Source organism: Lutjanus erythropterus, chromosome 12 (genome assembly GCF_056507025.1).
Source record: "Lutjanus erythropterus isolate fLutEry1 chromosome 12, fLutEry1.hap2, whole genome shotgun sequence".
NCBI lineage: Eukaryota > Metazoa > Chordata > Actinopteri > Lutjaniformes > Lutjanidae > Lutjanus > Lutjanus erythropterus.
This window is the reverse complement of record NC_139328.1, coordinates 34,579,034-34,723,212: the sequence shown is the minus strand read 5'-3', so window position 1 is coordinate 34,723,212 and position 144,179 is coordinate 34,579,034. Positions and strand designations below refer to the sequence as shown.

Below are 144,179 nucleotides of genomic sequence, written 5' to 3'. Positions count from 1 at the left end.
TGTGCGTGCATGTGTAATAACCATGCTTAGTGAACAGATGGAGCTTAGAGTACCAGACATACAGTCATCATGACTGACTGACCAGCTTGGTGTGTGTGTGTGTGTGCGCGTCTCTTTCTAACAAGTGCATCATGAGGCACAGGGAGAACTCCCTTCCTGTGCCGCAGACACACACACCACCACTCTGAGTAGTCCTCTAGCTAGGCTATCCTATTTCCCCGGGCACATTTGCCATCCCATTCCAGACCACACTATCCCAAGCCACACTGTCGGCACTGTGTGTGTGTGTGTAATGACGGGGGCTGCAGGGCCTGCAGCTAGAGTCAGGACGGAGCGTGCAAGTCACCCAGGCGAGGAGCAGGGCTCACCAGTCAACCTGGCATCTAGGTCAGGAGTGCTGGATAAATTAAGTGTGACGGCTGAAATGTCAACCACAAAATGCAGCAACGCAGGCTGCGAGGTGGGATGGGGGGTGGGGGGGAGTAGTAACAGGGAGAGGGGAGTAGTGTGAACGAGAAGGGAAGGGAAAAAGGGGACTAGATCTGTGTGTGTGGCCACAGGGCTGCTATTGTGTGTGAATGGGTCAGTGGAGAAAGGGGGCTTTGAGCAACAAAACAAGCTAATGGAAGCTGGGGGCACGTGACGCAGGCAGAGGCAAACGGTGCACGCTCACACACACAAACATGGAGGTTTCCATTGAGAAGTGCTAACCTCCTTCCACCAGCCCTCCCCCTCCTCCTCGTCTGCTTTGCTAGATATCCTGGACTCCCTCTCTTGAGATCTTTGCTTGTTTTCCCACTTCTTTCCTCTTATTGCCCCCCCCCCCGTCTCTTAATCACCCCCCTGATTTTTTTCTTCCTCCTCACTGTCTCCCTCTTTTCCAAACTGTCTCTCTCTCTGCACATCCGGCAACACAACATTAACTTAGAGATGACACCCCTGAAATAGAGAAGACAAACCGTGAGACGGACAGACGGACAGACAGACAGGCAGAGAGAGAGCGGAAAGAGAGGAGACGGGGAGGAGGGAGACAGGAAGGGAGGTTTCCTCTACAGAGGAGGGGGAGATGTGGGAGCAAGAGGGAGGAGAGATTATGCTGGTGGCGCCTCTGTGAGTGTGCGTGTGTGTTACACACATGTCTCAGGATATGCAGCAGGAAACAAACAGCTGCAAAAATCCCCCCCCCCAACACACACGCGGAAACACAACCACACACACACACACACACACAAGGCTGACAGCACAAGACACAAAAAAGCAAAACACACATTGATATGAACACACACACACACACACAAACAAAACCCCAGTGAACCAGTGCCCAATGCACCGCTGTGTTCTCAAATGTCATGTACACACACATTTCTGCACACACACCGCACACTTCCCTTACACTCCAAAGCAGACATTCCCCCACCCACATGAAAAATAAACATTCACATGAAATACTCCCACACATGAAAACAAATGCACAGAGTCTTGATCTCTCACACACAGCGCTGCCTGCCACATCAAAGTGTGCGTTTGACGGAGACTCACCTGTACGTGAGGCACTTTCTGTGGGGTGAGAGGGGGTGAGGAGAGCGGGTGGGAGGCAGGAGGCGGAGGTGCCCATGGGTGGGAAGCCTGGTTGGGGGGAGGGGGCGTGCTCTGCAGGTGTTGGGGGTGCGAGGGCAGGTGTGCGTGCTGCGTCTGAGCATTCGGAGCGGGCGGCGCTAAGCCCTGGTTTGGGGCCGGAACTCCGTGTTGACTGACAGGCGGACCCTGAAAGCCCATGGGGGCCGGCTGCAGGGACTGCCCGCTCCGAGAGGCCTGCTGCTGGGCCTGGAGTAGACGCTGGTCTCCCCCCTGGCTGACTGGAGCTTCATGAGGCCCTGAGTGGACAGACAGGGAGAGGAAGACTGCATCATCACTGACTGTAAAGATGAATGATGCCAATAAATGAACATTTGAGGTTGAGCTGCAACGATTAGTTTTGATTATCATTTTCCTAGCAAAAATGTCAACCATTTTCTGGCCCCAGGATCTTAAGTATAATGATTTCCTTCTTTTCTTTGTCATTTATGACAGTAAATAAAGAGTCTTCTGTTTTTGGACTGTTGGTTGGACAGAAGAAACAATCTGAATAAGTTGCTTTGGGCTCTGGGAAATTGTGAAGAACATTTTTCACACTTTTTTTGACATCTTAGGGACTAGTCAATCATGAAAATAATTGTTTATTGCAGTTACACATTCACTCATCATAAATTGAAAGTAGATGTTCCTGACTTCCTTGAAAAAATTCACTTAGGTACAAGTACCTTCAGAGTTGATACATAGGTGAATCTTTTCCTAGTTGTGAGCCAACGACTTGGATTGCTGGTACGATGGCTACAGTGTGGATCATCTCTGCCCCTGAGGAAGATTCCCTATAAACAGTCCTAGAGATGTTGCACTGTCTATGATCTGACCACTCTGAGAACATGAATACTATCAAGGGACTGTGTGTAATTCATGAGGAAGAGAGATAAAATACAACTAGAGATGGGTATAATTAGGATTTGCTAGATACTGATAGTGCTTATTGACACTGATATTCTTATACTACTCGCCATAATCTGATGCAAAAGATAAAGATGCAAAAAGATTATTAAAGGTGTTAATTTTATTACTACTTTTTGCAGAACTAACAAGATAAATCATTTGACCTACAGCTTGAATCTAGCTACATTTCATTTGGCCTACAATTAACAATTATTTTCATCATCATCAAGGCTGTCAATAATTTTGATTAATCGAGTAGTTAGTTGGACTATAAAAAGTCAGAAAGTTTTGTCCACAACCCAAAGATTCAGTTTACTGTCAAAGACTACAACATTTAAGCTGAAATCAAACAATTTGGACATTTTTTCTTAAAAATGACTAAAAAATGATTAATCAATTAGTAGGTGACAAGTAATCAATTAGTCACTGCGGTTCTCATTTTCAAATTTAGTACAGTGAGCCCACACATTTGAACATTTTACAACTTCAGCTTTTTATGCAATGTTACATAACTATTGTGTATCCAGGAGCTTGCTGATATTTTGGCACCGACCAGGCAGGAGCCTGTACCAGTTTAGTACCAATATCTCGAGACCCATCCCTCAAGACAACTAAAATTTTTTCTTCTTTAAATAAATATTGGTAATGTTACCAACAAATGTGTAATGTTCCCAAACATACTCTGACTCTGTCCTTATTTCCATTGCTATGAAAATACAGCGGAAACAGTGTAAAGACAAAGTCACACCGGAAGCGACATGTTGGTGTTAGTTCACAACCATCTGTCTAATCCATAGTAACTCTAACGGCTCTGGTGTGTATTTACAACCTAGATGCAGGGTATGAGAGCAGCAAATGTCAAGAAAACTAGCTTTGGATAAGATTCTCAATATTTCTGTTAGCAAAACTTTTAATTTCTCTGTTATTTTCAAGTATTAATGGTGGAAGTTACCAAAATGCCAATAAACCCACCAAAAGTGAGGCCAGTGAAAAAGCATCAAGGGACAGCATCATCTGCTGTGTTCCTACCTTGCTGTTGCTGGAGTTGCGGCCTGTTTGGACCCAGTTGTGGACCACGCTGCGGCCCCATGCCAGGATACATCTGGCCTGTGTTGGGGGGCATGTTGTGGGGCTGCTGGTGTTGGGGGTGTGGGGCCGACAGTGGGGTTTGGGGAGTTCTCTGTGGATGGGTCATAGCATTGGGTGGAGACTGCAGGGTGGTGTACCCTGCAACCTCTGGGGGTCCGGCTAGTCCTGCGCTAGGGGGTCTGCCCTGTTGGGGAGGAGGCGTTGGGGTTCCCAAAACCCGCATGGGGGACATGGATGAGGGGGAGGGGTAAGATCCCTGAGCTGGGGGGGCGAGGTGGGACTGGGGCTGGTTTTGAGGCTGGGGAAGATTCTGGGGGTGGTTAAGGGGGTGCATAGGCTGGCCCTGTTGCCCTGCCTGCTGCTGCATGGGGGCAGTGTGGGGCTGATGGGGCTGTGGTTGGTGTGGTGGTCCCGGGGGGTATCGCTGCCCCTGCTGGCCAGTTGCTGGGCCTGCTCCCTGGTTAAACCTCTGACCGAGCTGCCCTGGTCCCATGGCCTGGCTGGTGTTAGCACTGACGTTAGCATTAGCACCCTGGCCCATCCCGGGTCCCATGGCGCCGTACTGGGCCTGATAGCCAGGATACTGGCTGCCACCAAACCCTCCCATGCCCTGTTGGTGCTGGTGGGGGTGTGGAGGCTGTCGGGAGGGGGAGTGTGGGTATCTGGGGGTGTGGCCCATGTTGGGGTAGCCCTGGGGTTGTGGCTGGGTCTGAGGCTGGGGGTGTCTCATCTGGGCGCCCCCAATTCCAACATGTCCCAGGTAGTGAGATGGGTCCTGAGCAGGTGGGGGGGCCATGCTCTGTGGAGGGTAGTGTTGGTTCATGCGAGCTGCATTTGGTGTGGGGGGGCCTTGCATCCCACCATAGTTGCCTTGAGACATCTGGTAGGCTCCCATCTGGTTGGGGCCACCCCCTGGTTGTGTCGGAGGCTGCTGATAAGCTGATCGGCTCTGCTGTTGCTGCTGCTGCTGCTGCTGCTGCTGCTGCTGCTGCTGCTGGCCCCAAACTCCACCCCCACCTCCTCCTCCCCCAGCATCACCCGGGTACCCATGGTGGGGGTTGCTAGAGTTAGCTGGGTTGTTATGGTAGTGGGAAGCCATGCCGTTCATGGCTGGGTTTACGTTGGGTGGCCCCTGGCTGGGGCCGTTCTGGGCCATCATCCGTCCTCCAGCGGCACCAGGTTGATCGTAGCCTGTGTAAGGGCCGTGGTCGTACATCTGCCCCAATTTAGGCTGCCCTGGGCCTGGTCCAGCGCTGTGGATCATCCCCTGGTGGTAACCCCGGTTCCCCTGGTGCTCATGGTTCAGAGAGGGATTAGTCTGCTGGGCTAGGGGGTTGGACTGGGCAGGGGTTGGCTGCTGAGGAAAGCAGTCTCCTAAACCATCTAATCCATCTGAGAACAGCCCTGCATCGTCCCCGAATAAACTCAACATCCCTGGGTCCGCCATGGCTGGGTGGGGGGCCCACAGATGGAGGGGACTGGATGGAGGGAGGTGTGTTGTGCAGTGAGGAGCTAATCAGCTAGCTGCTAATTTGAAGCTTGCTACTTCATGGTCCTCATTAAGGTTCCTGGAGAGACAGACAGAGGGAGGGAGGGGAGGATAAAGAAATGAACAGAGGAGAAGGAGGGGGTGAAAAAAACATTGCAATTAGTGCAGGTACACACAAGGCTGCTATACAAGTCTGCTTATCCATTACAAAACGTCTGTACAAATGTGTTAAAAAATGTAGCCTTGACAACATTTTCTCTTCAAGCATTTGTGTGTAATAAGGGGTTGATAACTTAATTGTGACAAATCTGTCCCAGCAATTTTACTGCTAAAAGTATAGCAACACGCCAATTTTACACATTGCCATAGTGTTTGGGCAAAAACTTTGCTTTACCAATACTGACATGCACAGCACACTATACTATTTTGTTGATGTAAACAATCATACATCATATCAACATAACAATATCATTGTCATTATACTGGAATTTCTAAATTTGATGCAGTAATTCAAAAAATGTTGATATTCAATACTATTTAATACCACAGGGAAATATTTGATGCAACACTGAGGGCAGAAAATGGTATATTTTTATTAAAAACTAAATAAAATTACTATGAGAAACATAACCCTTTAAGAAACATTTGCTTTGTGAAAAAGCACAGCACATTTTTAATACTATCTGTATCAATAAACAGATATTTTTGACAACAATAGTTAATAGTAAGCTGAAGTCAAAGTTAGCAGTAAAAAGTCTTTACTTCATGTTACCTAATTAACCAGAGCTGTAGCTACTGTAGAGTAGAGTTGAGCTTTCTCCAGCTAGTTGGGTAAAACCCCCTTGCAGAATCTTAGCAACCACCACAACAAGCAACTGCATCATTTTATCTCATTGTTTGAACATACATTCATGTAGATTAAGAAACCATTAGCTCATGGTTAGACCTGGATATAATTTAAAAAGTTATGACACCAGCATCACTACTCTTAAACGGATAGGTACCAATAAAGTTACTTAATTTTTCCCCACTTCAGGAATGCCTCCATCCATATGATGGGTATAAAATGAACTAGTAATTCTGCATTTTATGCATTCATTTGCTAGAGGTGTGCCATACTTTCACAAGTTTTGGTGGTATCTCAGCATGCTGAACTTCCAATTCTGTCAAATACACTGTGCACGACTTCACAACACCTTAGACTGTTTGGTTTGTAGCTGCTGTGGTAGTGGGCCACTCATATACTGCATTAAATAATGATATCAACAGGATCAAATTCAGATATCATTTAACTGGAAAAGTTTCAGCACTACTTGTACTGGGTTACTTTGGTAGACACCTTAAAGGTATTGTGCACAAATACTTAGCCATGGTTGTGGTTATGCATAGTAATAAACACAGTAAGTATCAACAACATAGACCCCAAATACAGGCCCTAATCGTAAGTTTAAATTGCAATATTTGCAAGGAGAGCATTGAGCCATCTGAAGTTTGTATGATGCACAATCTAACTCATTTGAACATTTATAAGCAGCCTTATAACCTGCGAAGCAGAGGTGCAAGGGATTAACTTGGGTGTTTAGCAAGTTAATCAGTTGTAACCACCCCAGAAAAAAAACAGCCACTCATTGAAAAAAAACCTTTCACATTCACATACCCCGAAACACACACACTTCACATTAGCAAAGCCCCCAAAACCCTCCCCCACCTCCATTTTACAACCAAACAAAAGAACTTCTTTCTTTTCCAACACACACTCAGAGTCATTGAGAGAGTGTGTGTGTATGAGTGTGTATTAGAACAAAAGGGCCCAGCAGATGCAACTCTGTTTGAACAGCAACAGCTGCCATCCAGCCAACAGGACAGAGAGATTTTCTGTACACCAGTCAGTCAGTAGTTAGCTACTCGCTCAGCAAGCCATTCAGCTGGCTAACTAACCAGTCAGTCAGTCCAAGCAGATGTGTGAAGGCAGGGGAGTTAGCCAACTGTTACATTTTTAGCCTCTGGTCTCCCTGGGTATAATAGGGAAATAAACCTGCATAAAACAAGCTTACTTTAACCATATTTGTATCTAAAAATCTGAGGACTTTAGAGGCATGTCAACATAATTAACATCTGAGGGACTGGGTGGCCGACGCAACACCCCAGTCTGCCTAAGTGAGACTGTGCAGGTAGGTGGATCTAAGCATGCATGAGCGAGTGTGTGTAGGCTGTATCGGCTCCCGGGACAGGGAGGAGGTGGGGGAGGTTTGATTGTTGCTTCTCTGCATTTCAAAAAACACCGAAGCAAACTTCTTACGCTACACAGTTCCCCCTCCCCGCCTTCACCTTAATTCTTTCCTCCTCCACACTCCACTCATTCCTCCCACTAATTTTCCTCATCCACTTATTGGTTCATCACAGAGCCTCCACATAAAATGTCTTTTCATCACTCAAAACCAGTCATTTTACTTTACAAATAAGTATTTTGTACATTTAAAATTTTACCCTCAAAACACAATACAATCCGATACGTTTACCATTTGATTCAGTTCAGGGATCTGCGATCAATATCAGATGATACGTCATTCCATTCAGTTAAATATATCATTCAGTTACATTTATGCAAACACAAAAAGCAACTAAATAATGATTCAACAACTTTCAACTCTGACTAAACTCTTGTAGACATTTATGACAGACATGCCACTGGAATTTCAAAATAAAGGTGCATTTTATAGAGGTGTGTATTAGCAAGAATCTGGTGGTACAATACATATCATGATCCAGGGGTTACAATTAAATATATTGTGATAAATTGCAATGCTGTAAACAAGGTCATAGTTAAACTACTGCTAAAGTGCCAATCTTGACAGTACTCAAGTGTATTACTATTTTCTTACACTCCTAGTATCTTAAAGATGACAATATTTATCAATATTTTTTCGCTTTGCAACATGTAACACTGAATTGATATATCAATCCAGACTGATGTATCATTACACACTTACAAATTACTACTTAAAAAAGGTTAACAAGTCATTGTAGAACCACGAAGAGTTAGAACTTGTTGTGGCTAGGCTGCTCAGATTTAAAGGAGCGTCTTAAGTGTTATTGGCAGATTAACAGCTGCTTTTGAGTGCCCAGCCTGCTGGAGCCTATCCCAACATGCACCAGGCAAGAGCTGGGGTACATCCTGGACAGCTCACTAGTCTATCACATAGTTAGTCATATGAACGGTTTTGTGACTACAACAACAATTGTTAGAGTGTGTACGGCAGCATTGTTGCTGCGAGTGTTTCTCAAAATTATGACCATATTTCATATAAACCCTTCTGCTTTCTGTCACAAGGCAGATGTTTTCTCTTCAGCTTTACTCAACAGGATAAAAATGTTGGAACTGATTTGTCCACCAGCTTTTCATTCCTTCCACCATCTGCTTTTGTCAGACACTCTGAAAGCAGCATCTTTGAAATCTACCTTGCTCCCTGAAGTAATCCAGAAAATACAAACTTTCAGAGTACACAATTAAGTTCACAATTTGTCTTACTTGAAAATAAATATTACAGAAAATAAAGTTAAATTGATATTCTTCAATCTATGAAGCACTGAGCAGGATATTATTTCTGAATGGACCAAGTAATCCAAACTAGAGCAGTTGATTAATTATTGATTAATTATTAAACTATTAAATTATTTGCCAACTATTTTGGTTATCGATCAATCAGTTTGAGTGATTTTATAAATAGAAAGCAAAATAATCTGATACCAGCCTCTTAAATATTTTCTGGTTTATTTAGTCCTCTGACATGAAAGTAAATATCTTTGGGTTGTGGAATTTGAGCTGTGGGAAATGATCATTTCCAAACAACTAACCGATTAATTGAGAAAATAATCAACTGATTAATCGATAATGAAAATAATTATTGGCAGTAGCAGTGTTTCTTCTAGGATTTTTTTCAGCAGCGGGGGCAGGCGTTCCGTTTCTCTTCTTAGAGAAATATTTCAATAAACTCATCTGAAAAATGCAGTCAGTTGTTACATAATGGTGTGTAGATATTAATGTTAGCCTAATACTATAAATTAGTTTACTCACGTTAGCGACACTGAGTTGGCACCAGGCCAAATTAACTTAAACTACCGATAAGTTACGTAACGTTAGCTGGTCATCAACATACTGTGAACGTCTGTTTAACTTGTAAAATCTACGTCGAGTTATCTCAAGCTAATAACTTACGTCTACCTCTTCTCCGGCCGGTAATTCGCTGCTTTATTGTTCATTTGAAATTCGGGAATTCGCGCCTCTGACTCTGCCCTGTCACCTAGGTGCTTGACGTGCTTGACGACCGCGCCCCCCAAACAACGCTAGCATCATGCAAATGAGCACGCGCAAGTATATTTCCATACTGAGCAAGATAGTTATCTGCAGTTTGTGGCCCGCCACTTCTAAATGAATGTAGAGGAAACACTGCAGTAGCCCTAATCTGAACTTCTGGTAAGAAACAATAACTGAGACCAAACCATTTCACTGCCAGTGGTAGCCATCATAAGTCAAAATCTTTCTGTAATGAGATTTATAAAAGTCACTTAAAGGGATGGTTCACACCAAAGTCAAAAATCCAAAATTCTCCATTTACCTGTAGTGTTATTTAGATTGTTAGATAGTTGGGCAGAAAGAACATGTGAACTAACCAAGTCATGATTTCTGGAAAGACACACTGCCTTGAGCACAACAAGGTGAAGACCTTCTAGTTCCATTACATTGGAGAGAGGGCAGATATCTCAGAAACTCAGCAATTCACACCAAAACTATCTAGATAAATAAATAGTACTACAGGCAAGAGGAAATTTTTTGTATATTTTGTTTTGGAGTGACCTGTCCCTTGAACTATATCACCATCACACTACCATTCAATGAATAGTTTCTGGGTGACAATAAAGAATACCCTTCAGTCAGTAGGAGGCCAACAGTCACTATTAGCATGACACAGGACTACAGTAAAAGAGCCTTCCTTCAGGCCCTGGGGCCTTCTGTCGGGAGGCTCAACAATGCCTGATGGGAGCATCCACTCTTATTGTGTAAATAGCAGTTAACAAGCTCTTTCCTCCATGAATCTGTGAACCATAAACAAGCTGCCAACACAAAGACAGGAAGACAGGTGCTGCTCAACTCTTTGCTATATTATGGTCAGCAACAGGAGAGGAATGCACAGATACACTCATCTACACACTTCTTTGTTATTCTTTGAGCCTTAACAGTGGCACTCAGGCACAGCTGTATGTTTAAGCAGTGATTCTATGCAATGTGCTATAACCTCTGTGTGCTAATGGCTCAGTTACTGACATAGTAGGGAAGTCGAGCCCACCAGCAACAGTAGCCGGTTGACTTAAGAGCCACAGCCACACTCATATGAAACAATATTTAATCAAATCATGAAGCGGTTAACCGCTACTTAAATCACTAATTGGGTCTGTAAATCTCGCGCATGAATGCACAGACCAGACAAACATTTATACTCCTCTGAAATCTCAAGATAATTTAATTTATAAGGGTGACAGCTGAATTAGTAGTTGCACTATTCTATTACTACTTTAACTAGTACTGACACATCTGGATTAGCAGACATCTGCTGCAAATCAAGCGCTCCCAATTTTCTGCAAGTTGTAGTGCAAATGATAACGCTGTTATACCACATGACTAATTCTGCAGAGTCAGAGTGGACAGTGACAGAAACAAATTAATCTGTGTATAAAATATATAGAGATAACCCAAAAGTGTGAGAGAAAGTAGTGCCAGCAGTAGAACAATTCTGAGTGAAACTTTCAAGTACAAACAAAACAAACTAACACACAAATCATTCTGATCTCTACATCTATCCACCCATTTTCCAATCCATCTGAATCTTATGCCTCCGAGCTTCTGAATTCCTTTCATCAATGCCGACATGTTTTTCTGACAGTTACCCGTTGCAAAACAATGACGTCAAACTGGAAACGTGTAACAAAAGAGGGGTCATGGCAGAGAGGAAGACGTGATCTGAAGTGTGGCTTCATTCATTAAAAAAGATGCCAAAAGTTCTGGCTGTAATGTCTGTAAAATGATCATTTCAGGTAAGGGTGGTAAAACCAGCAATACGCTGAAACACTGTGCTATACAACATGGGATTTAATTCCAGGAATTCCATGTATTTGACCCTCTAGAAACAAGTGACACTGCTTCCCAAGTACAGCTGCTTAATCGCTTAATCCATTATGAATAAATTATGAAATTAATTGCCAACTATTCTGATAATCAATTAAGTGGTTTGGGTGATTTTTGAAGACAAAAAAAATAAAAAAATAAAAATTCTCAAATTTCAGCTTCTTAAATGTGCATATTTTCTGGCTTCTTCTATGGCAGGAAATTGAATTTATTTGTATTATGAGCAAACCAAGACATTCTGAAGACATCATCTTGCTTGATCGACATTTTCGATTATTTTATGACATTTTAGACACCAAACAACTAATCAATTAATCAAGAATATAATCAACAGATAAAACAATGAAAAAAACTTTTAGTAGCAGTCCTATTCCCAGCCAAGTAGCACGTCCAGTAAATAATGTTATATTGACATTAGCAGGCAGGCTGAGCAGATTTTTTCCTTGACTAAAAACCTAAATAAAAATAAATGCTGTACAAATATTGTCTCATTTCATCTGTTTTAAATGATTACAGACTGTCTCTACAAGCAGCTCAGGCTAGAGCCAGCTAAGAAATCAATAGGGGAAATGAAAAGAATGGGACCGATAAGGAGAACTGATAATAGCATTGGTATCAGTAAAATGTAATCAATTCCCATCCTTAAATATAAGACGCAAACAGACCTATAGAGGCTCTTCTTTTGGTCACTTGATCACTGATGCATTATGTGAAACGTAGGTACACTTTCTAGTGCTAGTTTAAATCCTCCATATAGTATATACACTATAAATGTGCAACTGTAAATGGAAGCCAGGGCTTAACAATCAGGCTTGCCCGCTTGCCCAGTGCAAGTAAAATGCCATGTCGGGCAAGTAAATCTAGCAACTCACTTGCCTGACTGAGCAGGTGGTAAAAAGGAATTAAACTATTTGGATTCTCAATTAATTAAGTAATTTTTCAATCAGAAATGCTGTATTTTGCCTCTAAAATATAGAGATTTCCAATTTGTCTTTGTTTATTATCATATTGAACTGAATAGTTTCGACTCTGGACTGAGCAAACAAGATATTTAAAGACATCAAACTTTGAGAAACACTATTTGACACTGCAGCCCTAGACTAATATGACAATTGACTTTGTTATTTGAACTGCTAATAAATAAGCCAGCTGTACAAGGGCAAGTAAAAATTGACTTGAGGCAAGTAGATTTCTGGCCCACTTGCCTGACCAGGTTTTGCTCAACCAAAAGAAAAAAAAAGTCACACAAATCAAATTAACAATGACATAAAAACAGAAAACAGCACATCATCAAATCTCTTTAGTAGCACTAAGCTGATTTATAAATGTTCTCTACAGAAGTCAAACATGATCTTACAGTACGACAGCCCAGCACAAACTAACAGCCTCTGCAGTTAAAGTAGTGCTTCAGCTGTTGCCATTAGAGAACTTGTGTTCCGCTACTGGATCACAGCAGTGTAAGCACCAGCGCTGTTGCGTTACATCACTTCCTGTGCATTTCAATCACTACAGGGAGAAAAAAAGTTTCCGCATGTGAGCACGCGTGTGTGTGTGGCAGGTGAGAGTAATTGAGCATAATTTCACATCCTTTGCAGTGAGCTACTACGAAGGCAACTGATTTCCTGTCAGCTCAGTCAGATGCACACAACATTAGAGCGCAAGTTCCACTACACTATATAGAGTAATTGTAGCTGTATAAGCACTTGCTGCTGGCTACTGTGTGTAAGAGTGTGTGTGTGCGGCAGCCTCTGGGCTTTCATCAGATCACAGCTCTAGTGCAAGTATGAGAGCAACAGATTCTTTCCTCCACTCGTCCTCCTTGTATTTTGTCTGGCCTTTAGAAGTGAGCCTCCCACCAGATAACACTCTTCTGTACCCTGGACAGAGCTGGACACATTCCCTCTGCACTTCACCTCTCGCCTCTCCTTTATTTCATCCTCCCTCCCTCTCACTGGTGCTGTTCATCCCTCTTCTCCTGAGTAAAACCTCCTTCAGTCTTAACAGCCAGGGAAGAGACGAGCCTTCTGCTCTCCTCGGCTTTGTTTTCTTGAACTTTCTGTACCACTTCCTCTGCCGCTTGAGCCAGGCTTGAGCTCTCGCCTCTTTCTCACAGCAAGCATGCACACAAACACATGCACGGTTTGGTATTGAGGCCCAGCTGTCACTGTAGAAGGAATTAGGTGAACGGTCAGTGTGCCGCTTTAGACGCCAAATCTCATCAAAGGATGAGGCACTGAACCCCCCACACCCCTCTCCCCTCCTACTGCCGTAACACACACGTGGTGAGGAGTCAGGAGGAGGTAAGACCATACACACAATTACAAACATTAGTAACTAATCTGCCATCACCTGGAAACAGAGCGCTGGCCAATCAAATAGATTCCAGTACACATAACCAGGTGTGGCTCACCTCACAAGTATCAAGATGAAGGGGCAAACCATTTCTACCTTGATAATTTTCCAAATCAAAAAAAAAAACCTGGCTAAAAGCAAATTAAGTATTTAACATCTGATTAGACTTCTTATCTTATCTACTACAACACACTCACACCAACACAGCCCCATCAGTGTGAACATCTAAACATCATATCCATTTCATATCTACTCAAACACAATTCAAATGAATAAGAGGTGTTTAAAAGCCAAATTTATGTCACCTCCATCTGTCGCTGTAATCACTCATTCTGAATGGAAATATCGTCAGTCACAATGCACATGTTAGCAATGATCTCCATGTTGTTGGACGACATCACAACCAATAAAGAGTGTTTAGATTGACAGTTTCAGTGCAGCAGCACAGAAAGTGCTGCTGGCATTTATGAGCAGCAGCTCGGGATGGGGTATAAAGAACTGGTGCTTGTTCCTGACCAGTCAATCCCAAAGTATAGATAAGCTCCTGGACTAACAATACAGCTATCAGTATTTATGTAATATTACATAAAAAGCTGACAGGGCAAAACATTCAAAAGCGTGTGCTCACTTCACTAAATTTAATAAAAATGCAGATAAATACAATAACTCGAGAAACAATTTAACTTTCAAAAAGTGATAAAATAACTGTTGAATCTTTTAAAATCTTTATGTCATGTCTATTTTTTGCATGAAATTATGTCTAGTAGTATTAATAATCCTAACAATAACCATCCCTACTCAAATAATCAAGTGAATCAGAAGTGTGGAAAAGTCAAATTTATGTCACCTCATTTTATCACTGTAATCACTCCTTTTGTATGGAAATAGTCCATCACAATGCACATGTTGTCATTGCTCTGCATTTTGTCAGACAACTTCACAACCACTAAGTAGTGTTTTGATTAACAGTTTCAGTGCTGCAGAACTGAAAAATACTGCTTATTTTAGCTAGCAATTATAGGCAGCAACTGGATCACAATTTCATAATTGTGTAGTCGTCTGACAAACACAAAGTCTTAACACCACACTAGGGCTGAAGCAATTAATTAGTTGAGTAAAATTAAATCTATTTGGATAACTGGTTACATGTTAAATGTTTAAAAAATGACAGAAATTCATGAGTCCCAGTTTCTCCAATGTGAATATTTTCTGGTTTTCTGGGTCTTCTATGATATTACAGCATATCTCTATATCCTGGCTTTGGACTCCTGGTTGCAAAAAAGCTCCAAGCAATTGTGATTGATGTTTTTTACTTTTTCCACAATAGCAGGTGGTTAACATACAGTAAGTATGTGGTATAAGTGGCACTGCAGGCCCTTAAGGTCCCATCATGCAGTCCTTCACGAATTAAGTCAGCTACCCAGTGACAGATATCTGGTAACACAACTGAGAAGTTGTGTTCACAAATGTGGTTTCACAAGACCGCACTGATGTTTATCAGTGTTTTCAGAGATGACAGCCTGTACATGCTCAAGCATTAAACAACAGACAGGTCAGTTTGAAGGGAGATGAGTATTTAACAAAAAAGAAAAAGAGTTCCTCCTCTCTATTATTATTAATGGTGCACCAACCCCACTTTTTCATAAGTGATTCCAAGTATGTCATTAAGTGGATCACCTGATGCTGAGTAATGATCTAAGTATATATTAGTAATTCATGTTGTTGTCAAAAACTTACTCTCCACATCTGTTACAGTACAGACTGTATATTCCTACAAAAGATAAGACATATAAAATAGCTTATTTTATAGAAAGGTACCAAAGAGTCTTTGTTAACAAGTACTTGTGTGTGACAAGGGGGAGGAAGTACCAACTTTGGGACTGTTTATCTGAGACAGATTACTTTGCAGATTGGCGTTTCAAGATGTACCACAATATCAGTGTTGGGGGAACTTGTACATGTTTAGATAAATGTCAAAAGTAAGCCTGAATGAAATGTCGTATAACACTGAATGACAGAGGAATACTATGAGATATTGCTTAACAAAGGGAGACTACTAAAAACTATGACCAAATTAGGGAAAAAACAGGAAAATTTTGCATTTAAATTTGAAATAGCAAGATTAAAGTCTTTAAACTTTAAGTACTAATGCTAGTGATAGAAAAAATAATCAGGAGGAGGAAGATTTTTAAGTTTGCATTATGAGAATTAAGTCAAAATGTAAAGAAATAAATGTAAAGAAATACCATGCGGAAAATAGAGTCTGCATTTTGACTTTTCAAGATGCAAAGATAAATCTTCCTCCCCTCATTCCCCCCCCCCTTATGCCTGGCCCTAATAGTCTTCTGTAAAATGATAGATGGGTTGCAACTAACAATCATTTTCATGATTGATTAATCGCCTGATTATTTTCTCGATTAACAGTTTGTTATATAAAACAACAAATGTGAAAAATACTGATCCCTGTAAATTAAAACACAAGAGATTAGCAAGTCATTTTGCTGTCTTAAAGTGTTATTTTTTCTGACCCAAAAATAATCCACTTACTACATCCTAAGACCAAAAAAGCAATGAATTCTCACATTTGAGAACCTGCAACCATCAAATGTTCAGCTCAAAAAAACAATAAATCCATTTTCAAAATGGTTATCAATGAAACAAAAGCACTGTGTAGCAGACAGCTGACATAGTTTCCTGATGAGAGGGACAAGGCCTTTCTTTTGCTTTTCTTGTGTGTAATAATGCCAAGCAAACTATGTCCCAAAATAAAATCTGAGATACAGTATCAGGACTTTGACCTTGAAGCAGCTGACAGTTTTATTATCCAGTTTAAACAAAGTGAGAAGAAATATGGAAAGGGCTTGGTTGTGTCACTGCTGGAGGCAGGCAGGCACATAAGCCTGTGAGTCCAACAACATAATTAACAGCTCGGCAAGTTCCACCTCACCTGCTGAAACCATAAGTAATCACTGAGTGGCTCCAACACGTATAGTTTTAGCCGACTTGATAAATGAACTGGCGATCACCAGCTAGGGCTCAGGAATTCACACTGACTGTGCAGCTCTGTCAAACCACAATTATCGAGGCCATGCGTTCAGCCAAGCCGAAACCACAGAATATCACTGCCAAGTTAGTGCAACTGAATGGCCTCTCTGGCAGCCGGCAATATTACAGTCATTCACTGTAGTGCAGCAGAGATGGGCCTTCATTTTACAGAAACCCAAACAGGAACTCTAATAAAAACACTGTCATCAACCTCCAATCCCAGCAAAATGGTATTATACACATACACTGAAATGCATGTTTAAAGTACAGGAAACCTGATCACAGTTTTGTGCAGTTTCAATGGATACTTGTACATTTGTTGGCTATTTAAGACAATGCCTATAAACTAGAGCTGCAATAATTCTTCTTAAATTTAAGAATTTGTTGCTTCTCTTTGTCATTTCTGATAGGGATGCGCAACATGGATTTTTTTTAGCTCATAATCAATAATTACCTGCTTCTCGTGGCCGGTACCCACAGGCTAACCAATTTCTGTATTTTAAAAAGTTCATATAACCTGTAGTTCATGCACATGTGAGGCCAAGATGTGAGTGAGCAAAGATGGATGTTTTAATAATACACAGGGTCTGACCTGACTAGGTCTGCAACTAACAATTTTTTAATCATCGATTAATATGTTGATTATTTTCTCGATTAAATGATTATTAATCGATTAGTGGTTGGATCATAAAAAGACAATAAACTGTGAAAAATGCTGATCACCGTTTTCCAAAGCTCAAGTTGATGTCCTCAAATGTCTTATGTCCAAAACACACATAAATTTTACTCTCATTAGAGGATCAGAAAATATTCACATTTGAGAAGCTGAAATCAGAGAATTTGGATTTAATTAGTAAATGTCAAGCAAGTAATCGATTAGCAAAATAGTTAGCAATTAATAGATTAATAACCAATTAACTGTTGTAGCTCTAGACCAAACCAAATCTGACATTACTATTAAAACAAACAAATAGTTCTGATTCTTCAAATGTTCATTTAAAGTACATAAAAAAAACTTCAAATACACTTCAGCTTCCAGAGAGCATTTTGCCTAAAAATTCAAACTTCATGCTTTGACATCTGTCAAATCAGATATTATGGCTGATATTTATCAGCTAATATACAGATACTGACACAGACCAATATAGCTGTGATAGGCTAATTACTGGTTGATAATTTATCAGCCCCAATATTTATCATGCATCCCTACTTTATGGTAGTAAGTGAAAAATTTTGGACTCCTGGACAAAAAAAAGCAATTTAAAGTATCAGGGAAGTATAGTCCAATTTGATCCATTAGTCAAAATTTTCTTGCCAATGCTTAACTTAACACTGAGCGACATGCCGTAAAGAAAGAATCATCACGGGTAACACAGAAGACCAGGATGTGTCACAGGAACAGGAGGCAGAACATGAGTGAGACCTGTCAGCAGTGCTGACATGTCAGCTGTGACGAGTTATTTTAAAATCAAGAAAGAAAATGTCAAAGTTGCTATTTATGCATTTAAATTTCATTTTGAGTGTTTTAATTGTTAAACAAAGTGCATCCTTACAAACATATTAAGAGCTTAGTTGTTTCAGAAAAGGAAAAAGACAGTATCAGATTGGTAGAAGCAGATACTCAAGGTTGTGTTATCAAGGCATCCCTAATTTGAAGACGTCACTTTGGGCGCTGGGAAATTGTGATGAGTATTTTTTCCAATTAATCAAGAAAATGAGCATCAGATTGTTAATGAAAACAATCATTGGTTGCAGCCCTCACGTAAACAGGTGAGCATGCACCACAGTGTCCGTGTTTTCACTCCAACCAATCCCTACATCAGCTGATGTAACTGATAAGTTCCTCCAGTCTCAGTCAAGGTGTGTTGGTCGGTGACGTCACCTGGTGTAAACTTTGGTTGGTATGAAAACCTGTAGGCGCTCAGCCCTCTGTGCACACTTCTCCTTTTTCCTGCTCTTAACATTTCTGAAAGTCTGATATTGACTAATTCTTTTAGAAATCTGGAGTAAAATCTGCATGTGGTGACCCCCACCTTGATACAAAAAGTCAGATCTGAGAGCTGAGAAAGACCCCTCCCTTATTAAATTTCTTTTAGACAAAACCTTATTTGTCCTAACTTATTTGTCACATCATACTTGACCAAATGGCTCCAAATCACTGTGTGTATGCAGTGTTGGTGTGGGGTGAAGGGAGGAAGAAGGAAGAGCGATTAGCCAACAAGCAGCTCAATGCGGTCCTGTCTGTGCTGTTGAAAGTTTGGCAGCTAAACTGTCTGTAGCCTCCAGGCTTTACTACAGGAAATCTCTGCCATGTCAACAACACCATTTTTCCACTGAGACACAGACAAACAGACAGACAGACAGGCAGGCAGGCACCGGCAAACAAAACACAGCCAAAGAAACAAACTACACCAAAAGCTTAGCAGACACAACCCAACTAGACACCTGAAGAAGTGAGTGATCTCCTTCTTCCTCTGGAGAACACGCGTGCGCCCACCCACCTCCCATTACCACAAGGATCTAAGCCGCTATAATTTATACCTTTGTTCCCAAATGGAGGACAGCACGCAGGAGCTGGCTAGCTGTGTGTGTAATTACGCTCAAGTGAGGGGATGCAGGGCCGTGTGTTTGGGGCTGGGATTTGAGGCCCGGAAGGAAGGAAGAGAGAAGAGGAGGAGGGGGAGGAGGGGGTGGATCAAGAAAGCGAGAGAAGAAAGAGAGAAGCAGTGAAGCTAGAGAAAATCTGGTTATTTTACGCACGGCTGCTTCGTTAATGGACAGTGTGTGTGTGCGCAGCGTGCGTGTAAGGGTGTGTGTGTTTCGGGGAGGGGTGGGTCAGCAGGAAAGGGCTGTGTTTATCCAATCTGTTCCCTGCCTTTACCATGTGGTAGGAAAAACCACTGGCCGGCTCCCAGTCTGATCCCAGAGGACACGGGGGCCGGCCGAGAGACAGGCACAGGAGAGGAGGAGAGAGAGAGAGAGAGAGAGAGAGAGAGAGAGAGAAGTAGGCCACAGGGGGTGGCCAAGGAACCTGCTCAAGGAGAGTATATGAGTGTGTGTGTGTATGTGTGTGTGTGTGTGTGTGTGTGTGTGTGTGTGTGTGTGTGTGTGTGTGTGTGTGTGTGTGTGTGCATGTGCTCACTGAGCTAAAGAACCTGTTCTAGGGTCTGTGAAACTGACTGTCTGGTCTTTGAAAATTACTTGCATCTGTGACTGTGTTAAAAGGTGAGCAATGCAGGTGCATGTATGATGACACTGAGAATAGGACAGAAGACAGACAACACACAGAGGTATAACAAGGAAAAGAGGCTTAATGTATTTTACACAAGTGGTTATTGTTATTTCTATGTTTAACAGTTAAATTTCTTCCTTACTGATGGGGATTCTGTTAAAATTGTGCCCTTTGAGTTTTGAAACCTATTATATGGTTAAGTTAAGTTACGCCCTGAACCTTTCAGATTCAAGTTGATATTTTGGCACACCCGCATGAAAAATCTATTTATACTGTCCCATGCTCAATGGCAAAAAGTACTGAAGTTGCAATGTCATCAATATAATAGTAAGCTGCAATAAATATTAATAAATATTAATAAATATTATTATAAGGACTACCAAGACAACACGGCTCAACAATAAAGACTGATTGGGACAAGCGAAATGGCACGTCGGGCTAGTAAATCTGTACCACTTTTCTAAACACGTGCTGGTCTTAGCTCAAGTCAAGCAGCTGTAAAATGGTGAACAAACAATCTCCTATAACTTCTTCTCAATCAAAGTCTGTTATTTTGTCATTCAAAAGCTTAGAAAATGTTGCATTTTCATCAGCAGTAAATTACACGGTTCTTATACAGCTGAAAGCGAGCATTAAACAGTAAAATAAAGCAGATACCTGAAAGTAGAGATGGCAACACAGGAGAAAAATTAAACTTCAAACCACAGAGAGTCGGTTAGACGTCCGAGCACTGAGAGCTGAACACACCGACACTTTAAAAGTCTCTTTCTGCTCTTGCATAACATGAGTTCAGCCTCACAACCTGGACAATGGAAAAGCCATACTAGAAACTCACTTGCTCAATTTTCCAGTGGTAAGAAAACTGAACACTTTTTTCCCCCAAAAGCTGATGATGGAAGTAACAAAAAAGAAGACCATCTCATTTAATTCTCAACTCTGTTGAGAGTTGCACATACATGTTACCAATTTGGGCACTTGTGAGAAAACTGCAGCGAGTAAAGACAACATTTACAAGCTAAAGCGCAAATGAGCATTTAAATGATCCTGGTAACAAAAGTTAAGTTGGGTGGCATTAAAGAATGCTGGTGAAACTTGTTTCCTGTAGGTTTGCAGGCAAGGTGGAGAAAACTAGGTCTTTTTTTTTTCTTTTTTTTTTAAAAAGGCACATTAAAATTTTGCTGGAGGGCCATAACAAACGCACAGCTTAACAATAAATCAGAATTTTATCAAAATTGCTATGAAGTCTACTGCAATCCTCAAACCACTAAAAACACAATATTTGTTATGGGTGAACTGTTCGAAAAATACAATTTTAAATGCATCATCATGCTGCAGAGATGTCCTAGCTTACACAGCACATTCTACTGACTCAAGAAAACATTGTTTGGTACAGATCACTTAAAAAAAAAAAAAAACTGCCACAGACTGCCGACAATCTTTTCTGTGGAACCTTGCCAGTGCTTGTATGAAACATCAATGCTATGGCAAGTCAAGTAATCGCAAAACTGATAATTCACAGTGTATCATATTTTGAAAAACACACAGCCGTTCAATCCACACTCTAGTGTGACTGCTATTCAAAGGAGGAAGGAGACTGACCTGGTATGCAGTACCGCACCAAAATGGCTTGAAGACATTTGACAACTGCTAATAAATAAAACAATTCGCTCAGGAGCAAGCAGGAATTAACTTTGGGCTAGTAGATTTCTGGTTCACTTGCCTGACCTGGCAAGCGAAATCAAGGAAGATTAACACTGAACCCTGGACAATGTGGTGTGGAGGTGATCAGGTGAAATTATATAATAAATATTGCAAATCTCATTTATCTCAAACAGTAACAACACTGCTGTGGATCTTAAAATTCTTACACATACATAACAGACTCAACCCTGAATTTGTTTACAGTAGTATTTGATGGCATACAGCCATTCAAATAGTTTTAAAATGCTTTATAGAAATACACTATTCCCTTGTGATAAGATGGCTGGTCTGCTGCACTCATCTACTGAATCAGTCACTGATAGTTACAGTCAAAAACATATTTACAATGGCTTGGAAAGGGCTGATGCAAATCATTAAAGATACACATCATTTTAAGCCTATAAAATTGAGGTCTTAAATTTATAGCTTGAGCCAGAGTGAAGCCTCTCACTGATCTATATGCTGCTCAAAGTCCAGAGCAAAAGTGTCTGTAAAACTCTTTAAAACTCAACCTAATTAACTCAGTTATGAGACTGATACAGTGTCCAAGTCAGGTCAGGAGGAAGGTCACATGTCAGGTCAGACAACGCACACCGAACCCTTCAGGATGACCACCAATGAAGGTTTAACATTCACCGTTGTGTCTGGCTGAAATATTTTGACAGGACTATAGCTTCTACTTGCCCCACCACACTGAATCATGATGACCTCTCCCCTCAGACGGTGAGGCTTCCTGTAGCAACTCGCAACATCAGAGTTGTTCATTCAAAAGATCACATCCCTCTGGATTACTTTGTTGCTCTTTTCATGTGCACAGTTCAATACTGGGTTATAATTTTGTTCAGAAATTCAACGCGAAGGGTGGGACCTTAAATGAAAATCAGAATCAAACTGTGGTGGGTGAGGGGGGGAAATTGCTGCTCGGTGATGCAAATGAGTTATCACAGTGGCACACTACTACTACTGTTACTGGCTTGGGGAAACCCCTGTCAAACTTTCAAAGGGGTAGACTTTTCAAAAACTACAGGATTCGTTACAAGCTGGGAATCCAAAACCACTCTTGGTTTGGGGCTGTTAAGAGATTTGTCAACCCTGTGCAGAGAAATCAAGATGAAGCTTTGGAAACATTTGTGAGCAACACAAACATCACGGGAAGTACTCTTCTGATTCACAGTCTAGATCAAACATGAATGAAATGTGAGCTTCCAAAGAAGTGTTTCATGATCAATTTCCCCACAATACTGGAAACACCGAACTACCCCTTTATGAGAAACAGAACAGGAAGGTGCAGGCACACACACAGACAGACAGTACAGACCAAGCTGCTCCCACATCTTCCTAATCAATCACTACTATTGACATGCCCTTTTAGACCAATGGGACAGGCAGGTCTGGAGCGTGTCCCTAGAGATTGGCTGGTTCCCCTCCCTGCCCCGCCTGCCTGCCTCCTAACAACCAATTAACTTCCAGAGTCCTTCCTATAAAGCTGTGGGGTAACTTCTCCCCTGGGACACATGTGCTCACACACCCCTTTTTCCAGAGCCAATGCGCTCTCCAGGATCAAAAGTGCTTCCATCGTGGCTCTGAATCCAGCTCAGTATCTCCTAAGCACTTTTTTTTAACAACTATAGCAGAGGAACATCTTTAAGCAGAATAAAAATCCAGCTGCTGGTGTTCTGGGTCATCTGAGTGCTATAAATAATGACCAACATTAGCTACCAACAACATACACAACAAGTATGATTTAAGAGGTCGTGTGATGAGGACACGCTTACTGGACATTTCTAGAGAGATGCATATTCTTTCATGTGGTCTGAGGGATTGTTCTGGTTTTTTGATGAGGGGTTGTATGAGGCACTTGTCGATAATGTATCAACTGCAGAAGATGCCAGCTGGTGTGGCGCAGGTTAGAAGTAGCGAGGGGCACTAGCACTGATGCTAAGAAATGTACTGCTGTGGATGGGGTCAGCAGATTAAACATACTTAGGCCATTTAAAAAAACAAAAAAACAATTGATAAATTCTGAGTGTACACTATATGCAGAGAATATTTTCACTGCTTTATTTTACTTGTGTCTCTTGGTTAGTCAAGATGATCCACAAACCTTGTTGTGAGCAGTTTCATGTAGGAACTACTTTCCTTCTACCAAATTCTACTGCAGAAAGAAAGCAGCTCCTACATGAAGCTGCTTGCAACAAGATCTGTGGATTATCTTGAGGAGCCTGGTCGTGATTTTTGGAGAGACACTGGTTCTGAATTTTTTGAATGAATTTTTTGGTGCTTTGAGCATCACAAGCCTAGTGCCATTTTTCCCCCATTATATTGGACACAGGCGATACCTCCAAAACTCTGCAACTAGACTGAACTGTCCCTTTACCTTTCCTTATTCAAAAAATGGCTCCGCCACTCAAAACAATGTCAAATGATGTGCAAATACTGCCATTCCTAGACTATAAATACATTTTTTGATTAATGAGTAGCAGTACATTGCTTTGCATCTGTGCTGCTACTGTAGGTAATACACTGACTACATATAAGTAATTCATACAAGCCTGCATTAAATAAACCCAAACTATCCTTTTAACATCATTCCTTATTCCTACATATCTCCCCTCTCTGACCTTGCATCCATCTCCATCTTCCTAACTGGATGTTGATTCCACAAGCAAGCAGCACTTAACCTTTCATCAGCAATGTGAATCACTCGAGGAGAGGAATGGTGGGAGAAAATGAGGAGAGGTGGAAGGATGCACGCATGCCACAACAGTGCCATTAAACCACAGCGTGCTCCGAGAAACTGATGAGATTTTCGTGGTGCCACTTTTCAGCGATGGGATTCATCAGCAGCTGATGACACAAAACTCCCACATATTTCCAGTGGAGTGTCCTGGGTTTTAGCTTTGCTTATTTGTTTCCCAGCAGCAACGGCGAAGTCTGATGGTGTGTGAGAGCTGGAGGATGAAAAGGAAAAACAGGATACGCTACACAACACCGGGAGGAGGTCAAGGATAGATTAAAAGGCATGAACACATATGGGTCAGAGATGTACTTGACAGGCCGTCTCCACTATCACACGCACAGAAAACACATACAGCCCACACACAAACACTTGAGAGCTGTATCAACGCCAGCCTCTCTTCTAGGCACAGCACTTGGTCCAGAAGGCCCTCGCTGCAGGAGGAGGATGGGGGGATGGGGGAGGCGAGTGCGGAGGAGGAGGAGGGGGCAGAGGGAGAGACAGGTGAGAGGGAGGGATGAGAGAGAGCGAGAGAGACAGTGATGACACTCAGTTTTGAATGTCACCACGGTGCTAAAGACCCCCGCTAACCTTTTGGCTGGAAATGAGAAGACTGGAGGGAGGAGAGGGGAGGGGTGGGGAGGGGGAGGAAACAGACAGGCAGGCAAAGATGGAGAGAAAGAGAGAGAAAGAAAGATGGAAAGGGTGAGAATGAAGAGTAGAAAGAAGAGGAGGGAGCTCATGCATGGGCAGAGAGGGAGTAGTGAGTGGGTGGGTGGGTGAGGGGTGGAGGTGGAGCGATAGATGGCAAGATGAAAGAGATGGAGACAAACAACAGCACCACTTCTCATCTCTGCTAACAGGGCTGCCATCCACGACACATGATGACAGGAGACAAAATGGCCACCCTAACAAACACCAGTAATACTGGCTCAGATACCCAACACCAGGCTTTCAACAATTAACTGTCCAACAGAAGCACTGCAGCATCAGGTGCTGTCCTACACAGAACAATAAGTCAGTTCAATACCGGCCTTTGAGCCTGGTAGTCAGTGTCATCCACTTCTGAAATACAAGTTCCTCCCTGGTGACGTTAGCCATATTTCCACCTAAATGCATCACAAATTTTACACAAATTTGGAGAAAATCGGCAAAAGAAAGCCTGAATGAATGCTCGCTTCCATCCGCTAGAGATAGACGATTCTTTGGTATTGGTTCATCAAGATATGCATTAGGTAGCACCAGTGGGCAAGCTGGAAAACCATTACATCATTGAAGAAGAAGAAGAAGAACACACAAAATGATCATGTAGTTAAGAGTGTCACTCAAACCAGGGTTCGACATTGTTTTTTTCCCCACTTGCCTGCCCAGGCAACTCTACTACCCCAAAGTCAATTTTTACTTGCCCCTGTGCAAACCTGCTTAATTATTAGGGGTTATCAAATAAGAACAAAGTATAATAAAGTTAATAGTCATGTTTTATCTAGGACTGCAATGTCTAAAATGTGACAAATGTGTATCCCAGTTTTTCCAAAATCTAAGGAAATATCATTAATTTTATCAGTTCAAAAACCAAAGATATTCAGTTTAATATGATAAACATAGAAAAATGGGGATGGAAACAGCAATTTCTGCCCTTTTGCATGTAAAGTTACTCTAACAATAAATCAATAATCAAAACAGTTTAATAGTGTAATTCTTTTTTACTATTTGCCCTGTCAGGCAAGTCAGTGGCTAGATTTACTAGCCTGGCATTGCATTTGTTGAGTCCTGCAAGCCCCAAACTGTGACAAACAATGTAGAAAACAGGGTGAAAATGTGACATTTCTATTAGTTTCATATATTAATGTGAAAAAGGTTCAATCAGATCTGTGCAGAGCGATTGGGGCTGTATTATAAGCGTCATGCGAAGGACGAGGACACTGCCGGCATAGAAACAGCTGAGTTAAATTTGTGCTGCCGAAGTTTTTCCATCTCCCTTTAAACGCTAAAAAAGGCAAAAACAACCTCAAGTGAGCGAAAACAAATTGCAAAATTGAGAAGGTTTCTGAATTTTTGAAACTTTTCAAAAATGTACAATACTTAGAACTGGAAATGATGGAAACGCGGCTGAGGGAATGTATGTGATTATGTTTGAAGTCTGCATCCGACTAGAAAAATAACTGCAATGTAGAAAGACTTCAGGAAAGTCCAGCTGGTAAAATCTGAAGTGACCTCACTAGTGTTATACATTTCCTTCAAAGTATGCAAATTATAGAGTTATATTCTAGGTGATTTTCCATTGGCCATGTTTTAGGTTTTCACAAGAACTCACAGCCATTTCTTCTTAATTGAATAAATTCATGGCATATGCTGCCAAACAAAAACCTGGTCCTTGTGCTTTTCTAACATCCTATCTTTAACCTTTAATTTTAAGAAAAAGGTAATGTTTCTGCTACTTCAATCATAGAAAGAGTGATACAGATTTATCAGCCTGCAGCTTTCAAGTTTTTGTATCAGAAGCACTCTAAAGTTGGCTTTAATTCATGTTTACCTGCAGTTTTTTTGGAAAGTCACCTGTAACTCAAAAAATACAGTAAATACTAAAAAGTACATTACATGGTTAGGTTTCTTTATGTTAAAAAAAACTTCCCCCTTTAGCAGTGTTTGCAGGCTTGCCGCGAGGCTGCGTACAGCCTCTGAAGAGCTCTACAGATCAGCTGGTGAGGGCAGCATGGCCAGAGAGAAAGCACTGCCTGTACCTAAGAAGAGGTATTCGCAAAAAAAAAAGTCCCCATAGGACTAGCTGCTGCTCAGCTTTCACTTTGAGCGCAGTTTACATCTAAACTGGAGGACGATGTAAAGAAATTTTAATAATTGACTCAAAACTTTGAATATAAGTGAGGCAGAGGAAAAAACTGACATTTTGAAAAGTTTCAGGACATTTTCTCACATTCACGGCGGAAATTCCATCTTTGGTACTGGGATTTAACCACTTAACTACCCAAAGTTGAAGAATTTTCTATCTGTTGGCCTGTTATTCTAATTATTAAGCAGCAGTACTCATGTAAACATAGCCAATTTGCAAGTGACAAGGGGGTCTCAGCTTCACACTGGTACAAAGACCATGTTTAATACATCTACTCCGGTTAACTTACTTCATACTATGTGGGTGAAAAAACAGTACAATATTGACAACACACTTTCTTTCGGCCAAACGCTGAGAATCAATTTGAATTTGTAAGTCAACTTCATCACCTAAATGGATCAAGCATGTGAGTGGGTGCTAATGCTTCAAGTTCGACAGGAAAATCACTTTAAAGCAGCGCAAAAAGCTACACGAAAAGTGAAAATGTGCTTTTGATATAAACTTCTAACCAGCCTCCAGGAGGGAAAAAAAATCTCTCAGCCCTCATCACAGGCCCACAGAGAAATCCATGTTAACATAGAAACACTCAGCTGTTCTTAATGTGATGGATTTGGCAAAAATGGGAACTGATAAGTTAACAAAGTGAAAGGGCAATTTCATTCAGATTTGGAAGAAATGAGGGAGACAAGGCAAACAGAAAGCTCTCTGATGAGTTACACTGACTTGACCTGCCACAAAACTAGTGAGCAGGCTGCACTGATAGGGATTTTGTCAATGAAAACTGCACAACTCACCAATGAACTGGGGGAAAACTAGTTTCTAAAGTCATATGAGCAAAGTCAGAACATACAGTGTGCTTGAATACGCACAAAAGATAAAAGCAAGGGACACTGATGGGTAATACTTGGCAAAGAGTAAAATCAGATAGGATGGACAAAGACGTTGACAAAGGCCATCTTCACTAAACAGAATACAACAACATCAGTGTTTTCAGTACAAGTTATAGTGCTGTCTGCATGCCATCAGGGGCACTAGTGACCTCTCCTCCTCCCCATCACACAAACACTTATTTTGCTCTTTGCATCTCCTCATCTATTCGTTTTACCGACATTTTTAAAGCTTATCTCCCTGGCTCTGAGCTATCCTGACACTGTATGAAAACAGTGAGTGTTGGTGAAAAGGTCAATAGAAAGTGCCACATTACAAGTGAAATGTTCAAATAACTAAAGCAGATCACACTAATGATTCATAGGTCAAAATAACAGGGAACAGCTTGTTCAAAAACATGACACATTGACGGACACCTGTTCCAAACGAAATGTATGTCTCGTTCTTCCAGAAGAAAAAGTGACTGAATGAACAAGGCCACTGCGAACAGTGCACGCTTAAATCTTTATGGTCATAAATGTTAGTTTGATGGGGGTGTGCATGTGGTGAACGAGCATCAGTGAATGGATATTACACTGGAAATTTAATTACGTCATTCTGTGAAATCTCAATTAACTGGCAAATCTTAATGTTGTGTTTCATAGTGTATGAGTCACATTTCTGCAAGTGGTGTGTCCCCCTATTTTAACCCCAGTGTAAAGTGGCAGGGATTTCCCTGACAGTGTGTGGAGCCATGTCAGGGACACTGTAGACTAAAAATGGGAAATAAGAAACTTCTCAGTATGACAAAAATGAACAAATTTTAGACTTTGTGGTATGGGGAACACTGACAAAAAACAATTTAGAAGGCCTAATATTTTCAAAAGAGGAACAAGGGATCTGTTTTTATGATTTCATCTGATTTTATTTAAGGTTAAGTAATTGTTCCTTCTCCCGTATTATGTAAAATTTAGATTTGGGGACACTTTGTGTCCTAAAGTTTCAGATATTAATGTCTATATAATTTGCAATAGTTTCCTCCATGCCCCATGCCATATTTTTTATCCTCGTGGCCTGAAGTTTGTGAAGCAATCACAAGGTCACAAACAACATCAAGAAAAACCTACTTGAGTCTGAACAAAAATAAAACTACCACTGATCTGCCAAATGAAGCCATGTAAAAATATATGAATTTAAAGTGTATGAAATTCAAAAGTTTGGTCACAGTTTTTAATCACACGCAATTCAAATGTGGGTAAATTTAACTTTGTGTCCAAGGCAGCCTTGTGGCTGAAGGGGAGGAGGGGTGCCTTAACTTAAACCACAAGAAAAGACGAGAGGGAGACAAACGGGAGAGAGACCAAATAGTGCTGAACATCTGTTGTGTGCTGTGTGTGTATGTGTGTGTGGTCGGGGCCTCTTATCTCTCCCTCTGTGGCCCGCTAAACATGACTAGCTGCCATCTTGGCTCACAAACACAAGGTGGTGGTGGTGGGGGTAGCAGCAGCTCCTGGCTCCATGGCAGACAGGAGGAGAAAAATAACGAACCAGCACATGTACACGGAATGTGTCAGACTGTGAATAAAAACCACCATGTGAGAATGAATAGCAACGCGAGTGTGTGTGGTTGGGGGATACGAGCTTAGTTTTTTTTTCCAGATATAGCGCAGCCAAAGTTGCGTGAGAGCGGCAGGGTGACCATTATGCAAGTTGACCGATTACAGAACACATAATGGGGAAAGAGGGCAAGTAACACACGCATCAAAGTCAGACGATAAAGAATCAAAACAACACCATTTGTGTATCCCGTAAAGATGTGTTGCTACAACTAGAGAGAAGTACAGTTACAAGGACACCGGCAGGTGTTTTGAGCTGCCTTTTCTACCGTCCACGTCGAGTAACAAGTGTAGCCGGAGTGCTTACCAAACTTCGGTCGCCGGATACATGTAACACAATAACAAGCTCTCATAACAGGAAAACGTAAAGCGTTACTTTGTTTTTTAACTCGACAAAAAGTGAAGCGAAAGATGTGTAAAGTTAATTTCCTTGCCCAGGAGCGACATGCACCGACTGATAACCGCCCCGAGCAGGTTACTAGCTAGCTCGGGGAGGGGGTGGGGGGCAATAAGTGGTCTTCGCCCGCACACAATGGGGATGAGAGCTGGCTAGCAGGCTAGCTGAACTTCTGTGTCCTCGCGCTGGGCTAACCTCCAGCGGCTAGCACGGCTAATTAGCCTATCAGCGGTATTTCGCACGTCGTTCCGGACCAGGGAACGACTCGCTCATCTCGGTTTTTGTTCATGTAAAACACTTTTCTCTCTACTCCAAAGCTCTTGACAGGGAGGAGAGTCTCTTTCCTTCATTTTAAAGGGGTTTTAGCAGTGTAAAATGTTGTAGAAACAACGTGAAAAACACGGTTGTATGGAATGACCGCCTGGCCTCACAGCTCCCCCCCCCCTCTCCTCCGCTGCTCTGTCCCTTCCGTCCAATAAAACTAGCGACTACTACGGATACTTCACACTATCCTCTTCCAGTAAAAACACAAGTATTCAGTGGAAATATAACTATAATTTGTAGTTTTGTGTAGAAACATTTTAATTCAACCCGAGCGAAGGATTTTTTTGCGATATATGCCAAGTATTCTCCGCTGGGAATCTCCCTGAGAGCTCCGCTCATTCAGTCGGCCAGTGACTCACCTCTACGCTCGAGCCACCTCGTGTCTCCTACAAGCTTCAACACAATTAGCTAACTGGGCTAACAGTCACACTTTAAAACTGAATTAAGTCAATATTTCATATTAGAAAATTCAACAAGTTGTCAGGGGAACGGACTGAGAAACGGAGAGGTTCCCCGTGTGGTGCTGGAGCTTTTTCTTTCCACTTTTCAACTAACTAATGGGACTGTTGTGCGTGTGTGTGTGAGCGATGCAGCGGGTGGCAAAGCTAAACTTGCTATTGTTAGCATGTCGGCATGGCAGCTACATGGACCTTCAATGACTTTCTGCTGAAATGAGAAAATAAAACAGAAGCGAAATAAAGCAGCAGTCCAGAACAGAAGCTTTCCACTGAGTTAGGTCTGAATGAATCGGGCTGAAAACCAAACTCGCACGCCGGATTAAAGAGTCCGATTAGGCTGGGAAAAGTATGGAAAAACTTACTATTAAGAAAGAATTTAAGTTAAACGGTTTTTATTCCTAATTGCATTACCATGAAACCACCCCACTGATGCTGAAATCTGATCGACAAAATTTAAAATGCATTCACTCAAAAGAGGCATTTGTTAGCTTACCCAACAAGCTCGGTCACTTCGGGCTTTTTATCAAATCAACTCCTCGTTAGTAGGGTTAGTATCTCCGCTTGCTTGAAAAAAAATCCACCGTGGTCCTTTTTCGTTTGAAATATAAATAAAGAGAGGAAAAAAAGTTCAAGTTTGTTTTTCATGAAATATTTCTCCGGCGTGTCTCGCATCCGCGACCTCGCCGGCTAGTGTGCGTTGCTCTTCTCTCCTTTGTGTTAATTTCACTCAAATCGAGTTTAATCCGATCGATCCCTCGGCTGGTCGCGCTCCCGAGTCCTCCCCTCCAGACACTCGCTCACCTTCCTCGGCCAGGGGGGGCGCGCTCCCGAGGACCTCTCATACAGATAAACAGGCGGCGTGCGCGGTCACTGACCCCGCCGTGCCCGTGTGACGCTCTCTGTGAGCTCTGTCATGTAGGGATGGTAAAAATAAAATGTATATGTGTATACGTCAGTTAGTCTGTGTTAAAAAACTGAATCTAAATGAGTCGTTTCTGTTTATTTTTGTTTGTTTTAATGGAACAATATGAGAGCTATGGAAGCCCATTTCCTCCAGTGAAAGAAAAATATTCCCATGGTAAATCATAATTAAGATTAAAAACTCGAAATGATATCATAAAAGGCGAAACTATATGTGATTAAAAAAAAGTCCTAATTAAGAGATTTTAAAAAATCCTAGTTATGAGACTAAAAGGTCGAAATACTGAGATAAAAAAGGTAATGATTGTGAGATTAAATATCGAAATTATAGCATAAAAATCGAAAAAAGTCACAACTGTGATATAAATATCAAAATTTTAAAATAAAAAGTCGGAATTGTAAGATAAAAAGTCACAATATTGAAATAAATAAGTCAGAATTATGAAACAAAACATGATTATGTGATTAATAAGTCCAAATTCTGATATAAGGAGTCATAATGAGATTATTAATCGAAATTCTGATTAAAAAGTCGAAATTATAAGATAAAGTCATAAATACAAGGTAAAATTTATGAAATAAAATAAATTCTGAGATAAAGTCGAAATTATTAAATAAAGAATAATGTAAATAATATATAATATATATAGAAATCAGAATATAGGAATAAGAATAAATAAATAAATGTTTGTTGGGGTTTGGATCTAATTTTTATATTCTGAGAAATAGAAACTAAAAGCATTTAAGTTTCTATTTCTCATGTTGAGGAAGATGGGCATTTTAATACTTATGATCAGTGTTGAGGAAAATACTTTAAAGTAGTTGATTACCAAACCACTCGCGACTTCAGAATGAAAAGTAGGGGAGACCGGGGTCAATTCTAATTGGGGCAATTGTAACATACTCGACTCCCCGGATTAGGAACAAGTCAGAGTGATGACATTTATTCTGCACGTGCTCAGTAGGTTTGAAAGGAGCAGGTGATACTGGTTAAAAATGAACATGAAATACTAAACTAATATAACTTGTTAATTTAATTCAAATAATTAGACACTGGCTGCCACAAGAATAGTTTCCAAGTCTTCTGCAAAAACAGAAACAAACTTTTGCATTTGCAGAGGATGCCTGACATTGAAAAGAATTTCAATCATATACAAAACATATCAACATCTTAAGTAGCATTAAATATCACAGCAGTAATGTGATTACTTTGAATTAACCCACTGTATTCCAACAAAAGGGAATACAGTGGGTTAAATTTGACTACAACAACACTCTGTCTTGCATTAAATGTAATATTATAGTTTTATCCTTTTCATTAAAATATATCAATTGTATTATTAATTAGTTCACATACATGTGTTTTTATATCAAAAGATCACTTTTGTATTACAAATAGTCTGAATTATGAATGAAAATGTAGAAAAATGTTGCAATTGTCCCCAGTCTCCCCCAGTTAAACTACATCTTAACTACTACAAAGAAAAAATACTTTGTTAAATTAAAACTGCTTTCAAAAAGTAGTTCAAGTACATCCTAACCACATCATGGGACATTTTTATTGCCTGAGCCTGGAATCTTGTGTTGTTACACAGAGGTACAGCTGAATAAAATATAGGTGTGTTTGATTTAGGGACTAGGACAGGCCAGTTCTCAGTTAGGCAGCCCAAGTATGTGTTTTTACAGAGAATAGGCAGCAATTGTTGAGATGGAATCAAGAAAATGCTACATTTGCAGTGAAGTTCATAGTATTCGACAGCACAGCTTGGTCACAAACAACAGGTGATTGTCAGTAAATGACACCCGTGGCCAATGAACTGTGGTATTCTACAGAGCTTTTTCACAGCAGCCATTTTGACATGAAATTGCAGGGTAAACACAGATGTTGCCAATGATACTAATTAAGGCTCTGTTCCATTCAGGTCAAACACAGTCAGGCTGCTGCTGTTATGCATGTTGGCTCAGTGGAAAGGCTCTACACTAAATGGAACTGAACCTTTTATACGCCAGGCGCCACAAACTAATGTAGAAGTGTATGTGTTTGAGATATGGTCATTCGTTGTTAAAGAGTTTGTTAAAAGTGTATGTTGTCAGTGGAATCACCACAGTAAGACCACAACAGACCTTTTTTTCAGAGCCATGACGACATGACACAGTAAGGTAAATAAAGGTGTTCCCAATTATACAAATTAAAGGAACATTTCACCCCAAAATCAAACATACATATTTTCCCCCTGGCTTGTAGTGCTGTTTATCCATCTAAATTTTCTTTGGCATGAGTTGCAGATTTTTGGAGATATCAGCCTTAGAGATGCCTTCTCTCCAAAATAATGCAACTAAATGGTACTCAGCTTGTGGTGCTCAAAGCACCAAAAAAAAAAAAAAAAAAAGAAAAATCAGAAACAGTGTTTCTTTACAAAAATTATGACCTAGTTTCTCAAGATAATCCACACATTTTGTTGTGAGCAGTTTCATGTAGAACTATTTTCTTTCTGCAGTAGAATCTACTGGAACTACTTTCTTGTCTAGATAGAAAGTAGTTCCTGCATGAAACTGCTCACAACAAGGTCTGTGAATTATCTTGAATAACTGGGTCATGTGAGCAGTTTCATGTAGGAACTACTTTTTGTCTGTAGTAGAATCTACCAGAACTATTTTAGAATCAACCGGAGCTACTTTCTTTTCTACTAGAAAGAAAGAGGTTACTACATGAAACTGCTCATAACAAGGTCTGTTAATTATCTAGAGTAACTGGGTCATGATTTTTGGAAAGAGATGCTGGTTTTGAATTTTTCAAACATATTATTTTGGTGCTTTGCGCACCACAAGCCGACAGTCATTTAGTTCCTTTATATTGGAGAGAAGACAGACATCTCTACAGCTGATGTCTCCAAAACTCCGCAACAGACACACAAAAAAATCTAGATGGTTAAACAGCACTACAGGCCAGGGGAAAAATATGTACTTTTGATTTTTGCATGAATTCTCCCTTTAAGGTCCTGTTCCATTTAGTGTAGCAGAGCCTTTCCAGCGAGCCAACATGCACAATAGCAGCCCCCTGACTGTTTAAGCTGAATGGAACAGGACCTTAATTAGTATCACGCTAAAACACCTGTGTTAACTACTATTTCATGTCACAATGGCTGCTATGAAATAGAGGTTTTAGACTTTTACTACTCTGCAGACCCAGTGACCTTTCATGTCAATTATTGTATAAACAGGAAACATGTAAAGCCAACAGGAAATGTAAACGTCATTTGAATGTTTGTGTGCTTATTATGAAAGACAAGAGCACAACACATAAGCTGGGATAGGCCTCATTTTTCTTTTATCTGAACATTATGAATTCATGGTACAGAAGATCTATATATATCTCTATAGTTGTACTGTATATAGAGTACATCTTGTATTGAAACTGAACCTGATGTATGCTCAACTGGATGGATTACTTCAAAATATATGCCAACAAAACAGTCTGCTGCAATTGAACTTTTTATTTTTGCTTTAATTAAAGGACAGGCTGACATTTTGTGTCTGAAAGCGATAGTTCAGATTGTTGGTTGTCAGAGTGTGGTGTTTAGTCAGTGTATTACCAGTTTGGAGAAGCAGCAGGAGTACCAGTGCAGGAAGCTACGCAATGTACTGCTGTGGACAGGGTCAGAGAAAAACAGATTTTAGACACCCAAAATAATCAATATCGGTTCAAGTGTACACTATAGTCAGAAAAATTTCACCACTTTATAGTCAGAAAGCCTTAGATAAATTATAAGCTAAATATTGCTCTCACCAAAGCAACCAAACTCCTTTAACAAAAACAGTAATTTTACCTCACAGGACACAGGAGTTGCTGGTCTACCGCTGCCTTGATCAATTGTTTTTTTCTGTTATCGTGTGAAATCTGCGTTTTAAATTGTTCGCTCAGATTCACACAAGTCACACAATAACACAAACAAACTAACTGATCAAGGCAGCGATAACCAAGCAACTCCTGTGTTAAATTATTGTTTTTGACAAAGGAGTCTGGTTTCTTTGAAGAGAACAATATTTAATCCAATTGTAGTGTACACTTAAACTGATATTAGTTTTTTAGGTGTCTAAAATAGGTTCTGCTGCTGACCCTGTCCAAGGTAATACACTGACTATGGATAAGTACTTCATGTAACCACACTTCAACCTCACATATCAAAGTCTTTTTTACGATATATATTTAAGATTAACTTCCTAATATGATTATATATGTACTGTATGTTAAATGTATTAGAATATGCAACAGAATTAAAACATACTTGCATGCTCAGTAGAAAATACCTTTTCTACATGGAAGTCATCCACAGTATATTAAAGGGACAGTTCACCTCAAAATAAAAAATGCATATCTTTCCTCTACTGGTACTGCTGTTTATCCATCTAGATTCTTTTGGTTTTAGATTTATTAATTTATTTAAATTTTAGAGTTTTAGACATGTCTGCCTTCTCTCCAGTATAATGGAACTAATCGCACTCAAAGCAGCTCAAAGCATCAAAATAATCACGACCTGGTTACTCAGTATAATCCAGAGACCTTGTGAGCAGTTTCATGTAAGAAATACTTTCTTTCTGCAGTAGGATCTACCGGACCTACTTTATTTTCTACTAGAAAGAAAGTACTTGAAACTGCTCTCTGCAAGGTCTGTGGATTATCTTGAGTAACTGTGAAGTGGCACTGTTTTTTAATTTTTCAAATGTATTTTTGGTGCTTTGAGCACCACAAGCTGAGCGCCATTTAGTTGCATGATATTGGAGAGAAAGCAGCTGGTATCTCCAAACGTCTGCAACTCACTCAAAAATTATCCAGCTGTATAAGTGGCTTAACAGGTCGGGGAAAAATATGTATTTTGATGATTATTGATTATGATTTTTGTGTGAACGGGCCCTTTACATGTATTTTGTCTTTTTATCCTGCATTTTGTCGCCTATCTACCACAAACGATCTGTATTTTGCGTTTGTGCGGACGGATCTGCAGAGAGATTTGTGGACATACTTCTCTCCTCTCAGACAGCTCCTGCTTTCAGCTAATTTCTCCATGTTTTGAAAATCAACATGCAGAGACTTGAAGCCTGCTTCAGTCAGGTAATCCATCACTGTGAACACTGTGTCTGCTTTTATCATAGTCACAGTTATGTTATCACAGCGTCATGATGAAGCTGAAAGTGCAGATGTGAAAAGTCTACACTGCATTACCAAAAGATTTATCTGCCTATAAAGCTACTTACAGATGTATTATTCTCCTTCCCCTTTAGTATTAACGTAGTGGAAGGTTTTCAAGGCAGAATATATTTTACTTTACATATGTTGAATGTACAGTAGACACTGGAGGTTTTGCAGAATTTTGTTGTTTATTTTTCAGTTATTTATATCCTGTTTATGTATTCAGTCATGAGTTCACTTCCAACAATCCTGTCCTGTTTATTCATGTCAGATAACCAACTCAGCTCTGCGCAGAAATAAAACTTTTCCAGGAAAGAAGCTCACAATGAATGTGCTCATCATAATTCTGGGAAGTGACCAGGGGTGGAAGTAACTGATTACAAATACTCAAGTTACTTTGGGGGAAAACTCAAAATTTCAAGGCAATGGACTGCATAGAATAGATTTTTGACTTCTGAGCTCAGCTCAAAGTCTTATGTCTTTAAAAAGTCTTTGAGTGAGTTGCAGAGTTTTGGAGATATCAGCTGTAGAGATGTCTGCTTTCTCTCCAATATCATGGGACTAAATGGCACTTGGCTTGTGGTGCTCAAAGCACCAAAAAAAAAAAACATTTAAAAAACTCAACAACAATGTTTCTTCCAAGAAATTAAATAGCACTACAGGCCAGGGGAAAACTATATATTTTTAATTTTGGCCTGACTCTGGCTGGTAGAACAGATCTGTCTCCAAGAAAGCAAAAATGTGATGTTCTTGGCAGGGCTGATCCAACCACTCGGTTCCAAAATGTGGAAACCAGCAGACAGTCCCACACGAGGTGTTGAAAAGTGCCCGCAGAGCTCTTACATTTCCAGCACTCATTGTTTTGAATGGGACCAAACCTCTTATTAAGTTTGACTGGAGTCAAATAATATCTATGAATTATTTTATAATGTATAAATCTGCTGGCCAACCCTCGCTATTCTCCCAGTTCTCTTGTTTGCATTTTCTTCATTGTATTACTATTTAATTCTTCTTTTGTCATTATTATCATTTATTCATGTTTTACCTTTTTTTCTGAAGAAAATGAGTACATCATCTTCACCCCTGCAGTGATTCTAACTTTGCAGTCAGCCTCCACTGGGTGGTCCGATCATCATTCAAGATAGGAATCTGAATAGTTGGATTAGACTGACGGATGACTGATGGAGGTTCATTTTTGACACATCACTCCACCCTGCTGCAGACCTCTGGGCTAAAAAGCCAATGATATTGATATTTATTGAAGGTATGAATCAGGGATGAAGATTAACACCTGCAGGAAGACAAGCAGCTCTGTGAGGCTGAGCACTAACACTTTATAATAAGGATAGAAATCACATAATGCTTAACTAATGCATGACTCATGATGATTTAATGCATGGATTAATGCAGGATATATCATGAATTCTTTCTGCTCTCCATCAACAAATGAACAAGTCACTATGACTGTAGTTCACACTTAATAGATCAGTTAAGGATTGTTAATTCATGGTTACTTCATACATGAATTGATATGCTATCAAGTTAGATGGATTACAGTAACACAAAAGTGTACTGATGTAACTGTATGTATATATATATATATATATATATATATATATATATATATATATATATATATATATATATATATATATATATATGTAAGTCATTATAATCAGAAACTTTTTTTAAACTAATGTTTTAGATCTCAAAGTAATGACTTGTTATCTAAGTCATTATTTTGATTAAGTTTGTCTTTATTTTGAGATAATAACTCATTATTTTAGGAATTTCTCATTATTTTGAGATAATAACTCATTATTTTGAAAGTGTCTCATTATTTTGAGATAATAACTCATTATTTTGAGATAATAACTTATTATTTTGAGATAATAATTAATTATTTTAGGAATTTCTCATTATTTTGAGATAATAACTCATTATTTTGAAAGTTTCTCATTATTTTGAGTTTCTCATTCATTTGTGAGACTAAGTTATTAAGATAATAATTAACACTACAGTAAGCCATGGCTTATGTTTAGAAATCTCATTATGATTTATAGATTGGGCAGAGATGGGTGTTTGTACATATTAATAAATTATTTGATCTCTTGAAGTTTCCAAAGCTTTCTTTCAAGTTTCTAGCTTCATGTTCATCACACTTGACATCTTACAAACCTAAAAAATGAGCAGGTTCGTAGAATTTCTGAGTGAGAGGTTTTCCTTTATTGAATCTGATGTAGGACATGAAATCCACTGTGTGGTCCTGCAGCCTGTTCTGAGATCTGTAGCCGTATATAAGGACAGATGAAACAGTCGGACTGAAGCTGCTCTCGTTGACCTTCAATCACTAAACTAACAGATGGGTCACGTCTATATTTCAGCTCTGGCCTGAGGAGCTACTAAACATGATCTATGTTATGTTTGGTTAGTCATTGACAGTCACTATTCAACACTCCACTGCTTACACATACTTACTGTAATTCAGACGGTTTCTCTCATCAGTGCTGATCTGAGGTCTGCAGTCAGCAGCTTCCAGGCTGGTAGGGATGGATTCTGTTATGTGTCATGGTACTTTAAGTGTGTTTTATGTTTGAACAGAAAGTCCTTAGTTGCAAATCTTTGCATCTAGTGATATTTTATCCGATGAACACTGGAAGGACACACACTACACAGGCTGTGCAGTCCTCCAGTGGAGTTCAGAGACTTGGAGAACACATGACAAGGGACACTGAAGCTGTTCTGGTGGCTTGAAGCAGATCAACACCTTGCTATGACACATTATTTTGTTAAGCATTTTTCTTTTATTTGTCTCCTATTTCACAGAGGTTAAGGGGATCGTTCACGTCTAAATCAAAAGTACATATTTTATTTTTCCTCTTACCTGTAGTGCTCAAACCATTTGAATCATGACCCGAATACTCAAGATAATCAACACACCTTGTTGTGAACAGGAACTGTTTTCCTTTTACCATCATATCACCGCGTAGAAGGAAGTGTGTCACTTCATGGACGAGCGGCTCGGCCTCCTGGCAGCGTGGCATGTAAACATTGATGGCGTCCTCCTTGGCTGATACGGCAGATATCTCCAAAACTCTGCACCTCACACCAAAACAATCTGGATGGATAAATAGCACTAAAGGTAGGAGGAAAATGCTGTATTTATGATTTTGGGGTGAACTGTCTCTTTAAGGGATTGACAACAACATCACTTCTATGACCACAGACGCTCAGAAGCTCCAGACCAGAGGCTGGAGGACCTGCTTGGCCAGGTTATGTTTTTTTTTATACTTTCTATAGGTCTATTGTTAATTAAAGGCAGACTGAGCAGGATTTGTCTGAGCCTAAATGCATCAGGATGTTCATTTTGGGCTGGTGAAACATCCTGAGTGCAGCAAAACTGAGTATAAATAAGGAAATACAGGCAGAGGGCTGCAGGGTCTCTGCAGATACAGACACTGCCACGCACTAGTTGTGGGTCACAAGTGATGATTGAAAGGGGATGAATCTATACATTGTATTTTCAGGAAAATATTTCAGATTATACCTTTAACTGTAGCTGAAAATGTGTTGAAAAAGAAAAATCAAAGGTGTAACATTAAATTTCTATGATCCAATATGGCTGCACAAGGAGGAATGTAACATTTTACATAAGACTCTACGAGACTAAAGTCATGTTTTTGTTGACAGGACAGTGGTCAAATTCCTTCTCCAAATAAAGGGCCAGTTCGCCTAAATTACAAAGGACAAAAAACATTTTATAACACAAATAATCCCTTGAAACTGTGAGGTCTTTAGTTTATCCACTGGAGTAACTGGGCACAATTATGTTACATTTACTTTTTTGTCTTTTTAATCTATTTTCCAATGCTGTGGACACCATGGATTAAATTCCATTCACCACCACTGTACAGGCCTTTTCACAGCCATTTTGGCATTTTTGCACTCTATGTAGCTTTATTACTGTCAGGACCCTGCCATACATGACACAGTCAATAGTATTAATAACACCTGTGCTTTTCCTGCTGTGACAGTGTGTGTTATATTGACCAGTGTTTATAAAAACGGTTTGTTTTGCCTTTAATGTGTTGTGTTAGTAACTGAATTGTGATTCAGATACTCAGCAGGTTTTTAGCCACACTGGCAGTGGTTAGTCTCACATGAAATTCAGTACGTGTTTCCCCTTCAGGATGAATCATGAACACGTCAGTGATCCCTTAACTCTGTGCTTCTAACTTTTTTCTGCCAACTTTTAAGAAATATAAAGTTGTACCCTAACTCTGCTTGAAATAATTCACACATAAACAGTCTGTCCACTAGACAGACAGCCATAAGAAAACAAACGGCCACACAATTAGCAAAAACTGTTCTCCCTCCTCCTGCACCCTGCCACTCTGGAGCCACATGTGGCTCTTTAGCTCCTCTTCAGTGGCTCCCTGTGACTTTGGCAGAAAAATATATGGAAATAGGTAAATTATTATTTTTAACATTTTAATTTTTATTTATCATTGTTGTAGGTCTATGAAAAAGTTGAGACATATCAAAATTTCAAAGCAACAGACTGCAATAGATTTTTGAGTTCTGAGCCCGACTCAAATTCTTTACTTTTGAATATGTTTTACCAACTACTGATCGTTTGAGATAATTTACTTTTCTTTAGGCAAACTGAAATCTGTACATTTTAGGACCCCCCATCCCCCCCCAAAATTGTATTTAACAATTAATAAAGTGAAAGTGTAATATTTTCAGTTAAAAGCTTTGATTTTTCAGGCACCAAAATAATAACAAATCAGGTTCACAGTTCAGTTTCTAAAACTCAAAGCTTCAAGAATAGTAAATTATGTCACTAAAGATTTTAGGTTGGCAAAACTTTATAAAGTTTATTTCTCAGTTATTTATTTATTTTGTTTTTACCATGTAAGTGATTATTTGCCGACTGTAAAAAAAATATGTAGCCTATTAACATTTAATTAAAACATCAATATGTTGTCAACTAAAATGTGTCATAGTCTACGTCTATGGCTCAGTGCCTTGTCCTCTACATTTTGACGGTGGCTCGTCTTCTTCACTCTTTCGAAAGATAGTTTTGGATGCCAAATTAAAAAAAAAAAAGTCTTCAGAGAAAACAGAGAATTTCATGGTTGCAGATTGAGAGCGATTTTTTTTTTCTTTTTTGGGCCAAAAATGTCTGTTTTGATCATAAAGAGCAAGTGTTTATTCTGGGCTATTTACAAATATTATATTTAATGTCTGGCTGTAGACCCCCATAAAAATCTTACACACTGGACCTTTAATTACAGTCCACTGGCTTCATGCTATGACGTTAGATGCTTACATTAGCCTCCCCGCTAACACATTTGCATAAACTGATGTCTGAAAACTGTGGCGTTTTCCTGCAGACGTAGGAATTTCATGTAGGTCATTGCTGAAAAGCTCCTACACATACACTGAACATGCAAACCTTCTCTGACTACATATGAGTTAAAAAATGTTTCATTCATTAAGCGGGCTCTCAGTCTCGCTGACCTTCATCAGGGAATACAATCTCCATGACTGCTGAAGGTCGAACGGCACGGATCCAAGAGCGCACCAGTTCCTCCCTGCTCATTTTAATGTAGAAATCAGATGGAGCAAAAAAAAAAAAAAAAACAGCATGAGGACCCACATTATGATTGATTCATACATACAGTGAGCAGTCAGTGTGGGGCAGGCCGCCGGGCGGCAAAAAACAAGACAGAAAATACAAATGCAGGCGCTTTTTTTTTTTTCAAACACTGTATTTTTCCATCTCCACATAACCATCAAAATGACATGTTTAGAGTTTAGAATGTTTTATTATAGTTTATTGTGATAGCATTTTCATTTTTTCTTTTTTTTAAGATTTATTTTTTCCAAAGAACAAACACAGCAAATAACGTTGAGGGGGAGGAGGAGAGGCAGGAAGAGCGAGAGAGGAGGGCCACATAGATAAGATAGATAGATCAATCCATAGATAGATAGATAGATAGATGCGTCAGGTTTGGCTTGATCCTCCCCCCTCTGGGTCCACACACACACACACACACACACGCACACACACGCACACACTACATTTTGCTTTACAAAGAATAATCATCATCAGAATAAGATTAATAACTGTCTGAATATATCTAGGAATAAAAAAAACGAAAGAAAAAAGAAGAGAAGAACACACTGCAGAGGAAAACAGATTCACTCGCACTGCTGTGAAACCAAAAAACTCCCTACAGTTATACAGTTAGCCTGGAGAGGAAACAGCTCGGTTAGATAAGCACAAATATATGTATGCATCGACTACGTATGCATGCATATACTGTATGTAGGCTGGGTGTGTGTGCACATGGAGGGGATGGGAAGGAAAACAGGTTAACATGAGGGTTTGGATTCTACGACGGCGTGTTAGGGCCACTGTAGGTGAAAAAAAAAAGAGAGAGCGCCGAGGGAGGGAGGTAATATTCCGAGAAAAAAACTTCATTTACAAGATTAAAAAACTTACTGTATATTCTCTGAAATTAATTTGGTAAACGAATGAGATAAACACTTTTCTGAGATTGAAGTAAAAAAATGTAAGAGAATATCATCTTTTTTTCCTAAATTCATAAGTATTTTATTGTAAATTTGTCTTTTGGGTTTTTTTCTTGCACATTTTTGAGTTTAATCTCGTAAATTTGTGAGTTAAATTTCTGAGAATATTTAAGGTTTTTCTCCCTTAAATCTGTGAAGATATTCTAGTAAATTTGCAACTTCTTTTCTCATCAATTCACCACTTTAATCTAAGAGAACACCCAAGTTTTCGTCTCATGAATTTGTAACTTTCATCTCGGAAATTCAGATTTCTTTCTTGGAATATAACCCCCTCCCCCAGCTCTGTTACTTTTCTTTTCTTAAAAAAACTACAATAGCCCTAATACGCCACTGTGGGATTCATTTCAAATGCCCCAATTCATACACAAAATTCTTCTTTCTATGACTTTACAGATCTCTCTAAGTGTGCATCTATGCATGTGTAATGCAACGTCAACTAGCTAGTTAGTGGTAAAATGCCAATCTGCAGATAAAGGCTCAGTTTGATTCATTTTAGCAGCTGTCCAAATCTCTCGGGGGGGTGGGGGGGTGGAGTTAAGGCAGACAGCTGATATCAGGACAGATTACAGGGGCATAGTTGATTCTTTTCCTCATTTTTTCTGACAAAACACAGGTAAACACAATAATTTGGCATTAAAAATAGATACAGAGCTAATGTTACCACACAGTCTGAGAAACAGAGAGAAGGGGGGTGAAGAGGAAGGATGAACAATGAGTAACTGAAGTAGTAAAATATGATCATAACAGTAAAATGGTGCCTATTACATTGGGGATCTCAAAGCAAAAAACATTGCAGCAGTCATCGATCAAGCTCTAAACAGTATACATTATATATCTGCCAGCTAATTCATGGTGGGAATCTCAGCTTGCTTAAACGGGAGACGCCTTGACATTTTCGGTTGGAGTCTGCTCTCCACCAGGGACTCTGAATGCCTCGACACGGTCCTGTTAACAGCCTGTTATCATTCATACTTGTCATTTAAAAGAAAGGCCACCAGCGACCCTAACGTAACGGGGCGGCTCGGTACCTTTGGGTTTAAATGAGGATTGTTAAAAATGCTAAAAAGCTGCTTCAAAGCCCAAAATGGTCTCTTTTCCCGCCCCTGGTGAAGAATTAACCAGACCACAACAACATGCCAAGCTTCACCTTAAACAGCCAAAAAAGCTACAGAAACCTAAAGAGCCATATATACACAGAAATGTGCCGATAAATATAGTTAACAAAAAAAAAAAACTTCTCGATTTCCAATCTATTTTCCTTTTTTTTTTTTTTTTTTTTTTAAACGTCTTAACTTCATAATGGCGGCCACTGCTCTCAACGTCCCTTAACGTTTCTTTATCTCTCCTGCTTTTCATTTCTGTCGCTCCAAAAAGGATCCATTTTCACACTCAACAGTTTGGTCTTTTATTCTCTCCCCAGACAATTTAAAACACTTTGTTTTTTTTTTAAGCCACAGCCAGTTTGTAGTGTTCATTAAATACAAATCATCTGCAAGTCAACAAAAAAGGACACAAAGACAAAGAGAGAGAACAAAAAAGCGTGACGAGGAAAAGGGAAAGGAAGCACAAAATAACATAATTTGCACTTTTGTTGTTTTTTTTTTTTTTTATGGACAGAAAATACAGAGTGACTTGAATGCCTCCCACACCTTACACAGCGACATACTGGAATACCTTTATCATCCCTATACACACAGGCACAGCATGAAAACTGACTCAACATGTGGAAACATGTCCTGCTATCGACGTGCTGCGTCATTTTCTTTAAAAACATGTACAGATGTGTGTATAGACACAACACAGCCACACGGTTTATTCCATACAGTCAGTTGTTAAGAGTGTGTTTAATCTCTACCCACAATCCTGCCTCGATCTGGACAAAGTCAGCTCAGTACCGGAGATATCTGTTTTTTTTTTTAATGATTCTGAGGTACTGTAATATCCCATCAACATCCTCATGAATTAAGAGGAGTGTGCAAATGAAGCCACTGGAATAGAAACCTTCACATTCCAGCAAAAATAAAAAGATTAAAATCTATTGATCTAACCCAAAGAAAAAAAAAAAAAAAAAAGGTAAGCTGCAAAGCTTCAGAATTTGGATGCTAAATCTGCGGGTGAAGCTGACTCTGTCCTCGTAAGACTGTAGGAAGTCAGGTTGATTTACGGGGACCCTTAGGTACGGTCAAAAGACAGAGAGAGAGAGAGAGGGAGAGAGACACAGAGAGGGAGGGATGGATGGATGAAAGAATGGAGTGGTAGAGAGAGAGAGAGAGAGAGAGAGAGAGAGAGAGAGAGAGAGAGAGAGAGAGAGAGGGGTTAACAAACTGTTAGTGAGCCTGGACAGTTCTGTAGAAACGCAAGGGAGGGTCAGAGAGGGCGAGGAGGAGGAAGAGGAGGAGGAGGAGGAGGAGGAGGAGGTGTGTTCTGGGGCTTCAGCAGCAGCCCCCTCCAGCCTGTTGGCCTCCCTGGCTACCGGACAGTGTGGAGTTGGTGGTGGGATGCTGGGGTCCAATCTTAATACCATTAGCCTGTGTGGAGACAAAGACACAGAAAACACAAAAGAAATGAGAAATTAGGTTTGGGAAAAATCTAAAACATGTTCCTCAGATTTATCATTATGAAAATACAGATCATGACAGTAACAAAAGTGGCGTTATTTTGCAGACAAATTCTGTCTATTATTAGTCTGTCCTCACTTTCCTGCAATCAGGATAAACTTCCTGATGAAGCCCATGGACCATATAAACCCCATTTATAGCTTCTCATTTAAAAAAAAATAAAAAAATACTTTACTTTTTCTGTGTGGTGTTTCTTGAAATGAAGCTGCTTGTTCAGTAAAACACACTTTTTATTGTGAGCTAATCAGATTTGTCATTACTGAGTTATCAAAAGCAAATGTGTGACATGTGCCTGCTGGTCCCAGAAGTAGTTGACACAAAAAAGACAAGAACATTTTTTCCATATCTTATCTAATCCTATTTTTGTTAAGTGCTCATGTCCAATCAAAATTTAAGAGATTAGAGTTTTAAATAAGACTTGTGTTAGAATATAAAATTAGAAATATTGTTTCCACGTGCTGTGGATCAGTACAGCAGCATACACTTTTAAAAAACTGCAGTATAAAGTGCTTTAAAAAAGAGGCACATGTACAGTCATGGAGTCTGTCCTGCCAGCTAGCCATGTGAATTATGGGAGACAGACTGCTATGACCTGAAAGGTGGGGGTCACATAACTGACAGACACAGGCGAAGGGGTCAGCAGACCAGTTTTTGGTACCTTCACAAGTGAAACACATGTAAAAAGTTTAGCACATAATACAGCTCAAGGCTCAACAATATGATTTGCCCAGGGCAAGTAAAACACCATGTTGGGCTAGTAAATCAAGCCTGACCAGGCAAGCAGTAAAAAAAAGATTTAAACTATAATTTAGCTATTTTGATTAATGATTAATTGATTTAGTAATTTTTCATGCAAAAATAGCAGAAAATGTTGTTTTCAGCCTCTCAAATATGAAGATTTTCCACTTTCTACATCTATTATCATATGAAACTGAATATGTTTGTGTTTTAGACTGACAATATGAAACATTTAAAGACATCACCTTAGACTTTGAAGAACTAGGATGGACTTTTTTTTACTTTCTGTTTCTTATTTTATAGACCCTGCAGCCCTTGATTCAATATGCCAAAGTTAGTCTTTGTTGTTATTTCATAACTGCTAATAAACACGCAATTTAAACAGGGGCAAACAGATATCTGACTTTTTTTTCCCGCGGCTGGGAAAGTGAAACAAATCTTAACACTGAACCCTGTAGCTGTCCTCAGAAAATGAGTAAATCTCACTTACCAGGAAGAAAATCACATTAAAGCTGCTAATCAACCTGCTGTGTAATTATATCACTTCTATTTAGATTGGACAAATGTGATTAGAACAATGCAAAAGCTTCATGTAATTAATATAAAAACAATGATCACTGTCATGTTGCACTATACACAATGCACAGAGGGGGGTAGGTGAACAGGTGGGGGTTCAAACGGGTCCCAACAGCAAATTACTGCCCCTGGGCTGTTTAAAACAACCATGGACAGAGAATTATTTAGGCCGAGGTAATAAATACAGCCTTTTTGGGCTTCTTTTCTCTTCCTGCATATTATTTGACAGGGTTATTCTTAAGTTATTGGTTTGATTTGAACTTACAAAACTCAATAAAACTTAAACTCAGAGTACATTCATCATGACGTGAGGAAAAAACTGAATCATGGCTCTAGCCAAACAAGAAAAAAGGAAAATAGTCACTCGCTAAATGGAAAAAAAACCACAGAGAAGTAAGTGTGTCATTGCTTTCATGGTGAGATTAACATTGCACAGCGCCTGCAGGGGCTCTATTAGATCACATCATAGAGGAAGCAACAGGTGCTGCTGCGTTGAACAAAGGCAAAGGAAACACCAGCAGCAGTGAAGGACACACACGAGCAGAAAATAAGAGAAGAGCGAATAAAAGAAGAGAAAACAGGCAGGTGGGTGGTAGAGAGACACTGCGCTTTCATCTCTCTCTCCCTCTCTCATCCCTCTAACTGGAGCTCTCTCCCTCTCTCCGTTTCATCTGTGTGTGTGTGTAGCACGCTCTCAGCCTTGCTCTCTCCCTCTGTATATATTTATCTCTCTCCTCTCAGTGTAACTCCCCCTCCTACACTCAGTAGCAGTAGTGCCTCTGGGAAACACTGTATGCCTTTAAATCACATTTATTGAGCTAAGGCCATGTGTGTGTGTGAGTGTGTGTGAGTGTTTTCTCATCGTGGCTGCCAACATTTCTGGTGGGGCTTCCCCCTCTCTCTCTCAGCCAGTCAGCTGATGTGGTTTGGCCGGCCGGCCTGCCTTCACTCCGTCTTACTGTTACTAATAACAAAAACACTCAGCGGCTGGCTAACTCCAGTCCTGTCTGACTGACGCTTGGACCTGCTGGCTGGCTGGCTAAAGGGCCAAACACACACACACACAGTTCTGTTTATATCCTACACTGGCTGCCTGAATTCAGGGACGTGTTCACACATGTTTGTTGGCACATACGTTCTGCGTGTACAGGCCCAAATTTGGGCTACATGAAGGTCGTCTGTGTGGACTACGGGACGATTTACGTTGCAATTTACAGCCGGATAAAAGTATTTTCAGGCTTCCTGTAGAAATAAACAGCTAAGGAGGGACTCACTGCTGATATTGATTGGCGTCCATGTATGTAGTGAGGAGAACGGTTTCATTAGCTGACTCCTCCCTGACTGGGAGCTTACGGTGAACACAGCCAGAGCAGAACACAACACACACCCCAAAACCACCAGAGACCAGTTTAACGACAGGAAATACAGTAAGGTGGTTTTCTTTATGGATTTGGCTCCTAACTCTGGGGCTGAGGCCTACTGAGCTAACAGAACATACCAGTTAGCTACTTTATCGAGTCTTGGTCTTGGAGGCTGTGGTCAGTGCTGGTTCAGCCATGATGACTGAGAGGCCGCTGAGGCCGGTTCTGTTGTCTGCTAACAGTAACTAACAGTTACAGTTAGCAGCAGTTGGTTGTTAGCTATTTTATCAACAAGTAAAGCTGTAAATGTGTCTATCTGGTTTGTGCTGTTGTTGTGTTTTTGTACGGTGAACTGCGGCCCCCAGAAACACTTCTTTGGCATCATAAGAAAGAGAGAAAATGCTTCACTGGATTCAAAACGAGTCTATGCCCCAAAGTGGCGCAAATGGCTCCCAAATGACTCATTGTTGGGCCAGATACTGGCATATAGGTGAGTACAGTACTGATTAAAACACTTGAAATTAAATTTTGAGTTCATAAGAACTTTAAGAAGAAAAACAGTAAACAGTAAATCACTACACACTAAAGACCACATTAGCCTAGCTTAGTCTGACTCAAGACCTCTGAATCAAATCAATGTCCGTACCTAAGATTCACATTGAGGCTGTGATAATTCAGCCAGTTAAAGAAATGGATGCCCATCAGAGGTTTGTAATCAGGACAGTGCTAGCTAGCTACATTCATGAGAAATGCCAACAAGAGTGAATATGACTGATGAAGCTGTACATATGTCTTGTAGGTCCACATTTTTCTTTGATCACTGTTAGCAACAGCAGCTAGAGCTGCTTCTGTGCTGACTAAAATAATGTCTGCGGGACACACAAATCACCTGCTATTGATTGCTTAGGGCAAAATTAATTAGTAACAAGTAAGCCAAACTACAAGACATGAACAGGAAGTTAGGCCGAATGAAACAAGTCCAAGAAGATGAGGCTGACTGTCAGGCCAACACTGCCTGTTCTTATCAGAAAAATGATGGAACCTTTTTATCAATAAACTTGCATATTCACACAGTCAAAGTTTTCCCCATGAGTCAAAACCAAAACAGGAAATGCAGGCTAAGATTTGACACTTATTTAGGCTTCAACTGAAGTGACTGGAAACAGAGCAGATATTAGCTGACAGTTGATGAGTAGATGTGGACATGGTCCGGTTCATAATACACAGGATATGTGTGTATCAGGGCGTGTTGCACATGTGCAGTCAGTGCTTGTAGTCCATAGGGTCATACATTTTAGGCTGCACGTGGACATAAACAAAGGTGTTTACACAGACATGGACAAATGATTAACTGTAGCAGATGTCATGTGGACCTTCATGGACACATATACAAATAGTGTTTTGGAATTTAAGCGTCTTTTTCAAGCCAGTTTCAAAACGCATCTTTTTCTCTCCCTATCAGTCCCTGATATCACTGTGTTAATATTTTGTAAAAGCACCCTAAGTGGTCTCTACAATATTGTTGAAATATCAATGGTCAAAAATATTGTGATATGTAATTTTGCCCATATTGCCCAGCCCTGTGTGGAAGTAGCTTGACTAACACTTGCTGACAAGTGCATACTTGCTGACAGGCTCGGTGTCTTGACTCTCCTGCCTGCATAACTGTTCCACTGAGAAGATAACCATCTGGTTGACTGGATAGCTTACTGACTGGCTGGATAGACAGCTTACAGACTGACTGGCTGGCTGAGTGTTTGTTTTCTTGCCGAATGACTGAGACCTTGTGGGATGTGAGGAATTTATGAGCTGGCAAGATGCCGAAAGTGAGAGAGACAGAGAGAGGGAGACAGCGAGAGAGGGAGGAAGACAGAGAGAGAGAGAGAGCTGAGGAGTGAGAAGAGAGTGAGTGGAAAATAAAGCAGGGGAGAGGAGGAACGCAGGGAGTTTTGCTTGGCTGGAGTCAAAGGAAGCAGAGAAGAGGGTTCTTTTTTTCCCTCTTCTTTTTGAGGGGAGAGGGAGCGTGGCAAACCACACACACTGCTGGAAAACCACACTGAGGAGACAGAATGGAGGAAAAGAGGAGAACAAAGACTGGAAGAGAGGAGAGGACAGCCTTAAAACACAGAGAACAAGAATGGAGAGGTTTGAAGAGGAGGGAACAAGGGAGGGAACGGTGCATCTCACCTCATTGTTGATATCAAACACTCCCTCCTGGATCTTCTCATAGATCTCCTTGGCTGTGTTGATGAAAGCCTGAGATAGACACAGGAAGAGAGGACACTCAGTTCAGATTTGTGTGTCGACTGCTCAGCTCTTATGAAAATGTTTTTACAAAAAGCCACACATCATTAGGAATGCAAAACAGATTCAATGCAAGACTCGGATGTTGAAGGGCGCAACAACCAGGCTTTGACTGTTAAACATTCTCGCTAAAACAAGACTTTGCATCACTACAAACCTCTGCAGTATTTAAGATTTTTGAATGTATTTTTCTACTTTCCATGCAAATGATTATGAGTCATGTCAAAATGTTATGAAAAAACGCTGTGGAAGAATCTTAAAACTTGCTGGGGACTGTCATCTAACATCCTCTGTTTTGTTTATTGTCAAAGTTATGGTTGAAAGTGTGAAGTAATCTATTAAATATTTCATATAGGCGTGTCAAATGCTGGCAAGAAGCTCAGACGGATTCCACACTAGTGAGTTGGCTGCTGAACAGCATTACATTCACAACTTGTGTTGACGGAAATACACACCCTGCAGACAGACAATAACAAAACATGGACATCATGAAATACATGTATGGGAGAATTTGTCTTAAAGCCATAATGAGTTCAAATCAATGGCTGCACATGAGGCAAACAAAATGCACTAAAAGACTTGGGAAAATAATGGTGTATAAACACTGGTGGTAATGTAGAGTATCTATCTATGGTCCTAACTTGCAACAAAGTATGAAACAAAATTTGCTTAGCTGTGCTCACTGGGAAAAATGCTAACTGCATGCTAACAAAGCTGATATTTTTAAAGGAGCCGAATCATAATAGCTGAAGAAATAGTTCAATATTCTTGGAAATAAACACATGGGTTCTTATTCTGTGTGTGGTAACAACAGTATGGATCTGTACGTTTATTACAGAGCTGAAGACAGGATGTTTTTAGCTTAGCTTAAAGAATGGAGGCAAGTGGAAACAGCTAGCATGGCTCTATATCTATCTGCATCGCAGCTCATCTAAAGCTCACAAATTAACACCGTGTATCTCGTTTGTTAAAGCCACACTCAAACGGAAAAGTAAAAAACCGTTTCAGTCAGTAGTGTGGTGAAGTTGAGTGCAGTGTATTTGATTTGACCAAAATGTTCTAAAGTATCACTACACAAATGCAGTGTCAGCTAAAAATAAATGCAAAAATACAGAGGGATTCTGTCAGAAATGCTCCCATTAACATGATGTGTATCTGATAAAGTAGATAAAAAATATTAAATGAAGTACTGGTATCTGGGATACAGGTATCACTTCAAGTATACTGGTATTGGTACTGGTGTCATAATCTTTTAAACATGACGCAGTTCTAATAGAGACCAAAGCCAAAACCTGTGATCACTGACTGAACTTCACTGGTTATAAAAAGCCAGAGACACTACACAAGAGTACTTGGTGAATGAATGTACTACTGTCTATTAAGAAATAGTTTCAGAACATCCTTCTAAAACCACATCCTGGTTAGCTGGTTCCCCTTGCCTCCATATGAGACTGATATCAATCTTCTTATCTCACTGTTACAAAGAAGGCAAGTTAAGTGTTATAACCAACCATTACTGGATTTTTGAGGCTGATGGTGATAGATATTTATAATTTATAAAATGTGATAATAAAATGTTGCATCTGAGAGTCATTTTATTTTAACATTAAACAATTTTGATATAGATCCATAAGATTTATTTTTTCCCTTATTTCACTAAGATACTATACACTGATCAGAACATTTTATAGTTTAAATATCAACTTGATGGACAAAATATGTAAAGGTGACACTGTTTTGAAAGTACCTCACACTAAGGTTGTTCCAATACTAGTATCGTAAATGCCTTACATAATCCAGTATCACGGAATATATCAGAAAGAGGACTCCGCTACTTCCTGGCAGCATCCAGGAAACCACATTTTTGTAAACCTCAGCCTGCTCATACAACTATAGCGGTATCATCACATTCATACAGGGTTTGTAATATACATCTATAAAAAACAAGTATACATGTATTTTTTTACAGTACTGATATTGGATCAGTACTTGCTATAAGCCAATTCTCAAGGTCAGGTATTGGAATTGGAAAAAATCTAATTGGATTATCTCTAACTCATATCTAGATAGGCATTTCTGTAATGCACTTTCTTGTTACTTGTTGGCCAACATATCTCATTCTTTATCATTTAATGTATTAATATACATATTTAATGCTGAATATTTGTCATTGTTATGTTGACAAGCCTGAAACTGAGAAATAATCTTTAGGTCTTGGAAATGAGGCTCCCACTTGTGCAGTTGTAGGTGTAAGTTAAAATTCTATCATAAAATCCACTGCTGATTTTTCTATCCCTCTGATCAAATAAAAGCTGCTGTTCTCTCCCTCAGTGATCTCATACTGGTTTATTTTGTCCTGCCTCAGTGTTCTGTTTCAACAGCAAACACATGATGGAAGGAACGTGCTTTAAAATGCTGTTTTGTTGTGTCTTTAAGAGCTCAAGACTCTTAGACTATTTAAAGAAGTCAAATTCTCCACTGATTACCGTCTAAGCCCTCAGCTTTTAGAAGTTTAGGTGATTCGACTGAAGACATTGTTAGAAGATGCAGAAACCTTTCAGAACAGATTTTCTTCAACAGTTGCTACAACAAAAAGATCTGAGCAGAAAACACACATGCAGCTCACTGACAACACCGTGAAGATCAAAGATGTTAGAATAAAGTGGAATTAAGCTCCCTGAGTGACTAGCCTCTGACTGTAGTATCGATGCATTTGTCTCCAGGGACAGTCTCTTAGCGTTTGTGTCTCAAGGGTCTGAAGTGGAGACCAACTGAAATAAACTAGAGATCTAACATCGGCTCAGATCACAAACACTTCAGTCTATGAAGGAACACTGATTCAAACTGCCTCCACGCACACACACAACTCTGTCAGGCCAAACAGAAGTGTGTGGAGTCATTTAAGAACTGAAAATATGTCCTGAACTTCTCTGACACTCAGTCTGAAATAGACTGAGGAGCCCAAGGGTGCTCTCCAGTGCACTCCTGTCCTCTTTCCTTCCTTCAGCACATCACTGCATCCCATGTTCCTTCATGTCTCTCTACACCTCCTTGTCTTGAATTTCTTTAAAATGTTTTAAGCCAAGATGAAATGAAAAAAGTCTCTTTAACTCTTTAAGATCATGTCCCCAGTCATTCTGAGAATCCAATTAACAATACATGCCAAAGAAAATACAAAAAAAATAATTTATTTGTAATTTATATTAAAATCCAATCATGTTTTTCCCTGTAAATATACATACCATACCAAACTATTTCAACCAATAATATCATGACACACACCCATCAATCAATCTTTTAGCATTGCAGAGCTAAGAGGTGTTTACTACCTCACACCTTGTTCATATTCTCCCCAAATATCGTTGTTACGGGTTCGCAAGCTAGAATTGATTTAATTTGAGGAAGTCTTTTTGCAGTGGACTACTTCAGCAACTCGCTACATGGAGCATATTGGGGACTGAGCATCAGTGAACGTTTCCATTCAAAACTTGTACAAAAACACAACTTTATGACTCTATTCACTGATTTAAGTGAGACTAGATCAGATTTTCTGGAGAAAATTATGTCTGGTTTCCCCTCTGATGTCCTCCAGCTATTCAGCTTCCAACTCTGGGTCAAAGTTTCTGCCAACTTAGCGGCTGTTAGCGAGAACACAGACAGACCGAGACTGAACACACCCTTCCAGACCGACAAGGCCACTGATGGAGTTCCCTGATGGAACGATAGCTTTACTTGTTGTTAAAGTAGCAGTCAGCTTGGTTATCCATGCAGTTAAGTTAGCTGACAAGAAAAGCACCACTGTACTGTACTCCCTGGCTTCAAACCTCCAGTGGTTTCAGAGGTGGTATTTGGTCTCAGTCAGCCAGGTTAGTGGACCACTGTAGCTGCAAGGCTGGGGACGGGTCAAAAACATACTTTTCCTCTGGCCTATGGTGCTAATTATCCTTCTATACTGTTTTGGTGTAAGTTAGAGCTATCAGCTATAGAAATGTCTGCCTTCCTACATGACACTGCTCTTAGTAAGGTCTGTGGATTAACTTGAGTAATTGTAAAGAGACACTGTTTTTGAACATTTTTTAAATGTATTTTTTTGGTGTTTTGAGCACCACAAGTTGAGTGCCATTTAGTCTCATTATACTGGAAAGAAGGCAAACATCTCTATAGCCGACATCTCCAAAAACTGCAACTCACACCAAAAAAAAATCTAGATGGATAAACAGCACTACAGGCCAGAGGGAAAATATGTATTTTTGATTTTGGGCTGAGCTGGCCCTATTTTGCTTCTTCAGTGCTATTGGCTACTGTAAACGCCAATCAATATCTTCAACAAGTTCCTCCCTAGCTGCCTGTGTTTACAGGAAACACACAAATATGCTGAAGCAAATAGGACTGTACTTTCTGCTTCCTGTTGACTTTGAGTGAAGGAAAAGCTACAAAAATAGTAACTAGTAGAGCAGATATTTAGGAGGAAATAACTAGTGAAGAAGAGCATGAAGCATTGAAAGCAGTAAAATTAAAAGAAAAAAGAACTAAAACAAGAAGAGAAATGAGAAGAGGCTGAGGAAAGAATCTTAAGGAAGGAAGGATGAAGAAAGGACGGGCAGATGAGACGATGAGAAGATGTTTACAGGAATCTCTCTCTATCTCTCTCTCTCTCTAAGGACCATCCCATCAACCCGGTGTCCACCCACAGACCCTGACGACAAACCCAGCACACTGATTGGCTGCCGGATGTCGCTGAGGGGAGGCAGGGTGGAGGTTATGAATATGTATGAACTATAACTGGTTGATATACTGCTGGAGAGAGAAAGGGAGATGATGGAGAAGAGGGAGGAGGGGAGGAAGGAACCAACGGAGGAGGGGAAGGAAGAAATGAATGGAAGACATGGAGGAGAAAAAAGGGGGAGGAAGACACGGAGGAGGAGGAGGGAGGAGTAAGAAACGCATGGAGAGCGGGAGGGGGGAGGTGACGGAGGATGGGAGGGAGGTAAAGAGCAAATGATGGACGTCAAGGGATGAGGAGGGATGGAGCGAAGAGAGATGAAGGGAAGGGAGGAGAGGAGCGGTATCAGGAGGATTCAGAGGACACTAATGAGACAAATTAATCATACCACACACACACACAGACACACACACACACACACACAGACACACACACACACACACACACACACACACACACACACACACACCCCTCCCCCCTCATCTTAACCCCACAGAGAGCTCTACTCGACAGTAGTGTGGGTGTGTGTGTTTGCATGATATAGGCCAGGCAGGAGAGGGTAGAAAAAAAATCAATGTAAACAAACACACACTCACACACACACACACATATATTCGCTGCAGTGCCCCTGGCTGGCATGCTGTGCAGTGTAGGATGGGATTATTTATGTGATTGGATAAGTGAGAAAGGGGTCCCCGAGGACAACGCCATGCATTCATTACACTCAACAACACCAGGGGTGTGTCTCTGCGAGGGGCGGGGCAGTGAGCTCAGTGCAGCTAACTAACTGTGCTTCATGATGCTAATGTGAGAAAGGTGAGGTTAGGCTCCAGCACGGTGATCCATGATGCCATGAACAGTCAAGTCAACTGGAGCTTTGCTCTAACTGTCATAGTTCCGCTGGACTTCAAATATATAAGACAGTGATTTGATTTTTATCAGTCATCACAACTCTGGTTACCATTTATCAGTTCCTCAGGATTTCACTGCAGCTTTTCTTCACAATTGTGATGCATGTTGCAATTTTTTTGTCTTGCAACATGCATGCAAAATAATAAAATATAATACTTATAAAAAAACATTAATTAAGAAGTACATGCATGATGTCAAATTTGCAGAAAAGTTGCAGAGTTTGGACAGCATTCCAAGACCGGACAGAATTCAGAGGGATTAGCTGAATTTGAGTGAACTGTTGCGATTGCAACATCGCAACTTCCTGATTAAATTCTGCATTTATAACACACACAGCAAGCTTCTGTTTTCTGATTTTGGGCTGATGTTGTTATTGTGTTTGTTGTTGTTGTTGGTTTATCATTCAGTTTCCACAATAACAGAGAGCATCTCTGTGGTGGTGATAAGGCAGGCAGAGATGTAGCTACCACTGCGGACACCAAGGTCAGGTCCTCGGTGTTGTCTCTAATTAGGGGTTTTAGCAACTTGAAGAGGAGTTTCCCATCTACAGTTTTTTTTTGTTTTTGGAATTGTTTTCCTGTGAATCAACCGTGGGAATGGCTGACAACACCATCACTAATAAAAAAACGACCATATATATTGGATGTAAATACATCAAATGAGTATCATGGAAAATCCTGACCATTAATAATACTGTAACTGGGGTCAGATGTCATGAACAAAAACTTAGTTCTAAGGTTATAACTTTAAAATTTAGGATTTTTTAAGGCTGATCTCTTTTTTTTAAGTGGGGTTGTATGAAAACAACCTTTTAAAACAGACACATACTAACACAAACTAACCAATCCAGGCAGCAGTAGACTAACAATTCCTGTCTTCTGCAAAATAAAACAACCGTTTTAGTCCAAGGAGTCTGGATGCTTTGGAAAGAGCAATATTTGGCTTCTAGAACAGTGGTTTCCCATCGCAAAAGGCTGTCTGACAGCAAGATAAAGCAGAGAAAATACTCTGAACATGTTCTACTGCTGACTCTGTCAACAGCACTACATTGCTTAACCTCCAACACTACGGACTACGGAAAAGTACCTCATACAACCCCACTTTCAACAATCCAAACTAGTGTTCATTTAATGCAACATAAATGGTATATAAATAATATATATTTGCCTTGAATTTCTATTACTACATTTACATCTACTAACAGTAAAACTACTAATAGTTAACACTAATAAAACGAACAAAAGCAACATAATTATGCCAGTGGGGGTACACTGGTACAGACTCTAATGAAAAAACACTCATTAGAATGAGAGACTCCTCTCCTGTGTGCTATTGAACATTTCTATTACAATAAATATGTATTAAGTCTAATTGCATCATATCAGAGGTGGATGACACTAATTAGACTAAATGTGATTTGTAAATCACAGCTGATATGAGCCAATATATGGGTGCAACCATAGTATTGCAGCCTGCTGAAGGCGTTGGTGATAGTAAACACATCCTGTTTGCATTGTGTTCCAAACAAATAGAGGACTAACTTCCGCTACAGATGTCAACACGCAGCACTGATATCTGTGAAACAGCAGATGATGTGTGTGAAATTCTAATGAGGCCCTTCTACCAGGATAAGATTTATATGTGAAGAAGGAGCTGTAGCATCAGTGTTGACCTGCAGGGAGTAGCATATCTTTCAGACAGGTGGAGTTTAGAGCATTCTGGGAGGTTAAGGTAAACTGTCAATTAGTGAAAGGATAAAAAACACTTTCGTGAAATGTTCTGGAAACTCACTTATCATGCTATATGATAATAACAAAAAATGGCACTTCCAAATATAGCCTGAATCAAAGGGTAAATCCTTGTGCATGTACTGTGAGTGTGTGTGTGTGTTCTCTCTCTCTCTCTCTGTGTGTGTGTGTGTGTGTGTGTGTGTGTGTGTGTGTGTGTGTGATTACCTCCTCTACATTAGAGGCAGTCTTGGCTGAGGTCTCCATGAATATGAGGCCGTGTTCTCTGGCAAATGCTTCACCTTCCTCCTTCTTCACCTCTCTCCTCGACTCCAGGTCACTAAAATCACACACAAACACACACATTAACACAATGATATATTTTGCTTTCAATCAGGAAAAAAATGGTTACCTTTAAGGAGCAACATGTAAGAATTTCAGTTTAAAACATTAAACAATTAACTAAAATGATAAGGTGAGCATTGGCTGGTCCAGTCTCGTAAAACTCCTTTATTTCTCAAGAGGTATCAGTATAGCTCAGGCCTCTGGAGATGGGCGCTGACTTGTGCAGAGCCTCCCTCTCACGCCTCCATTTCCCTCTGTGTCCCCTCTGCCCCGGGCCTGAAAAATTATTTGTCCCAGCAGCCAGTGGTATAAACATCAACCCTCCCCCGGTGATCTGAGCTCCCAGTCTGGGCAGGCTCGCTAGCTGCATGGCTAACTGAACTAACAGCAGCTGTAGGTGTGATATGCTGCCCAAAATTTGTTTGAAGTATGAATTGGATAGTTCGTGATTTCTTAAATATTTATGCTATTTTCAGCTTCTTAAATATAAAAAACATCACCTTCGACTGAAAAACTGTGATGACATTTTCACTATTTTCTGTCATTTTATAGACTTTGCAGCTCTAGATTTAACATGGCAATCAACTTTAATATTTGTTGCCATTTGACTTCCTCTAAAAAAAATAAATAAATTTGTACAGGGGCAAGTAAAAACTGACTTCAGGCAAGTAGATTTCTGGCCCACTTGCCAGACATGGCAAGAGAAAAAAAAAAGACATTAACATTGATCCCTAGAGTTTTCAATTAAAGTAAATTTAGTTTTAATGTGTTTGTAATTGTATCAACAACAGTACTCTGAATGCAATGACTTGTAATATTTTTCTTACATAACACTGTTACATAAAGACGGGTGTCGCGTGAGCCACCAGTGTTATTAACCAGCTTCAGTTTGTGGCAGAAGTAACTTCCTGATTTAAAATTGATGATAGTGTCCAGATACCGCCACAGAATTAGTTTCACGATGGCTGCAGTTCCATCAACAGCTCTCTTTTGACGTAACTTTATCTTACACAATGCTTTGTTATGTAACCGGTACACAGTGTGCCAAAAGTACTATGAATAACTAACACAGGTTTGTTACAGAGTTCCTCTTTTAAATCTGACTAAATTATGTATTTAAAATAACTCAGAGTGGAGCCGTTTGATTTGTTTAAATTTTGAATATGAGCGACAGTGTGAGGTTAGGACCAGGCCCAGCCTTGACAGCATCCCAGCCTGCTTGGACAAATATTAAACAAACACCAGTGCTGGCTGCCACATACTGTTGATGGGCCAGTCTCATGTAGGACAGGATGTAACCACCACTGTGCAATGTGTCTCGCCGCAAAGAGGATCTTACCTCTTGTTGCCAATAAGCATGATGACCATATTGGAGTTGGAATGTTGGCGAGCGTCCTCTAACCAGGTCGTCAAGTGGTTGAAGGTGTCCCTTCTGTCAAAGCAAGCACAGAATTCAAATTGATAAAACAAAAAATATTAGAGAAAACGCACATCATCTCTGCCTTTAAGAGACCTTTACAGTACACACATTATAGCTGCAACAATTAACTAACTGATAATATTTGATTGCTAAAATGATCACAAACTACTTTGATAATCAATAAACTGTTTTGAGTCATTTTATAATTTAAGAAAAAGTCCACACTCTCTGATTTCAGCTTGCCGAATGTGAATGTGTTCTGGTCTCTTTACTCCTTTGTGACAGTAAACTGTATATCTTCAGGTTGTGAACAAAACATGTGACAACGTCACCAAGAGTTTTGAGAAACAGTGATCAACATTTTTCACCATTTTCTGACATTTTATAGAGCAAACAACTAATCGATTAATCAAGAAAGTAATCGGCAGATTAATCGATTATGATTGATGCCAAACTTGACTGTCTCTTGTAAAATAACAATAGATGTCCTGGTCGCTTCCTCTTGAAATGTTTCCAACTATTTAAGCTTACAGAAACACCTCATCTTGCCTGTTCCTCCACCTATCATGGGAATTTGGATTTGACAAGTCTGTTACTCTCTAAGTGGCATAACAGCTATTTTTATTTGAATGCTCCTCCCTTGGTGGATCTGAACAAAAGACTGAAAAAAAGACTTCCACTTCTGTAAAATGATAATATTTTTGGCTTCAGTAACAATTGCTTTGGTTTTGATGTAGACAAATACAGATGTGAATGTGTTTGTAGGCAGTTGAGCAATCAAATCTTCACGTCATATAACTGAACAAGTGTTAATAGTTGAATTCTTTGGCATTTTCTGTTTTTATTTGCGAGTCAACATTAGCAACATGTCAGGATACAATCCAAGATGTTTCAGTTCATGGTTGAGTTTTATATAATCCAATATACTGTATGATACAGCCAACAGGGTGACAACTAATGCACAACAATTGTGGCTTGTGCAGGAATATAAAAATACACCCATGGGGCTAAAAATAACACTTGGAAGCAGGGCAGCTGGCACTAACAGACTCTAGGCTATAAGCTACTGATATCATGAACCTTTCCCACTTTATAACACCATTATCTGGAAAGTTTTCAGTAATGAGAATCAGCATTGGCCTTTTGTTCTAGTTTACAGTCCTCAAGCACAAGTTGTAATGTCAACTGTCCCCAACAATACTCATTAAAATGAACTAGTCAAGTGAGTGCATTTGCAGATTAGGTTTGAGCTAAGAAACCCAGGATCCTTCTTCTGGAGAACAAGAATATCTACAGAAAATTTAGCGACATCAGGAAATACATTTTTTGACCTAAAGGAAGCTGGTGAAGGGGAAATTCTGACCTTATGGCAGAGCTGGGCAAAAGGTCACAAGGTGATGAAAATCATTAAGAATCAACCTCTGGGGAGCATGAAGATCAATACTAAATTTCTTGTTAATCTAGCCAGTAGCTGTCAATATATTTTGCTCTGGATCATGGCCTTTCAATGGATGGAGACACTGATCTGCTGCTAGTGGGTTTGGGAATACAGGCAGCTGATACCCAATTTACACTTAATCATTCATGTGTCTTGGTAGATCAGAGAGCTATCCAATCACAAAGGAGTTAAGTGTAAATGCATACGAGATGCATACCACCTCCTTCATTTATACCTTTTTAACAAGATTCAGACGTAATATTTACTCTGTGTATAGTTTAACTACATCAGTGAGTCTATGGAAATAGCAAACTCATTTTCTGAATGCATGCCGCCCTTTTTCCTCTGATGTCACGCTCAGGGTGAGAACCTCAAATGCTGTTTAAAGGGTCACTTCGTAGTGCTGTGTTCCAGGTTGCAAGTATGGTTACCAGAATTTTAAATTATGGTATTTCAAAAAAACAAAAACAATAACTCAATACCTCTTTCAATACCATGGCAAAAAGAGGAAAAAAGTCCTAGGTACATAAAATAGGATATTTTTCTTCTGTTTTTAAAATGAATAATGTGCACACAGTGCAGGTATGTCATCTCAATGCAGGGAATATGCAAAATATTATCATTTCACCGCTTCCTGACTGATCAGCAGCTGAAAAGACAATGGAGAATGAAATTCCAAAGGGACATTGGGACATATTTCAAGGTTAAACAACATATTTGATAACCCATTAGTTACCATTAAACAAAAACTAACGTAAGCATTTGACCACTTCCTTGCTAACATTACAGGTAAATATACTACATGTAATCAAGGTCAGTCTCCTCTGTCCTTGTGATAATGCCAACTAAAATGACACTCAAATCAGCCTGTTGTTCTCTGTCTTATTAAAGCAACAGAGAAAAATGGCTCCAGCCATATCTACACATATGATCAAATCCTTGTCTCACATGCTAAATTCTAATGCTTTGGGTGATCCTCCGACTCATCCTCTAGAAGCATCAGCAAGTCAAGTTTAACATCAGAAAGTTAGCATCATTATTGTTAGCACACTGATGTTAACATTTACTTCAATGCAACTTTGTGCTTAAGTGCTGCCTCACAGAGCAACAGGATTACTAAAAACTCAAAAACATCATGCTAATTTACAATATTTGCCCTTTCACAATATGCTAACAACTTGCCAGTGGTTACTTCACATAGTTAGGAAAGTGGTGCTAGTAATAGGACAGGCTGAACTATGGGTAATTTGAGAAGGCTCACACCAAAAAAAATCTGGAAGGAACTAAACGGCACTAAAAGCAAGAGGAAAAATGTGTATTTTTGATTATGGGGTGAGCTGTCCCTTTAAGCTTTTGTCAGGACACATGTGGTCTTATCATCGTTTCTCAACCCAGCATCCAACGTTACCTTGTGATGTCATAGACTAGCAGTGCTCCTGCTGCTCCTCTGTAGTAAGACCTGGTGATGGACCGGAACGACTCCTGACCAGCCTACAGAGACACATACATATATTAATACACAGAAATTGGAATTTGAATAATTGAAATGAGCACAGACAACTGCTGATCCTTTGGTTTTCTAACAGCCCCTGGTCGAGCTGTAGTCTGACTCACAGACTTCATCTTTCAGTTTAACAGGTCATCCCTGCAACAGTCCTGGCTATCTATGAGTCTGTTTAGTCTGTACCAGTCCTGATTCTCTAAAAGAGTCTGCCTCCTGGTTTTCAGTCTGCGAGAAGGACAGGACAGAGCAGAGCTTGTAATTGGATACAATGGAGTTCTCTCTTTCTTTCTCCATCTATCTGCCACAATCCCTTTCTTTCTCTCTGCTTGTGTGTCAAACTTACAGTTTCCCTGTTTATGAACAACATGGAATAAACCTGTAGCATCAACTGTCATATATGCAGTGTGTTCACCTCGTTCATTCACTCCCCCTTTAAGAATTAGGCCTAACCCTCATTGTCTCACCTCCACTGTCTCTACCTTCCATCACTCATCTTTTCATTATTCCTCTATGAATCCCCGGGCCTCCCCTCTTTCCATCACTCCTTTCAGCATCTAGCGCTCTTACCACCACCCCCCCGCCATGTCTATTCATCCTCTGTCTCTGTCCGATGTACAGTAACAATGTTGTCTGTGTTTCGTCCTGGCCGGAGTAGAAAACAAAACAGCACTCTATCCTAGCAGCTGCAGCTCCGCTCTGCTCTGACCTCATCTGAAAAACCAGACAGTCAGTAACACAGTCAGTTGGTGAATCATTCAGCAAGTCAGAGGACTGGGCTTGGTTTGGGCCAGGTTTGTCACCCAGGAGTCTGCTGGTCAATGAAGCAGCTTGTCAACAAGTCAGAGAACTAGTCAGTTGTTGAACCAGTTAGCTGGTCAGCTAGAACCCCATTCAGTCAGTCAGTGAGCCAAACAGCCACTTAGACGGCCTCTGGAGTAGTCAGTCAGGGAGCAGTCAACCAGTCAGTAATGCTATTAGTGAATAAATGATAAATAAGGGTGAAAGAGAGGGAACACTGTGTCTGTCTGCCATCTGGCCTACGTGCTTGTGTGCAGAAGCACACATACATGCACACACACTCATTCATATGGTGCAGCCTACACAATGATCCCACTGCTTTTTCCAGCCATTTGGCGATGGTGGAGTTTTGTACAAGCCCAGTAAAAATCAGCGAGCCCTGCTGGTCTTATTTTTGACCATCTCATCAAGGACTTTAACAGCTGGACAACCAGGTGGAGACAGTTTACTAGCTGGTAGGACGGAGAACCTGCAGTAGTTTTGGGGAGCACGACTGACAGCATCACTGTCCAGGGCCTTTTTCTTGTCACTGCTCCGCTCATGTACAGAGCAGTGTTTCTTTCATGGAGCGTTAACTCCACCTGCTGGCCAACTTGTTAACTGCATGTACAAGAATCCCAGTATTCAGTCTATTCCATCATTTTCCAGGTCTGCCCCTAGGCCTGCAACAGTAACTGCTCTGTTTGACACCATTTTATGCCACAATATAATGACAATATAGTAGCATTATAATGCAAGTACAGATTTTCAAAGAACAATGAAATTTTAATTATTAAGAATAATCACACATTATTGGAAAGTGAAAAAAAAAATTAAATGTTTTTTTTACTGTCATCTGATTGTAACTGACACTGTATGCTTGATCCAACTTATTTGCTCATGAAAGTAACACAGCACCTGAACTTTACTGAGTCATGTATTGTGTATTTGTATGTGCACTGTAGCAGTTACCAGAAACATTTTACACAAGTGAACACATTAAATGCAACTACCACAAGTGTGGGCATCATGACAGGCCCTATATTTTCTTAACAACTTTTTCTTGACCTGAATGCAAAATGTGATAAGCCCAAGGGAAGATTCAACACAGAAGAGGAGGTGGGGAAAGAAAGGCGCAATGAGAGGTTGTTAATTAAAGATTCGTTTTTATATGAATCACCCATTCTTGAGAATTGGGACAAATCATGTCCCACCCCCCAAAAAACCCGTTAAATTTTTTGGTGAAAATGTATCCCTCAAGGATTTTTATATATGAAATGTAAGTAATTTATGAATTGTTTTGGTCTGCTTTAATGTTATTTATTTGCAGACTTGCTCTGTGCCATTAAACACCCTGGTCCCAGACAAGGATTCAAAATCTTCAACTAACAATACCTACTGATAGCAGAGGTGTTAAAATGTGCTATTATAATTACCTTTGAAAATGATAATGATAATGATTACAATGATGATTTGATCAGGAAAAAAAGTAGGACCCCTGTCTCACCTCCTGGTGTAAAAAAAAGTCAAGAATCCTGCACAAGCACTGGAAACTCAATTTCATGAAATAATATTAGGATCAGATGTGTCTCAACCATAACATGTCTGAAGAGTGAAAATCAAAACCCCCTCAAACTACAGTTTTGTGCCAGTTTTCAAGAATGAGTGAAATATTCACCATGATAATTATGAATCAAATATGTTATTTATCAAATATGAATAAATACTAAAAGGTTCCATTTCTCTCTTCAACTGGGTTTTATCAAAACACTGGCCTGTTTTGTTCTTTTAGTGCAAAAAATTAAGGTAAAAAATGAAGACAAACAGGAAAAATGTTGACAAAATGAGTAAAACATTTAGAAATGAGCCTTCTTGTCATCTTCAGTAACAGGTCTCCATGTATGCTGTTTTTTAATATCTTCATCAAAATCTAAAATTCATTCCAGATCTCTTGTTTATCAGAGCATGTACTGATATATGTATTATTTTCAAGCTCAAGTAATATTAACAATTACTCACATTCACTTATCAAAATGAGCTATTGGAAGACGTTTTCAGATTCATATTTACATCACAATTAAGCTAACTTAAAAAAAACTGAACAGGGTCATTATAGACTCACAGGGTAACGTTTAAGACCTCTAGTGCCTGCATTAATTTACAGCCTTGCATTTAGGCCATTCAGTTTAGATTTGTTCAGGTGTTTTTACAGAGTTACAGTTATGACACCACAATGAGGGAAGCCATACAACAGATATATTACCGTATCCCAGATCTGCAGTTTGATCTGTTTGCCATCTATAGTGATCATCCTCGCTCCAAACTCCACACCTAGACAAACAAGCACACGCACAAAAAGAAGAAAGTGTATTATGAACAATTAGATACTGACTCAAGCAAAAAGTCCTGCTGCTGATTAATGAGCTGTAGAAGTTTTAGAGCCAGACAGATATGTATGTACGGTCAGCTGATATCATTAGCCTGATAATAGCCCATCACAGCTATTTTGGTCTATATCAGTATCAGTGGATATGTTGTCAGATATGTGCTGATATGAAAACTTTTTTTGACAGACCATGATGCACATTTTTTGTTTTATAGGCAACATTTTATGTATACTGATACTTCTACAAAAACAATTTTAAGTATTCTTTATTTAAATTTATTCATCATTATTAAAAATACCAGTGAAAGTTTAGTGTTTCAGTGCCCTGAAACAGTCATTTTTCAATTTTCAATCCCCTGCCTCCACTACAGATAACAGGTAACAAGTGTTTGATAAGCATATTTACAGGATTATTGCTTGATTGGCCGATATGTGGATATCAGAATTTTTTTTTACTCCCTAACATCATCATCAGCCACAAAAATCTAGTATCTGTCAGGCCTTAATAAGTTTTCAGGCTGCAACTAACGATTATTTCCATTAGCGATTAATCTGTTGATTATTTTCTCAATTAATCAAGTAGTTGTTGTTTCCCTTAGCCCAAGAGGACGTCCTCAAATGTACTTTTTTCTTGAAAAATGACTCAAACCAAGTAATCGATTATAAAAGAATTGGCAATTAATCTAATAACTATGGCGAATTATTGATTAATTGATTCATTGTTGCAGATCTAATACGTTTACATATTTTTGCAGGTGTCATAAAGAGTGCATATGAAAAAACAGCTGATAATGCTCATAAGCATTATTAGCCAAGAGTGATAATAATCATAAACTGTGAAGAACAGACATTAACAGGTCAAAAATGAGGCATTTTGTATCAAATAATCTTGCATGAATCTTCCATCACTTACACTGATCAGCAGATTGTTTTTTTTAACAGCTGATGATCAACAGGTGGATGTGACAGTAGCTTAGCTGACTTGATGCTAAAATCACACATCTATTCTCACACAGTCCTGAGGCTAGTCTGCTTTGCTTTCACACCACAAACCACACCAGAGTCTGCTCAAAGTGACACCCCCTCATCAGGTGGTCTCTGTTCAGTTGTTTGGCAGCTTTAACAGAAGCCTATATGAACCAAATAGAACAGGTAAATGCACCAGACTTTGTTTCAGTTTTACAAAACAGGTGTGAAACGAGTGACATTTGTGACCATATCTCTAAATGTCCCCATCGTTGACATTTACGTGCTGCAATTTTTTGTTATTTATTGGCCAACATATGCGTCAAAACCGATCAAGCTATGACAGGCAAAAATCAGATGATAATGCTGGCTCATCCAATATGTCCAGTGGTGCTCTTTACTGCCACATCAGGAGGACAACGCCTGGTAATACAGTATGTTTAAGCAGGTGTGGTCTTTCTGATGTGGCTCCTTTACAAAGCACATGTTTAACAGAGCTTTAAGCCAGTGTGCACAGCATGAGATGGCAAGACAGAGGTGCTGTTACACAGTATGTGACCACTGTCCCAGCAGGATGTCCAAACAGATGATTTTAAAATTATCTGTAGGAATATTATAGAGATATTATACAGCTGTTCAAATGACAAGGCAATAATAAGTATTGATATTTCAATACAATTGAATACAATTGATATTTCACAACAGTTGTTCATAACAATCTGTGTTATTGTTTCCCTAATATTTGCCTTTAAAGACAATAGCAGACTATAGATTTTGTAGGCCAGCAACAAACGCTTATTTAAATTTTTTTGATAAATCTGTCCATGTCAGACAAGGGTGAAAAAGGTCGATCAGTGTTTCCCAAAGCCCAAGATGAAGTACTCAAATTGCACTTAACCATACTGGATGAAACATTAAGAAAAACTATTTTAATTTGTGTTTACGTGACTGCACTTTGCATTAGCTGTTACTGGTTCCATGCTGGTTTAATTTTGTAGTTTTTAAAGTGTGATCAATGCAAATTGTACCCCAAAACATATTAAAAAGTAAGAGTGAAGTTAATGCAACTTTTCGAAAGTAATGTTAACTTCATAATCTAATAAATTTTTAAGATCAACATTGTATTTTAGACATTTTTAAGCCTAAAATTCAGACTGATGGCAGACTTTTTAAGACTTGTTAACAACCTGCAGAAACTCTGTATTTAGTTTGTGAAAATTTGGCATAAGTAATTAATAAATGCTAAATAATGATGATATTCTATCAGTTTAAATGAACATATTTGTAGTGATGTAGTGCTGAATGTGTAGAGGACAGGCACTCTTACCGATAGTGAGGTCGTGAACTGGCTGAAACCTCTTGTCTGTGAACTGTAGTAATAGACATGACTTTCCCACACCTGAAAATGAAACACAAACACAAGCACACGAACATTAAAGAAGATCTAATGCAGCGAGCCTGGAACAGTGATTAGAGTCGCACATGAAAACGTACACAATCCATGATTCATGTTCAAAGGCTCATGTGCTGTGAATAACATACCACACATACCACCATAATTATAAAATCTATTAGTTTTTCTAGCTTTGAACTCCCACACAGCACAGCAGAGACACTCAGTTGTTTGTAGGTGACAACACTCTGCAGGAAGCTGCAAATTTACAACAGCAATTAATGACTAATACTTAAAATTCATTAAAATTTTATATGAGTACATTCAAGTCATCATGCAGGTCAACAACCCCAGCAGGGAGTTTACACACTATTTTTCCAACCTAGCTTCGTTCAGCTCTGTTAACCTGAACAGACTGTTAGCGAGCTAACTGACCAGCTGGCTCCTTTGTATGTATAATACCACTGTTGTTTATCTTGGTGTCACTGGTGAATCTGCTCATTATTAACACTACTACACATGACTTCACTTCAGACAGCCACACATCCACAAACACTCAGATGGACTAAGATTACAGTCGTGTCAAGAGGTGTCAAAATCCATTTCCATAAGTTCACTTATTGTCATTTATCAATATTAATAATTCAGTCCAAAACAAAACAAACAGAGCAGTGGATCACTGGACTACAAAGTCAGATGATGATGCCTACAAATGTAATAAAGTCAAAACTAATGCTAATAGCAGCATTAAATATCTCTGTAGAAATGTGTTAAGAGAGTCAACAGATTCTCAGAAACCATCAGAAACAATTTCCTTGGCACATGCTAAAAAACAAACACACAAGCATTGGAAACACACAAAACAAGTTTGGTGTGGCCGCAGCTCAAGTGCAACCTGTTCCACCTTGTGTGCTCATCATTTGTTTTGAACTGAAGATGATAACATTTCAGTTTCAGTATGCGTAATGTGATTACCAGAAGTCAAAGAGCAATGTGTTGCAATACCTTGCAACACGCACCAAATTAAGTTTTTAGAGATTATTTATATCTCTTAAGAGATTACATGCTCCTCATTGCCTGATGAGGGAAAATAACACAGCACGAAACAGGAGATTGTCACAACACTGTCACCAAGTTTCCTGTGAAAGATTTAGAGCACTTCACCACATTGAGTCCAGTTGTTCTAGGTATATATGCTCAGTAGCCTATGTTTGCACTTGGTGTGAGCTGTCCTAACACTGAGAGATAACCAATTAGAAATAAATAAACTTGTTTTGGTGGAACAGTTGCACATGGAGAGGTGAGCCGTGGCATTAAAATGTTTAAATCCCCACAAAAGAAGAGGTAACAGCTGCTAGCTTGTTTTCATTAGTGACCCAGGTGCTAATTTGCCATTTTCAGTATGTAGATTGCTATCTGGGAGGTTTTGGTGGTTGTTGATTTCTAGGGGCTTTGAAAAGTAGATAGTGGACGCCACTTTACAGACTGAAACCAAGAAACCAATGGCAGGCTTAAACCTGCAGTGCGCAGCCGCTGAGCCAGACTACGGATCAAATAAATGATAAACTCGATACCCATCCATGTGCATACATGTAACAGAATGAAATGCACCCATGCTTCTAAAGCAATTTCAGTATCAGTATGCATAATGTAATGTGCAATGTGTTACAACACTTAGTGACTGGGAATCACACCAAATTATGCTTTTAGAGATGAATTATTTCTCCTACACCTCCAGAAGTTCCACATTTGAAATCTGTTGTAATATAATATTCAAATCCTGTATACTGAGATTTAAATTTGAATTATTGGTCAGCGTAATTATTTTCCTGTCTATAATGGCCATGAAAAGATCCTCTTTTTTCTAACGGGCTGCAAATCCCGCAATAGAGATGTGGAAATCAGTAGTATTTGATGTGTACAAAAAAGCTTTGTAAAGCTCAGTCAAAGCCTAGATGGTGCTTCAGCAGTCTATGTTAGCCAGATTTAAAGCTGAAATGATTAGTCTATCTCTGATTGTTTTTAGCCATTTATCAAAAAAACATCTCTGGTCTCAGCTTCTCAAATGAGAGGATTTACTGCTTTTCTGTTACTCAGAAACTCAGTGTCTTCCATCAGTTATTTATTTATAAAATTTCTAGACTCTCAGAGTCTTTATCATCACATGTAAATTGTGACGCTGGGCGGAACGGAAACAAAAACAAACCAGAAAAACACCCCCTTTTCACTTCAGTGCCATGTCAGTCGATCTAGCTCTGCATCTGGTGTGAGACACCTGGAGACAACAAATAAATAGAATTCATCTCAAATATTAAAGAGATTTTTGGTTTACATGACTTTTTCACCCATGAGTATAGATGAAACACCAGACTGTTGAAAATCAAGCATTTTTCAAGGAGTAGGTTTATATTTGAATTCATGCATATTCCTAGCCAAGACATTATGGTTAAAATTAAGCATTTCAGTTTCAAGACTTTGCACAAGCCTGTTATGTGCATTGTGGGCTACTTCGTGACATTTTACAAACTGAATCATTAACAAATTCATTTAAAAAATTATAGATAAAAAGGCCCAGGGGATGGCAACAAAAAATATTTTTTGTATCAAAGTGACTTTAACTTTTGGAAATTATCACTTAATTTGACTGATTGAGATGTCTGAAGCCTCGTTTTAGGTTCGTCGAGTCCAAGAGTAAGCTTATTTACTGACCAGTGCTGCAGCTGAATGTGTTGGGCTAATGGACTGGACTGAGGTTGCTTTGGAAATACTGTTGTGTCTACTTGAGATCAAGATGTTTCCTTTTTTGTAAAAAGTGAAATAAATCATATTCACCTCAATCTAATATAAATGTGCTTCAGTTTTCAATGTGCAACCTTTAAGAAAGACAATTGTTATTGGGTTTATGCTAGGATGAGCATTCAGAGGTTTGAGGGTAGGGAGCGCATTTAGGTATGTGTGGGAGAAAAAAGTCCCCCTGGTATCAACAAGCAATGGATGGGAGGAGGGGGTGGGGTGAGACGAGAAGAAAAGAGAATGATGCTAATGAGATGGCCAGAAAGAGAAACTGACAGATATTCAAGGAGGTGACAGAGAGGGACGTGGTCTTCCTCCTTCACGGTTTCCAAGGGATACCATTGCCAGGCTGCAGCGGCGTTGCTGGGCAAGGATTGCGTGATGATGATGATAGGAGATGGGGGGGATCAAGAAGAGGGCAGCTATATTGTGGTGTAACAATCATGTCATCGTCACCTCCGTTACGGTCACAGTGTGCACAGTCAACAGACACCTGGAACTACTACCAAGGCTCAATGACAAATGCAGAGCTAACTCTGAGCAATTTAGCTCCCATTTTCTATATTTTTTCAATTAACAAAATGAGTCACAATACAATTAACATGCCATTGTAGTGGAACACTGCTTCCTTTTTCTAGCCAAGAGGTAACAGCGTGACGCCTGTGGTAAAAGAGTGTGAGCAAACTGTCTACAGCAGCCCACAATCAAAACCCGCTGTGCCTTCGAATGATGAGAGTGGCTACAATCATAGTCATAATTAGTGGAAAACTATGTATGTTATGTTACAATGCAAGCTCTTTCCCACAGCTTCCAGTTGAGGCAAGAATGCCTCACCACACCAAAAGCTCTTATCACATAGAGGTCATTCAAAACGGGGAAAAACCCACTGGGCTATGAAAAAACTAATAGTCAGCCAGGTGATTGGTTAAAGAACAGGCTGACTGGATGATTGACAGGTGACTAATTTAGCTCCTCTGGCTAAGCAAGCAACAGTCCGATTCAATAGATGTGGATGGATTAGATAAGCACCAGCAAGCATTCTGCTTCCTTCCTGCCACGCTGCTCTAAATACAAATCTACACGATAATTATGCAAAAATGTTGACAAAAACTTTAAAGTCAGCCATGAGCACGATGTTCCACTGTGGACCATTAAAAAGATCTGGTTTAAGAGTATCAAACTACATTTTGCTGTGGAACAGCAGAAATGTGAAGAGGTGGGGGTTTTCAGAGGAGAACATGTAGGCTGATGAAAAATAAACAGCTCTTTCATGTATGAGAGATAGTTATGTGGAATTATTATCACCCTTTAGTAATAAAGAGATAAGTAGCCTTGGTAGATTTAAACAGGACTAAAGGCCTGTCATCACAGGAGGTCCCTCATCTCAAATACATGTGATGGAACTGCAGTTGATTTGATCTCTAGTCTGCAGTTGAAACGCAGACAACCACAGGCTGAAGGAACCTTTTAGTTCCTTGAAAAGTACTTCCTGGGAGTAAAAGCTCCAGGTACTTTGGGTGGAAATGCAGCTTTACTATGCTAATATTTGCTAACAAGCACTAAACACACAGTACACCTGAGGCTGATGTGAATGCCACTAATTTTGCAAACATTTCGGCATGAACCGTTGTATTGGACAAACTGAAATTATGACCTGCTGTTGGCACCAGATTATAAACTAGATGGTCACCAAAATTCTTTTGGACCAATTTTTTGGCAATCCATCCAACATTTATCCAAATACTCTGGACTAAACTGATGGAAGTGAAAACCATTGGACTGACACTGTCATTATTACAGCCCTAAAGTGTGGCTAAAAATAAATAAAAATGAAATTCAATTTAATGATAATCAATACAATCAGCAAAAGAATCCAAATCCAAATATCATTGGATTAAAACACAGTGCTGAATTTAGAGGAAAAGCACTTGACTGTTCCCTGTATTTTTTAGTGGAAAGTTTTCAGGGTGGAAAGTCAATGATAACAATCCAGTATTTCCTATTAAAATAATGAAGCATTAATAAGAGCCCCATTTTGGCTGGGTGTTACAGGTGGTTTCACTTCATTTCTGTTCATCAGCTAATGGCTGGTGTTGTGGGTGTGTTGAAGGGCTCAGAAGGCCAGTGAGATACTGCTCTGCTCACTTACAGCAGTAACATGAAGCGTAGCAAGGTCAGCAGATTGCACCGCAATCCCTGCTGAGGAATCTGACAGGAAGAGCCCAGATGAACTGTCCTCCTACACCAACCACTGCTGAGGCGCCTTCGAGCATGGCAATCGATCTCCAGCCACGACACTGGAGCTGCCAAATGACAGTTGTCCTTGTGGTGGACAGTTGGGGACTGGGGCCTTGTGGTGCTTTAACTGGGTATTAATGTAGTTTTGAGACTGGAAGTCAAAGTCCAGCTAGGGAGTTTAGTTGCATAGTAACACAATGCTGACCCTGAAAAACAATTTAGAAACCACTTTGTCCACTAGGCAGTTAGCACAGTTGATCTGTATGACTCAGGTCATATGACAACTACTAAGCCACACATACCATATGGAAGGCTCAGTTATTATTCCTATTGGTTATTAATAGTGTAGTGTGCTGAGCTAACTACATTAGCTACTCAGACTGCTAATTAACACACTGAATTATATAGCTAGACCCTTCATATGGCAAGGAGGCATGCTACAATGATGGGTGGTCAAAGTACTGTGAAAAACACTGTATAAGCAGGTATTAGCCAAAGATATTACACTGAATGTAGCAACAGTCAATTAGAAGCAACACTGTCCAAGAAAAGTGTAATTTTCTACAGACCGTCACCAAACTACCACCGGCTGTCAGTATCCTGAAGGCTCCTGTTGAGAAAGTTTAGTCAGAGCAGTGTCTGTGCTTCTCCTAGTTATCACTGATCCACAATGCACCTCCAAATTCTGAGAAAGGGGTCACACCAGTTTAAAAAGTATCAAGTCTCTGGAAATTTGCAAACCTACAGGCAGTGTTCCATAGAACATAGTCTATTTTTGGAGATTTAAACATGCACAGAGAGTAGGCCTATAATTTTCTTTCGGAGTCAGTCTGTCTTTCTGCCAACCAGATCTGTGGACAGGCTGGCTGGAGGCTTATAGAGAAAGAGAAAATCCAACCTAAAACATCTTTTCTTCTATTGACCAGGGCGGTTTAATCAATATTTTTATTCCATAACTCCCAGCTGCCGCCTTGTCATATCATCACATAAAACAGTCTCTTTCAAGTCCACCAACACTGAATGGGATACAGAATAGGTTTTAAAGGTCAAATGGTAAAAGATGGCAGACATGGCATATAATATTTTCAAGTATGTTTTAGTTAGTACTTAATCACTTGGAAATATGACTTGTTTTGTTGTTGTTACCTTAGAACAAGCCATTTATATCTACAGAGGAGTCCTCTTAAATGGAAGCTGCCATATTGCACCACCATGTTTCTACTGTCTTTCGTGGTTACGATAGTTTCTCCTACACACTTGGAAGGGGAGGGTGAGGTGAGCAGTTTTCAGTTGGCTGCAATCTCTAACCTTACTGCTAGATGCCTAAATTAGGCATACAGCAGAGAGTTGACAGGAAATCAGAGAAGGCAAAGTTTGTCAGCTAGACTCAGATTAAGGGTGTAGTGATTATATAGCAAGCTTCTTTAACCTCTATACCATTAACAAATTTTATGTTTCAGAAAACATCAATGATTGAGAATCAGTGTCTCCATTAAAAATCCTGGCTGCACTATTAGCTTCTGCTGTTGTGGGTGTTTTAAAATGACCAGAAAAACAGTGACATGAATAGGAATATTTTGGATTACAACAACAACATTCCAGACTTCACACAGACTCACCTACTTAGTTCAAGGGCCTACTGAACAACTGAGGTATGCGGTATAAGAACTACAAGTACAAGAGAGGCAACTCATACCAGATAAAAATACAAACCTTAATACAAAACTACAGCAAATTAAAAAAAAAAGTTGTATAAAGGTGTTAGTCAAGAAGTGAAAATGTGGCCTGTGCATCAACCCTTTAAATGTTCATCTGCATGACTGATTGGCTGGCACTGGATCTTCCTCATTCTCTGAGTGCAGTGTGCTATCACAAATCTAAGCCAACTGGATGAGTCAATGATGAGATCTTCTTCTGCACCTCAAACTATCTCAGCCTGTTGGATAACGAAAATGAGGACTCAGCATGGCAGATATCTGCATATAAATCGACATTCCCAACTCAAACATGTCAATCTACTGTAGGCTAGGACTAGCCTCAGATAATGTAGGACCAATAACACCTGGCTGAACAAAGTAACAAACAGTGAATCTCCATTAGTCTGCAGGAGGGCGAGATAAGAACCCGACAGGTTAGATAATAATGTACGGGTGCTGAATGATGACAAAATACAAACAGAAACAAAATGAAAAGAATTAATTAAAATATTAAATGTAATCATGTAGGACAAAATGTGAGACATTACTTACAACATTTCTGCAATCACACCTCCATCCAACAAATGCCACCAATCTTTTTATTTTTTAATAGCTTATTATTCGTAGCTAGATTATAACTGCATAATTGTAACATAATAATATGTATTTGACACAGAAAGGACAGGCTAAGGCAGCAAATTCTGTGCATCTGATAGTTGAAAATGTTAACTGATTTATCAGTTAATCATTCGGCTCGTGCTCATAGAGCCTGCTTTTATTTGTCTGTCCTTATTCAACAAGTGGCTCCACAAAACAAAATAATGTCAAAAATGTTGCCATTTCTACACTAACAAGTCAACTAACTAATCAAACCAGCAGAAGACCAGTGAGCTCCAAAGAAACTGTGCACAAAACATACATTATCAGTTAATGAATTTTTAATGTTAAATTCTTTTTAAATTCCTAACAGATATTAATCAATCAATGATTAATCATTAACATCCCCCCAACAGACAGCATCATATGTTTAAGTACTGGCACGATGGGCCACCAATTCCCTACACTTGGTGGCCAGAGTACAGTACAGTTTCCTGAAGGCACTGTTTCAGACGAAAAGCAAGTTAGACTTCTCGGCTAGTTGAGGAAACTGGCAGTACACGCTGCATCCCTAGATGTGCCATATTCTTACTACTTAAACGTTTTCACTCCTAAAGTTTTGTTCCGATTTGTTTTCTCCTAAACTGCCTTTTGTGTTTCTGGTTCTTATGTAATGATCACATTAGCAGAGTGGGCTTAGTAAACCCATTCTTCAAGAGCCCCAACACATCGATAGCTAGCCAGTGACCACAACTACAAGGCATGAAAGTATTAGGATGTTTGTGGAACTGTAACCCTGTGTTGCTGAAGGCTCGCAGGATGGTGATCAAACTTGGTAGCCACGGGGGACCGTACTTTGCGATTGGATGGGCAATATCTTGCCAGGCTTCAAGTTATACATTTTTGTCCACACCAAAAGTGGTGCAGCCAATCAGTGTTCTAAGAGGGACTACTAGCAGCTACGGGCGTGGTTTTAGGTGTCAGGACAGGGAGAAGCATCCATGGAAGCGACTCGTCTTGAACAAACGATGGCGGCTCCTAAAGAGGTTAGTGTTGACTCTGATAGCATCGGTTATATCAGAACTGGAGAGTATTTCTTCATTAAAAGAAGAGCCAAGAACAACAACGAAGGCTTTTCTCCATGGAAAAGATGTTTTCTCTCTTCAAGAGTTTGGTCTAATTGATTGAAGTTAGCCTGTGTTTTTTTAAAGTGCCTGCCCTAGTTTCTAAGGACGACATCCCAGATGGTTCTGTGAAACAAACCACCTGGTGTGTCAGGTTTCAGGGGACCACCTACAATGCCATAGTTAATGTCAAACTCTGACTAAGAGCAATGGTAAACCATCAGTCAAAAATGACGAAAATTTTTCTTTTTTTTTTTTTTCTAAGATTTTAATCAACTCGGCCTAAAAGGTAAAAAAAAATCAAAAGTCTGTTGATAACAGCTCAGACTCTAAGAACATTACCAGTATGGTCATTTTTAGCTCTCACTCCAGCATAAATTACTCCAACACTTTTTTTTCCCCTTTGCTTTTACCTTTGAAAAAAATCTTCCAAATTCTCTCATTGTCTAAGCTATGAGGTTTGTGTCAGAATATATTTGGAATAAACAACTCACTTAACTCTCATTAGATTAAAGAATTAGTCCCATGTTTAACAGAACGTGACAGACTGCTTTTTCATGCCTAGATTACCCTAAGTAAACAATTAGACAGATAATATCCCTCTAACTGCATTCATCATCAAAAGCTGCTCACATCATGTCATTACACTGAATAATGCACATACACACACTCTATAGGGTAGTTTCCTGCCCTAATATGATCTGTGTGTTCATGTTCTATGCATGTTCCATGTCAACCAGCAACCAACCGCTGTCTTTGTTGACAGAAATCACATGATCCAGTCTCAGCAAACATCCTCCAACAAAACTGAGTGCTGCTTCAGACATTTGCAGGCCTGCAGCTTTGGGAACTGAAAGTTGGACAAAGGTAATAATGAAAATATAGATAAAGGAAATGATATTTATTAATGTAACTCCAGAAAAACAATATCTTTTAATTTGTTGAGATGAATTTAATTTGCTTATTGCCCTTGTAAATGAAAATTACTACAACTGGAAAGATTCTGTTACTGCTGTGAATTTTTTTTGGATAATGTGTGTTTTTTGGGAGATCTACTCTTCAGTTATATCTCTGAGCACACTGGCGTGTCTCTTGGTCCAATGTGAGTCAGGGTACGGCCAGACGGAACATGGCCAAACAGTGTGGGATTAGGGAAGGTTATATCAAAAACTGCCTCCTCTATGCAGAACAAAATATAACATTCAGAGTACAAAGAACATTTTTACTGAGAGGCTATAATCATATCTGCCATCATACCATCCCTAATCTGAACAAAACCTTTAAAGGAAAATTTTCATTGGGAATAACAAACACGTTAGCCAATTGGGTTTGTGGTTGACAAAGTAAAATTCAGAAGCTTCCATGGACCTCTGACAACATCCCAAGGACTCCCCACCCAAATTGGTGAAACCACACAGTCAATGACCGAATAAAAATGGCTTCATCCTTTTTCCAAGAAATATCAAAATCACCTTCATCTGTATTGTCCTATAACAGTTTTCTGTCAAAGGTGTTTGTGAAAGCCAACAGCTCTACATCTGACACTTTCCGTCAATCCTTTCCTTTCATTACATTTGACCTATGATGTCAAAGGTAAACATGCTGTTGTCGATTGCATTTCAAGCATGTGAAAAATGTACCATGTACACACATGTAATCTCTGCAGTGTTTAAAGGACTTGCGTGGTGCTGTGGGTTGTGAAAAGGCTTCAGGGAAGATTTTGGATTTTCTGTAAAACCACAATGACATTTAGGAGCAGTTGTAAAGCTACTGATCATATACTGACCAGCCTGAAAATACTGGACTCAGAAAATGTCACAGCGTGTATCTACTGAAGGTACACACAGTAACATGCACTTCTGTACCATTGAAAGCAATCCAGCACATCAGCTCTACAATATAAATCTTTGTGAAATATAATGTTTGGGCACTGCTGCCCCATCGTTCACTCTGTTAAGGATGTAAAATAAATCTGCTAAATGATTAATATTAATGTACAATAAGACTGGGCTGTATTGACTAAAATTTATATCAAGGTATAATTTAAAGCACAGACAGTTGCTGTATATATCTCAATATATTTGCTTTTCTTTAAATTCTTGTGCAGGGGTAAAGCTCTGGTATAACAGCTGGGTGGCAGCTATTAATGTACTCTTAACTGTATAACTAGGACATATTTCACAAGTTTTTTATATATTATATTAAATGTGTAAAACTGGAATAATAAATAGAAAAGAATACTAATCCTTACCACCTCTGAAAAACAGTCATCTGAGAAATTTGCAGATTATTGTTTTCTGCTTGTCTGAGACAAACAACATAAAACCAAATCTGTGTTTATGTGGTCAGTTAAGCCTAGTTGTCCACTTATCTTCATATATGGCAAAGCTCTGATGTTATTGGTTCTTATATGCACTTTGAAAGTTTTGGTGTAACTTATTATCATGTTGTTTTTTGGTCAAACAAACAGAGCTCTACCATAGTATCATGTCAAAATTCGGTATTAGTATAGCCACAGTATAGTCAAAATTCCTACCGTAGGGCAAATTTATACCAGTGTACTTTCTGTACTGTTTATACCACCCACCCCTAATTTATATTATTTGTTATTCCATCAATGACATTATAGCTGATAAACACTTGCTATACTAAGAATATGTTAAAGCATTTCATTTCAATTCTGCTCTATATACTTTATAAAAGCCAAAGTATTTTAGTTAAGTTTTTTGATGCACTTCACTAGAAAAACTAAAATAACATTTGTGAAGTCAAAACTGTTGCTGTTTTAATGATTTCAGTTACATGTGGGTCACTCAGAGCTATGAAATATTAAATCACACTTCTTTGCTCTCTAGATCTTAGCTTTCCTTAACTACATGTGTGCATAAACTGCAGCTTACAAGAATATCTTGAAATACAAAAATGTGAAATTACTGGTTATCTTATTGGAGTCGACCATGAGAAAAAGGTAGCTATTGGTTATTGATATTGGCTGAAAAACAAAATCCATATCGTGCATCCCTAGTGTATATATCTAACAATGTCCATAAAAATATTTATAAGAGATACTGTATATGAAGGCAGCTCTGAAATACGTTGTGTCATGGATACCAAACCGGATATTTTGTGATGGCTTTTCCCGGATTACATAATGAAAGATGTTTAGAGGTAATTAATTGTAATGATTATTTGTACTTTCTCATTTTGCTCAGGATTCCTTGAAACCCCTAAAAGAAAAAAAACCCTGACCACACAACCACATTAGATAAATAAACACTGCTTTAGATGTGTGCACTGCTCAGGGGTCTGCACAGAGTATTTCTGGTGTAGTGTAGGCACACATGTAATCAAGCTGGGACCTTGGCTGCAGCTCTCTTCATCACGCACTGCTAGAGATAAACAACAACAGCAGGCCAAAACATGAACCTGTTTTGCAATGACACTGTAGTAAACAGCCCACCACAGTGATGATCAAAAATATATTATGTGTGCATTTTGAATCTTTTACCAATATATTCAATAACTTAAGTTGCAATAACTTTCTTTGGGGTTGTACTTTTATACCAACAATGTGAGCAAATAAATGCATGAAAAGAAAACATTTCAGAATAATTTATTTGTCGCTTTCTTGACTGAGAACACCTGTTTGGGTTTTGACTGGTCTATCTGACCCACGTTTTTAGTATCCTGTGCTAAATGACGCTAACAGATTTCTCACTCTACCTAAGTGACAGCTGGTAACACTGTATGTTTTTCCAACACTGGTGGTACATTATTATAATACAGTAGTATTGCAAATACACCCGCTGCCATACTGCAAGCTAACTGAGCAGGCCCCTCATCAGGACAGTCAGCCAACAGTAAACAGATGACAACATTAACCGCTGCTCCAATGGCTTTCCTCACATGAGACCAGAAATGAGACAAACCTTCAGTCTTGTAACAAAATGAAACAGAGCAAGAAAGCAAAAGAGTCAAATTCGTGCAACAGATATTTGATCAGAAATAAGAAGTGCTCTACGCCATTTTAGGGAATATTAGAGGCTTTAGCTTGACGTTCTGGCCTTCTGAGAGAAGAAGCTAAGCTAATGAACACTGCGTTATTTCCTAAAACATCCACAACAAATACAAATTGATAGTATAATTATTTGTATAGTGTAATAAGCTCTAATGAACCGTTCACTTGCTGTCGTGACAGCTGTATGCTAAATATATGGTGGAGAAGCTAATGCCAGCTAGGCAGTTAGCTGTGCTAGCAAGATGTGGCTAACACCCCCACCCTCGACGCAAACGGACAAAAGGCCCAGCATCTCTCTGCTACTGTCAACAACTGCTCCGCCACGGCAGCATATGAAAAGCTTATGTTGAAGTGCCTGTGTATGCATTTCTGCCACTGTCAGAGTGATTTAAATATAATCCCAGTGTGTTAACAGTGTAGAATAGGAGCTGTCATCCCACCCCTTGCGTCTCTGCTTTTACCACGTCATTGGACTATCCAACACTGCGGAAATACAGCGCTGCTAGCTCGCCGCTAACAGCTAGCTAAATGCTAACTGGGAGACTAGCTGGCACTCGCTGCAGCTTACCCGTGTCTCCGATGATGATGTATTTGAAGAGGTACGCGTACGCCATGGCCCCTGGTTTGTGCAGTCAGCTGTCTCGACCGTTACACCTTCGTTAAACCAACCGTGAACCGTGTGAAAAAGGTAGCTGACAGCTTGTTAGCCTGTTTTTCTCTGTCGGCGTTGAGGAAGGAACAATAAACAGCCAGAGCCTCAGCTCTACGTCACGCAGGTCCGCCCTCGCCACGCTACAGTATGATGTCTTCAGGGTCTCCTCGGAAAATTTCCCTTGAGTATACTCTTTATTGAAATAAATAAAAGGGAGTCAGTTAGTGTGGTGTTTTTCATACGTAAGCTAAACGAATGAGCCCACATTTAATAACACAACGGTTACTATTGTAAGAGACAGAAAACACGAACAAATATTCTCATAAAATTACTGGGAAACAGTCACAAGCAAGTCAAAACCACTCTGGCGGCCCCTAGTGGCTGCATTGTTCATTGCAGAAATGAAGAAATTGCAAAAGTGCTGAAACCCATTTCCGTCAATTGATGAAAAAGATCATGTCATTATAAGAATACAAAGGATATGATCTAAAAACAAGATTAAGAATGTTTTTCAAAATAATGGCTTAGCTACTAAAGCATTAAAGTGGATACTAAGTCATTATACTGAGATGCTTAGTCATTATTTCAAGAAAGCTTCCCATTACAATGACTTTTTCATCAATGGCAGAAATGACTTTCCATACAAAAGTCTTTTTTTCTGGTGTATAGACCTTCCAAGTATGCAGGAGAAACAATGGTGGCCCCAAAACTCATTATACACTAAAGAAAATTTAAATATATATTCCATTTCTGCTATGTTTTGCCAAAAAATCCACACAAATCTTATGGACTGTACCTTTCAAAATTCAGTTGGACTAAAAAAAAAGGTGATTTAAAGAGACATCGAGACAGATACAAGCCAGGGGAAAAATATGTACTTTATATGTGTAAAGTATGTATTTTTGCTTTTGAGGTGAACTATTTTTGTTGTGAGTTGTATAGTTTTGGAGACATGTCTAACTTCTTCTACTTCTCTCCAATATAATGACAATAATGGAACAGTGAGCCATGTTCCAGATCCACCCAAAAAATCCTGAACACAGAAGACAGTTCAGTGGTCAAACTCCACAATTCAGTTCTACACAGGTCTCAGTGTTTTCATGTGTTTTTTAAGCAACTAACATGTTCTAATATTTAGAAGACAAACTCCCTTTTTCCTTAAAACAGACCTTATAGGATAAGTGTGTAGGGTTTAATGACATCTAGCTATGAGGTTGCAGATTGCAAACACATGAATACCCCTTGTCTCACTTTCCCTTTCCAAGTGGGCAATTTGTAGACGTCTTACCCCCAATACACACCTACTACATGATACACCCTGGTAACAGTTTTGGCACCAGAACTTTTCAGGAAAACATGTCTTGGGGTGTGTTGTGTAGCGGTGTGCGTGTATGTTGTGCAGTTGGTGATACTGCAGTTGGACCATTGAGACTGGCCGTAGAGATGTCTGCCTTCTTTGCAATTTAATGTGATACAATGGCCTGTGGTCCTCAAGGCACCTTTTGATTCAGCATCTAAGGAATCAACTTAATATTCTCAGACATCAAGCCCAGACGTAACATAGACCTTCAGCTCAAAGGAACAGACGGCACGAGTTCAAGGGTCAAGCCTAAGGTTAGATTACAGAGAGTGTTTCAATGCCGACAAAGATGAAAAATTTACAAAAAGCTAGTGAATCATAGGACCTATTCCTTGAAGAAAGTAAAATCTTAAGCACAATGAGGTCTGAAGAGAAGCTTTTTAAGTATGACTCATCTGCTGCACAGTGGAGAAAACCATTACAAGTTGGCAGCTTCATCATCATAGACATGAGATAGATCTGAGTAAGGCAGGCTAATTCCTCCTTCACAGTCAAATGAAGCATTTTTCAGATTTCTTTCACGCCTACTGAGGTACTTTTTTGCTTACTTTAGTCTTCCAGTATAAAAAAATATATTAAAACACCGTTGATTTTCAATATAGTCCCCCCTGGAAAAAAATTCAGCAGCCACCACTGGTAGAACTTCTTGAGGGGGTTCTGCTTGTTGCAGGAGCAGATGGTAACAACATGGTCTGTGCTGGTTGGACCATATAAGAAAGAGCTTTAGATTAACACGAATTACATGAATACCTTTAGGCATTTTTCAGTTCTGCAGCAAACAGGGTCATCGGTCCTAATCTGGTCAGTATATCCTGTTGGTGGAGGAACCCAGGCCTGAAGTTGAAGGAAACTAAACAAACACAGCTCACACCAGGGTTGGCGTGATCACCCTCTACCATTGAATCTTGCTGATTATTGTCTCTGTGCATTGATTGATTGTTTGCTTTATAAATATTAAGAAATACCATCACAATTACTCAGAGCCCAAAGTGACACCTTAACGCACTGTTTTGTCCAACTACCAGTCCAAACCACAAAACTATCAAAAAGTAAACTGAATTTATTTAAATCAGTAAAAGGAAAATCAATCCTCATGTTTTTGAAGCAGGAACAATGTCTTTTTTTCAAATAAAAAATGACTTAATTATTAAAATTGTTGTCAAAAACTTTTTCTATATGACTGACAGATTGTTTCAGCTCTACTTGTGTATTTTATAAGCTTGTCATATGGTTTTTATACAAAAATCATACTTGTAACTGAAACAGTCAAATAAATGAATTAAGGTAAAAAATACAGAGATAGAAATCAAACGGTTTCAAAACAAGAAAAAAAAGAACTATTAATAAAATGCAGATAACTGTATGTTATTGATGGTAAAAACAAAACAAGAAATGGTCTGTTTTTCACAGGAAATAAACCTGCTAGATTGTTCGGCTTCTGTTGTTGACATGCCACTGATGGAGTAACATAATGTGAAACAGCCACGTGATGGCAAAAGGTCTACAGCAGTAAGTTATGACAGCATAGGTAGTTATGAAAGAAACAAATAAACAAACACAACAGCAACAGCAACAACAACAAAAACCCATCAAAATCAATCTGACCATGTCAAAAGAATCATTCAGGACCAACGACTAGTGCAGCTGAGCTGTAGTGACTCATCATGTCCTGCAGGGAGCAGCAAAGTGACACATTTTGGAGGTGATTTTTTTTGTCTGTGTGTTAGCCTATACTTTTATTAAATGGTTTATCTAACACTGACATTGCACATTAATGAACAGTGGTCTTAATGTGTCAGTGGTTTTGCCAAAAGACTAGATTTCCTCTTTACTCCCTGGAGAGATGTGTCCAGTGTCTTCATAAAAATGATAAGATTAAAATGACAAAAGTTATTGAAATTATTTATAAACATTAACGACAATAATAAAAAGAGGATTCATGTTAGCAAAAAACATAATACTGCACATTCTTATACAACTTTGTCAGTATAACAATTAAACATACAGCACAAAAACACATAAGACAAAAGACATGCGCAGCAATGAAATGTGAAGTGTTCATGTTAAATAAAGACCAACTAAATACAGTCCACAGACATGCTGTGTACTCTGTCTGTGTGTGTGTGTGTGGTGTCTGCCATCTTACATAGTGAGTTTATGAAAATTTTGATTTAAAAATCGCTGAATGTTCTTGTGTGGATTATGACGGTATAAAAAAGTGACCACCCTCTCATCTGATCCTACTAGAAAGGGTTTTGATATTCTTCATATAGAGTCAAAAACACAACAATGAAAGCTTTCTGAATAAGACTTTATCACGAGGAAAACTGCTGTTCAATACAAAGAAGAAAAAGTGCAAATATATGACTTTATGACTTCAGTTTTCTTACTGACAGTTAACGTTGGTAAACCTTTAATAAACTGGGCACATTTAAGTGCGGTCATGTGTCAAAGAACTTCTCAATGGATAAGATTGATCTTCTGAGCTTGTGGCCAGGAAGGACAGGAGGAACAATTAAGCTTCTCTTTCAATGTACTTAAAGGGCAGTTGCACATAATTAGGTGGTATAAGCATGATTGAAATCTGTATATCTCCTTGATTGTGCTGGACACGTCTGCACCACACTTCTGATCCATCCTCCACACAGCATCATGCCCCACCAGCAGTGCCTGATTATGCTGACTTGCCCAAGTTCACTTTCCCTTGCTTTAAATAGGTGTCGCGGTTAAAAGTTTCTTTATGATCACAAGTCTGCAATGGGTCTTCTATTTTGAAAACTGACTGGATTCTCTACCATTTCTGTGTCTGTGACTTCCTGCATGCTTGATCGGCTCTTTGCAGATTGACGTGGCATCTGTCAAACACAGACTTGGCGTGTATTCTCTGCTGCACATCTGGTGGAATTACAAGCATTGTGTAGAATAGTTGCATTCTGCTCCAGCGGCTGCTGAGCAACCGTGACGCAGCGCAGCCGAGCCCAATGGAATCAAGCTGCCTGGAAGACTCAAAACTTTACTTCTATTTTGTCACACAAAACCTGATTTGAATACACATACTTGCCCAGCGGATTATAAAATATCCCCAGCAGTTTTTTGGGTGAACAAACATGATCCAGCAGTCAAATTTGCAGGTGAAGATTCGGCAGCATAAGCTCATATATATTCTATAGCTTATTATGTAATTGACAGTGAGCAAATGGCAACTGATCAACAGTACAGTAAGGACTTTGATTGCAAATAGAAAAAGGTATCTTGCTTCATCAGTCACCAGTGTTGGACAGTAACACACACACTTAATGGGAAGTAAAGGATTGCAATGTGAAATTCAGTAATTACATTACAGTTACTAATCCCAGTACTTTAACATTTGGGAGGTGGCTTGTTTCCTGTCTTACTACCAGGCCACTTTGTCTTCAGTGGACAAACTGGTGTGGGACGTGGCGGCTTTGCACAGGGGCTTGAGGTAGGAGAGGAGGGGGTTAGCCTTGACCAAAAGAGAGGACCTGACTTATTCAAATGTTGCATGTTTTTAGCTGCCTCGCTAACGTTATGCGTATGTCTACATTTATTTGCCATGTAGTTTTGTTTGAGTTGGAGATGTGTTCAGCTCAGGTCAGGACTTTCAGAGGGATGTGTGCAGTCATGGAGGCTAAGCTAATGTTAGCTCCTGGATGGTCCAAACTATAAGGCTGCCTGCTTGTTAAACCAGGATTTGGAGTTGTTAAAGACACCTGTGATGATGCTGAACTAAGAAAAAAAAGTAAAGTAACAAGTGGCCTAATGTAATGCATTACTTTTGTATTTTATTACAGTTTTTGAGTAACTTGCCCAAGCTGTATTTCTAAATTTGTTTTTGCCTTTTATGAAAAAGAGCTGACTTGCTTAATGGGAGACAGAAACTTTTTCAGAATAAGTTCTGATGTAGTAAACTCATGTGACTGATCAGCTGTTTCCACTCCGACAGTCTTTTCATCGCTCCCATGGCTCTTAATAAATCCATGATCGCTCCACACAGATCAAATAGAACCTTCCACACATTAATACATGAAGGTAACACAAATGTCTGATTTCCATCCTGTTTTCTACATTGTTTTCACTGTTTGAGGTTTGACTGGTGATCCTTTTATTATGTCATCTTGTTGTGCCGTCTTCCTCTGCAATGGTACAATGGTTTTCTGACCAGACATTTGGCGCCGACCAATGTTTTATCTCAATAAACCAACTCCTGATAATAACTGCATAACAGTAGTGGATGGAAACAAGCACTCATTCGCAATATCTTTTGCTGATTTACACAAAACTTTGTTTAAAATGTGAGATATTTAGATGGAAGCATTAACCTGACATTGTTACACAGAACCATCTGGGAATTTGTCATAAGGAACTGTTTGGAAAAGGGCACGCACTCTCACTCTCAGCAGGTGATTGGATGAACCATCTGTCTATCACGTCTAATACAGGCTAACTTCAACCAGTCAGATCAAACTTTTGCCAAAGCCAGATGGGAGAAGAGTGAAAACATCTTGTTCATGGAGAAAAGCCTTCAGTATTGTTCTTTGCTCTTTTTTCAGTGAAGAAACACTCTCCAGTTCTGATATAACTGACGCTATCACAGTATCTGTGCTAACCTCTTCAGCAGCCGCCGTTGGCTGTTTGAGACGAGTCCCTCCTAGGACACTGATTGGCTGCACCATATGAGCAGATAACCTGAAGCCTGGCAAGATGGATTCTCATGAATCTCATGACTTGGATATGGAAACATAGCTACTGATTGTGTAGCAGGGTTTGAGTTTAGTTTGAGCTGACTCATTAAGCTATCGATCACTTAGACCTGATCAGAGTCAACAGTATCTGGGGCTTAGGAGCCAGCAGGCTTGTCACTTTGGAGTTTGGGCACACCTCTAAATTTATTTGTGGTGCACTCTCCTTAAAAATGTGAGTCAGAACCCTGTTTTGGAATTTGTGGACATTTGCACAAACTGACCAGCTTAATCACAGTCAATTTATGGTCCATTATTGATTGTTTGACGTGACGTAACCTCTACAAACAGATATCTGATTAGGAGTGCAGAATCTGTAGGCAAAAGAAAAGATTTTTGCATTTGAAGCTTTCGGTAGCTTCCATTTGTAGTCCATTTGTGGTCAGAGTAGAAGACCAATCACATCTGAGCAGGTAGGTAAATAGTCTGGGCAGATAGACAGAGCAACACAGGCAGAACACGTTGACTGAAATGCAATCTTGGAACCCAAATTAGCTTTTTATTAGGTTTTAAAAATATATGTATGCATTTGTACTTGTGAAACAATCATCGTACGGTCATAGACATCTTTCAACTCCATTCTCACATCTAAAGTTGCTAATTGGACTGTAGACAATAACTGATGCACGAAAGTGGAAGTCTTGGACTGGATATCCATTACCCAGAAGCCCTGAAACACTGACACGGTCACAAGAGGCTAAATCAAAATTAAATTCAGTTTCGAGACTGGACTTCAGCGCGCCCCCTGCTGGCTCCCTCTGAGCAAAACTTTTTCAGCATCCATGCATTTTATTGCTGTAATTCATCCATTTTTTTTAAATAGGTGGCACCTGCAGAAATGAGGCGTCCCAGACCATCCTGTCCCTGAGCGTCTGAACTGCAGTCCATGTTCTGCTTTTAGATCCACGGTGTGGAAACAGGGGAGCTCGCCTGCATTTAGACGCCTCTGAGGCCAATTTCCTGATAAGGAATGTGGGGCAATTAACATCAGCAGCCTGGAGGATATGGATTAACAAAGAAAGAAATGAAGACAGGAACAACTGGGACCATTAACTATTACAGTAATCGCTCACGACTTTTTTCACGTTTTTGTCCAAATAACCCAAATAGCAAAATGCATCTTGTCCACTGTCTTTTTAGTCGATCACAGTGGAAATTCAAGAACTCTGAAGAATATCCGCCCCCTTTGAAAAGCCTCAGGCTCTGAGTTTGAGGAGAACCTGGGCCAAAAGTGAACGTGGGTGTGTTTAATAGCTTGAGTTTCTCTGTCCATCTTGAAGTCATCAAGGTTGGAGAACAGTTTGGCCTTTCACTCTGCCTGTTTTCTCAACCACTGCTGTTTCCTTCACCCAAGGGTGGGTGTATGGCCTCCAACAGAAACACCAGCATGACCTTCCTGCAGGCGTTCCAACACACACACACACACACACAACACCAGCAGCGTACCCACAACAGCAGAAAGGTTAACAGAAAATAACACATAAGTCTGACTGGAACTGAGAAACCCAAATAATATACAAGAAAGAAAATACAACACACTTAAAAGTTTATTTTCAGTCAGTAGTCATGAATGAAGGGAGTAAAAAGAGAAGGTGGATGAGAAAGAAATTGTGATTCGTAAGTATTTGGAAGACAGCCAGGTTGAACAAGCACACCTGCAGACTACAGAGAGAGAGAGAAAGACAGAAAGGAAGACAGAGAGGAAGAGAGAGAGAGGAGGAGAGAGATAACAGAGAAGTGGAGAGAGAGGAAGAGGAGGAGCAACAGAGAGTAAAGAGAAACACAGAGAGGCAGAGAGCTCCACACATCTGTTAGTGGCTGTAAGGAGCAAGAGAGGACATACAGTAAGAGGAGAAGAAGACGAGAAGAATAGAAACAGGGAGAACAAAAAGGAGAAAAGACAAGAATAAAATACTTAAAGAAGAAAGTGAGAGGCTCAGGGAGTTGTTTTGCCCGACTGGGAATCCATCCAGCAGCCTGCAGAGACTTCACTCTGTGTGTCCAAGTGAACGCACTAAACCAGTGTGACTGGGAGTCTACTGGGAGGACTGACTGGTTTCCACCCACGGCGAGCAGACTGCCAAGCACCATGGCCGACAACGTGAACGAGGAGTCGGATTATAACCCAGGGAAGGATGAGCTGGACTGGGGCTATGAGGAAGGTGAGCTGGTGGAGGGATGCTGGGAAATGTGTGTGATGTTAGCTGGTAAAAGAAAAGTTGATCCAGATGGGTGTGAAATGGGTCTGAATCCAAAACCTGACGCACTTTCTGTATTCTTGAGTTAATCCTTTGGCCTGGCACAGTAAAAAAAAAAAAGAAGATATATTTCCACAATAAGTCCATTAATTAACCTTAGTTAATACAGTAATACACATAATACACATTAATAATGGTTAATTAATGGCTAACAAATGTGTCTAAATAATTATTTAGACATTAATTCATATGTTATTTAATAAATAAATAAATTTAATAAATATGTTATTAACATCAGTTAATACTGTAATAAACATTAATTAACAGTTACTTAGCGCTATAGGATATAGCATCACGTCAAAGTTCACAAATATCTCTTGTTAACATTTATTGAAGATTTACATGTTAATTAGGATATTCAAATTAGTTTATCACTGATAAAAATGTTAACTATATCACAGCTAAGCCTTTTCATTGAGAGAAAATGTTGGCTAATGGGTAATAATTGTTCATCCCTCAACTTATTGACTTATTTTCTGGAAAAAGTTGAGATCAGTGGATACAATCAATGGTCAACATGTAGAAGTTTGTTCGTTCCTTTATTTTTATGTACATCAGCCAACCCCAAACCTGAGCTTGATCACCATGGCACAGTCTGAAACTTGAATATCTTCTGCAGCCCACCCAAACCTTTATTCACAGCTGTGATCGACACACAAGACTAATCGTACCAATGATGAGATATAAGATATGTTCAGCTGTTAATGTCACAGCTCACCAAATAACACCTGTGAAACTAGGTCAGGTAAATAAAGAATAACACATAACTTAAATCCCACAGCTTTTTTTTATTGGTTACTTACTACATACTTGTTTTTTTTTTTTAAAGAGACTTGTAATTTTTTTTTTTTTTAAACGTCCTTCATGGCTCACCAGTGGGCCACGGCACACACTTTGGAAATCACTGATGTAGATGTTAATTAACTTATCGCTTCACCTATAATTTATTGTGCATGTTATATAAGCATTACTTCACCATAATTAGCCATGTATGAATGCTGAATAAAAATTACTTAACCATAACAACATATATTCATGCTCTTTGTGACCCTTATGATAAAGCTGCAAACACCTGTCCCTTAAATAATTCCTCATAAATGCACAGGGATGCTTAATTAGCATTACTTAATCATAATTAACAATGTCTTCATGCTTAATAATATTAATTATTGGACCTTTATTGTAATGTGTTACCAAAGTAATACATCTGCCAATACAAGATGTAAAAACTTTCACATTTTCACTGAAAAGTGCAATTCATCCATGACACAAAATTTTATTCCACACTGTTGATGACCTTCAAACTAAAAAAAAAAAAAAAAAAAAAAAGTTGACACACACACACAAATGTGAATGTATTTAGTTCTATTTAGAACATGTAGTTCTTGTACACTTCTACCCAATGTGGCCAAAATTAGTATTACAAAAACAAACACTCGCAAAAATGATCCTACCAGGTGGCTCAGGTGGCTCAGGTGGTAGTGTTTGCCTTGTGTACTGAGGCTGTGACTCCTCCACAGTGGCAGTGGGTTTGACTCCTGCCTCCAGCCCTTTGCTGCATGTCATTCACCCACTGTCTCTCCCCCTTTACTGTCATATCTTCAGCTGTTGTGTAAATGAAGACTTAAAAACCCATCTCCATCTCCAATAAAAAACACATTTTTCCTACACTTGTTTTCACACACAGACAAAAGTAACTCAGCAAAATGATCCCGGTAAATTAATTTTCCCACCTGTCTCACAAAGAGAAAAAGAAGAGAAAAATTTAAAGAATTTAGACAGATTATCCTGACTAAACTTTTTTTTTCAAATGTTCTGATGTCTTAAACACAGGAGAGAAAACAGTTTAGATTAGTCTAGTCTCTCACCAGTATTTTTTCTCACTTCTATAAATGGGTGAGTCATAACTTTTAAAAAAGAGGGGTCAAAATAGATGCAGCAGAGGCCTGTATTTCCTTGAATTGTACAAACCCCATTACAGAATCACAACTAAGAATATTAAACTTGCTGTCCTGGTTTCAGTCTGTCATGAAGTTATGATGTAATGAGTTCATTTAGTTTCTGTCTTCTTTCTATTGCTGCCTTTACTGAGCATGGAGGGATGCACTGTGATATTGAAATTCTCTCTGTAAGTATACTGGATGTAGCCTAAGATAATATATATGCATGATTTTGACACTGATTTATAGCTTGCACATAACAGACGTGTCCTGTGGAAACCTTTTGTCTGAACAGTGATGTTTTCAGAACAAGAGAAAAATGGAATTCGATTTCCCAGATAGTATAGATTGTATGACACAGATATCTATATAAACTTTTACAATCTTGTAATTGGTTACTCTTTATGCACTTTATCATCCAGACAACATTTTTTGTGTATGCGAGATTAAAGACTTTCTGCAGGACACTTGTGATGTTTACATCAGGTAAACATCACAAGTCATACATATTTAAGAAGTGATATTCAAGCATATTTAAGTAATGATGTTTAAGTTTAGTTAAGTATATAAGGACTTCATTAGAATGATCTATATTGGAATGACAGATTTCAAAAATTGTACATGAAAAATTAAAAGCATTCACACCTCTGCAAAGAATAATTTATGATTTTTCTGAAAGACTTTGTAGACTATTCATGAAAACATAATAAACCTTCAGCAACAGTTACAGACTCTACATAATGGTGTGATTTGATGATCAGATACCATACAATACATTTTCCGTCAGCTGCGTGGGTTTGATCTGACCACAGGTAAAGCAACAACAGTCACAAGTCAGTGTTATCTACAGTTATCATGACAACTGTTCACACCTTTCTTCAGTCTGTCTGCGATTTTGCTGATTTTAACCCCCTTGCAAGTCTTCAATTTACTCATTGCACTGCTACCATTTTATAAAGTTTAGTCCAACTGTAATGGATTACTTTTCACTATGGATTATGTCCCCAAATGGACATCAACATGAAGACAACATATTAAAGACGCATGAACCTGTAATCCCTGTAGCTCCATCTTCAAAATAGCTTTGGCAGAATACATGAACTTCACAAAATTATGCTTTCCAGTTTTTTATACTTACCATCCATTGATCCTGTAGCACTTTTTGTGAAGATGCTTTTATAAATAATGTTATTAACTTTATTAACACAGCTGCAGTTGTGAGAGAGCTATAGTGCAGCTTTCAACTCAGAAGTGCCCCCAAACTTTCTCGTAAACTTAATGGTGTTTCACTGGCCAAAACAAACACATATTGCACTGCATTAAAAGCAAAATGCTATCAGGCTCCCTAGTTCCCTTAATTGACTGACTTCCTGCACGAAGCATTACCCTGCATGCTGTGCTTAGATCATGAAAAATATTTACTAATATTTAAGGAGCATTTTACCTCTCAAAATAAAAAAGTCAGCATAAATAGTGGTTTATAGAATTTTTAAAAATATATATATCTTTATTTATTCGGGCCCTGGTTTGTTCAGCCCTGTCTGTCTGTCTGTCTGTCTGTCGGTCCTAGATACTGTCTGCTGCTTTCAGTTCATTATTTTGGTTATCTGGACCAACCACAATAAAAACCACTTTGTGCAAAACTGTGTGCCAGCACTCCCAGGACCAACACGAACATAAACTAAGAAAGAAAACCTCATTCAAAATCCTACTGATATTTGTAACAGTGCTAATAACTACTAACCCAACACTGGAACAGAGCCTTTCTCAACAGTGTGGTGTGTGGCTCGCTTCATGTTTAGATAAGGATGCAAGTTTTTTTGATCAAATATTTCAGCTTCCTTCAACAAACACCATTTCCCAAAAGCCCTTGGCCTTCAAGGGCAGAACGTCGCGGCTCCAGCCAAAGAGACGAGTCCATGGGTGACTAGAAGGCTCCCGGTTAGTTCAGGCATGTCTGTAATGACAGCAGGACAGAGAAGTCTATTTAACCTCTATATCAGAGTCACAGCACTAAGGTCAAATTCTTGCCACAGTTCATTTTAATTGACAACTGCAGTTCAGTTCCAAAAGTATAGAAATATACTGATCCTGTGCCATCAGTTTATCTGATTTTGCCAGGTATACTATAGTTTTTTAAATGACATCTTTAACAATCTTTCTAAGCCGTCCATAGAAACTGTTTGGAAAAGGGCAAGCGCTTTCAAAAAAAAAAAAAACATTTGTCAGGTGATTGGATGAACCATCTGTCTATCATGTCTAACATGAGCTAACTTCAAACAATCAGATGAAACTCTTGCCAAAGCCAGTTATGGAAGAGTGAAAACATCGCTTCGATTGAGAAAAGCCTTCAGTGTTGTTCTTTGCTCTTTTTTCAGTGAAGAAATACTCTCCAGTTCTGATATAACTGATGCTATCATAGTATCTATGCCAACCTCTTCAGGAGCCGCCATTGTTTGTTTGAAATGAGTCGCTTCCATGGACGCTTTTTTGCTGTCGTCACACCTAAAACCACGCCCGTAAATGCCAGTAACCCTTCCTGATTGGCTGCACTGCTTTTTGTGCGGATTCTTGTGTGATCTCGCAAACCCAGCTGCTGCACGGGGTAACGCCAATGGCAAAGACTTGTAGTTCCTTCATTATTGAATGCTAAAATAGAATTGCTGGCTTCAGAGCATTAAAAGGAGCATTTTGCTGAATGTCCACTTACAAAATGGCTCTGGTGTTTGGTGGTTATGGCTTGGTGGTATTAAAGTTCTTAAGCAGTCTATAATGAGTCCAACTGTATTGTTTCATTATGTTTTACTGCCACCAACTGGACTGGGGTAGCAGAATGATATAAAGATATAAAGATATAAAAACAAAAATGATAAGGCTTTTATTAATGTTCTTAAGCAGTCTATAAATTATAAATTAAAGTCTTATGCTGTGCTTTTAAATGTCTTATAATTTAACAATAAATGTACGATGCTGTTGTAAACATTTAAATATTCTTATTAACAATTAATAATGTTATTAAGCATCTTATAAAGACTTATAAGGGCTGTGTTAGCTACTCACAAACGCTTACCTCAAGGGCCTTAATATAAACTGTTACTGTAAATCTTTATGGGAAAATATATCTAACCAAAAGCTACAGATGGTTAGATGGTTGCAAGCTAGTTAGAACTATAGCTCTGTCTAAATTTGGATACTTCCAGTAGTGCATTGTCATGTGGGACACTTTGCACACTATGTACACACTTGTGCAGTGGGCAAAATTTGACAGGGAAGTGCTGTCTCAAATCGAGGACGGCCGCTGTGTCCTTACTGGAAATGCAGATCGCAGCTTCTTCTTTTTCTTCTTCAGGCGAACTGAAGCCGGGAAGCACTTTACTGCCACCCTGAAAAACATCTACAGCATGAACTATCTTTTAATTTCATTAGCTTTTTTTGCCCTCTGTTTCTCAGGAGGTTAAAAATACTCCTAATAATAATCTCTGTCAACGACAGGCCAGCCCTCCCTCCTCCTACTGGCTGAAAACACAATATTTGATTTGCAGTACTAAATCTTTACAAACTTAATCAAATAAAATTATTGGTGGCCTCAATCCAACAACAGTATAGTGATATAAAAATACATGCATGACTTGCAGTATATCTGTAGAATTTGGTGTTGATCGCAGCTACTGCAGTCACCACTGCTGCTTCTTTGACCGCCTGGGCCGCCATGTTCACAAGTTTGGCAGCCCTGCCTCTTCTGCTACGTAGACAAGATGGCGACTGTAGAGTGCGAGAAGTGTCCAGCGTTCCACACTCAACTTTTTAGTGGTTTTGAGTACAACATTCGGATACTCATACTGCAGTTTCTTTTGCTGTAAATGTCATCGTGAATGTACTTACACACTCAAAAGAGGAAGTGTATGTACCGATTTACATTAATTGAGACACAGATTATGTCTCAGCTATTCTGACAAGATAAACACTAGCTCTGAGTTCATCATGCTTTTCTGTGATGCAGTTATGACATGACAACATGGTGGCAAACTGAAAGGGAACAATTTAGTTATTTAACCAGCTGGTCAGAAGTATCACAGATGCTTTAGCAGTGTGATCAGTTCATCCCAAAGAAAACTCATTCCTACAGCCCAGCATGAACACACAGGATTTTGCACAGGCCTTTATGTGTATTGTAGCTGCAGTGAAGCCCCGACTGCCTTTAGTAAATTGTTGTCAAGGCTTCAGTTGCTGAGGAAAGAGGGAATGTGACGGGTCCCCTCGGCCCTCATTGCTATGGAGTGAGCTGTCTGGCAGTGTGGAGTGTCAGCCTCTGCTGCGGCTGACTGTGAGGAGCCAAGTTCATTTTCTTGTAGGGACACGGGCACACAGGACTTTCCCGAACACGATACTCACCAAATGTGTTCGTTTCCTCCTTTTAAAAACACGCCGGGCTCCGCATGTCTTACAATGTTCTCATTGTGCAGCTGGAGCGATTGTGGTCAGCAAAAAGCTGAAGTGAATGTAGACCAGGGGGCACCATTGGTGTTGCTGGTATCACTTTCTCTACACTGTGGCTCTGCACTTTGTGCCAGTGCAAGAGAGAGTGAGTTCTAAGGTACTCTCTTAACCTTAGACAGTTTTCACCTCCTGATGTTAAATCAAAAATTAAGATATCTCATATGCTTATACAATCACTTTTTCAGTTAGGCTGACATGGCTGACCCTCTTTCTGCAACCACAACCTGCTTCAATTTGTTTTTAAGCACTTTAGAGTCTCTTCCCTCACCCTATCTCCTTCTGCAATTCCCTCATTCTGTCATCGTCACAATCACAGCAAGAAATCCTGCTCACAAACACTGCACACTCAAGGAAGCAGACTGAGAGGGGATGGATGAAGGGGGAGAAGGAGGAAAAGGCAGAGTGTGGAGGGATAGCATGTCCATTTCAACAGCCGGTCTAGACTTTATAGAGACAAATGGTTTTGGGTTTATGAATGTCTCCTGCACGCACGCACAGAGGAACTGGCCTCGTTATCAGTTTGTTCCTTGATAGGATGATGAAAATAGCAAGGAAATAAAGAGGAAGGTCGATGCTGATGCACTAATGTGCGAAAAAAAAAAAAAAAACAGTTTAACACCCCTTATCAGGAGCTTTCAATCACATAACATTTGTTTTTCGTTTCCCTGTGTCAAAAATGGCCTTTCACGCTCGTTACATCCTCACAGGAAACTCAAATTTACAGCACAGAATTTCAAAAATCAGTTTTACTGTTGTCTATTACTGACTCAAAAATCCCATTGATTGATTCAATCTTTTTCCTAATGCAGGCTGCACAGTCAGAGATTGCATTTTCAATTCATTTGGAGTAAGTAGAAAAAGAGATTGAGAAGCAAAACACCAGAAATGCATGAACAAAATGTTAACCCAAAATCTTGCAGCAATACTGTGGCTTTTATAAGATTCACTAATTTACTTTGTGAGAATAGAAGAACCGTATCAGTTTCATCAACGTGTGTATAATACAGTGATATATATAAAGACTAGCTTAATACAGACAGTGGAGGCAGGTGGCAAAAGCTAGCTAGCCTAGTTTTGTTAGCAACTGAGAACCTTTATCACTGAATTTAAACAATGCATGTGTGTATTTAACATGTATGGTACGTAGAAATAAAAATGAGACATTGTGGTTGTACAGGCAGTAACCACTGTTAAGCAACAACTTAGCTAGGTCAGGTAACCACACGCAGCAACATGAGGTTTGGGGCTTTTCATACTTGTTTAATTTTGCATAAAACCCATAGAGACCATAATAATTAATGCACCGAGACACTGTGACATCACTCATAGGCTTCTGAAGAGCCATAGTTGAGTTTTCTGTGTTGTGGCTCTGGGTGTCGCCATCTTGGCAGTGCCTGGCTCAGTCTAATTCCCAGATAATCCAAAAATGGGCAAAGAGGTGGAGCTTAAGCTAAGGAGGCCCACTGGATATATAGTTGTATGACTGGCGCCAAAAAAGTTTTCTAGCTTCCAGGTTTACTTCCTGGTTTATACGGCCCACGAGAAGTAGTGTCTCCCTCCTTGTCCCCACCTACAAGTTCCTGCTCAGCCCATAGACTTTACATTGTGATGACATCACAGGTTTTTAAATAGCTTTTTTCAGTGTGGGGAAACTTTTACAAATATTCAAAAATTCATAATAGAAAGAATTAGAACTGACCTGACCTGTAGTTCGAGGTGTCCTGTCAACAGTTTTACAGATGTGTCTTTTATAATGGTGGCCTTTGGGGGAAATGCTTTTTAGGCCAGTGGGGAATTTTTCGCTGTAATACCGTCAGTGGCCACTGGGAAAAATTGGCAGCTGAGCAGCAATGCCGGTCCAGTTCTATTATCAGTCTATGGGAGGGCCGAATAAAGCGGCTACCTTGCAACTAGCCAAACTTCTCCCCAGTACAGTTGTTATGAGGGGAGAAACACCAAAATTGTGTTTTGCACCAGGCTGTAAACATATTTATTTATTTGGCCATTTGAGGAACTGCAGTTCTTGATTCTTCCACTGCCTTCGCTTTTTAGCCTCAGAGGTTACCGCTTGATGAAACCCAGGTAATTGTTGGATTGGTGGCACACTTTTCATCCACCATTATACAACTTAAATGAGGCTTTAGAACTCTTAACTAGTTTGTTAGTAAGTGAGTAAGTGGGTAAGTTAATTAGTTTTCCTTAAAGGCTGTTTTTAATGGCTAAAATTTGACAAAAGCTAACATTTGCTGTTTCTACTTGCTTGCACATGCTTTTCTAACTCTGCATTAAACCCAGGTAACTGTTGTACTGGTGGCACAGTTTCCATCTACCATGATGCAACATGAGGCAGTTTTAGAACTATTGCCTAGTTTGTTAGTAAGTGAGTAAGTAAGTTTATTAATTTTTTTCCCTATGAAGCTGTTGCTATTAGCTAACATCTGACAGACGCTAATTTTAGTTGTTTCCACCCACTCACAGTCTTTCTGGTAAGCTAACATAAGCACAAGTTCACAATCTATTTTTACTGAATACACAGAAACTGACAGTGACTGCATGTTATGACAGGAAATGCACGCGTGTACCTCAGTGTTCAGTTTATAGCAGCCAAAACCATAACCATACTGTTATAAATCACCCCTGTGCATCTCCTGTTATAGCAAATAAAAAATCTTCTGTTAGATTAAGTAATCTGTGAGACCTGGAAGATTTGTATCATGACAGAAAGTCATATGGAGGGGGAAATTTCTGTTAAAATATAGAAAAGATTTCCAAACCTAAAATGTGCTTATACAGACTCAGAACACAGTCAATGTATGCTATGAAGTAAGTAGCCTACAAATCTGTTTCCATGCCTCCAGCTGAGCTATATATTTTTCTGTTGAGGCATTCCCTATCCTGACTTTCTGGACTCTACTTTAAATTTAGAGTAATGCCAGTTGACGGGTGTGGCAGACTATCAACAGTACGATTTTATTGTTTTCCACTGAGGTGTGTCAGTTTATTCAACACCAGAATTGTGCTGGTTTTTACACATGTAATTTTGACAATGCAGAACCTACTGGAACTCATACTGGAGCCTTTACAGTCTAAATGACTCACTTGGGCGTGCTAACTTGGCCAATGTACTGTACTCTCATGACTGTTGTTGACTAACTGATGTTAATAGTTGAGCTGTATCTTAACAAGGTGATACACTGTACACTTCTGCTCCACTACATATAATGCACTGCAAAAAATCAATTAGTTGAGAAGGTAATTGCCAAAAACTTTGTCAGTGACTGTTTTGGCAACTGATTAAGTGTTTAAGTAAAATTTTAATGTAAAAATGTGATTTCTTTCATTGTTTCAGCTTCTCAAATGTGACAATTTGTGGCTTTTCTTTGTCTTAAATGATGATGATGATGTTAGTTGGACAAACAAAACATTTGAAGGTGTCAGTTTGAGCTTTGGGTAATAGTGATGGGCAACTCTCATCATAAAAAAACAAAAAACAAAACAGCTTAATCCGTGATGAATATGCATTTGTTGCAGACCTATAATAGTTAAAAACTAGCTGAACATCAATATGTTTCAACTAAGAGTACAATACCGCTTAAATACAAATGCATGAGTAATAATAATCCAGACAGACTAAACAGACAATTATCATCATCATCATCATCATCATCATCATCATCATCATCATCATCATGGGGATTAATGACCAATTTGAGGTGACAAAAGAGTTGCTGAGTTTGTGTTCAATGCCCAGCTGATTAATGTATTTAAGAATATATAGAACTCCTTTATGCATTTGTTTTGTTGAATATGACCAAAAATATGTTAAAAGGAAGTTTTTCCTCACCACTGTCACCCCAGTGCTTGCTCTTGGTGGGACTGTTGGGTCTCTGTAAATAACATCATAAAGAGCACGGTCTAGACCTGCTCTATGAACACTGCCCTGAGATCACCTTTGTTACGATTTCACTCTATGAAAATGGCTTGACAAAGGTATTTCTCAGCATTGAGTACACTTTGACAATATCCCATTGCAATTAAAATTCCTGCATGGAAAATTTTACTTAAGTGAAAGAATGAGTGTATTATCTTAAAGTATGGTTTTTAAGTTAAGGAGCTGAATAATTACTCCACAACTGCTTGCATGGCTTATATGACATTTAGGCTAAATGGATTTTTTTTTCCACAGAAAACTGTTAATACAGACATGTATGGTAGATGTAATGTCTGTGTGCCTGTTTTCATTCTTAGGTGTAGAATGGGGACTCCATTTCCCAGCAGCCAATGGCGAGTACCAGTCTCCCATTAACTTGAACTCTAGGGAGGCTCAGTATGACCCGTCCCTCCTGGATGTTGGCTTATCACCAAACTATGTGGTGTGTCGAGACTGTGAGGTCATCAACGATGGACACACTGTCCGCATCATACTCAAGTCCAAGTCAGGTGAGTCCCTGGAGACATGACAACTTGTCAGTACTCGCCACTGACTTGTTTAAAAAGTGGTGATGAGAAAGAAGGAAGCTTTCGATCACTGTGGTTTATTGTAAAGTGTCCCTCCCTAAATGACCCCCTTTTCTAACTTTCACTCTGACTCTGGCCACTTTGATCTGTCGTCTACTTCCTGTGTGTGCTTGCCCACAATGCTCCGGGTTTCCTGCGCTGTTGCCAGTGGTTACCGGTGGTCCGTTGCCTAGTGATCATGAATATGAGCTTCATGAGGTTCGATTCCACTGGGGCAAAGAGAACCAGAGAGGATCAGAGCACACTGTCAACTTCAAGGCTTTCCCCATGGAGGTAGAGCTATCACACACACACACACACACACTGACACACACAGAAATATGGCCATGACCATGAAATGGGGTCCACTTTGTGATCATGTTTAGACTTCTGGCACTGACATTTGTCCATAGATAACATTGTAGCTTGATGAGTCCTTGAACACAAAACTGGTTTTATCTTCTTTAATTAGTAACAGTTTTGGTATCTGAAGCTGAAGGCTGAAAAACGCTATTTAATGGCTGAATCGGTGTGTGTGGGAACCTTTACACTGGGTTGTGTCTATCTATAAACTTTACACTGTTTGTTAACTAGTAAGAAGGAGCTCAATACCAGTCATGTCTGTGCATTCAGTATGGAGCTTGAGGTGGCAGGCGGTTAGCCTAGCTTAGCATAAAGACTGAAAGCAGGGGGACCTAACTCATACCTCTAAAGTTCACTCATTAATTCAGCGTATCTTAACATTTTTAGACCCAGTAATGTTTTTCCTGTCAGCTTTTATTGCTGAATTGTCATCTATAGCAGTGGGTGAAATTCAACTTGGTATGCACCTCTTTATCAGGTAAAATATAGAAGAAAATCAAAAATTGTCCCAGAATTCCCAGGTCCCAAGTTTAGTTTAATGTTAATGAACAGCAAAGTGCATGTGAAATATAAAAAAAGATCATTTGAGTCTGTTTTTACTAGTATGTTGTTACTGTAACTGATTAAATTAAAAAAAACTACAAACAAACAGTAAGAAACACAAGCTTGAACTAATGAAAAATGTATTAGGTAGCTAATGTTAGCAATGTGGCAATTAAGTTAACTTACATCTGATCTAACAAAGCTTTAGCTAGAGGCTAAATTATAGCCATTTCCAGTTTGTAGTAATTAGTTATGGCATTGTGCTAATTGTCCAATATGCAACACTTAGTAGCCAAGCTTAATCTCAGTTGCTAAGACATAGATGACATTTTAATCATAAAGGTTTTAAGAAACTATATTATTGGGTTCCATTGAGGCCATATTCAGGCATCCAATCAAAATACAACAGAAATGTTAAAATTTCACATTTTGTGGTTCATTTTTTAGATTTTAACCACAGTTTCCATTCAACCAGCATTTCAGCCTAAAGCCAGACTCAGTCAGAGTCACAGATTTTAGGAAAGGCACCTAACCACTACCTGGTGTTTGTTAGAGGTGTTTTTGAACTTTGGAGAAAGATAGTCGAGCTTCTCCTTTATGGTAAGCTAGACTAATCATTACCTGCCTCCAGCTCTGTATTTACTGCAAAGCACAAACATAAAAACGGTATCAAGCTCATCTAATTCTTTCTCAATGGGAAACTGAATGTGTATTTCCCCAAATGTTTGTTTAAAGGTCAGTGTCTTGAACCCAGGTGCAGTCTCTCAGACTGCGTGCTCCGACATCAATCTTTGGCATTTATTTGAAATTTGAGGTTAAAGCTGAAACCCTGGAAATGCCAAAACTGCTACACCAGCTCACTCAGTTTGACGGTGCATCTCTTTATGTATTATCGTTTTTTTTAGCAAATGGTATACCTTGGCTTAAAATGTCGACTGTACAGTTCTTAACCTTAGAGTGAGGCTATTTAACTTTTTAACAGAATAAATCATCCTCTCACGAAGACAAGGATAAATTACTCAGCCCTAAAGTGTACCCTTACTCAACTCAGTAAACTGAGGGGTTTTGTGACTACAGCACGGTGTGACACCACTTCCCAGTGAGCGATGCGCATGAGTAAGCAAATGAACCTATCAGTGTTTCACTTCTTCCTAATAAGGCATAGCAGCATAGCAGGCTAAGTTCTGTGTCGCTTCTTTGAAAAAAACACTTGCCCTGATTCTGTTTTTGCAAAGTTTTGTGCATTTGCTTCACTTACAGCCTTTTTTCTTTAGTTAAAATCAATGCTGTCCACCTTGACATTTCTCCTTCAGTCAACAGGGACAACGAGAGACTAATATGTGAGGTTGAGAAGCAGCACAAGTTATATGAACCACAACACACTTTTTGAAGGGATATCTCCAAAAGGATGATATTTGGAAGGAAAACACAGAGCTGTTAGACGTTACAAGTAGCCTAAGTAAATTGTCTTGCAACTATGTAGAAACAAGGCTGCAGGGATCAAAGTTAACACCAGTCAGATGCTGGTAAGATATGCAAGTGGCTGGTAGATCTGCTTCACCCACCAGCCAGAAAAACAATGATAAATTTTTGAGCAGCTGCAAAAATTAAAATTCACTATCGGTTTGGCTGGTGGACAAAACAGTTAACTTTGCAGACTGCAATGCTGACTTGAGAAAACTACATTATGAATAAATAACTTCATCTGCACAGGCAGCAAGTTTTTGATTTCCATCTGCTCAAGTTTGTACACTATTATTTGCAAACTGCCAAAAACTACAGTGTCCAACTGTTTTAGAAAACTAGCTTGTCTTTTCAAAAGATAAAACTATAAATTTAAATATTGAGTGATGCACTAAGTCATTGTTGGTTTTAGCCTTTTCTTTCTTTTTAAACTTTCTTTTTGCTGTTTTTTGACAAAAAGGCAGAATAAGGGACTACAGACAGAGTCATCATAGGTAAAATGAACATCATGTAAAACAAAAATGAAATGAATATCAATCAATATCTGTGGGTCCTTTGTGTCATGGTCACCTTTTGAGATCCTAGAAGTCTTTATGATCCATCACTTTGATTTGTGCAGAGTTAGAGTGTTTCCTAAGGAGGGAGATGTGTCTAATTCATTCAAAACTTACAGTACAGTACAGAAGCAAATAAGACATATACAGATACACATATACACTATACATATACACTTCCATTTTTTCCAGCATTTTTTTGTGAGTGTGTCTCAGAGAAAAAGTGAATTGTTCCATAGAATACATTTCTGGAACTACTTGAACTACCCACTAGCTAAATCAAATGTTAGGACACTCCCAAAAAATGTATTTAAGAATATATAGAACTGATTTTATTTGAGGTTGTTACTTGATGTTAGCCTCTTTCTCCACTTTACCTTTATATGCATCTGTAAATATCTTAATCAAATTGGATTTAGCCTTTTTGTGGAATTTGTTGACCAAATTAAATAACATTGCCAGCTTTATCCTCATATACTGGGATAAAAAGTTAATGTTTTGTAGGTCAAGGTTACATATTTTGAGAGTATTTCAAATACTAGATTACATTTAGATGTCAAGACAGCTTTTGACCTCTTTTTCAAATCACAAAAGCGTTGCTGTCTGGGAAGTATTTCTAATGATAGAAACTAGGCTGACAGCTCAGAGATCAATAGATTTTATAACAGTGTCATTTCATTTAAATTTCCACTATTTGTAGCTTTCAGTCTTATTATGTGCAGATCTGTGGTCTGCTCTAATATTCAGGGCAGAGGTTCTGCACTCCTTCCTCCCCCTCCTCTCATTAACTTGACATAAGAGCCCACAGAGAACGCTCTCCGTCACCCCCAGCTGGTGGTTTCTCATTCTCTTACTGACCACTGTTCCCTCCACCTGTTTACAACATCGGCCACTCAAATACAGGTTGTGTTGTCTCCCTGTCTCTCTGTCTGCAGCTCCACCTGATTCACTGGAACAGCACTCTGTTTAACACTTTGGAGGACGCTCTTGGGAAGAAGAATGGAGTCCTCATCATAGCTCTTTTTGTGCAGGTAAACATCCACATCAAGAACCAGCAGGTTACCATAGTGGCTGATTTGTGTGTCTGCTTGGCAGTGAGTGATCCTCACAGTAATAATAATGCAATAATACTGTAGTGTAATATCCACATTTGACAAAATATACATAAGAACTGGGTTTTAGGACAAAGATCATTAACTTTATTTTAATCAGTTTTTCTAATTTGTATTACCTTGAAGGTAAGAATATACTGGGTCCTACATTTTTCCACTGTCTTCTCAAAACTCTCACAGAGATGGGAAGTGACTAAGTACAAATACTATATATCTAAATATCTGTACTTTCTAGTGCTTACAACAGGCTCATTACTTTAGTTTTAATACATTTCAGTGGAATTATTATTATATTTTTTGCATCATTGCTGCCCAACTTCCCAACACTGACTGATTTCAGTCTAAATGGATGGAACAATAACACATAGAAGACTTTTTTTGATGTATTCATCAATGCATATCACACAGGACACATGAAACAAGCCCAAAATGAGTTAAAAGACAAAACAAGACGAAAATGATGTAAAAGATGTAAACAATGTAACAAGACCAAAGCAACGTAAAAGATGCAACAAGATGAAAGTGATGTAACAGACATAAGAGGAAAATGACTTAAAAGAGATAAAGAAAGTAACGAGATAAAAAAAAACAACTTAAAAGATGTTACAAGTCAAAAATTAGGTAAAAGACGTGAATGATGTAACAGGACCAAAACAATGCAAAAATACGTAACATTGTGAAAGCGATCTAAAAGACAGAGGTAAAAAGAAAAGAGGTAAACGATGTAACAAGATGGAAGTAACCTCAGACAAAAATTACGTAAAAGATATAACAAGACAATATAACAGTTCGCTTTGCACAGAAACAGCTGGTAGAAATGTCTTTCAGAGGACGACTTCTTATTTTTTATATTTTGAGTACATTTTAGAGCCTGTACTTTTTCACTTTTACTTGAGTAAAGAAGTTGAATCAGTAGCTTTGCTTTTACCAGAATCGTTTTTTTCACAAGTATCTGTACTGCTTTTGAGAATATGTGTACTTCTGCCTCCTCTGAAGCGTAACAGGTAACAGTTATCAATACACAGCAAGGCTGGGTGAATATTGATATGGCAGCTCTGTATTCATATTTAATGATGCTTTGAACTATCACTTGGCCCTGCAGTGGGTATCAGACTGTGCCGTCATAAATCTACTGTGTCCTCTGACAGGGGACACCATTCTCTACCCACTGAAGCAAAGAGCAAACAGTCCGGGCTCTCTGTTGTCGTGTTTTGTGCTTCATAATGCACCACATGTGTTCAATGGGAGACAGGTCTGGACTGCAGGCAGGTCAGTCTAGTACCTGAACTCTTTTACTATGAAGACACACTGTTGGAACACGTCCACAGTGTGTCTTAGCATCGTCTCGCTGAAATAAGCAGGGATGTCTCTGAAACAGACGTCATCTGGATGGCAGCATATGTTGCTCCAAATCCTGTATGTACCTTTCAGCATTACATTTAATAAAGAATTTAATTTTCCCAGCATAACTGAAGAATAAAAATCAAAACCCCCTCAAAATATTCTATCCCAATTCTCAAGAATGAGTGGTATATACTATAAATGTACATAACATTATTCTCAACACGTGTTGTGTGTCAGATTTGTCAGTGTGATGGGGAAAGATGAAATGACCACTTTTCTCATTTTTCATTTTAGCTAGGTGTACTCAGTGAGCTGCAATTGGGTGTAATACGTGAGAGCAGATTTATCCATGTGTGCTTTTTCAAAGTACCTGCATGCATTTCCCCTCCCATGGCCCTCATTTTTTAAAAATGTTGACTCTTTCAGCATGCCAACTGCCTGGAAGTGTTTTCCCTTCCTGGGATTGTAAGTGCTGTTTTTCTGAACGAGTGAACAAATCCATTCCGGATCAGCTTGAATCATTCTGTGGAAGGGTTTTAAGTATGACACAAATTGGAAAGCACCTGCTGCATTCCTATGATCTGAGTAAGTAGATCTGAGTCACAGAGGAAAACACACATAATGGAAAAACACCTCGCAGCTCACGGTTTCCATCTAGTTTCACCCCAGACAGACCTGACCCCCCGAGGTCACAGTCTCAACACAGTCAAACTGACACGTCCTGTTCTTGACAGCTCCTTTAGTCTATACTTCCTGTTTACCACCTTCAAGGATATGGTGGATATAACCTAAGATCTTCCTCAAACACTGCTGACGTCTTTAAGACAATCACTGACAGCGCTGATAAGACCTACGGACGCTGAAACCTGCACTGTGTTGTGTTTTTATCAGATTGGTAAGGAACATCTGGGTCTGAAGGCCATCACTGAAGTCCTACAGGACCTGCAGTACAAGGTGAGAAGAAGACTGGAAGGATCAGACAGATTAGATGATCATTTATTACATCGGATAAAGATAAATGTCAGATTGTTGTGTTGCTGTGTTTCCATCAGGGGAAGAGCAAGATCATCCCCTGCTTCAACCCCAACACTCTGTTACCTGGTGAGCAGAACTGTTTGATTTCAAATGCATAATGGATGTATGAAGCCTTGTGAAAAAATACTGTAGATTGTAGAATTTGATGTTCTTCATTCAATCATTCATTCAACCTTTATTTTAATTTGGAGATCACTCTCATTCTCTCATCAATCCAGTCTTTCTTTTGTAGGATTTAGTGGCATCTAGCGGTCAGGATGTAAACAGCAATCACATCAATACCACTCAACTCGTCTTGTCCAAGCATGTAGGAGAAACCATGGTGGCCACAAAACACGCAAGAAATGCAAAAGGCCCTCTCTAAAGCCAGTGTTTCGATTTGTCCATTCTCTAATTACAACAGACCGGCCCTGTTTACAACAGATCAAGCCCCTTTTCAAACCCAACACCAACCCCATCCAAACGTTTATCTGAGAAGCTTAAGATCAAACCAGAAGGACCAGAATGCAGAAATTCAGAACGCGCACTCAGATGACACACTATAATCACTGATGTGTGCTGACAACAATTCAACACAATCTGAGAGCAGCAGAGTGCAGGGTGCTACGACTTGATATACTCCGATAAATGCACATTCAGCACAAATACATAGGCTTTACTTTAACAATGCAACAGCTTCACCAAAACATTAAAGAGCGACACATATACAACAGTGCTTATTATAGTAGATTCACTCCTTTAGACCATTTGGTCAGAATCATTGCACAAATGCCCTACACAGTGTTATTTACCAGCAAATACCCTGCATCAAATTGATGTGGCAACACCTGCGAGCTAGTTCAGGCAGACAACTTGAGCTGCATTGCCAGTCACGTGACACACCTCACTCTAGATAGTACATACCAAACACACCCTTCTGATCTGGCGATCTATTAAAACTGCTAAACCTCCCTTCTCTCCCTCTGCCTGCATGCATTGCTGCCCCGCACAGTGTCACTGCCTGCTCTTTTTACCCCACCTCCACCCCAGCATCCACCTGTCGGCTCCAACAGGGGGGTTTCGAGAGTTTGCCCATCACTCCCCTTATATATCTATGTAACCTGACCTGCAGGGAGTAATGAAGTTGGAGCCTAGATGCCAAACTTAAGTCATGTTCTGCTGCTGAATAAAGATTCTAAAACATCAGCATCAGCTTGTACTCCTTATGAAGGATGTGGTTTGGGTCAGTGGTAAATTGAAGGCCCTGCTTCCTCACTGTCTCCTCAAATATCTCCAGGAGAGACGACGGAGGCAGCATGACAATTATTCCTCCTGCCCTTCTGATCAGGTTTTAGAGTTGCGAGTTTTAAGGCCAGTTTACAAAACAATGTCGTAATGCCCCAACGAATAATGGATTCAGTAGCTGCTCTGCAAAAAAACAACGTAATATTTTGATCAACTCTGTGGACCCTGCATCTTCACAGAAAATGAAGGCAATGACTAATTCTTGAACAGACATACACAACATGATGAGCCCATTGCTTGTATTGCACTTGTATTGCACTTGTTTTGCTAATAGATCTCCCCTAAATCTTACACAGTGGACCTTTAATGGCAACCATCTGACTCCCCTACAACAAAATGGACCTTCTGGACCGTTAATAATCTCTGATTATTACTCAGTGGAGCACCTATCTACACATCTTTCATCAGAGTATAAGACTATTCGTACCATTTCAGACAGGTGGAATGTTTATTATGATGTAAATTCAGGGGATAAAAGCTGCATTCACTGACACAATTTTTAAGCATTTAAAGTATTTAACATTAAATGTTTAATTTGCCCTCAGATCCTTTATTGAGAGACTACTGGGTGTATGAAGGATCTCTGACCACACCACCTTGTAGTGAAAATGTGACCTGGATCCTCTACCGCTACCCTCTCACCATCTCACAGTTACAGGTAAGACATAAATCCACAGATTTTATAGATCAATTTAAAAGGTGGGGGGGGAAAGAGGTGAAAAGCTTTTAAAAGCCTTTTAAGGTTCCAGTGGGAACACCAAACAGCACACAGACACAGTTAAGAGACTAGCTGGTGAACATAATGGAGCACGTTGCAGCTAAAGAGCCAGATGTGTTTTTCGGGGGTTGGTGGAGACCAAACCAGAGCAAAGATGGAGAGTACTGAGACGTAGATTGATCAGGTGGACAGACACTTCACCCCAGATTAATGCTAATGTTGATCTGGATGTGTGATAAAGATCTGTTTGCTGATATGTTCATCATATCAACTTTATGGGTCATAAATGAAGCATGGCAGCAGTGAGTCAGTTGATCCATTATTTGATCCACTATTTTTTGACAAAATATAGGGCTGTCAGCACCTTATTGTCATCGTTTGAGCTGAGTTCTCTCTTTTTCTTACATCTCATTCAAGAAGTACATTTAATCAATGTGAGGGCAGACAGAACCACTAACCTGAGGCTCTCTGGCATTCACCAGTGCAGGAAGCCCTCTGCTGATCAATGAGCCTGTCACATTGCCTTTAATAGATATAAACTTTAATTCCCTGACTCGTGGCTCTCTTCCAGCAGGTTGCTGTGATAATCCTCTGACATTTATTTCAGCCTACCGTCCTTTCTGTCCTCTGACCTGCTGACCTTTTGAAATGCTAAGAGAAAGAATGACTTCCAGCTGCCCTCCTGCCTCAGGCTCTGTCCAGAACAATGTGAATGATTTTATAACATTCCAGCCATTTTTTACAATGAAAAATGAATGAAAAGTCTGAAGAGTAATTGTATTATTTAGTATTTGGCATATTTGCACCCAAGGTGAAATAGTCAATGTGGCTCTTTGCACCTAGGTGTTTATAACTTAGCATAGCAGAGACAAGCATCCAGGTGTCCATAAATGAAAATGCACAAAAAATATGAAGAAACGATTAATAGATACAACTATCATGTATCTTATCATTTCAGTTTTCTTCTAACTTATTTTGCTGCGTACAGCAAATAAACCAAGCGAGGACACAACCTTGTCATTTCATCAAGAACTCCACCTGGATAGCACCCATTCTGAGATGAGATCTGGTTTTCTTTCCCCAGAATTTGACTCAGTTTGTTTCAGCTTTCTCTGCCACAGCACAAGCGGACTACGCCCATTCAAAAAGAATGAGAAGCCTCGCATTTTCGCCACAGCACCTGATCCTGTCTGAATGTGGCCTAAGTCATTTTAAATCTAAATATGTGTATCATGTCTGTATGTATCTCACACACTCTTCGCCTCATGTCTCTCCTTACTTTTTAACTTGCGCATCTCACAGTGAGGGGCGTCTCTGGGGGGGTCATCTAGGAGTTTTGTAGAGTATGATCTCTCCAGTGAAAGGACAGAGAAGACAATGGTTTAAATAATAAATCAGAAACAAAAAAGGTGTTTTTCATGAGTGTGGAGGATGAATTTAGTCTCACAGCCTGAGGATGGATGCACAATGGAGGTACAATTTCCTTCTGAGGACTTAAAGAATAAAGTGTGGAAACTTTATATTATAATTGTATGGTGTGACTCTGCTGTGCTGTGATTAGTAGGACTACTTAGCTTTGAAATACAAATTTTAAACACAGGAATAAGAAGCTGTGATATATTGTAATTTAGTAATTCAAATAGAAATGACAAATGGTACATTAATGAGTGCATGTGTGGGCGTGCATGTGCACAATTCATGCCACCCCTGCGTCCGTGCCCCACTTGGGCCGCCCCTGTCAAAAAAAGTCTGGAAACGTCCCCGCTCACAGTTTGAAAACATCTGCACCAGAGGTATCTTTTCCACAAAGTTCTGCTTCTTGAGATTGTTGAAAGTCATTCTGGGAAATGTAGAAAAAGCAGGTAGATTTTGGGAGGATGAGTCTGAAAAGAATTACAACACCGTAACTACAATATCTTTAACATCACAGAGAGTCTGTATTATATATTGTAAATATATATATATATATATATATATATATATATATATATATATATATATATATATATATATATATATATATATATATATATGTATATATATATATATATATATATATCCTATTTAAATTATGACTAAGTACCATAGGAGCCTGTTTTTAACAAGAACAGAAGTATTTTAAACAGCAGATCCTGCTTACCCAGAACACACACCTCTAACATCCGGCTATTATTGACTGCTAAAAGACCAAGAGTGTGTGTGCACAGTGCATATGTCCATGCAAAAGTGTGTGTGTCATTCAACAGTTGCTATGTCTACACGTTGTGCACTTTGATGGTGGGCTATAAATCCCTCTTCTGTAGGTCAATAATGCGACAGCACAGGAACTGTTCTCATGTTTGTTTTGGCTGATGTAAGCAGCAGCTACCATACAGAACATGTGTATAAAAGTGATAATATCTGCAGTGGCATATGAACAGGATGTCAGATTTTGGATTCTTTCTGTCTGATCTTAGTGCCTTGGTGCAAGAAAACAACAAGGGATGTTTCTGTCAAAACCTCATGCTCAGTGCTGGATAAACACAGGCTGTTTGTTTGCCCATCTGTCATGTTTTCTTTAGGCAAATGTTCTGCTTGTTAAGCTGAAATCACCAGAAACAATGCTAAGAACAGTCTCACAAGACTGTTGTATTCACTGAGTCTCCACAATTATAAAACCTGTCAGCCGTGCTCAGATGATCACATTTCATTCCCACACTCTCATTATATCATTACAGGCTCTTTCTCTGTCATTAGGGACTCCACATGGGTCCCAGTCTTCTAATCTTTCCCCCGGCCAGGTTCCTTTTATTCAGCATTGAAAGCTTTATCACCTGAGTGTCAAACAGCTGGAGGAAACCCTGAGTGCAGAGCAAATATTTGAAGTCATATGGACTACTTGAATTATCCTGTGTATCTATCCAAAGGGCAGAAGCAGTGTGTTTAAAGTACAGCTTCACCCCCAGGTCTGAGCTGAACTGAAATGCTAAAAAGTCCCAAAGGTTGACTCTCTGTCAGCATCGGCCTTGTCATCTCTTTATCTATCAATGATTGTATTAAATAATGTTCCCTGTCGTAGCTGACAAGATCATACATACACTTTACTTCACACATAACTATGTCACTTTGCTTTTGAATTGCTATTGTCTGTTGTAATTGTATTTGTATTGTTTTGTAATTGTGAGGGTTGATTTATTTTCTCATTCTGTTCTTCTTTTACTTTGAATGATTTATATCCTGTCCTTGCACTGCTATAACACCATTGTTTCCTGTCTGGGGACAAATAAAGAATCTCATCTTCTCTCATCTCGTCTCATCTCCTTTCCTCTCATTTCATCTTGTCTTGTTTCATCTCATCTCATCTCCTTACATTTTGTCTCGTCTTGTCTCATCTGCTTGCATCTCATCTCATCTCATCTCATCTCATCTCATCTCATCTCATCTCACTCATCTCATCTCCTCTCCTTGCATTTCATCATGTCTCGTCTCGTCTCATGTTCTTGCATCTCATCTCATCTCGCCTCCTCTCATCTCATCTCGTCTCATCTCATTTCATCTTGTCTCATCTCATCTTGTCTCCTTGCATCTCATCTCAGTTCATCTCGTCTTGTCCCGTCTCATCTTGTCTCATCTCATCTCATCTCCTCTCATCTCATCTTGTCTCCTCTCATTTTATCTTGTCTTGTCTCATCTCCTTGCATTTTGTCTTGTCTCGTCTCATCTCATCTTCTTGCATCTCATCTCATCTTGTCTTATCTCATTTCATCTCATCTCATCGCATCTTGAGTTGAGTCATCTAGTCTTGTCTTGTCATCTCATTATATCTTGTCTGACACATTTTATGTAGGGACCAGACTTTGTCCAAACACCGCACCCCCTCGATGTGATACAGAGCTGTGACCTTGTTTGGCGTCTAAAATGAAACCTTCCCTCTTTTGTCTGTGCAGATTGAGGAGTTTCGGAGGCTGCGGTCCCACATCAAAGGGGCGGACCTGTTAGAAGGGAATGATGGGTTGTTGGGGGACAACTTCCGTCCCACCCAGCCGCTCAGTGACCGGACGGTTCGTGCTGCCTTTCAGTGACTCTCACCCTCCACTGCTGACTCAGACAAACTGGGACCTACAGATACAAGTTTAGAAGGTAACAGTGTTACAATGAGTCCTGCTTTGTCCTGCATTGACATCCAGAAAATTACATCAGTGGCAAACCGTGACTGTTAGAGCTGGGACTTTAGTTTGGCCAGAGGTTAGCCAGACACACCAACACGGCAAAAGATTTTGCAAGAAATAAACGGCAGGCAGTCAGGAAGCCTGTGACAACAGCATGTGTCTGTAATGTGTAGATGTCACATGTACATGCAATTTCAGTCACCAAAATAATACATTCCTGTGCAGATACTCCACTGTGCTGCTAAAGCCAGCCTTGAGAAAGGAAGCGCTATCAAGCTAACCACCTAGCCACAGCATCGGTCTCATCTACTTCTTTTCTAGACTACAAACAAGATAGCGCTGTTCTTCAAGAAGGCCTAAGGCAGGGGTCAGCAACCTGTGGCTCTTTTGCCCTTTTTCAGTGGCTCCTTGTGGCTCTGACCAGAAAAAGTTATTAGAATAACAGTTCTTTTAATTTTCTATATACTTCTTGTTGGTTTATAGTGATTCTCAACATTCTTCAGTTGTAGAAGAAGTTTTATTATTTCGTTAAATAAAATGTGCAGCATAGCCCATACTTGCCAACCTTGAGCCTGCATAAATAGGGAGCATTTCTAAATTAATCTGGTGACTAAAAGAATAAAAATAATGTAATAAATAATGTACATATTTTTGCAAACAGATGTTTGCAGATGAGTGTGAAAATTTGTCATAAATTGGGGGAAGTACGTGAGAACTGTGATCTGTGGAAGAAACTGGGAGAGGGCTATGAAAAATAGTCTCTCAGGAAAACTGGAGTCGGTAAATATGTTATAGCCTTTTTCCTGTAAATTTTGCCGTTGGCTCCTCTTGAGTCTCCCCACACAAGCTATGGATGCCAAATCCCAAAAAACATCTCAGTGGAAAATAAAGAATTTAAGAGAGAACTTTTGTCCAAAAATGGTTCTTTTTGATAGTAAAGATTGCAGACCTCTGGCCTATGGGGATCATTTTTAGTCCCACCCACTGTAAATCAAGATGTAATTGGTTAATTCACCTGTCAATTTTTCAACAAACACTCAGTCTGTGGCCTTCTGTCTCAGTGACAAATCCTGACCAATGAGTGAGCCACCTCTAACCTTTCTCTGCCTAGAGACAACGACAAAAAAAAATCTGATTGGATAATTCTATTTGACTGTTTTTAGAAAAGTAACCCTTTAATTTCTGAAGTGACCTTGATAGAAATAGAGGTTAAAATTAGAATTAGAAGAGAGCCTAAAAATTAAATGAAGAAATCAAATATAATATATTTAAATATAACATTTGAAATGCTGATATGTTTGGCCTTTTCTACTTCTCTGAAGGCCCCAAAGGTTCCCCTCTGCATTATGTGTCGGTGGAGTAGTGGGTGCATCTATGACAAAAAAGTAAGAAGTAAAATGCGTAAATGTTCTTTATTCTCTGTATTTTTAGTTAGTTCAGCACATTTCCCCGCAAGGGACAGACTTTAAATGGAAGTAGGCATGCTGTCCCTGAGGTATCCGGGTCCTCTGAAACTACAGTGTAATGTAGTGGATCAAGCCCTGGAAGAACTAACCCAGTTCAGTTACTAATCTGAGTCTAGCCTATATACAGTGTGCAGTGTATGGAGGGGTCCCAGATTTAGCTCAGCAGCACTGCGGCAGGAGGACAGGGCCAAACTTTTGGAGCTCAGAGGGGACGAGGAGGCTAAAACAAGACAGAAGAGACTTCTAGACTGAAGGTCCTGCTTTGAACTAATGAGGACACAGGCCAGTGTATTAAGTTTAGGGAATATAAACTTTTTGTGTTTATTTCTACATGTCAGCATGTTAAAATTAGGAATTTTGGTGCATCTCTTTAATAGCCATCCGTCCACTTTGGTACACAACATAATGTCAGGAACAGGAGGAACTGTATAATTTTGTAAATGATCTAATTTGACCCTGGTGTATCATCAGTAGACATTTATGTCATACTATACGTCATAGAGTGGCCAAAAAAGTGGCCAAAATCAAAGCAGTAACAGCAGAGGTATCCTGACTCTTTTCTAACTGGTAAAAGCTCATGTGTTTCTTCTGGAATTTTTATATTAAATCATTTCAATATTTTCTGGCAAATAACTTACGCTTAATGTTGAAAAACGGAACTATGATGTAGGGCTGCGACTAGCCATTACTTTCATTATCAATTAATCTATCGATTAGTTTCTCAATTAATCTATTAGTTGTCTGGTCCATAAAATGTTAGAAAACAGTGAAAAATGTTGATCAGAGCTCTCAAATGTCCCAAAAATATTCTGTATACTGTTATATGAAAAGCTGGAATCAGAGAATTGAAATATTTTATTCAAAATGACTTAAAGCATTAATTAATTGATTATCAAAATAGTTAGTGATCAATTTAATAGCAGATTAATTATTGATTAATCGTTGCAGCTCTATGTATGACTCTAGTAGAGGCTTGAAATCATACGTCACCCTGCAAGCTCACATAGGTGCACTGTCATGCCTCTTTGTCACCCTTGACCCTTTAGTTGCTCCCTGCAGTGATGTGACATGAACTGGAGAGTAAAACACCCACAAGCTAATTATGATTTGTGATTTTGGGTTCACATCACATAAGTAAAACTTGACTTGACTGGATCGTGCACCACGCTTCAGCAATAACCCCGTCTTGCCTCCGTGGGCCAGGAAATCCTGCAGGGGTGCAGTGCTAGCTAGTTAACTGGGAATGTAGCTTGTTAGTCGCTGAGCATCCAGCATGGCAGCTAACATCTAGTCAGCTGTTTATGTACGGTTGAAGTCGACACTGTCCTCCCTCACTTTGTTGAGGGTGGGTGGCTCTCTCAGGGGACGTACGAGGAGGCTGGAGGAGAGTGGAAATTGGATGCTGCCTTGGAATTTGAGGGGAAGAGAGAGTGACCCCCTTCTGACTATCCAGCTTGGCAGCTAACAGTGGAAATAAAGGGAAAAAACAGCTCACCCTCAAGTCGCTTCCTCTCTGGCGGGGTAATGTTAGTGGTATGACCCCCATTGGTTGTCTACAGGTATCCTGGAGTGCACTGTGGGCAAAGTGAACAAAGGGAGCGTTGACTTAACCAGAGAGATATAAAAAACAATTAACAAAGGGGCATGTGGAGGAGGCTGGGGAAGAGCAGCTGCTCATTCACTTCATCTGCGAGGGGGAGAAAGAGAGCCACCCTGTCCAGGTGTGGTTCCTTTAACTGTCATCAAGGTCCTCGTGTACATGTGAAGGACAATCTTCCACTCATAGCTTATGTTAAAGTCACCGCTGTTTGAAAACCTTCCCTAGAGCCAAAGAAGACATTAAACAGCAGTTTTCATGTGTAAACTTGAACTTCATTTGTAAAATCTGTGGAGTGCTTCTTTAAATAAATGACCCCTTTCCTGAGAAGATCAGTGACCTCATTACCACAGAGGAAAATCCTGCAACTGAGTGTTTTCTTGCAGTCCTGGTATTTTAGGAGTCATGATCACATAATGACTTCAGCAGTCATTCAGTTTTCTGTTTTTCTGTTTCATTGAATCATTGCTGTTTCACTGGATACAGATATTTTTTGCAGTTCACAGTGTTAAGACTCTGAAGGTCGAGGCGAACAGCACAGAAGTTATTTTACAGAGCGACACTCTTCAGGGTTTTTCGTGAAGAGCGGCTTGATATAGCTTATATACTGTAGCCCTGTGATACCATGGACTGGCAGCGACGATCTGAACTGACTTCACTGTAGCTCTTATCCAGGGACGGAGAGATGAGAGGGAGAACAGAGTGAGAGTGGAAGTGTGTTGAGAGGAGGGAGGTAAAGGGGTACTGTGGCGAAGGGAGGCGAGAACGCCAGAGGGATGAAAGAGGAGGAGACAGAGGGACGGCAGGGAATGAAAGGAGAGGAGGAACAGAGGACTGTTGTTTATAGTGTAAACGGATACTGATCTCCAGCACAAATCCACCTGAGAAAAGACCTGTGAGTGAGGGAAGAAGTGGAGGAGAGAGGAGACTGGCTGAGTGGAAATCAGACAGAAAACTAGCGTGAAAGAAGTGTGCAGGTGACATATAGTGACAAGTAAAAGTCTGCTGCTCAAGATCATTATCGCTTTTTCTCTTCTTTTTTTTTCACACTGCCAAAAGATACTGCTACCTGCATGAATCTGCTGTCACCTGCATATACAGTGTGAGAATATGAGATATAACTGGCTATCACCTGCTGAAAAGAGCAAATGTTGTTGTGGAAATAAAGATCCTGCTACCATGCCCACAGGCAGTGAGCATTATTTGAGTATTAGTTACTTTTTAACCGGTCAATAGCAGCATTCAATCAAAGGGGTTTCTATTTTTCTAAAAGGCTGCAGATTTTGGGCTTGAACCTTAACCAGTGAAAGGCTAACTATAAATTAAACAGAAAAAAAGTTAGGTAGAAAACACTTTTTTGCGCCGAGTGGAGGAAAAGGTGAGCAGTAAAGTTATTGGTCTGGCAGTAAATGTACAGTGACAGCGCTATAAATTCACAATTTCTGTTTGGGTTTGTCTGTGAATAAAAGCTGCAGCTTCTCAAGACCAAAACAGGACCCCTGTGTATGTTTTTTCACCAGCTCCGCCTACGTTGAGGAAGTACTACAGTACAGTGGAGTACAGTCAAGCCATTTAGCTGTTTTACAAAAGTTTTACACAGATACCGTAGACACCCAACCCTACTGCACAGAGTGCTGCATGCCTGTTTATTCAAACGTTATTAATATTGAACGTTTTGTGTCCAAATTACACCAAATTCCACACAGCACGTTCTTGGGTCTGCAGAAATACACCCGCCATGTGTGAAGTAGATCGCTTGAATGTTTCTTAAGATATTCAAAAGACAGCCAGACAGAGATTTCTTTGTACAAAGTTTCATGGTATCTAATACTTGTTTAAACATTTCAGTGTGGACCAAAGTAGTTGACGGTCAAACTAGCAGACAGATCCACCACCACTGCCATCCTTAGAGCTACACATGTGAAGCTGTGAAGCTGGACAATGCATGTGGGGGTCATGTTAATGTTGGCGGAGCTTTGCAGATCTCTGCATCTGGCAGTTGCGGTGACATTGCAGCAGGTGCTTCACAATCTGTTGCTTGGTGGAGGGTCTGCACTTCTTCTAGTTTTTACTTTCATTTTTGTTTTTCCAATATAACAAAAGTACTGGAGAAGTCCCTTGAGGAATTTCACTTTCGTATTCTTAAAAAAATAAGTCAGTCCTCTAGAATAATCTGAATAAGTGCATAACCAGGTTAATATACTGTAGCTTGAGACAATTCATATTAATAAGTCATTTTTCTGTCAGTCTGAATGGCAAATTGCAAATTAGGATTTATATGAAGCTTCAGTGGTATACTCCTGTGACTGATGGCTGCTGGTCATTATTGTGCCCACCAGGTCAGGGTTTGAACAGCCCTGCAGATGGAAATATCATCAAGTCTTACAGCGCAGCTTGATCACTTCTCTCTGGAGGAGCTTTGTTGCAGTTTTTTCAGTCTGAAGGAGGTGGAAAAGTTGTAAAACTACTAATTTAATGTGGCGGACAGAAACACAGGAGCAATAAAAAGTTCCCTTTCTCTCCTCTCCACGTTCCCCTCTTCCTGAAGTTTTACAGCACATCTGGTTTCCCTTTTCTTTTAATCTGATCCATATTTCTCTTCTTTACAGGAGAGAAGAAAGAAGAGGTGTGAAGACAGGAGCGGAAACAGAGACGGAAAGGCAAAGTTGATGTGGTGGTAGATCAGCTGCAGACTGAAGGCGGACAAAGAAACTATTGATGTGTGTGAGTGTGTGTTTGTAGGTGTGTCCTTTTCAGCCTTTTCTCCCCCTTTCATTCTGACTGTATATACGAGTGTAACATCCTCCCTGTGCCTGTGTGACACTGTAGGCATGTCTCGAGTATTATTGTGCTTGTGTGTGCGTCTGTGTGTGTGTTTGTGTCCCGATTAGATGATAGGAGGCTTTACAACCAGCCCGTCTCTGCTGTCAAAACAAGAGGAAACATGAACCACACATGTACCCGCACACACACACACACACACACACACACACACACACACACACACACACACACACACACACACACAAAGCTTCACAGACTCAACATACACACATTTGCTGCATCCACACTTTGTGCACCAGAGGTTTGTCATTATACTGGACAAATTCAACACATAATTTACAAGCTGTGCTGTTATATTTTCTTTTGAATCAACTGAAGTCAATATTAAAGGGAAATATCTTAAAGGGACAGTTCACCCCAAGTGCAGTTCCCACATGAACCTGCTCACAACAAGGTCTGTGGATTATCTTGAGTAACCAAGTCATGATTTTTTAATTTTTCAAATGTATTTTTTCGGTGCTTGCAGCACCACAAGCTGAGTGCCATTTAGTCCCATTATGCTGGAGAGAAGGCAGACATCTCTACAGCTGATAGCTACAAAACTCTGCAACTCACAACAAAGAATCCAGGTGGATAAATAGCACTACAGGAGAGGGGAAAAATAAGAATTTTTGATTTTGGGGTGAACTGTCCTTTTAAAATCAACAGAACCAGCCGCTATTACTGTGGTAGCATCTCACTGGTATAAACCATCATATAAAATATATTTCAACAATTTAACATTTTAAGAATTTTGTCAACGGATACTGTAGAACCTGTTAAATGCTGAACATATGGTAATCAATGCACTCAAAATAAAGGTTATATACAAAACTTTTCAATGAAATTTAGTCTAGTTTCTTTTTCTAGGCTGCTGTCAGTCAGCCTGTTCCTGTTCCAGGTTGTCATTTTTTGTCTCATCCTTCTGCATTTCATACTGACGCAAAAGCTCCCCTTTAGCATCAGTATGGGATGCTGCCAGAAAGCCTATTTAAGATGGTATATGGTCACAGTTTGGCTAGGTTATATTACAAGATTACGGTTTGGGTTAAAACCAGGAACAGTTCACACCAAAAGCAATCCATCCATCTAAATTTTTTTGTGTGAGTTGCAGAGTTTATGAGATAAATGGGACTCAGCTTGTGGTGCTCAAAGCACCCAAAAATACATTTGAAAAACTCAACAGCAGTTTCTCTTTCCAAAACACATGACCTGGTTACTCAAGATAATCCACGGACCTTGTTGTGGTTGCAGTTTCATATAGGAACTTTCTTTCTGTGGTAGACTCTAGCGGAGCTACTTTAGAATCTACCAGAATGAAAGTAGTTCCTACATGAAACTGCTGGTCATGATTTCTGGAAAGAGATATTGTAGTGTTTTTCAGATGTATTTTTGGTGCACCACAGGCTGTGTTTAATTTAGTCCCATTATAACTGAGAGAAGATAGACTTACAACAACAACAACAAAAATCTAGATGAATAAACAGCACAAATGCCCAGAGGGAAAATACACAGTTTTGATGTTGAAGTAAACTATCTTTAAAACTTAAGCTAACATTGACATTTGGTTTCGTACGGGACACAAACACCTCTATGTTTGACCGTCCCAATAAGGACGCTACATTGTAAAACTGTATGAGAGGTCGAGGGATGTGACAAAACAAAATTTGAAGACCTGGGAATGAGAACGGGCTGTTATCAGCTGCTCCAACAACAAATGTAGTCTTTAAAAGGTAAACGCCACAATGCTAAATTCATGAATATTTTAAATCTCTTTTCTTATTAAATCCTCGTGTTTCTGTCGTATAAGATGTTTGTGCCCCTGCTTTTTCCTTGCTAAATTTTATTAAATGGTGCATATATTCTGATCATAAAGCAAAGAATGATGGAGTTTAATGATTCAAATCATGAGATATCATCTACACTGCAGTGGCTGGACAGTAGAGTTATTTATTTATTTTTTTCAAAGTCTTGTTCAGTGTTTTCTGTGCCACCGCAGTTATGGTGGAGGTGGTTGAGAGGGCATCATGTCTGCTCTGTTTGCTGTGTAATGTCCAGCTTTAAGTCAGCCTATAATGGAATATAAATAGGAGTATAGCGGTAATGAGTTGGAGGTTGAGTTTACATCGATTTCCATCTATTAGAGTGCATCATATGGTCTAATACTGACATTTTAATGAGTACATTAAGACTGTTTCGATTATATTCTGGTGTTGGAGTGGAGCATTCAGAAGTGTGTGAGCGCTCATCTAACATTCACTCAACACATTTAGTTAACCAAACCCACATTAGGCCCACATAAATTCTGGGTAATGATGTCTATTAAACTATCAAATGTACAAACTCTCCCTGCTTGAGTCAGTCAGTTATCAAACTGAAAGAACTAATATGCATCAACATCAAGGAAATTCAATCCATGTGCTGCTTGAGATTTTTATTATTAATGTTACAGAGAATCAGGTCCTCTCGATATTTCTCTGTTCAAACTGTGTGAAAATGCAGATTGAAACTACAGACTACATGTTGAATAGTACGGTCCATATCAGGGGTCTGCAACCTGCAGCTCCGGAGCTGCACGTAGCCCCTAGATTTTTGGGGTTTGAGCCTAAATAAAATTTCTTAAAGTCCTAATCTTTTGTTGAGATTATTAATTTTTCTAAACTAATCTGTGAGTTCTAGGAATTCAAAAAATGTATTTAAAAATTAGAGGGTAAACTCATTTATGTGAAAGTGAATGATCAAATTTAATTAATTTAATTTTCAGGCACCAAAATAATCTGGTTCACAGCTCACTTTGACCAATTTTTGAAATACATCTTTTTCTTACTTTCTAAACTCAAAGATTCAAGTCTATCTAAAGAAGAAACATAAATTTTATAGGTTGGTAAAAAATTATTTAAAGTTTATTTCAAAACGTAAGTTTGAGTTCAAAACTCAAACATCTATTGACATTTTGAGTTGTCTCAGTTATTTTTTACAGTTCAAAGGGAGTTTTATATTCTCCAACTGTAAAAACATGTAGCCTATACTAGAATTTAAAAAAGTTTTAATATTTCGTCAACTAATAGTCTCCGTCTAAAGCTTCGTGCCTTTTCCTCTACAGTTTGTTGTCTTCTTGAGTCTCCATCAGCTTGCTATGGATGCCAAATCAAGAAAACAGAAAAGTCTTTGGGGGAAAGACAGAATTTCTTATTTGCAGCTCCAGACAGATTTTCTTTTTCTTTTTTTCTTCTTCCCCCAAAAATGATTGTGAAGGTTGCAGACCCCTGATCTGGTATTTATAGTGGCTTTATCCTTTTGGACCCTTAACTCCCCCCCAGATTCTCCATGGAAAGTGTTGATTACGTTGTATTTTCTATAAATAAAAATGGTCAAATACAGACGATCTTCAGAAAATGTGGACAATTATCAGCTTCAAGCCCCATTAACATCAGTAGAACACTACTCTTTGGAAGGATTACAAGGACTGCTTTTAAGTGTGTGTACCCCATTTGCACCTAGCATTAAAATGCAACCTGTATCTGGATGCTGTGCCAAACACAATGGAATCAGAATGTGATCGGCTCTCAAATGTAAATCATGCAGTATGAATACATTCTTACGAAAAAAAATGGGCTCCAGGAAACTAATCAAACGCTACAAATAGCAGCAGCAGCTAGCGAGTCTTCCCTCGCAAAAAGGGATTTAATTATGAAGGACATCCTTTTGTAGCATTGCTTTCCATGACCTGAGCTGCACCGTGCCTCTTGACAGCCCCCCCACCCCCACCAGCTAATTTGCATATGGACAGTTGATCACAGGGCACAGTCAGAACAGATGTCATTATCCAGATAATGTACTCAGACACAGATCACATGTTAATAGCAGGTGTTAATGGGGCCTGGTGTGTGTGTTTGTGTTTGTGTGTGTGTGTGTGTGTGTGTGTGTGTGTGTGTGTGTAGAGTCATTAAAAGTACTGTGTAACAAACTGAGCTGAAATAAACTGTGAGAACTGATGACTGTTACTGTAAAGCAACAATAAACTACAACACTGACTTACTAATACCCTGAACTGAAATGGTGATTTTTTTTCTACTTTGTAAACAGTAAATTGAAGTATTGTCTGTGTAGCCTGATGTATGTACAGTTATACTGTATAGATCTGTGTTCAAAAACTATTAAAAACACATACATGAGCCACACTGTTGCACTGGGTGACATGTTCCTTCATTACCAGGAACAGTTTTGACTCAATCCAACACACACTGTCCTGCTACCCCAAATACTCACTAGAGCACCAAATGCGAATTAATCCGCCACTGAAAATAGTGCCAGACAAATGCATTATTTTCTCTTGTTTGAGTAACATTTGGTACAAACTACAGTTAGCAACTTTTTTTTTTTTAGAAAACTACCGAGCCGTTTTACAAAATGAAATTGTCTGTGAGTTGTTTTTAATCTTTAAAGGGATAGTTCACCCCAAAATCAAAAATACATATTTTTCCTCTGGCCTGTAGTGCTGTTTATCCATCTAGATAATTTTGGTGTGAGCTGCAGAGTTTTGGAAATATTGGCCATAAAGATGTCTGCCTTCTCTTCAACATAATGGGACTAAATGGTGCTCGGCTTGTGTGTCCAGAGCACCAAATATGCATTTGAAAAATTAAAAACCAGTGTCTCTTTCTAAAAATGATGACTTGGTTACTCAAGATAACTCACAGACCTTATTGGACCAGTTTCAGGAACTACTGTCTTTCTAGGAGAATGAAAGTAGTTCAGGTAGATTCTACTGCAGTTCACACCAAAGTTATCTAGATGGATAAACAGGTGAGGGGAAAAACGTGTATTTTAGATTCTGGGGTGATCTGTCCCTTTAGATATTCATATCTAAAGTGGAAACCAGTGTGCTTGGCGGAACAGACACGATAGGGAAGTCAGGAAGCACTGAGAGACTAATCCATTGTTAGTTTGATTTTTCCACAGAATTACTTGTCAAAGAAGAAAAATACAGACTAACACCAGCTTTATCCTTTGAGTAAATACGGAGGATTAGCTGGTTTGAAAACATGTTCTGTTCAGTCACCTCTGTCTGGCCGAGTAAATCAAACGCACCTCAGGCTTGTTCAAATATTTGAAGCCAAAGTCAGGTGGATGTTTCAAGGTGTGGTTGTTTGGTGTCATGTCAGGACGACTCAGGCTGCTGTTTACTCTGTTTATGTACCAGGACAAAGTTAGTGTTTTATTACAGTCGCCTGTCGGTATCAGATGTCCTCTGCTCTGTTGTGTTTGAAAAGACGATTCAGAAGTACAACAGACAGACAAGTCTCAGGACTTCACTCACAATTTTACAGTACTGTATATGTGTACCTTCTCATATCATGTATGTCAATGTAGAGTGAGACAGTATCCATACTTAAAAACACTTTTAGGCTTTCTGTTGAGCCAAAACCCACCAGCATAAAACATCAAGCCGCAGCCTTTCCAGCATGTTCATCTTGGTCAAACTAGCTGTTTACTTTGTATCATTACTGTAAACAAATGTACTGTTATTGTTACTAAATACAACAGTCATTCATAATTGTAATGTACTGAAAATCAAGCCATCTGTTTTTTCTTGCTGCCACACCCAATGAATACATCGTCTTTTCAGATATTACCCACCCGGCATCATTTCTTTCAAATCTGGTCGGCCTTTATTTAGCCCAAAAATCGTCTGATTTGTTCCAAATTTAGCCCAAAAATAGACTTTCAAAACTGGGCCGTGTTTGGTCCATCCAGTTTGATCCATATTTAGCCCAAAATTAAAAGTTGAAAATTGGGCTATGTTTGGTCCAACCATGTTCGTCCACATTGAGCCCAAAAACAGTCTTCGAAAACTGGGCCGTGTCTGGTCCATATGATTTGGTCCAACTGTTGCCCAAAAATTTGGCCATGTGTTAAGTATGTTAATGTAGAGAGAGACAGCGTCCATACTTGGTCCAAATGTAGGCCAAATATAGACGTTGAAAATTGAACCATATTCGGTCCGTCTGGTTTGGTCCACATTTAGCTGAAAAAATTAGAAGTTCAAAATTGGGCCATGTTTGGACTGGCTGAGTTGGTCCACATCTAGTCCAAAAATAGTCCTCAAAAACTGGGCCGTGTTTGGACCATATGATTTGGTCCAAATGTAGCCAAAAAATAGACGTTGAAAATTGAACCGTGTTTGGTCCGTCCAATTTGGTCCACATTTAGCCCCGAATTAGACATTGAAAATTGGGCTGCATTTGGTCTGTCCACTTTGGTCCAAATGTAGCCCACAATTTCGGCCATATTTAAAGTATGTTACTGTAGAGTGAGGAAGTATTCATACTTAAAAATGTTCGGGCTTTCATGTTGATCCAAAACCCATCAGGATAAAACACCTACCTGCAGCCTTTCCAGCATCTGTGCCAAACTAACTATTTACTTTGTGTAATTATTTTAAACAAATGTGCTGCTAGTGCTACTAAATACTGCAGTAATAAACAAGAAATTATAATGTCCTGAAAATAAAGCCGTCTATTTTTCTTACTGGCACATTCAATGAATACATTAGCTGTCAGATAATAAGTCTTATGACTTTCAAAGAATACAAATGCACATATAATTTACATTATTCATCTTTTTTTTTTTTTTTAAATTACGCTTACACAAATGGATCTGTCCTCTCATCTCACATCTAGAAATTGCAAATGTCTGTATGGATTTATTAAAACATGAACAGACTATTAAAGGGAAAATTCACCACTTTTCATGCGGATGCCCAGTCAGTGTTGATGTTAAATGTAGTCAGTTGAAGCAGTAAATTCCTCAGTGCTGCTGTATTGACTGAGACATCTGAGTTCTCCTGCTCACGGAGCCGTGCTCTCAGCTCCTTCACCAGGATGCTTTGCGTGAGCTTCTGCCGACGCCCACGTTACCATGTATCACCACCCTAGCCTATAGCTATTATTTGTTGGCCAAAACAGTGTTAGGCAGCGTTGTGGTTTGAGTATCTGGATACATTTCAAAAGGTTATTTATGGGGCTGAATGGGTTGAACTGACACACATCTTGTATATCTGGAATGTCTGTGCCACTGGAGGACATTAGGAGGCTGATCTCGCCAATTTCCACATACTCTTCACTCTGAGACTGTGTCTAATGAGGCAGAAGATTAGTAAAAAAAAACACTTCAGAAAGAAACCAGTTTTATTGCCAGTAGAGCAGGAGACGTCTCCTCAGGGGAAGACAGTGAAGAGCAGGTCATATTCAGTTCATATTCAGTTTAAGAATCGTGTTGGTCTAACTGAGGCATCCTAACACACAAGATAGTATATAATGTAAGAATTACTGTCCTCATGTATGATGTGTCTTTCCAAAAGTATCAGGAAAATGGCCTGAAAATGAAAAAAACCCCAAAACTTGTAATCAGTTACTAAGATGATCCATCAGTATCAGACATACTGAGATAAGACTTCACAGCTGCACACAGATCAGCTAAAAAATATTAAGGACTCTTGGAATGAAATAAACCAGAAGAAATTAGATGACATAAAAATGCTATATACATTACATACATTGCAATAAAAAAAAAATATATTTGTGTACAGTAAATACAGATAAATATAAAGTATATGATATATAATATACTATGTGCAGTATTATGTAACATACACACTATACAGCAACAATAAATAAACAATAAAATAACTCCAATAAATACCAAATGTATTTTTAGGTATTTATATAAGTGAAATATGTGTAATGGTTTGCTTAATACTTTTTATTTCAAAAGTTGCTCTGTGCCATAAAACAGCCTTGTCCCAGACAAGAATTCACAACTTAATTCAATTTAAAAAATATGTTAAAATCCTTCAAAATCTAAAACTAACAACACCTACTGATAACATAGGTATAAAAATCTGCTAATATAATGATCTTTGTTTTAAAATGGATTTTATTTTCTTTGATTTTCTTTTTCTTTGATTTTCCATTACTTCACTTACTGGTTTAAAAAATGAATACAGCTCATGCACTGATAAACTTTCTATTTTTCAACAAATTCACGAAATCATATTACTATCATATGTGTCTGAACCTTTACTGCACCTGTTGTTTCTTGAGTAGTGATGATGTGAAGATGATGAAGAAAACATCCGCTGACACCGACTTGATTATATAATAAAAAGTTTATTACAAAATAGTTCAGCATCGACCAGGCACCATGGTTTGCCTGTGAGAGGACTCGAAGCCAATATGAATCTCTCTGCCCACAAGTCATGTAACGTGGCTTATATACATTTGGGTGTCCTTTGTTCCACAAACAACTTCACACATATGGTATACATTAAAGGGACTGTTGTCTAAGGTATGTCAAAACATGAAGAAGACCTCCCAAAACCTAGAGGTACCACATTCTTAACACTCCCTTAAGATTTGAGCTAAAGACCTTTGTCACCTTAACAGAGCAAATCATATAAAGTAGAACTTCAGACACCACACACCCCTTTTAAATTAAAGCTAAATGATCATTATGGTTTAAAATGTGTAATTTGATTTGCATTAAGAGAACTGTGAGACACTTTAAAGTCTGAAAAGTTTCTGCTCAGGTTCAAGGTTGGTTTGTGTTTTGATGAGTATTTATTAGGTCACTAATCTCATCAAACAGTATGATTGATAAAGGTGTGATTTTTCCCATCCTAACAGGTATAACAAAGCTAACAGGAGGCTGAGGTCCTTCACACAGTCCTGAGCACAGGTCCAATCAGCCAGGTTAACTGAAAACAGTGTGGCTGTACAGAGGCTTTAAAAATTAAAATGGCTACTCACTATGAAATAAAAAAAATTAATTTTGTCAACTCTGTGTTGTTAAAATAATGAACGATGTTCTCAAACTGATCACGGCCTTCAAAGCTCCTCTCTGCACTACTGAAGATTTGAATGTTGGATAAAAGATCGATATGTACCTTTGCTGCCCTCTGCTGTTAGAATGAAGCATTACAACACACAGCTCAGCACAGCCAGGTCCTCTGCTCACTGACCACCTCTGGAAAACACTGTGTTCATGTCACTGTCATTTCAGTTTGATCTGTAGAGATTTAGACTATGAGTTTAGCATATAGATGTTTCTGTCCCATAAATACAGAGTTAATTTAACTATGTTGAACTGAGCTCACTACATCTCTGGCACATCAATATTTGCGAGTGGGGGGCTCGGTCCTGAAGATCTCAACATCCCTGGATCACTTCCTCTGTTGCATGTTTTCTGCTCATGTCTGAACCACCATACTTTCTCATGAAGCCAAAAAAATATCTTCAAATAGAAGTGCTGGGGCGTCCCTGTAGCTCAGCTGGTAGAACATGTCCCCCATGTACTGAGGCTATCAGTTCCCTGCACCGGCTGCTGGTTTGACTCCCGCCTGCAGCCCACTTGCTGCGTGTCATCCCCTCTCCCTCAGCCCTGTTTCCTGTCATATCTTCAGCTGTCATTATCAGAACGAAAGCAAAAATGGCCAAAAAATGTCTTTAAAAGAAAACAGAAGAGCTCCTTAAGCCAAATATATCTGCAAATGAGCACTTTTGGAGCTGTGACTCTGCCAGTGTAACTAAAATAAGTCGCTTTTACACAATAACCTTGGGACTGTATTACAGCCATATTTTTAAAATCTGATATTACCTCAGTGAAGCGCCATTCTCCACTGATGACTGTTTTACTGATCATGAGTAGTACTCCATGATAGCCTGTGAGGACAGTTGCATAATGTGTGTCTCTGGAAGAGATTTGTCAAGTTTGAGAAAATTACTCTGCATGATGATGTCATCAGAGTTTGAAAGACATGGCCATGGCTACACCGATGAGACTCCAGTGAAGATTTATCTTACTATACTATTATATTGAATCTGTTTCTGTCTGACATGTTATCACAACTTCTCTTATTAATCCAAGTCACTCTGTGGACAGCTACTAAGGATTATAACTTTATGTCTCCTAAAGCCCCAACATGCCAGGTTGACTAGACAAACTGCATTTACATCATGTTTTTAGTCTAGATCCTTAACATGGAACTACATTCACATGTGTGTGCACACCATCTGAACTGGGTGCATGTGGTGTGATGGTGTATGTGCACAAGTGAACAGTGTGTTCAGACTTTAGGAGACTTGGATTAGACCAGATGAGCAGCATGGTGGCATTTTATGTCTGTTTGTTTTTTCTTCATTTGAAAACTGGTCACCATTCACTTCCACTGTTTGGAGCAATTCTGAAACGCTGTTTTTCTGTCAAACTCCAGCAGCGTTTTGTGGACTAAAAACTTAAACTTCAATCAGCATGAGGGTGAGTAGATTATGACTGAATTTTGGGGTGAACTATCCCTTTTTAATGCATATTTTGAAAAATACAGTGTGACAGCTTTCTGAATTGACCATGGATGGAAATGAACCAAACTCTTATAACAATTCAGCAGACGCACAGATTAATTAATTTTGTTTTTTCAAGTTCGGATCCTGAAATGTCTAAAAATTTAGATTTGTGTAATAAACCACATCTATTTTAATCAATCATTATGAACTGAGTGTCCCAATAATGTTCGTATGAATCCATTCAGCCAGTAATGAGATATAAACTTTTCCCATTTGTGGCGCCCCCTCAAGGTGAAGAATGTGCTCACACAAGCTCAGTGAACTCAAGAACGTGTCTCAATTTTCCCATCAGTATCTCAATAAATCACGAGTTGTTGTAAATTCTTGAAAATTAGCTGTTTAGGTAATGATTGATTAGCTTGTTCAAAAAAATGGGCTGATGTATCTAAATTTCTTTGATAACTTTAGATCAGCAGCGTCTGTAGCTGCCTCATTTTTGACCTCCTGGTCCAACAGTCTGAAAGGATTTTTGATAAAATGAAGAAAAAGTCATAGTCAAGCCATTTTTTAAGCAGAAGACCAATTGAGAAAAGATGCAAATGAATTGAACGATTAAAACAGTGAAAGAATTTTGAGTCTATACCAAGCCATTTTTGACATGATTGCAAAAACATTATCATTTGTTACAGCCCCACATGGGACCGCAATGAGCAATGCTGCTTGAACCCCTAATATGTGAACATTTACTTTCGTCCACCTCGTTTCTGCATGTATAACATCAAAAGAGAGCAACTCGACACATTGTGTACCAAAGTCTTCTCTAACTTCCTGAGTCATTGTTCAGACTTGTAATTTCCAAGTTGGCAACTCATTCTCCAGATTATTCTGACAGCACATGAATGCTGGAAAGGGGAGAAACACTATAAAATGCATTTGGGCAGTGCAGGCAACACACATTTTCACTATTCTTTATTGAATTATGTTAAGTGCCCACAATTTATGGCAATGTCAAACACAATCACTGCAGCATCCTGTTAAAGCATTGTTGAAACACATAATAAAATTATAACAACATTCAGTTTTATTGATCTGGGGAGCTTCCTTTCAGCTTCCTCTTATGAAGCCAATTCAGATCCTCCCACAGTGTGTCTGTATTTGTGAATGTATTTTTTCCTGTTGCATCCAGCAGGGGGCTCTGTAATGACATGAAAGAAATGGGTGAACCTGCTCTAACACTGGTGATGATGTACAGAGGAGAGTCAGAGAAAACATGATATGATTTAAGTTTAAGGTCAGAGGTCAGGGGGAAGGGTCAGCTACAGAGACCAACACTTGAACTGGTGTACAGGGACACTTCAGCAGCGTCTCTCGTCCTCTGCACCACCAGAGCAAGAGTTCTCTCTGATCTAAAACAGTACAATCTGGATTTAACAACACCATAACACAGACTGGGTCATCCAGGGTTTTTCATTTCTGTTGCTTTATATGTGGTTCTCCAGCACATAAAGAACAGAATCCCAGCCAGACTTAACCCTCACAAGTTTGCATTCAGAACCAACAGATCCACAGAGGACGCCATCTCAACTACCCTCCACTCACCTTAATCGCTAAGCCCCGCCTCCAAACAGCAACTGCCCAATCATAGATTAGCAACCATAACTTGGGCGCCGCAGGCCTGTCAAGAGCACACATGTGGGGAATGGGTTAAACTTTGTGTTTATCCGCCCTAACATCAACTGTGAATGTTAGCATACTGGGCTAACCAACACTAACTTACTAGCTAGCTAGCTGGTTACCGTTTACATTTGTTATGTGAGGATGTTGAGGAGGAGGATGTGGGCTGGTGCTGAACCAAAGTGGGACAATGCATCTCTTTCTGGCTCACTCTCTGAGGTCTAAGCCATGTTAGCTTAACTCTTATCCCAGCTCTCTTCCTGAGGCTGGTCTTGTTGGGCGACTATCTCAAGGTCTGTTGCACCAGTCTAATCCTTGTGCTTCCTTTTACCATGTTAATGAGTGTATTTCTGTCATAAAGCATGTACATATCCCTGTTGTATTTCACCATCTGACCAGTGTTTGCTTTAGCTTCAGAGTTTTAGCCTTAATGTTTTATCAGGTATGTAGCTGTTAGTTAACTTTACATACACTTTCACAGGATTCTTGTTTTAAGTGTGTCAGATGGAAACATTAAAACATCAGCTGGAGACAGACTTCTTGGCTGACTCAAGATTAGCATTAGCTTACTTTGGCTAGCTACAATTATGAAATCTGCTTTTGAGAGTTGTTAATTTAACCAACAAAATCCACTGTTGTGAACTAGAAATGAGAAGCTGCTTCTGTTTACCTGTCTAAGTAATCAAAGACTTCGTATTTCAAAAATTACTCCTAATTTTGGCGTTAAATCTGCCACTGTTATCACTGTGAACTGCATATTTGCAGTCTGAGAATGAAAAGTTTGGCAGTAGCAACAGCAACTCAGGAGGGCGGAGGTTAGCGAAGGGTCACTTGGAGAATGGAATTCCTCACAAACAGAGCCTAGACAGTCCAGCTTGGCAGTGTCACTTCCTCAACTTTAGAGTTCAACACTGGAGTTCCCCAGGGCTGTATGCTCATCCCCCTCCTGTTCACACTGTACACCCATGACTGCTGACCCCAACATGGAGAAAGTTTGCAGATGATCACCACCATCATTGGACGGATGTAAAACAACGATGAGATTTCATATCAGGAGGAAATCTGCAGAATGGTGCACAGAAAACAACCTACTGCTCATCGTCAGCATAGGCAAATGTTGCTTTTCAGAGAAAGGAGGTGAGGACGCACAGCCCCATCTAAATGAGTGGAGCTGTGGTGGAACAGGTCAACAGTCTTAGGTTCCTGGGAATCAGCATCATAGAGAGCCTGCCATGGACATCACACATCTTCAGCCTGGTCAAGAAGGCTCAGAAACGGCTGAATTTCTTACAGAAACTCGAGAACACACATTTCACATGCTGTGTTCTTGTTATCCCCAGCAGAAAGCACCCTGATGGGAAACATCACAAACTGGCCTCATGGGATGTGCATGACCCAGGAGAGAAAAACTGAGGATACTAAAAGACAACACACCCCAGCTACAGCCTGTTCACCCTGCTACCATCAGCTTCCTCCATCAGGCTGTGAGACTGCCCAATTCATCCTCAGCACTCCACATTATTAATCCATTTTGTCTATATTTTTATCTATCTTTTACCAATCAATCAGTCAAATAGAAAACTACAGCTGAATCTCATTTGACAGTCCTGTTACATGATAAATAAAACACCTTGTATCTTTACATCCTAGTGTTCTTACTGTATGTTTTTTTAGTATAGTAACCTTTGATTCACTATTAAATTTTGACTTTTGAAAATAATAAGCAGGTGCACACTGCAGCAAATACCAAGCATGAAGTGCTTACATGTGAGACTTTATTTTTTATATGCTTTACCTTTAAAGCATTAAGCCCTCAAATGGGTTTTTCATTGAAGTATGTGGAAAAACTCTGCTTGTGAAAATGTCAGTTATTTCCAGTGCACATCAAAGTGGTCTCAGACCTTTCTCGAGTCACGTGTCACTTCCTTCCTTGCTTCTGAAATGATTCAGGCTGACTGGCAATAGGTGCGAGTACCTCATCTTAGTGTTTTGTCTCTTTGACTGACTAATTTTCATGTTACTTTCTCTTCACAGGTTTTTATGGAGCCTTTGTATGACTGTGCTGACAACTGAACCAACTCCACTGCATCTGAGCAGATCCTGTGGTTGATGAAGACCATTTTAGATGTTTGAAAACTCCAGAAAAAAGTGAGTAAGTGGATTTAGGATTAAGTTTCGATTCTCTCAAAACACCAATTCCAAAGCCAATAATGAACTTTCACATTAAAATATATACAATATATGTAATCTATCCAACAAGAATGGGAATATTATGGGAGAGATAAAATTAAAGCCACTACATATTATAGAATTGCAGAAATATTTTGTGTGCCAGTATGGAATTGAATATACTGTGTTTAAATTAATTACAGTGTTTATGTTATGTCAGAGATGTGCAGGGTATGAATTATCTGTGAGATCTCTACAGAGGTTAGCATGCTAACTAGCTAGCCCTGTCTTGTTATACCACTTTAATCTAAAAATAAACAAATAAAACTCACATAATGAAATATTCTTACACCTGTTTTCCTTATTCAACACAAATACACAACCATACCTGAATTCAAGTTTTTACCAAACTAATTATGAGCTTAACCCTCTGGTTTTCATCCATCTCCACTATAAATTTGGTCATAACTTTCACTATTTTACATCGTATGGATTGAATTTTTGTGATATGTGATTTTATGTGATTTTAGGAAATTTAATTTAAAAATTTTTAAAAGGTCAATAACATACTGTAGGCTGAAAACAGCTACTAACAAAACTGCTGTAAAAATATTTCAAATATTTTTTTTTCAACTTTTTTGCATAAATATGTTAATTAACCTCAGTTCTGATCAAAACTACTAAATATTTTTTAAAAATTAGAATTTTAATATTTTAAATGCCAATTTTAGAAGTGGTGTCACTGATTTTGGGGAAAAACACACAAAATGACTGATTTTCAATATAAAAAAAATATTGGACACTGGAGATTTTTTTTTACCTGTTATCACAGTCTTGGATATATCAAAGATTAGTAACAACAGTTAGTTTTTGTGCACCATCAGATTTTAACTTTTTCTTCCTTTGTGGATGAAATTTCCCCATACACTTCCATTATAACCACATTTCTTGATTGCAAAGCCCTAACATTATAAAAAGATGCATTCTGGGATGTCGGTGGTTCCCCCCACGTGATGTAAAAGAAAACATGATTCATCAGACCAGGCCACCTCGCTCCGTGGTCCAGTTCTGATGCTGATGCAGTTCTGATGCAGTCTAAGTCCAGAGTGCGTCATGCTCCACTTAGGCACACTTAATACTGAATAACTGAGCTAACTAGCTAATGGCAGTTACAGTTAGCTGTTACTCTGGTGATATGCTGCCTCCTATATATCTGAAGTATGAATTTGACAGGTGCCCAATTCTTACACATCGCACCTTTAAGTCTTGGTGAGACAGTTGTTCATTTCCATAATAAACAACTGATTTATGAACAGATTGATGAACAGGGATGATGCAAAAGGATGTGGGAAAGGAAACAAAGGCTGTGAGGGTCTGTTACACAAGACCTTTTAGACAAAGGGCTGTCATAGTCACAGCATTTCCATAACTTATAAGTAAATAAAAATAACCCCACAAAGTATAAAGATGAGGAACATTCTAAGTGAGAACATCTGAGAAGACCTTGATTTAGGATTAGAATTTTTACCCAAGTTTATTGAGGTTTAAAGGAGAAATCTGTTATATATCTGTTATAAATCATAAAATGACCACAATGTGTCATCAGATTTCAAGGAAACATGTTAAACTGAAATAGTCCCTTCACTTGACATGAACGCTACAGCTGCAGTATCCTCCTTTGAAATTTCCATAACAGAAATAACTGTTTTGTATGTCTATTTCACACTAATCAGAGTTCAAATTAATGTATAATATTGCCGAAAAAGTAAGTTAATTTAACAAAATGTTAATGGAGTTTGACAGCAGTGAGACAGACAGCCACTTAACTCATCGTCCAGAGTGTCTTATTTCAGAGCAGTGGGCTTTTGAATTTCAGGATGACAGGCTTAACTTTACATTGACAGTCAGTTATAAACAGCTGATCAACCTGTAGTGGAGGACTCATTGTCGCATGTTATTGTCAGTTTACAAGGTTGCGTGCATCCTGCGCTCCTGCAGCGTTCCTGCAGCCTGCCTGTCTCTGCTGTGTCTGGGGAGGAAAGGCTGCTTCAACCATAGATCACATAGTAAACAGGATTACAGCCTATTTAATATACAGTCTATGGCTCCAACTCCCAATAGCTACATATCACTCCTTTAATATTAAGCTTAGAATCAGGATCAGGTTTAAATCAGGCTCTGGGTTATTTTAGTACGGGAGACTAAAATTGGATGCAAGTTATTTTAATATAATAAATCAAATAAGTGTAATTATGTGTGTGTATGTGTGTGTGTGCACATCATGGTTTGAATTCCCCTGCTGTTTGTTAACCTGACCATCTGTCTGACCCTCTTGCACTACTGACCCTGCATGTGTGTGAGTCTGTGTTTGTGTGTGTGTCAATTGCGCCCTTGGCCTACACCGCATTAGCACAGACATCATTAACTCCTCACTGACCACAGCACAAAAGATCATGAGGGATGAGGAAGAAAGAGGAAGATGAGGAGACAGAGTGTGTGTGGGAGAAGATAGAAGGAAAGAAGGGAGGAGGAGAGAAGGAGATGGGGGGGGGGGTAAAATGAAAAATACAGACACACCCTGCCATTACATGAAGTGTTTGATTATAGATGTTCTGCAGTTCAGTGTCATAAATATCATAACTTAATGGTTTTGGCTTCATAATGGAGGTTCGATTCCTACAGAGGCTTGTTGTGGTGCGGCTGTACGAGATAGATGTTTCTAAATGTAGATGACTGTGGGACTGAAGCTAGTAATCCACTTAAAAACACTCGAGAACACTCCGTCCTGTTAGCTTCAACAAACTGTTAGCTTGTTCTATAGCAACTCAGTCCACCAATTTAACTATACACACACAAATACAGCTGCATGACCCTTCATCAGAGGATCTGACTCCTAAACTGAATCAATACTGCAGCTGACTGTGTTACCAGAGATCCCCGATTCACTTCTTCTGAGGTTTTGACATTTGGCTCCGACGCTACATAACCATCAAAATATTTTGTCAGTGATGAGGGAGAAACTACACATTAAGGATTCAAGGATATTTATTATCATCATACAACACAGGATTGTACAGCTTAATCTGAGTTGTAATCGCTTAATACTACATGAAAAATACTACAAATATACAGACAATTCAATTCAGAATGGAACAAATTAAAACAGTATGTTAAGTTATGGTACATATATATACATGTACATGGGTGCCGAGTAGGCTTGGTGAGTAACAGATTACATGTAACAAGATTAATTAATCTGGATACAAAAAAGGTATTTGTTTTTCATTACTGTTAAAGGTTAAAAAAAAAGACAATCAGATTACAGATATATTTTGTATTAGGATTATTAGTAGAATTACAACTTTAACAGAAAGAACGATATACTAGCATGCACACTGAACACAGCTGCCAATTCATCACAGCCTCAGTGTTTGTCACTGGGTGTAAATTTCACCATTTGTTGTCTTTAAATCAATCAATCAATTAATCAATTGTGGACAACAAAGGAAGGAACAGCTGGAAAAACTAATAAAGGACATTCAAAGGACTTTTCTGTACAAAGCTAACTGAGCCTCACTTTATTATCCGCAGCAGAGTGTCCCTCTTTCTGTTTCATCTTCAAGATATTTTTCTTTTGTTACATCTTTTAAGTCACTTTCATCCTGTTACATCCTGTTACGTCCTGTTAAATAACAAACGTTATTTGTTTTGTTACATCATTTTCATCTTGTTATGCATTGTTATATCTTTTATGTCATTTTCATCTTGTTACACCTTTTACATTGTTTTTGTCGTTACACGTTTTCGTCTTGTGACAGTTTGTTACGTCTTTTATGTCATTTTCTTCTTGTTCCGTCTTTTACGTCTCTTTTTTTCGTTACGTTGTTTTCATCTTGTTATCATTTTTGCGTGTTTTTTTTTGTCTTGTGACGTGTTGTCATGTTCTCTATGTTGTTTTTGTCTTGTTATATCTTTTTCATCATGTTCCAACTTCTACATTGTTTTCATCTCATCTTGTTACTTCTTGTTTTGTAGGTTGTATGGCATTTTAATTAAATTTCATTAAAAGGACAGAACACACAAAACTAAAAAAATACGTTTCCCCCTGCTATTTATCCATCTAGATAGTTTTGCTGTGAGTTACAGAGTTGAGAGACATCAGCTGTAGAGATGTCTGCCTTCTCTCCAGTTTAATGGGGCTACATGCCACTACTTTCTTTCTAATAGATTCTATCGTTGTTCTGGTAGATTCTACTCCTGAAAAAAAGTAGTTCCTACAGGAAACTGCTCACCACGAGGTCTGTGGATTATCCTGAGTAACCGAGTCATGATTTTTTGAAAGAGACACTGGTTTTGAATTTTTCAAATATATTTTTGGTGCTTTGTAGTCCCATTATATTGGAGAGACTGCAGAAGTCTCTACAGCCGATATCTGCAAAACTCTGCAAATTACACCAAAACTATCTAGATGGACAAATGACACTGAAGTGTCTCTTTAAGAAATTTAAGAATATCCCAGTAGGGATCATTAAAGTTTTATTTCATCTTATTCTGATTTATTTAATTGAACCTGGTGCAAAGGTTATTGTTAAAACAATCTATTTCGTCAGTCTATTCTATTTTAATTTTTATAAAGTCTATTTTCAGTCTAAAGAATGCTGGAATAAAATAAACATCAAATAATACACATCAAATGTAAATCCTACTCTACTAAGTCTAGCCACGAGAGAGAGACTCTGTAGTGTGTGTGTGTGTGTGTGTGTGTGTCCATCCATTCCTGGGGTGCAGTGGAGCATCCAGGGAGCTGATAGGAGCTGAAGTGTAATTGTGTCAGAGCAAAGAGCCAGAAAATACAGAGAGACAGACAGATAGATAGAGACAGGAAGAGAGAGACAGAGAGAGTTCCCCCCATCATCCTGAACTTAGCTAAATGTCATCCATCAAGGCATTTTACTATTCTCTACTTCAGTCTGCTGCACACACAATATTTCTGTTTGACTCACCAGGCCTCCTCCCACCTGCATCACATGTTCCATTATCAAGGCTGCAGCTGGTGCTGCATGGACTCATTACCATTTATACATGTGTTTGATTAACAGATTCATCAAATAATAATACAACTAATACTGAAATAGAAACCGTCTGTGTAGATTTGTTAAGTAGGTTGCTTCACACTCACACATATTCACACATGAAAGGGGCCCAGCTCAACCACAGTCTTATCTGTTGGACAGCAGGTCTGAGATTAAATGGCTTGCTCATGGGCTCCCCACCAGTTATAATCTGAGACAGGACACGTCTGTTGCTTCACTTAACCACAGAGGCAGGAACTAACGAAGTACAGATACTTTGTTACTGTACTTAAGTGGATTTTTAAGGTATCTATATTTTATTTGTGTGTGTATTTTTCACACAGCTTTTTACTTTTACTCCCTATTTAAAATAAATATCTTTCTAGTCCTTACATTTTCAAAACAGGCTCATTACTGTACCTTTAATGCAAGATGGAAACAACGTAAAAAAAAAATATGTGACAAGACAAAAATGACAAAAGATGTAACAAAACGAAAACAACTAAGGGATATAACAAGATGAATACAACATAACAACATGCAACAAGACAAAAATTACATAACAATACATAACAGACCAATATTACATAAATGACAAAAGACGAAAACAACATAACAATACATGACAAGAAGAAAATTACATAACAAGATGTAACAGCACAAAAACAACATAACAAGATGAATATGATGTAATAAGATGTAATAAGATGAAAATACCATAACAATGCATTACAGAACAATATTTCTTAAATGACATAAGATGAAAATGATGTAACAAGACAAAAACAACATAACAATACACAACAAGATGTAACAAAACTAAAGTGATGTAAAAAATGTACTGAGACAAAAACAACATAAAAGACGTGACAAGACGAAAATGATGTAACAAATTTAACAAGACAAGAATTATGTAAAAGACGTCATCAAATATACATCAAATATGCAACAAGACGAAAACGACGCAAAAGATGGAAAAAGCTGAAAATCATATAAAAGATGTTGCAAGACACAAATGACGTAACAAAATCTAATGACAAAAATGATGTGAAAGAAGAAACAAGAAGAAAACTACATAAAAGACGAGACGAAAACAACGTCAAAGACATGACAAGACGAAAATGACCCAGCAGGACCAAACGACAAAAACGACAGAAAGGTTACGGTGATTAAAGATTCAAGTTTATCTAAAGAAGAAAAGTAAAGTATCTCATCAACAACAATCATCAACAAAAGATTATCGGTAAGCAAAACTTTGTTTAGTTGATTTCAGTACTTAAGAGTTTGAGTTTGATTGGTTTGATTGCCTGTGTTTGCTTTAGCCCCCAAAATGACAAAATCCACCCTGGTTAACACTGCTGTATACTATATTATATATAATATACATTTTATATTATTATACACATTATATATCCAGGTATACTGTGCTATTATCTATATATATCTATATATATGTCTCATACTATATGCTTTGTATATCAGTGTCTTTACATATCCTTACAGTTTAATGTATGCATACAGTAAATCCTGTACATCCCTACTGTGCAATTATCCAGTGCAATATGTATTTATACAGTGCAATCATCCTCTCTAATTATATTATTCATGCTGCACAACTGTCATGTGAATTTACTGCTTGTATCTCATGGAACAGAATCTCAGTGCAATTACTCTGAACAATTATACATATGTATATGTGTATGTTAAAGGCTTCAAAACATCCTGCCAGAGGACTGCAGCTGAAATGTATCCAGCTGCTGGCACATTTACAGATGTGTTGACTAATGTGTGTTGTCCTTATAGATAGAATAAATTAAATCAAAATAATGGAAAGACGTATATACTTTGTGTCTTCTGTCTCCCTGTCCTCTCTAAACTGTCAATGATCAAATAAAGGCGTAATTGTGAAAAAAAAAAAATACAGGTGGAAAAAAGAAGCCAAACTGCTCAGGACTTGGTGGAGACCAAACCAGAGCTTAAAAGAGAGTGAATACTGGAGTTTGTGTGGACACAAACACAATTCAGAATGTGCGCTTATGTTGTTAATGTGTCTGCTGGATTTGGAAACAGGCAACTGTGTGCTGTGTGAGTTACCAAAACAACTGCTTAAAGGGATAGTTCACCCAAAAATGAAAATTCAGTCATTATTTACTCACCCTTCATGCTGACTGAAGGTCAGGATCATTCACTTCCATTGTTTGGAAGATTCTGCAGCGCTGTTTTCCTGTGAAACTCCAGCAGTGTTTTATGGACTAAAGAACTAAACCTTCAATCAGCATGAGGGAGTAGATAATGACTGAATTTTTGTTTTTGTGTGAACAATTCCTTTAAGGCGATAATCCACTTGCTACCAGTTTGGTGCAGTGAGTATATTTCTAACTACTACTGTTGTGTTCTTGATTTATTTTCCACTGGTCCTCATACAGGGAAACCTGATTTAACTGTGCATATGACAATAAACAATTTGACTTTAGCTCTATAATAGGAAAAACCCTCCGGTGAAGGTGAATGGTTACTCTGGATAATCCACAGACCTCACTGTCAGCTGTCTTCAGTGGAACTACTTTCTATCAAAAAATAGTCCCTATAAAAAGTGCTGACAGGGTGTTCTGTGGTTTATCCAGATTAATGGGACATTGATTTGGGACGCTGATAAAATTTTAAATGTGCTTTTTTTGTGGCTGTGAGCATGAAATTCAAACGTCCATTCACTTGAGCTTTACTGTGCTGGAGATGAGATCTCAAAACCTGGACCAGTAAAACCAAAACTATATGCATGGCTACAAATGATTGTATGAGGAAAAATGATATTACAAGAAAGCATGACTTCACTGTCATTCTTTGTTTTTTTCATATTTTACTCTGATCTGGAGCTTTGGCCTGGACCTCGCAGGTTTTCTAAACTGCACGAGACTCTCCCGATTTCAAATTACACACACACACACATGCTTGTTAATGGATTCATTACATGTTCACGTCAGCCTGCATTGATCCTCTCATGTCTGAGAAAACAGAAAATACCAGAAGGACAGAGGGAGGGGGAAGAGGAGGCGAAGAGGAGGAGGAGGAGGCTCATTTTCTTGCCTTCATCTCTTTGAGCAGATGTGTAGCGGAGTGAACGCACGCAGCAAATTGGGAAGAGTTAAATTGTTGGTGTGAGTGAAATTTGAACAAACGCACAGTTAATTACACTGTTAATTAAACTGTGTCATTGTAGTAACATGAACTGAAGTATTTACGCTTAAATCTTGATGTGACACCTAAAGTGTTCAAATTTCCACACCCCTATCATCATACACACACCTTCCTCAACTGAAGCCACAGTTTCTGTTGTTAAACTTGTATATTACTCAATTATAAGTAAACGTACTGGTGTTAGAAAACTACTCAAGTAAACTACTAAACTACTTGATGTTTAATATATTATCAGTAGAAGGCAATCAATCGAGGAAATTTAATTTTTTCCTAATCTTTTGTCTAAATTGTTCCCAACTCGCAAATTTTGTGCATTTTCCTTAACTGAAAGCTAACAATTGATTAACCATTGATAATTTATAAGATACAAAACACGTTTCTATTATTTTCTTCTCATTCTCAATTTTTTCTGTTTTGTTTTGTCATTTTCTTCTCATTTAAAGTTTAAGTTACCTTAGTCAGCAAATGGCTCCACCAGACAAAACAGTATCAGATGAGGTGCAGTGGCTGCCATTTCTAGACTTTTGATTATTGATTGGTTAAATTCTAAATGGTGATTAATTGATTAATGATTAATCATCAACATCCATACTCCAAACCTGTGCTGCTGCAGAGTTTAGTTTTTGTCCATATGTCCTGGTTTTCATCAGCCTGTTTGTGATCAGATAACTTTATTAGCTGCAAAAATGTGGATGAAAGGTTTGGATATTAACTCAACTTGTACTCAGTGCTCAATTATGATTTTAGAAGTAACTAAGCATGATTAATGTCTCCAGAACAAAACATAAAAAAGATAAACATACTCATATATTAATATATTCACATATATAAATATACTTTCATATTCAGTACAGCAACATTTATTCAGCTTCACTGTCTTTCCATCCCCTCAATAAGGCCTAATTGTATCACTTGTGATCTCCTTTATACAGATGTTAATTTGTTCCTATAGAACATTTCCAGAGAACATGGAGTGATGTGCCCTCTGGGTTCTGACACTTCCTGCAGTCTGCTGTGTTTTAAGGCCTAATCTATGTAGTCTAGATGGTGGTAGAAGCGATTGAAGATTTTAAATTGAATTCCCTTTCCTTCATTTCTTTGAGCAGATATGTGTAGTGAAGGGATTTTAAGTGTGAATGTAGGCTCTGTGAGAAAGAATGGAGGGTTTGATATGAAAAAGAGCAAAGAGAGGAAGATGATGATGATGATGATGATGATGATGATGATGATGATGATGATGATGATGATGATGATGATGATGATAGAGAGATGCATGGACTGACAGTCAGTGATGTAATGTGCTCAGCTTTTTATCTGAGGAGCCCGTGTGAAACAGATGAAATTAGGAGACCTCTGACAAAAAGCATAACTGACATCTTGATGATGCACATTTTCCCACAGTGACTGTAATGATAATTATAATAATAGCTCTGTGTAATAATGAGACACCAGAAAATGTGATTTAATTGCTTTCAATTCAGGCAGATTTAGCCGGGTGTCATGGTTAGCGAGTGTGCCTGCCCACATGTTGACTAACATCCATCCCTGTTGAGCGACACACGACATCGCAGAGGCGCCAGAGGATCACATGATCACTAACTAACACACACACACACACACACACACACACAAACATCCCTTTTTATTCATTTAGATCATCAAGATCAGAATCACAAATCTTTTATTGATCGCCGAGGAAACATTGTTGACATTACAGCTGCTCCTGTTTAAAAACAGAATATATGTATATAGGCATAGGAAATAATAAGAATAGAAATAAGAGGTGAGTAAAAATATGTATGTACATTCTACTAAAATAATAAAATAACATACATACAATAAGAAATGTGAAAAGGTGCATGTGCATTATACAATAGAATAGAATAGAATAATCCCAGTTGAGAGCGGGTACTGTGATTGGTTCCCTTCTGTGAGGAACACAGCATGCGGCCAATCGCATTTTAGAAAAAACAGCAACAGCTGACTTCAAAGCTGTGCTCAGCCTGAAAATAACAAGTATCAACAACCTTCATAGAAATGTAGTGGAGTCAAAAGTACAATATTTGTCTTTGAAATGTAGTGGAG

At 39.2% G+C, this 144,179-nt stretch overlaps 3 protein-coding genes across 3 annotated transcripts in view; 1 reads left to right on the top strand and 2 right to left on the bottom strand.

Annotated features, from left to right (window-relative positions):
* Nucleotides 1-31,662, bottom strand: part of chd7 (chromodomain helicase DNA binding protein 7) — a 95,327-nt gene extending 63,665 nt beyond the window's left edge. Inside the window, exons 1-3 of the mRNA XM_084732261.1 lie at nt 31,353-31,662; nt 3,553-5,180; nt 1,540-1,874 (exon numbers count right to left, since the gene is read on the bottom strand). Coding sequence (XP_084588387.1) covers nt 1,540-1,874; nt 3,553-5,059 — 1,842 coding nt within the window. The 5' untranslated portion in view covers nt 5,060-5,180; nt 31,353-31,662. The remainder of the gene's footprint in view (nt 1-1,539; nt 1,875-3,552; nt 5,181-31,352) is intronic.
* A 13,289-nt stretch (nt 31,663-44,951) lies between these two features.
* On the bottom strand, nt 44,952-82,012 carry rab2a (RAB2A, member RAS oncogene family). The gene is made up of 8 exons (XM_084732241.1): nt 81,795-82,012; nt 68,694-68,765; nt 66,278-66,345; nt 63,142-63,224; nt 60,215-60,307; nt 58,759-58,870; nt 51,052-51,120; nt 44,952-46,099 (listed from the first exon to the last, which is right to left on the bottom strand). Exons 1-8 carry the CDS (start codon nt 81,838-81,840, stop codon nt 46,004-46,006), a joined length of 639 nt encoding a protein of 212 aa, XP_084588367.1. The 5' UTR covers nt 81,841-82,012; the 3' UTR covers nt 44,952-46,003.
* Nucleotides 82,013-89,779: 7,767 nt separating this feature from the next.
* On the top strand, nt 89,780-120,088 carry ca8 (carbonic anhydrase 8 (inactive)). The gene is made up of 9 exons (XM_084733030.1): nt 89,780-90,160; nt 100,942-101,133; nt 101,360-101,484; nt 105,050-105,145; nt 107,462-107,524; nt 107,623-107,671; nt 109,435-109,547; nt 113,534-113,726; nt 119,428-120,088. Exons 1-8 carry the CDS (start codon nt 90,088-90,090, stop codon nt 113,666-113,668), a joined length of 846 nt encoding a protein of 281 aa, XP_084589156.1. The 5' UTR covers nt 89,780-90,087; the 3' UTR covers nt 113,669-113,726; nt 119,428-120,088.
* Nucleotides 120,089-144,179: the final 24,091 nt, after the last annotated feature.

Bases quoted from the DNA above. Each gene is read 5' to 3' on its own strand.
- rab2a (XM_084732241.1), bottom strand. From the start codon at position 81,840: ATGGCGTACGCGTACCTCTTCAAATACATCATCATCGGAGACACGG. The intron at 68,766-81,794 runs GTAAGCTGCAGC...TTTCATTTTCAG, and splicing joins CATCATCATCGGAGACACGG to GTGTGGGAAAGTCATGTCTA. The intron at 60,308-63,141 runs GTAACGTTGGAT...TTGCTTTGACAG, and splicing joins CTAGTCTATGACATCACAAG to AAGGGACACCTTCAACCACT.
- ca8 (XM_084733030.1), top strand. From the start codon at position 90,088: ATGGCCGACAACGTGAACGAGGAGTCGGATTATAACCCAGGGAAGGAT. The intron at 105,146-107,461 runs GTAAACATCCAC...TGTTTTTATCAG, and splicing joins TCATAGCTCTTTTTGTGCAG to ATTGGTAAGGAACATCTGGG. The intron at 107,672-109,434 runs GTGAGCAGAACT...ATTTGCCCTCAG, and splicing joins CCCCAACACTCTGTTACCTG to ATCCTTTATTGAGAGACTAC.